Raw genomic sequence first — 144,179 nt, 5'->3', positions numbered from 1 at the left:
GTTTAAGTACATTTACAAAAAAATGAGACAGGTGCAGATGGATGACGTGAGTTGATGACATGTTTCTGCTTTCAACAATTCACCAGACATTTATAGCACCACTTGATAAACCTCAGTATTGGCAGTTTGGCAAAGATCGCAACCAAGACTTTATTGGACCCATCTCGCCCAGCAAGACATGCAGTAAACTTGATGGATTGTTGTTACCACACAGTCTATAGGTGCCTTAAGTGCACAGTTGAGCATATGGGTCGACATGTGTAAGTTAAATTTATCACCTTCCCATTTTGCCACCATGTGCTCAGCTGTTCACACATCTAATCTCTGCTGGCTTAAACCACTTAATCATGCTAAGTCTACCACTTTAACACACACACACACACACACACACACACAAACATACAGTTCACTCAGTAATGGTGAGCTCTATGCGTTGATCAACAGCACACACACACATTCACAGAAACAGAAAGATTGACCTGCCCTGCAGTGTTAGAGAGCCGCTTATTATTAAAGAGCATTTTCTACATTCCAGACATGTCACCCAAAACCTGCTGTTTACCATTTAGTGCTGTGGGACCTGTCTATCCAACTACTCAATGTGTGTGTGTGTGCGTGCATGTGTGTGTGTTAACTATCGATAGGCCCATCTAATCTCACTCTAAAAGCTTTGAGTGAACATGTCAAGACCTTACTCGGTTGTGTATATGTGTATGTGTTTGTGTTAGGAAGCTTAGGCACATAGTGACAGGTTGTCATGTTATCCAGGTGCTTCTGCTAAGCTTAGTGTTGACATTATCAGCAGGAAAAACATGGAAGGTGTTAAGGAAAACTGAAAATTTGAATAAGAAAAACACGCTGCATTGTAGTGTGGTTTTTTTTGTGAGTATTGCAGCATGCATATAGTGACGTTCAATTGCAAATGAACATATTTTGTCAGTTACAATTACTAATGTTGTTCGATTGACAGGACGTTATCAACACTAGAGGTACTTTTTCCTCAAACTTCCTCTAGTTCTTACACTTTTTCCCATTGTCCTTTTTCAGCTCTGCTCTCTGGCTTCATTACTATACACATTTAAAAAAACTGATCTGCTGTGGCCAAAGAATACTGGCCACAGTAATTCAAATTGAACACAGTTATCCAAAACACTCATTTGGAAGTGGAAAAGACAGTGAAACTTAAATGTCATTTCTCTCAGTTTTCACTTTAAAGCAATAACGTCAGTCCATTGAACTGTAGAGCTGCGTCTTGGTTCAGCTTCAACTCAGGGATGAACTACTTAACCCTGTTAATAGTTTTGATTATGGCTGGATGACTCATCTTTACATAAACTATAAAATTTGATTCCCTGTAAAACTGCTGCAAAGGACGCATGCTCCGATGATTATGAGGTTGGTGGTAAGTCTTTAGTTTGATGTCTGTTCCTACTTTTTTGTGTTGCCACAGCTTGCAAATGTTAATACGGTAAGTAGATAAGTTACATCAAGTTGAACCAGAAAGTAGCTCTGCAGCTCAACTGACCACTAGACAGGAAGTGAATAATGAAACAATACATCCATTCATACAATTTGTGAAATTGACTTCCCCACTAAAAGGGAAGCAGACATTTAAATTAAGCTGAAGTTGGAAGTGACAGTCAAAAGGATGCAGGTAAGCAGAATTTGTGTCACTGAGCTAAGGAAATATAAGGTTTCATTGTCAAATTCACATGTCCCTGCCGTGACACTGCATTTCAGTTCACGACCTTTGAACCTGGCCTCAAGGAAGTGAATCGCACCTGCTCCAGAGTAGAGAAGAGGCAGAGAGGGTGCAGGGGAAGAGAAAAGCCCTAAATCTCCTGACATTTGTGACCCAAAATGCGCTCACCTTCATTCTCTTAATTGTCACCTGCAGTCCCAACCTACTCCATCTGTCTGCCTATACCTGTTAATATCTGCCTGCCTGCCGGCTTGTGTGTCTTACCTCATACGAATCAACACGCGTGTATTTAACCCCAGCGAAACTGTTACACTAACAGAGAGAATGAAAAGCAAGAGTGATACTTAATGAGAGACATCTGTCCACAATTTAGCGTCATGTTGCAAAGTCACTAATCCTGTTGCAACTTTATGTGTTGGCTATAAATCAGTCATATGTTTATTGTTTTGATTTATTGAAGTCAAAAGGGCAAATAAGTGTGTGGGAAAGGAAACTATTCAGTCTTTTGTTTAAGATGTTTGCCTAACCTCACATTAAGTCATGTATAGTAGTTTCTACTCTTGAGTTTGCAATAGTTAATTTAATATTTTGTAACAGCGTGACATTGTGAATAACGTGTGGGTTTAACCCAGAATGATTAATTGAAATGTGTCAGCGTGCTGTCTCGCTGTCCTATAATGTTACTGTATTGCAAAGTTTTCGTAGTTTTTGTTTTCGTATTTCTTTCACTGTATTAAATTTTTCTGCGTGACGTGGTTTCTGAACACCTTAAATATTTTAGGTGTAAAGAGCAAAACACATCGGTGGTGTATTAAGTGGGTCAAAACACCAAAAAGCCAACACACTGGCAGCATCTTGGCGTTGACATGCATCGACGCTTCAGGATACAACGCTGTCCTATTTACTGGAGTAGGTGTGTGTCAGTGCTCCAGGAAAGTTGCAGTTTAAATACATTTGCTCCCTGAATCGGCACATCCTGCCGCTGCACCTGGTGTACTTACACGGCTGGTATGTGTTGCACTTAATTAAGTTCTTTCTCTGCATGTTTATTCATGGTGTAAAATGTATAATGTCCCGACACTTGATACTTATGCACTTTTTATGTTTTTTATGATTTTCACACCCTCGTGTCTGTGTCTTTGCCTTAGTAGTCACAGGTGGGAAAAGGTCAGTGTGAGCTAGGAGGTGATGGAGAGGTGAAAGACAGCAAAAGGGTGAGAAACTGAGGCCCACAGTGGAAGTTGATGTTCCTGTGCCCCAGGGCAATCTGTGTGTCTGTGTGTGTGTGTGTGTGTGGGTGTGTGTGTGTGTGTGTGTGTATGTGTAGGTGTGCATGCCCAGGACAGAGTATTAGTAACAGGATATGGCTGCAGTAGAAAGCTAGAAACTTGTACCTCCTTATCTAGAGGGCAAGTGAGTCTGTGTGTGTCGTTTTTCTCATACATACCTGATCATGATGATAAGATCCACCCTTCGTATCCGTGTGTGTGTGTGTGCGTGCGTGTGTGAGAAGTCTCAGCTTTCTGTAAAGTCCCCCTGATAGAGCTCATAGCTCACAGGCAGGGTGAGACAAGGATTGAACTCTTATTTTGGCACACTTCACCAAAAACATCACACAGTGGACAAAGACGAACTCTGGACCTCAAGTCAAAGAGGTTCATTTAAATATCATAGCACTTTAAAACTATGAAATTCTGTCACAAGATGGGAAATCACTAGAAGTTGGTTGGTTTTATAGTCATACACGTACTTTAAGTGTGGTATGAATGCGGAATAATAAAATGGAAAGGTGCCACTGCAAAATGTCCAGGCAATAAACCACACTGTGCATGATCAATAATTTCTATAGTTGTATTATATGACTAATATTTAGTGGTTGCTTCCATCTGCATGTATTTTTTGGGGATAGACAAAGCACACTAGGGCTGCAATGATTAGTCAATTAATCGATTAATCAATCAGCAGAAAATGAATTGGCAACTTTTTAAAATGTTAATCTATTAATTGTTTTGAGTCATTTTTTAAAGAAAAAAAACTGCTAAATTCTCTTCTTCTGAATATTTTCAAGACAAAACAAGACATCTTAGGTTGCATTTGTGCAACAGTGATCAACAATTTTCACCATTTTCTGACATTTAATAGACCAAACAATTAATAGAAAAAACAATTATTTTTATCATTAATTATTCATTAAAATTATTAATTAATTGATCATGAAAATAATCTTTTGTCATTATGATGTTATAATATCACAGGATGGTTAAATCACAGCCACTAATATTGATTGTGCTGACATGGGCGGTAACTTGAAACAATAGAATATTGTGTATGTAATGTTTTATAAATCCGTGAAGTTTCTTTTAGTGAATTTAAAATGTTTACCTTAAGCCCAAGAGGTTGCATTTTTCACAGAAAACCCTTTAAATATACCATCTAGGCATGTTTTAAGATATGTATAGATACTCTGCTTTCAGTACTAATATGTCTGATATGGTTTTTCCACAAAAAAGTCAAATGACCTCATTAAAATCCTTAAATGACATCTACTCCTTCACCCTCATTGAAAAATCAAGAATCAGTGAATATGCAAATATGTTAAATACCAAAGTCTCTATTACTAGCACTGCAAAACTTTACTCCTTCAGCAGATGAGTGTGAAAACAGCCTTCCAGTGTCAAACTCTGAAAATACATCATTCTGCACAGAAACTCAAACATCCATGTGAAGGAACAATAAGAAAAACACATTTTTGGGTGCAGAGGGACTTTAAAATAGATTTATGGAGCATGTTTGCCTTTATTTGAAAGTAGCATTAGAGACAGACTGAAAACATGAGGAGTGACGTTTAACAAAGTTTCCCAGCCAGAATTGAGATGACATGGTTTGCTCCTTAGACCACAAGTTCACGGGGGAAACCCAAAAACTTCCAGTAACACATGCTCAGTGGTGTACTTGTGAAGTCATTTCCAAAGCAGTGGGACAACATTTACTGAGTAATTTGAAAATGTTCAGTATTTATGGTGTACAAACAGGTTAGTGTGAGTGATTGACAAGTCTGTGTGTGTGTGAGCTGTCTAATCTAGATGTGTGTGTGACAGAATATTTTGTATGAATGCATTTCTGTGGCTCTGGAATGTCTCTTTTAATGAACCCTCATCTGCTCCAACTCAACATACAGTATTCATACTCATTTTTCAGAGATTTTACAGTATCTACATATCTGCATGAGCTACAATTTAGGTCAATGTTTTCTTATCAGAGAACTGTGATCAATATCAAAGACCATGTTTGTCGCCTTCCTCCTCCAACCTCCCTTGAACGAAACCCTCCACACCTCCTATTAATCCATCTCCCCCTCCCTGCCACCATCACTTCCCCCTTTTCTCCCCAGTGTTTTTAGGGAGTTTTAGGTTCTGCCAGTTTTTTTTTTTTTGTCTTCCTGAAAAGGTAAGATGATCCGGCCTCTGTTTTTTTTTTTTTTCTCTCCGAACAATGCTGGAGGACGGTTGGAGCTGGCGCAGGACTAAAGAAGGGAGAAGGACAGAGAAGGAGTCATAGATAAATATGGGGGAATGGAAGGGTGAAATGTTAAAGCTAATCATGGTGTGACTCGTCATGGCTCAGGCCAGACCACCTCGAGTGTAGATACTGTATGTAAGCTTCACTCTGAGCTAGCCAACTTTTCCCAATTTGATCTCTGCTGTCTTGCTTCATTTTTGGACTCCCATGTTTTCTGTCCTCACTTACTTCTGTGCATTTCTTATTTGTTCCATTGTCAATTTCTTTTTCCATCATTCTTTCCCTTCTGTTCTCATGCTTTCTTCTTGATTTAATCTGCTTTCACTTATTTCCTTGTGCGCGTAATCACTCTGATCGGCTCGCCTTTATTTCCTCTCCCCCTTGTTCTTTTTAATCTGCCCATTTACTTCTTTGTTCACTTATCCCTTGCTATCTGCTGTCTTCCTGTCCCCTATTTAACTTTTACTCCTAAATGTTCCTGCTAATATGTTATCACAGCTGGACTATGCGTTCGTATAATGCATCAGTTTATTACGCATATATAACTTGTAAATTTTCCATGTACTCAAAACATGTTAATGATATGAATCTTGAATCGTGAATCTTGCCAGTTTCACTTGGACTTGGACACTGGATACGAAATCTTCCTTGATAGGGATCTTCCATTTTTATAGATTATTTGAATTGAAAAAATCATCTTAGGCAATTGACACTTCGCAAAACCCCTCCACTGTAAATCATATCGACGCAACTGAAACTAGGCACTGCAGGCCTGTCACGTTTTGTATTTCTTAACATGCTACAGTAGTGTGTGTGTAGGGTTGTAAAAAGACTAATAATCCATATATGAAGCGTTTGTAGGGTGATGTCTTTTTCAGTCTTTCCAGGACAAAAAACACTAGCAAAATTGTTAGGAATGGACCAAACAGTGTGTTTGTCAGCTCAAATATACAGTGAACTGCTAATGTTAGCATGTCTGGCTAACTAAGTACCTACAGTAGCAACCTAACATTACTTCCAAAGCAAAGGAGCATATCAGGATCATTACAGAGGTGTCCAATTCCTTTCAATTCAATTCGTTTTCATTTATATCATTGCTTATATGAACAGTCAGTGCACAGATATCTACTGTTTATGTCCCTCAATAAAGCTCAGTGTACTTCACAGCCATTGCCCAGCTTTAGTGTAGATATCCAGATGCTGTTGGGCAGCCCTGATTTAATCTCAGTCACTCTTTGCGGTGTCACAAGAGCTCTTTTCAAACTCTCAGTCACCATCAGCATTTTATAGAGGGCTAAACTCCAGTCCCTTTCATGAGTAAGAAATGCTGTGCAGTCTCCTTTCATGTGGCAAGGGCAGAGAATGACAAGGAAGAGAAGGGCCTTAAGGTAGACGGGAAGATGTGAGTCACGTCGTACTAAGAGAGAGAGAGACGATGTCCTTCTGTTGAAATCATTTGCCTGCTCTGTACTTTAAGTCTTTTGTCGAAAAAAAAGGTCTGAATACCTGGTCTGTGTGAGTAACACTTTGTCTGCAGCCAGCATGCTTGTCTTTCTGCTGATTATACTCACTCATTTTCTTGCTGACAATTGAACTTAATGACTGGTTGCTTTTGTGTTTAAGTTAGAGGTGGGAATCTTTGGGAATCTCACGTTTCAGTTTGATTCTGATTCTTGGCATCACGATTCGATTCAGAATTGATTCATGAAAAGAAGGGGGTGCTCTATACTTAGGCTCTTGCTCCAATGTACTGTACCAAACCACTGACTCCTCTCCTTCGTCCACTGAACTGCAATATGAAACGTAACCGGTCATGTCTGACAAATAGAAAAAAGCAAAGAAGAGTGAGTGGGAGTATGTAGCTTTTTAAATTCAAGTCAAAATAACGAAATGAAAGTGTAATTTACTGCCATCACTTGTTAAATGTTTGTGCCCAGGGTTTTTCAATGAAGCAGATTATGGAGCGAGTTATTTTCTTCGCCCCACTAGGGTTGGCTGAAGTTTTACAAGGTGGTGAAGTGTGTGTTGGTCTTGTTTGTTAGTGCTGGAGTTGGGTGCTCCTCTCTGCTAATGTTAGAGTGTGGGTGATGGCGTATGAAGTATTCACAAAGCCAATTATTACAGTAAGCCATTAAATCCCAAATGCGCCCATTGTATATGTGCACCATCCAGTTGCTTCACTGTGCCCTTGCCTTTTAATGTTATTAATCGATTTTTGGCATTTCTGTATCGATTGTGATTCGTAGAAGAATCACTATTTTTATGTGAATCAATTTTGTGTGTGTGTGTGTGTGTGTGTGTTTGCACATATGTGTTTGTCAAGGTCAGTTGTAGCCAGATGTGGAGGACCTCCATCCTCCCCACACTGAAATGTAATCTGATTTTGTGGGACCAGGGTTGAGAAAAACATACTACTGGTACACAGCCCAATTTTTACTTTTTATTCTCACCTTCCTCTTTCTGTGTCTGCCTTTCTTTCTTCCATTCAAACAGTCAAACTTTTCTTTTCCCTGTCTTAGGTTGAAATGCCGCCCTGCCTTGATAGTCTTTCAATCACCACAATTCCTCCTCTATTCCCTCCCTTTTTCTCTCCCTGCCTCTTGGCTTTTCTCTCTCTCTCTCTCTCTCTCTCTGTCTCTCTCCCCCTGCTACCTGATATGGGTGTCAGGTCATCGACGGTTGTGTCGGACAGAGTCATGAGTCATGCTTCTATTCTGAAGGCTTGCCTTATAAACTGACTGCCATATTGGGTTACCGAACAAACAAACTTTGGCCCAGCAGAAAATCCATTAGCTATATCGATAAACACAGACACACGCATGAATGCATGCACGCACACAATGAAATGCAGACAGAGACAGACACGTTCGTACACACATACACACAAATGTGCACAAAGCGAGCAACAGACACTTACCAGGCATGTAAGAAAGGACAAACATTTAAAAACTAAAACAAGCACAGACATTAACATGATTCCATTAGTTCTGTCAATAAACGTGGATTAGAATGCACACAAGTAACTCTTTCTTGAATACCTTACACCAAGTTAAATATGCCAACAAAGCGAGGATAGGCTTAAACGCACACACACACACACACACATCTATTCCTAACAATGAATGAAGTAAGCATGATAGTGTTTGACAATTATGAAAGAGAATGGGAGAGAAAAATAGCATCAAAACATGAGTGGTTAAGAGAGAGAGAGCATGAGAACAAAGGGTGTGGTTATGATGAGAGTTTGCCTTTGCAGCCCCGTGAAGAAATTACCAATGGTACCAACTGTTTTTCTTTTCTTCCTTCACTCCATTTCTCTCTCCAGAGCTCAGAAATTCCTGCCTGGAAACAGTGAGCTTGAACATCAAAAGGAAATGACTGCTGAATATGAGAACTTTTACATAAATTCCACTCTTAATACACAGGTCGGTCTGCATGCTGGCTGGCCATGCGTGCACACACACACACACACACATATACACAAATGCAAATGCACACAGCCATACTGTACACATGCATGTTTCCATGTGGTTAACACAGTGGTGGCAGTTTGCTATGAAGGTTTTTCCTCAATTACCAGCACTGTAAGGAGCCTTTCAGAGTGTGTTAACCCATCAGTGAGGTTTTCGAGAGTGGATACATTCCCAGCGCACACTAGTCGATGAGCCGGGAGGTTTTTGTGCAGTTTTACAGCTGTAAAGCACCTAATCATGATATAACCATATATTTTCTTTGAATATCCTCATTTACTTAGCCTGCTGCACACATGCAGAATGTCAATGTGTGTTTTTCACTCGAGTGGCTCGTGTGTATAAGGTCAGCATATGTTAAACTCTGAGAAGAAAAGCAAAGTATCCAGACAGTGGATTATAGCTCCCAAAGTTTATTAGACTGAACAGGCAACGGTTCCACCATACTGAGTCTTCATTAGGCAAATGCCAACATGAAAAAGGGTAAAGATATGTATAAGTGCAAAATCTATGACAAAATTCTGACATCATAGTCAACCAATCAAAAGATACAATATTTAAATATTTTTTCAAATAGTTTCAAAAAGAGGACTTGGCAGAAAACAACAACATTGTGTAAATTCCAATAGACCCCACTGACCAGTAGATGATGGTAAAAGGAGGAGAAATTCCCAGAATGGAGGAAATGTGACCATTGTGGTTACATGATGATCAGTCACATCACAACACTGGAAACTATTACAACAAAATACACCAATAACAAACCATTCAGGATATGTCGAAGAATGATCAATATCCACATATAAATCAAGACAATATTTCTACTGAACTAGAGTTTTCTTGATCTTAAAATGTCCTAGAAGTAGATTCAGAACCTGAAAAATGACCAAGAATTGTTTTACCTGCAAACAGAAAATCTATTTACGTAATTTTTTGAAATTAACAAAAGCAATAGCATATGTGTATTTTTATTTATTTGTTTGGATCTTTTTAGCTCAAGGCTAGCTTGCTGGTATATTTAAGACTGTAAGTGCTTGCAGTCTGCGTGCTGTATTACATGATGAAGCTTTAAGTGATACACTTAGTTTGTAGTATTTCCTGTCTCTGTTGGCACAGATTTTTCAGTTGGTGATGTGAACAATATTGATCACCTACATTAAGAAGCCCTGCTTGGGTCTGTATCATCGTCTTCATGGCCAGACAGGACTATAGTCAAAACAGCGCCACGCCACCAAAATCTCACCTATTTTATCCACAGCAACTCTTTATGTTTAAGGTTGTTGAGACTGTTGAGCTTTTTGTGCTGACACTTGAAGTTTCCTCAGCGAGAGTTTAGATTGTATTAAGACGGAGCATTTGTCTATCCCGTCTAACTATCTGACTTTTGATACCAAAACAATAATGTGTGGTTTATTTAGCTAACTCAACCAACCCTTCTGTGCCTATTTTGAGATTTTCCGTTCGTAAAGGAATGCTACAGCTTCATTTCTGTGATGTGATTCGTTTGTCAAACATTGTACGTTATCGACAGTATATTGAAGTTTTACGTTTATTCTGTTGCGATCAATGTTTATATCGTTGCTATTGCCCAGCCCTACACTACGATTTTGACTTTTGAGGATGGGTCACCTATTTTTCCAGCAAGATCAGGTAACTGGCCACATGACAGAGAAGACTAAGGACAGTTGCGTCATTCCAATTTGACAAATGTCCTGTCAACATGATGCATGATGGGACCTTTCCACAGCCACGCAAATAAAACTGGGGGGTTCTCTCTCTCTCTCTTTTTCTCCCCCCTCTCTCTCTCTCTGTGCCACCAGCAGTTGCAATCACTGTGAGTTAGCACCTCGTCATAAGCATTCTTCAGGACATATTAGCACAGGCCTCACTGACCTATCCAGTTTCAAACCACACACACACATGCGCATACACAGCAACCCAATATGATCCCACTCTCACCCTAACACAATTTTTACAGAAGGTCTCTCAACAACAAGTGCTTGGTATAAAAATATCTTGTATCATTAAGGACGTGGACGTGATTGGTTGAGAGCAAGGACATGTGACAGCTATCAGCCAATGGAGGGGATGGAGGACAATAAGGATTAAGTTACCTGCATCGTTGCTGCTGCTGGGTGTGTGTGTGTGTGTGTGTGTATGTGTGTGTGCGTGCGGTATTTATATCAGCAGTGAAAGTGTCGGTGCAAGAAGGTCAGGACTTTGGGTAAACACTTGTGCCTGCAGGATCACTGGAACGCCTTGTTAAACGCGTGGTCAGTAGCTTGTGTGTGTGTGAATCGATACGCTCATACGCATAAACACAGTCACTATTCAGATGCTTCATATGGGATGGACAGTATTAAATTTCTGTAGTTAACTGACCCACATCCCTCTCTCTGTCTCTCCTCCCTCCAGCCAGCTGCCTGTCCGCCTGGAGCAGAAATCAAGACTACCATATTGCACAATTTATGTCAATCCAAATGGGGCAGAAAGGAAAATCAAAGACTTGAGTAGGCGATAAAGTGCATATTTGCTCGGTGCTGTAATACGGTCTTTTACACTGTGAAACACTCAGTGAGTGATGTGAAGTCATGCAGGTTGTCCAGTGGGAGTTTTGCTCATTCGCTTCAATTTCATTCGCTGGATTCTTGGTGGCGCAAAAAGAGCGTAACCACATGTCATTTATTGGCGCCTTCATGTGTTTCATATCTTTCATTGGTTGTCATCCTCTGTCGCTCCCTCTACCCTGAACTCTTCATTGTGTAGTGTAAAAATAGCCGACTAATACGTTCTCACATATCCAAATTAGTCTCACAAAGGATAGTTTTGCATTGTTTTCAGTGTCAAAACAAAATAGCACACGGATCATCATTCAGCATCTGAATGGCCTTTTATTTAAGAGCACAGCAGGTGCACAACGTGTTTGACCTGGTTAGTTAATTAGTTAATATAGTTAACATTTGTTGCACAGCACAGGATTGATACATTTAGCGTCTGGCAAAACATCAGTTGTTGCTATTTAGAGACATTCAGAATCGACTTTGAATCGTTCACAGATCAGACACCAGCCACCCCTCCCACTCTTGCAGAGCCGTTCAAGCCTTAGTCAGACAGATGATCGAACAGCCACATGTTGGTTTGGGATTGCGGCTGATCTGAGAAATGAGAAATGGTCAGAAGTGTGCGGTGGCATGGTGTCAAAATCTGGAGTTCCATTCAAAAATGAGATATCCAAGGCCACTAAAATATGTGATCCTGACTCTTTTTCTTACAAAATAAGTTCATGAGGAAATACTTTGTATGTTATTTAAGTAGTACATTATATGACTGTAATTATAGACAAGATAAGTTTAAGTACTGCAAATATTAGTCTTATCATTTGTTATTTCTCTTTTTTGTTAATCTTTGCCAAAGGACATAGAGAAATTAGTGGGAAAAAAATAGCAGGAAAAATAGATGACATACATGTGAATGGAACAACAAGCATGACCCAAGCACACATCTCCTATAAGCGCTTGTCTCTTCTCCTTTATTCTTTTCTTCACTTCTGTTAATCAAAATGATTAGCCTTGGTGAAGAAAAGTGTTTTATTGTGTCACTTGTTGGTCGTAAAAATGGCACAAAACACAAGTCAATCTTATAACAGTTGGGATGAAATTAGCTTTTTCACACCACAGGGAAAATGAGGCCACTGACCGAGGCAGTCATGAGAGAGAGAAAAAGTAAAAACAGACAGAATGGGTGGGAGGATTTAACATGGGGAGACATAGAAACAGACAACCAGACTGAGAGACAAAGAGTGGGTGGATGATAGGCTCCCTTAAGAGACTCTCCTTCCAGAACTCAGACGCAGCTTCTTAACTCAGCATGACCAAATACAAACTCTCAGACGATCCCAGAAGACACACACAAGCGCTGACCCCGGGGCTACAGGTTCAAAGGTTCGTCTTATGGTTTCCCCTCTGCGTCCCCTTAAAAATCTGTGGATGACAATTACGATGAATTTGATTAACAGAGTGAGCGGCATGGTTATCAGGGGCTTTAAAAAAAAAAAATGGTGGGCCAGTGTATCGTGTTTCACTAGCTGTCATTTATACTGCCACGGGAAGGACGGGGGAGTCCCTTTACTGGCCTAAAGCAGACTTCAAACAAAGCCCAATGGAGAGAGAGAGCCAAGAGCAAAAGAAAGGGATAACAAATTAAAGAAAAGAAAGACAGACAGAAAGAAAGCGAAAGGAAAAAACAATTGCAGAAATGAATGAGCAGACAGACAATTTAACAAGAGATGTGGGAACATTCTCCCAGTCATCTAGAGTTGGGTTTCATTTTGGCAGCTCCATGTGAATAGCCATTACTTTTCCAAGGCCATCACATTGTACAATTGCTACTATGTCGGGAAGATAAAACCCCAATCCGCCCGCGCCTGCATATGGATACTGTCGTGAAATCACTTCGGCCATGAAACAGCCAGACAAATAGTCTGGAAATCAGTCGAACTCAAGTTTTTGAGCCAGGGATGGAAGAATGTGTAGCTCTGGGGTGAAACACTGAATGGATAAAACACTTTTCTCATATGAAAGCATGCAGAGACTCACATGCACCCTTGCAAACAGAACAAAAATCTACACATATTTTCACAGCAGCACCAAACAGTCAGCGGGACACTTTCGGGACAAGATCTGCCCTGTTAGTCCTCTCCCTCCTGGTCGTTTTGATTGGGCCCACTTGGTTTTACGAGAGCTCTGAGCATATCCAACTGCTTTATTGAGACCAATTCTCCCACCTCTCTTTTTCTTTCTTTCATTCCTTTTCTTTTCTCTCTCTTCCACAGACATAGACCCACTGTGCATAAACAGCTCTCTTCATTAGATGTCTTGTTCTCCTAATAGTAGTCAAATAAAGTATGACTTTATGTTACAGCCAGCTGGTTAACATTCAGACAAGGGCCCTTGTATGGCCCCTAAGAAAGAAAGAAAGCAAGCAAGGAAGACAGAAAGAAAGCCTAGTTATTTTCCATCAGTGTTTGAGTGGCTGGTGGGCCGTAAGTGTTATCAACCTAAACAAATCACCAAACCGCGGCTCTAATGCAGTCGGAGGGAACGTTGAATTTATTTTTCTTTCAGGGATACAAATGGTTTTGTAATAAAATTTCGGTGCAGGCTTTTGGGCTTAATGGCTACCTCTTGACAAGTGTAAATGAATGGCCAGCAAGGGAGCGTGAAAGAGGGAGGGGCAAGAAGACTTGACAAGCAGAGGGAGAGAGAAAAGAGTAGTAGTGGTAGCAGTGAGAAACAAGGTTTGAGACTAAACATGCTGTTCTCGCCTCTGACACACACACACACACACACACACACACACACACACACACACACACACACACACACACACACTCATACAACAGTCTGCAAACAGTTTCACAGTACAAGGTATTCTCTTCCTTGTTCAGCAGGACATTTTCATTAATCTACACAGCTAATGCACTCAGCTTTGTGTGTGTGTGTGTGTGTGTGTTGAAGTAGGCTGTTGGAGTGTGTTGTGGTCTGGCAAAGGTGGCTGATGGAAATGTGCTGAGTCGGAGTCATGAGGAAGTGCAGCTGTTAAACAAAACGGGCTCAGCAATGACTGAATGTGCACATGTGTGTGTCTATGGTCTTTCTTTCTTTTTTTTTTTCTTCTTCTTTCACAGCTTTATCCCTCCCAACTCTCCGTGGAAATAAGTAATCACTATACGTTAATGTTCAGCTTTTACAGGTGCCTCTGTGTTTGTGTGTGAGTGGGTGTGTGTGTAGGTAGAGTTAAGTGTATCTGTCCCCGGTGAATATGATGGAAATCAAATCCATTCTATCAGGCGGTGTTTATGTGACCTTGGCTGAAATTAACTACTTCAAATCCAAATCCAATTCATTCTTTGTGTGATGGACTACAGTAATCCTGCTTGGCATAATCAGAGCAAAACGAGCAGTACTAAAAGCACACAATATATAAGGCCTCACATCTTACTCCACAGGCAAATAAAAATCTAAGAAGAATGAAAAGTACGATTGGTAACACTTTATTTTAAGTCCCCCTATTTAGGTTTTATAAGCAGTATGCAAACATTTTATAAATTGTGTGTTTGTTCACAACATTGACTGTATATAAATATGGACGATGTGCCTCCAATCCCACTGCTATGCAAAAGTAAAGCCAAAATATCTCCTTTCCAGGAGCTGCCATCATGCTTGTGTGACATCATTTGGAGCCAGAGTCTAAGTTGGGTGGTGGGATGACGGCCCATGGGACACGCCCCCTCAGTCATCCCACCGCCTGTCAGAGGTTTGAGAGCAGCTGTCACAGCTGTCAATCATGGCGTCATGGCGTTCTTTACTACCTAAAATGACCTTATTTGGGAAAAACATATTTGACGTCTATTTTGACTTTTTAGTTTGGCTCATGTCCCATCCGCTAACATGGAGGAGGCGGGACTTGTGGCCTGTACTGCAGCCAGGCACCAGGGGGCAATCAAGATGTTTTGGCCTCACTTTCGGGGAGCTGTCATGACATCCACCTTTATGTACAGTCAATGGTTCACACTACTCTACACTATAATGTATTTGTTAGCAGATATAAGTGTTTATTCATGTTTTTGTTCTTAACTATAACTCCTCCTGTCGGCACTCACATATGGAGGCTGGTTTATAACGAATTACACAGTTGTCATGATATTTAATATATCTTCATAGGAGAGGTTATAATTGCTAACAAATATGGCACATTAATAAACACTAAAAACACAAAATGTCCTTCTAATGCCACATTATAGTGTGTTATAAACCATTTATTAAAGTCCCCCTCCACTCAAAAATATGTTTTCTTGTTATTCCCCCAGTTGGATGTTTGAGCTTCACTGTGCATAATGATGTATGTGCAGAGTTTGACACTAGAAGGCTGTTTTTACATTCATCTGTTCAAAGTGGAAAGTTTCTCTGTGCTCACTGAAAATCTGATTTTAAGGGGTGGGCCTACAAGCAGGATTTGTGACATCACAACTAGTTTGGAGCCAATCCTAATCCAATATTCGACTTACACAAGTCTGATGTGGAAACTTGAGGCCTCCAGTGCACAAACACTGAGAATGGACTTTACAGTGGATTAGGAGACATCTTGTATCCAGCAGTTAAACTTCTGAAAAGGGAAATATTTGCATATTTATAGATCCTGGAATTTTTAATGTGAGAGAAGGAGGAGATGTAATTTCAAGGATTTTAATTAGATAATTGAACTTTTATTTGTTGAAAAAACATATCAGACACAAATTATTATTCAAAGTAGAGTTTTTTTATACATCTTAAAACATGTCTGGAGGGGCTCTTTAAATGTTTGTATACTGTTTATCAATCTAGCATGCACAATCGATATCTATTCTTGTTAATATCTACTTTAAAAAAGCATAAAGTTCAACATTTTCCAAGGAGTTTGTATATTTTAATGAGCCTGAAATACATGATCTTAAATCAGGACTCAACCTTAGAACATTTAGGGGGCAGCCTGTCAGAGGTAAGTGGGTGAGAAAAGTGTGTGTGTGTGTGTGCACATGCTACCACTTGTTTCTTAACTGAATTGAGGTAATCCTCTCCATTAAGACATGGCTACCAGCATGTACCTCTCGGGTGTTTGCACGCACACGCATGTAAACCCCCCACATGTTTAATGGCAGGCTGATTATCAAGTCAGCACGTTCTCAACATCTGCTCTCTGTCCAACACACCAGCACCCCTACCACACATACATGTACATGCACACATATAAATGTTCATGCATTTGTATGTCTACGATTTCACGTTATGTCACATTTAAATAATACAACAAAGCATACAGTCACACAGACATATATGAAAAAGTCTTGTCCCTGCTCTCCCTTTCTACCTCATCTCTCCATTGCCCTCCTCTCTCTTTACCTCCCCATTTCCTCCCCCAGTCCCCCCTCACCCCCCTCTCTGGAACTAATTTCTTTGCCTGTAGTGAGTCTGTTTCAGTGACTTCTGAGATGTTCACAAGCTAAACTTGCCTTATAAACACCCGCAGGTCACAACCATTTTAAAATCAACCTTGTAAACACAACTCTAAGGAATGGACAGATGGGGGTGGAGGATAACTTTTCACTTGCTCTGAAATTTCATTTCATGTGTTGAGCAATAGCCAGTTTTAAAATATGGACATGTTACCTGGAAAAACAAATTAGCCGGTGCAAATAAAATTCAATGCTGCACCTCAATAATTTCTCATTAGAGAGATTTGTAAATATGGCGGCAGACCTACACACACACACGCACACCCGTAAATACACAAACAAATACACCCGTCAGCTGCAGCAAAGTGAGCATGGCCTGTGATTCTGGCGAAACACAAATACACACAGATCTAAATGGCTAATGTCAATGTCAGCGTGAAGTGTAAAGAAAAATCTGTCAGTAACATCCACACACATAAACACACATCCACACACACAGAGGAAAAATAGACTCCTCGCTGTCATGTCTTTTAATGTCCAGCCAAGAGACACATAGCTAGAACCTTGGGGCTGACATTTCCAGTATGTTATGAAGAGAGAGAGCAAAATAAACATAATAAATAGTAGGATTGACATCATGTGTCTGCTCTGGAGCGCCAATATGAAAAAAAAAAAATACGCCTGAGGACTCAGAGAGAAACATAACGGCAAAGAAGGAAAAGGTTTATTTTTACTTCACGATTTCTAACTGCAAAATGTAACCATCGCTCCCACGTCAACACTATTCATGAGTTTATTTTTTATGCTTGTGTCACAAAAGTGTGATGGGCTCTCAGTGTTGTTTCTAGCATGGACACTGTCAGTCATCCGATGCCACAGGTGGCGCTATAGAGGAGGTCAATTTGTCTAAGTCAATTCACTATCACTATCTCCAAAACCAGATGTGTACTCTAAAATTAGAACCAGAAAAAAAAAAAAAAAAAGCTATCTTACCACCAGACTTTAACTATTAATAGGGACGGTGCTCTGTGTGTGTGTGCGTGCGTGTTTGTGTGTGTTTGTGTGTGTCAGTCGCTGTAAAAAACAGTTTATTGTCTCTGGCTCCTACATCTTAATTTATCCTCCATTAGATTTTTATAGTCACTCTGCTTTCTGTCTTCACTGTCTTTTATGAATGTGAAAGTGTATTTTTGTCTTGATGCAGATGTAACGGAAATGTTACCCCCCCCTTCTTCCCCCCATACACTTTCACATTGCGTTTTTGTGTGTCAGTGTGTGAGTTAGACAAAACAAGAGAAATAAAGGGAATAGAGGAGGGAGTAGAGAAAGAGGGAAAAACAAGCAAAGCGTTGAAAGATTCATAAAAGCCATCCAAAGCCCTGAATGTTTATTTTCCCTAATTATGCATATGAGCTGTAACACGATACGCTGTGCTGTGGGAATGCCACAAAACTAATTATGTGTAACTCCAATCCTAATTAGCCCATAAACACACACACACACCCTCTCACAGATACATAGACACACACATGCGTACACATGCAGTAAAAGCCTTGTCTCTATTACTAACTGCTAAAAAGCTATTAGTATAGTTCTTACTGTTGTACACACACGCACACACACACAACCTGGACTGCCTCATTTACAGTTTACAGTTTAAACGCTGGCTGTGGTATTTGCTGTGGTCGTTAATGTTAGACTGTTAAGCTCATGGCTGCTGTTTAGGTACGTTAAGAAGACTGGGAGCTCCTATAAGCCACATTATGTGGACATCTGATACATAAGTGTCTAGACGATCTTGTACTGATTTTTTTTTTTTTTTGCTCGAGAATCCTCAGATAACGGCCCATGATGTCAAAAGGCGTGTTTATTTTTTTAAATTAGATTTTATTTTTTGTGTGCTAATTAGCCAAGCCACAGTTTAATTTTATAGCACTTTATCAACCATAAATACAAGCAAACTTTAAAAATGGATTTATGACTGTCCTGCAGCTCATATTTCCCCATGTAATGACATTTTGCTCATCATACATTGAATTTCACCCTCAGGTCAGGCCGTCAGACACTAGAATACTTGTGAATTTACCCTTTAAAATGTCAAAGTGAAAAAAATGACAAAACATCAGATGTGTGTCAGATGTACTCAGTGGCATTTTTTGTAATCCCCTCCCCAACATGGTGCGAGATGTGCTCAACTTCAGAGTTTTAGTCCTTGGTATGTCACGGTATCCTCACTTCTCCTGTTCCAGACATGGTCCTAGTGTAAACCAGGCATGACAGACACTCTATACTCTGGTGTAGGGTTGCTGGCTTGGCCTGAGCTACACTCTAATGTTCAAATCACTATGCCTTGATTTCCAACACCACATACAGTATGTACTGTATGTCTGTTGCTATGTTTTATGAAGAACCCGCATGCCGTCAGTTGTGTCATCAAAAGAAACTGAAGGTGTTTGGAGTGTTTATGCTTTAAATTACATGACAGTACACAATGTTTTCACTTTAACAGTAAAAGGCCTTTAGGTAATTCAATTTTAGAACATGAACCATCTGAAACTGTCTGAAAGATTGATTTACTGCTGAATTATACTTGTTATTTATTTGCAAAGGAACATAATGTGGTATAATTGCCTCGTTGCGGATGCTTATCCTCGCAAATTTCCTGTGTTATGAGTGTGCGCATTTGTTTGTGCTTTTAAATCAAGATAGACTCATATTTCAGGACGTAATCCACTGTAAACTTTAATTAAATGTTTACAAGAGGTGGTGGATTCACTTCAGCTAAAAGCATTTTTTTTAACAAATCTAATTCATTTGAGTGGATTATCTTCATCAGTTGTTATCCTATCTTAACACCCAACGCATGTAAAGAAATATAGCACCATAAGGTTTGGAGAAAGCCAGATTGGGTTAGATTAGAGGCAAGTCATTCAGAAAGGGGCACAAGGTGTGTAATTCTATCCAACCCCCGGCTCTCAGCTTCAATTTAACTGAAAACGCTGCAAGCAAAGGACCCTCCATGCACAACCCAAACTCTGTAAGGGAATAACTCAAGCGAAACACCTTAAGCCTCCTTCAAACAAATTTGCCCGAATCAAAGTGGCACTTATGAATAATTACACCGGGTGTTTTTAGGTTGGAATAAGAAGGAAAACAACAATTAACAGTGAAAGTTTTCTCCTTTTTTTTTTCACCCCTCAACCTCCTCCTCGCTGGCAGTTTTGTCGGCGTGTGTGCCCTGATAGCTTGGGGAAGTATCTATTTACTTAGTGATTAGGACAATTTGACTGTCGCGGGCTAGTAAATTCAAACCATTCACTCCGGCAGATTGGCCCAGACAACATCATCAAGCCACAATGTGAAATACAGACACACATACATGGACAAGTACACACACTCACACACAGGCTTAACCCACTCTGCTCGACATGCATACAAGACCCTCATCTGGATTTCTGTCCGTCTGTCTTTTTTCTCCACGTTACCCTCAAACTTAAATAAACCTTCACATATAATTACAGCCAATTCTGTATATTTTCATGTCCATTTCCTTGAAACACTCAAAACGATAGACCTCTAAGAGCAGGGCAAGTGCGCGTGTCTTGATGAGCGAACAGCACACACATGCTTCTCAACTCAGGAAAAGTGAAAGAGTGTCTTTTATTGATTTAGAGGTAGAACAGAACATAAGTCGTTCTGTCCTTCACTCATGTAGAAGCCGCTGTGTATTTGGTCTGTGCAGAATGCTGTTCATCTGATCTGGTGTTGCCACGTAGCGATGAAAACATTATCAGAGTCAATATTATGAGTGAGAAAAAGGTCCTCTTACGCAGAATGTGGTATTGTGGTCACGTCTCGATGTCTCACTTGTACTAAGTGCCAGAACTGGTAAAAGAGAGACAGTGGAAAGTCAAGTTAAACACTCAATCCGAAATCGAGTTTGGCGCCACCTGTGACCTTCTCACCCAAAACACACACACACACACGCACACGGCTATAAATCACTTTGCTGCCTGACTGCTGCTGAATTGAAGATTCATTTTCTGTTGGTTTTCTGAGCACTATCCTTTAAATATCTATCTCACGTTGACTTTTTGAAAACATTTTTTTTTCATTCTGTGCAAAAATGATCAATGGGATGAATGTACAACAGCCTAAACTTTTAACAAGGCGTAGTTATGTTAGATATTCGATGACTGTTTTGTCTGTTTCCTTTTACTTAAGAACTACTGTGACTAACTAGCACTGACGTGTTAGCAGCTAGCTCTCCAGCGACAGTAGTTCATCTTGCGTCACAAGTAGTCGTACGTGACCAAGCTGCTAGTGCCATGTAGGGACTTGTGGATGAACTTTGCTGTTTAGTAATTGGTGTGCATTTCATGCAATTTGTGGAAACCTGTCGAGCCATCAAATCGTTAATGTTCCAGGGAAATACAGTCTTTGAATCATCACATCACAATCTTTACATGTCTCTAGTTTTCTCAGTTTGCTTCCTATTGGTGAGGATCAGTACTCATATATTAGCTACGTCAGGAGTGTTCAGACTTCCAGGGAACTTGACTAAAGGCAGATTGTCCAAAACAGTGACTTTCTACTAACTTGTTGTAAAGTAATGTAGTGGTATATCAGATTTTTGAGCTTATCAGAGTTTGGGCTATATTGTCAAGCAGAAAAATAACACTCATCACTTCATCTAAATGTGATCATGAAGTATCTAACACCGTTAGCCAAGGACTGAATAAATTGCACGTGCACTCCTAAATACAATTAACTTAAAGGTGAAGTCAGCGATTCTAATCCAATACACTTTTTGTCAAATTCAGTGAATATTTCCTCACAGTCCGCTAGCTGTCCCTTCTGTGTGCGCGCTGAAAAAAAAAATCTGGTGTTCATACACAGCACTGGCTCTGTAAATGGGCATGTAAACACAGTGGCCTGGAGCGAGCCACACAACACTACTACAGCCGATCAGCAGGGGGCGTTTGTGCTCGTGCACATGGCAGGGGGAAGTCATCAGAGCAGCTGTCTGTGTGAAGATATGACAGGCTGGTGAACTGGATAGAGAGGCTGTGGCCAATTCTCATAGGAAGTCTTTTCTCATGGAACAGATACGCTTCCATTTTATTAAATGTATCAATCCACACTGGATCCGAGACAGTCTCACAGAGACCCCCCACGTTTCTTTACGCTCCGAGTCTGTTTCTGTCACATTTAGTGAAGCGTAATCTGAGCAGGCAGCTGTTTAAATCACACAAATATCCAGCTGTATATGTGTTTTCAACTTATTAGCCGTATCAATGAATCAATAAATACAAACACTGTCTATTTCTTTCCCGTGGAGCTGACATGCAAACTATTTCGGTTCAGTAAATTTCTGCTGTCAGTCAGTCTGGTGAAGGCGGTTTGTCCTCTCAGCTCCCCAGGAGCTGCAGCTGACAGACGGCTGCTTCTGTGGACAGAGACGCTGAACGCAGGTCGAGTGAGAAGTAGGAAGGCCGCAGAGAGGCGGAGAGTGTGGATGGACTGTTTTTTTCCACTGGAGATAAAGTGCGAGAAGAACAGAAGTGATTCTACAGCTGACGCATCATTTTGAATTCCGCCATATTTCTCTTTTTGTCGTTGCCTTGGCAATGTGCGTCCATGAATTTGGGGGGCGGGGCTTCTGAAGGAGCATGAAGGGAGGGATGTATTTGTTCAGGTGTTTACTTCAAATATCAACAATCTCTCTCCAGAATGACTGACTCTACCTTTAATGCAAACATGTTCCTAATTACACAATTACAATAAAATCAGTTAAAAAATAGTAGTTATTTAGACATAAATTATTGTTGCCCCCCCCCCCCCCCACAAAAAAATGCTGCAATGGTTGATATTGATGTGGGTGGAGTTCCAGGTTGTGCTGCAGCCAACCAGTAGAGGGCAACGGGATTCATCTTCGGTGACCTTTGGCCCCCCCAGGGAAGATGCAGAGCTATGTAAGGTGAAAAGTGTTTCTTCACATTGTAGTCACATGTGTAATTACAAATAGGTTTTCCTGTCTGCCTGTGTTCTCTGTCTTCTTCTCATGCTGGCTACTGTGGATGATTGTTGATTGGCAGAGTGACTCACGTATGTTTGTGTGTATGACTGGGTTTCATAGTGGTGTATACATGTTTTGTATGTGCTTATAAGTGTATGTGTGTGGGGGAGATCTGGACAGTGTCCCTATGGCCAGAAAGGGATGTAAGTAATTACCAATTCTCCAAACACTACTTTGCGCCATTTAAACATATTACATGCCTCTCACAGCCACCGCAGGCCACTCCCTTTGCACTGCAACCTGTGAACAGCACACACACACACACACACAAACTCACACTCACACACACACACACAACATAAGCTCTACATTGCACTTGCAAGCTGCCTACAATTAACCAATCATCATCACCGTCATCATGGTCATCATCATCATACAAGTACAAGCACTGCACACACACTCACACGCACACATGCACACATATATAAGACACATGGTGTATGCCACAGAACCAGATCCTCATTGAGAGTTAATTTACACCAGTGTTGTTTATGTTTAACTTTCTCTTCGTTCTCTGGAGGGTAATCTGTTTTGTAAGCTTGGTAAGCCGCTGGCCAAATCCATACAGCCCTGACCTGTCCTCAACAATTTACTTTTTATCTGAATATTGATCCTTGCCAAGAAAAAGTGCAATACCGCATTTGTTGATTTTATTAATGGGACACACATTTTTACTGAGTAATTGTACATTTTATTTATAGAATTTCTCTTTGCATGAAACATTTAACATACCTGGGTTTTTTTTGTCTTTGCCTTCCTGTTTATGTGTTTATGTCTTTGTGTTTTTGCATTTGTGTGTGTGTGTAAGATCAAGCACATGGCCCATGGCAAATGTGTGAAATTTAATGTGTCCATTATGTACCACACAAGGTCTCTTGCACTCACACACAAATGCAATAACAGAAACAAATGCAGAAAGTATGGAATATAAAACATGAAAAAAGATGTGTGCAGGACCTTGGACAGGAAGTTGCTCCTGGAAGGAGGTCAGTGGATGGACAGTGTCTGTGGTGTGTGTGTGTGTGTGTGCGTGTGTAATATATCTTTCTCAGAAAATGGTCATTTTGTTGCCTCTGTACAGTATATTATCCTGTTATGCAACTGTTTGAAAACATGTTTTTGGCCGCTAACTGTTTAATTTACGGGAGAGTAAACTGATTTTCCCATGCAAGCAAACTAAATGCATTTGTATGATTTGATCAGTTAACAAATGCAAGATCAGGGCAAAACTTCAAAATTACTCTAGAAAAGTGGATAAAAATATGGTTGAAGTCCAGGTTTGAAAAAGATTTGAACATTATGAATACCACATGTAAATATGCAATCTCTCATTATATTACAAAATGCATGAACATCAAATTATAGCCATGCAAGAAAAAGTAAAAACATACAATATCAGCCAATATATGTAGGAATAAAAATTCTGGATTTGTACTCAAATTTATTTTATTCATTCTGACTTTCTTTCACATCTTGAAAAGTCCAGTATGCAAATCTGCAGTATGATTTGTGTGTTATGTCAATACTTTATTTTTTTACTCAGAAATGCAGGAGAGGTCAGATATAGGAGGCAATAATGTATTAATAAGGAACTAAGATTTGCACCTGCATAGGACAAAATAATTATGAATTTTTATAAAATGAAACATTTCTCCTCTTCCAAAAAATGGTATAAAACTGTTCAGACTAATATTTTAATAACTTTACAGAGTAATGTGATAAGACTCATTAGAATTGTTGACTGACACATTTCAAATAATGACCGTACCACAAGCTGACATATAACATTTGTATAAAACCCTTCAAACACCATTGATGTAATTGTTGGCAGCATTATGAGCGGTATTACCTTAAAATGTTGCTCATGTATCATCACCTCCAGATCGACAAGGAACGACAGCTGGAGCTTGGAATGGGAGAGTTGACTGGCTGATTGATAGGCAGGCTGCATGCTAACATGTTAGGCAGGAATGGCAGGGAATGTGTGTCACGCAAGGCGAAGGCCAAAAGGCAGACGCTGTGCTTCACTGCGCGGTACTGCCCACGGCCCTGACAACTGATCTATCTGCACAGAGAGAAAGAGAGAGGCTGATTAGTTTAAGAGGGCCTGAGGGCTTCATTACAATATCACAACAAACAATTATCATGTCTCTGGAGGGACGGAAAACACATGTGCGCACACACACACTCGCAGCCACACGCAAACATTTTATGGTAGATATTGTAACACATGCCTGAATACAGTGTGGGAAAATTAAAAGCCATACTATGGGTGTTTCACTTCTTTTAGTATCAGTGTTTCACCTCATGAAAAGTTGCTTAAAGTTATAAGTCTTATATCTTTGTTTTTTCCCCTCATAAAACAGGTGCTTTATAAATTGTGAAAAAAAGCTAAATGTCAGAGCAGTATATAACAGGCAAGAGGTTTTCTGGTCTTAACCTTTACATCCTGTTGTTTCTTTGTCTCTGGGGGAAATCCTTGAACTCTGTATAGCCCATTAAACCTGTGAATTTTATTGTTAGTGATAAAATATATTTAGCATAACAGGCTCTGCTTTACATTAACACAGAATTCACTTTGAACTAAATATAATTACTGATATAAAAATTATTTTTTCAGGTTTGGGGCAGGAAGCAAAAAATGAAAATAATAATGAAATTGAAAACTGCAAAATGTGACAAGAAAACAAATGATACTAATTTGACTAATTATAAGTAATTAAGTAATTTAAGCTCATGTAATTTTAGCAGATAATTGTAATTTGAAATGAAAATCAAATATACTATTAAAGAATTGCATTAGGAAAAGAGTGAGGCGCTCTGGTTAGCAGTCTGGGGTGAGCTTCTGCTTAGACAAAGAGCTGGTGTTAGGTTGCATTGCAGTGGCCTTTGCTCAATACTCACCATGCACAAGCACACACACACACACACACACACACACACACGCACTGCGGTAACCTTTTGCTCAGTCCCCAAGCAAAGGTTATGTCCCACACACCACTTAACTCTCATTTATGGGAGCCAGACTTGAACAGCTCATTCATAAATTTATGTAGTTGATACAAACCTTCATTAATAATGTGTTGTGTCATGTGTAACACTTAGCAAAATTTATGTTAAGAGAATAACGATAAAACTAGAAACTTGTTTCTGCTAAAAACATCTTCAGTATAAATTAATTTACAGACAAGTTTGTAGAATTTTTATTTAAACAAGTGATCTTTATTACTTAAAATGTACATGTTCAAACAGAATTTAATAGAAATAAAGAATTATTGTGCAAACAAACACAAATACACACAGATACACATATCCAGGAATGAAGTGATATTTTTCTGGCTGCTGCAACAAAGCTTTGAATCCTTGCTCTGAACATGTGGAATCAGACCAATATTTAAACTGTAAAAATGAAACAGAACTCCTGCCTTTTATAGGTTGACTAATGACCTATAATCATCTGAACTGATGGCATACAGAATATTTTTGTACCATCATCAATGTACTAATTATCCAGCTGACTAACAGCAGCCCAAATGTATTAAAGGTTAGTAACACTCATTACTCGTCAACAATGTCCAGAGCTCTTGTCAACCTGATGATTAATGACCGTCTCACTTAGACAATATTGTTCTAACATGATTTCTAATAGAGCAACTTGAACTGCCAACAACACACAGAACAAATTGGAGGGCGATCTTTGGATAAAACGCAGAACCTGGACACTCATGCAACACAAACTAAACTGCAGTGGACATAGCACAGACACAGACGCAGAATTATTGCAGAATTATTGGCTTGTATCTCTGCTCTCTGGAACACGTGACTCACATTTTATGTGTTTTTCATTTACTGCTGGCAATTGAATAGTATCAAGGGTCTTCTGCTGCCTGTGAGCAGGTTTTCTAGCACTTACAGGATACAAACAAAAGAAATGCATATTAGCCTGTATTTTACAGTAAGAAAAAAAAAATCCTGCATGCATGACTTTTAGAGATAAACTTTCTTGCAGCTGCACTGGCAAATATCAATATATGACAATGACAATACATGACAATAAAATTAGAATATACAGTAAAAACTTGTGCATTGAAGTTTTACAAATTACAGATTCACGTATGAACATTTATTTAAATATAAATGAGAGGAGGATTCATTCATGCCAAAAAAAAAAAATCTAAATTAAGATAACAGCCTTGTTTTTTTTCTGTGACACTCTACCTGACCGTCCCAGCGCCAGCACAGACCTCGCCGTCAGCGCATATACCGTACATCTCAGTTTAACTAGCCACCCAAATAACTCTCATTCAAACTCTTTAAACAGGACAGTGAAAATCTTTAGTTGACAAAAACTCTTTCCAGCATTACAGACACTGAGAAGGTATCTTTGTCTCTGTTTCATCTGCAGCGAATTAACAGCGACAGAGTCTCAAGGCTGAGCCGGCCTCATCCTACTTAAAATAATCTCTGGTGACTTGAGTACCCTGTGTGTGTGTGTGTGTGTGTGTGTGTGTGTGTGTGTTCGTTCACTGTGTTTTAGCTGATTTTAAAAAGCATCATTGGCTGTTATAAGTTTAGGTGTATGTGTAAAATTTCGAGATTGATGTTAGTGTTGATGTATGTGCATCTTTCTACATGTGTACTTGCATGTAAAAGTTCTGTGAATGTAATGTGTGTGTGTGTGTGTGTGTATGTGTGTGTTCCAGAGCAGTGTAGGGTGTTAAAGGCGTTGGTTAGGGGGCTCAGCAGGGACAGCAGCATGGAGTCTTAATTCAATTTAAAGCTCTCTGTTTTGACAGGAGTTAAGAGTTAGCCGGGGTGGCAAGAAAGCTCAGTAGTCTGCACCGTATAGATCAGAAACACACACGTAGATGCATGTACTCACGCACACATGCATGCACACGTGCACATACACACACACACACACACACACACACATATACACACACACAAGAATGCACTCAATGCATCACGGTCAAACTTGCAACTGCAATCACTCACATCTTATCTGTTGTGAAATATTTTCCAATAAATATTTGACACATGAAGCAGTGAGATCATGTTCGGTACAGTCTTTCAATATAATGAAGTCTCCATTTTTTTCCCATTGTATTATCAGTGTTAGTTTCATAATGATGCAGAGATCTAATACTGCATAATTTGATCCAGAGGGATAGATTTAAATAACCGGCAAATACTCTTTCAGTTAATGGTTTCAAAGAACGAGCAGCGGTGTTGTCCACCATAAAATGCTGCCGATAAACAGTAATAAAAATACCTCAAATTAATAAACTCAAATGAGACAGCTATTCTCTCCTTCTGCCCTAATTACACATATCTTGGGTGAGGTGTGCCCCTCACGTTCGCTTCTAAGTATATTCATGTGTTGGAATGTGTGGCCCCCTGGAGACAGAAAGCAATATATTTGATATTTGCATAGAGCTGCAAGAAAAATAAATTCTAATTTTGTATATTGTTAGTTATTCTCCCAGAAGAGACAGGTAAATAGGTATGCATTCAGCCTAAAGGGGAAAAAAAACTATACATGCTTTGTGCAGTCTGCAGTGATGAGTGTGTGTGTGTGTGTGTTGGTGTATCACAGTCTGAAGCTAGGTGCTGCTGTGTGTTTTTTGCAGCATGTTTGCGGTCATGTTTGCGTGTTTGTATGTGTGGTGTCTGGACCGTGTTACAACAGACCGACTCTGTGTGTGTGTGTGTGTGTGTGTGAGAGCGCGTGCGAGAGAGAGAGAGAGAGAGAGAGAGAGAATTACAGATAGGAAAACACAGAAAGGCGCAAGAAATAGATGAAGAGAGAGAAAAGTGATTGCGGTATCCTGGTAGGTAGGTTGGTAGGTTATGGGGCCTCTCTGTTTCACGTCTTCCCTTCCCATCGTCTGGTTTCCTGCCATTGATCAGAACAACCCACCTCCTCCTCTCCCTCTCCACTGATGGACGGAGAGAAACCTGATCGTTGAGCAAGGAGTGGGGAGGGGGGGGGGGGCCCCAGCAAGGGAGGAAGGAGAAGAGAAGGGTAAAGGCATCAGTGCCGTCTGCAGCCTCCTCTGTCAACCATGCAGAGAACCCTGCAAAGAGCCACATCATAAATGGAGTATCTTATTCTGCCCTAATCTAATTTCTCCATTCCTCTTGGCTTTACTGTAAAATGAAAAGATCATCTAACTCTGTATGTGTGTGTGTGTGTGTGTGTGTGTGTGTAAAAGAGACAGAGGGAGACAGAGGGAGACAACGGAGTCCGAGTAAGGGAGATCGTTAGTGGAGAAGTGAGAGTGAGGAAGAGAGAGTGTTTTCCATGGAACAGATGTTGGCGGAGTGTCAGTCATTCGTATCATGGGGACCCTGTTTGCCGTAGCACCCTCAGAGCCATAACACAACCCCCCGTCGTCCTCTGACACACAAATCTACACTCACACACATCCACGCACGGACATTTTGAGTGGCAGTTGCGCCGCTTGCTCTCGCCTGCCGGGGGGGGTCATCACCCCGTCCATCTGTTCCTGATCGGCCCCCGACGTGGAAAGGCAGTCGCCTCACAGAGTCTTGTCCCTTGAACACAAAAAGAGGAAAAAATAAAGTGGGGATCAGCGTTTGAATTTTTCCCTTTTGAGGCAGTTTACAGTCTCAGAGCTTCATGTAAATGTAAAACATCAGAACAGAGAAAGTCAGTTGTGGATTGGGGTCAAATGAACTACACAGCGCAGCGGGAGAGACTGCTGTGCAGAGCAGCAAGTTTAAAATCTGGCTCAACAGGTCTCTGAGCCATTAGAAAAAGTGTTTCAACTTGTCATCAGTCCGTCTATTGTGTCTGCAGCAGAGACACAATTGAAGTGTCACTAAATAGTGGGTAGGTAGAGATAAATAATCCTTATCAGCTGTGATGGTGTGGGAGAAATCTTGTCAATGTTATAAGTGTCTGATAACATTAGCTGTTGTCTTATGGTTGAATGGAATCAATATTCTGTCACATTTTTACTCCATTCTAACACAGGTGTATAGGTGTTTCACAGCATTATAAAACTTAACGTGTTCATTTATTTTTCAATGATTAGATACTGAATTATGTGATGTTAAACTGGGGGAGCATTTCTCAGTATCCCAATGAAAATGTTTGTAAGAATAAATTCAGAAACAGAGAACATCAAATTTATCAGATATAAAATAATAATGAATAATAACAATAATGAAATACGCCAAAAGAAAATGTGAAGTCGTCTGAATATCCAAAAGAAATCAAAGAGCTGTTTGTAGCCAAATAATTGAATATTAACAATTGTGTCTGTGAGGATATTTTTGGATCTTTCCTGAGAGAATATAATTAGTTCAAAACAAATCTTAAATAGCATTTATTTCAGAAATTGTAATATTTTACATTTAATTACACTTGGGCAGCATATTTCTTGTTTGTGATCGAAAACTTTTATGTTTGTCATATGACATTGTAAGCATATTACTACATTTTAATTTACTTTTCGAATATTTAGCCTTTGCGGAAAATGATGAACTTCCATTATTTCATGACTTTTTAGGTTAAGGTTCCAGTTATACTGCTGAATATTCATTCATGCTCAATTGTCTCATTCATCTGCAGCTTCCCTTTATGAGAAAGATTTTTTATGTTTAAATACAAAGGGCTCTATTTCACATTGCAGAAGTATTTCTGATGGCTTAATCACGATGATTTATAGCTAGTAATAAGAAACTGTAATCTGAGAATTGTTGGGTATTTATTTCTGCTTTGGCCACAAAGAGTCACGACCATAAAGTGCTGCTGGAGTTTGAAAGGCTCGTGTTACTCCACTGTTTTTAAAATAAAGCTGCTTCACTACAGTCAAATGCTCTTTTTTTCCTATTACAGTGAAATATACCAGTAGTAGTCTATCATTTAATTCTTTAAAATATCAACATGCTTTCCTCATGATTTAATTGCACAAATATAAAAAGATAATATTCACATATTTTATTTATGTCTTTCTTTCTCCTTTTCTCTCTCCTTTTCTCTCCTATTTCTCTCTGTTTCTCTCCTTCTCACACACACACAGACTGATTTTTCTTTATTTCATGGCTTTGCTTCTCATTCCGAGCTTTCTCTTACAACTCAAGCCAGACCTCGGGTCAATACTGCAACCCGATCGGCCCACACAGTCTGGTCCCTAAACCCCTGTAGGCTACTACCTTCACTGTCACAGTCTCACCAACAAATTATTCACCTCCAGTCTCCACACCGCAGCGCAGTCACTGTGAAGGAAAGAAAGGAGGAGAGAGAGGAGACATGTTGATGAGGTTAAATTAAGCATGATAATACCCCTTTCTTTTATCAGCGCCGTGGCTGGCATGTGTTTTACAGATAAGGATTGCACTGTGCTCTCTGTTATTAAATGGTCCGGTGACTCTTATGTGGTTCCGGATGCCATGACAAAACAAACTCAACCTGACAAGGGTGCCGTTGAAAGCATCGCTTTTAGATTGTTAGCATTTACGCAGGACTTGTAGTGACTGTAACAGCTGTATGCTTTAAGTTTTCAGTTCCTGGAGCAGCGTTATTAAGCCACAGATTATGAGCGTAAGTGTCAGCACCTTTTAAAAAAGTTTCCACATTTGAGAAATGATGTAAAGGAAGATTTAAACAAGACTGTACTTTAGACATTCATTTTAACTTCATTAAGTCATTTCATTAGTCTTGAACAAATCAGTCTCTTGCAAAACTACACTTTCAGTTATATATTTAACTCGCAGCAGCGGAGGATAACGGGGAAAGAAAAAAAACCCCTAAAAACCAGTAAGTGTTCATTTTATCTACAGAGGAAATCTCCCACAGATGTGTATGCATTCATCAAACTGACTGATCTCCTCTGCTTGTCTGTACTAGTGGCTGAGCTGCCATTGTGTTTCTTGTCTGAGAGTTGGGAAACGCAGACCCAGAGAGGCTTTTTGGGGGATTATTATGGGCTATAAGGAGAAACAGGCTGGTAGAGTCAAAGAGCTAGGTGAAGTGGTGGGAGATGAGTGGATGTACACTACAGGGGCTGAAATGGGCTCTGTGCTGTAAATCCAAGCAGGATAGAGGGATGGAGAAGATGAGCCGAGTATTGCCTGTTTCCCCTGATATAAATGACTGTATATGTATTTATGATAAATGATCGCTAAGGGCCACACCGCATACGCAAGTGTGTGTGTGTCAGAACATACGGTATGTGTAACCGTAGACAACACAAAGGAAGATACACAGATATTGCGGTCGTCATCTCAGGTTTTAAAATTGACTCCGAGTCTGATTTCAGATTGCATCAAAGGCAAAGCCACTGCTGAGGTAACAGATAGCAGTCAATCTAAAGAGACTGTCTGTTGTTTATGAGCCATGATAAAAAAAAAAACAAAAAAAACAAGACACGCACACACACGTAGCACAATCACATTGCCTGAGGCATTTTGTGGTACCTCCTCACTAGTTTATTCCCACTCTGCTGAGCTAATAGAGTCGGATAATGAATTTACTCCCAGTCACCAAAGCAGTTTTTAATAAAAGGCAAATCCCCTCTCTCCAAGTGTTATTGCCAGCAGTGTCCTTAGCACCTCAGAGACCAACAATTATACCCTAATGGCATTATGCTGTCTCACTAACAGTTATTGGCATTAAAACTGCTCATACAATATATGCAAAAATATTTTGTGCAAATCTTGAAATAAATAAATGAATATATTTATGTAATGTATTTATTTTAGGGACATTTATATCACATACAGGCTCTCAAAATGTATAGAAGCTAAACATGAGGACAGTAAGAACTCTGCACATATAAAGTATATTAGTCAGAAACATGAAGCGGATTTATTTTAGCCAATCTAATTTGCTTTAAATTAAACCCTTAACCCCTTGCCCATATATTAACTGACTGTATAAATGGATTACAGTGTGTTAAGGCTCCTACGCTGTGTTGGTCACCGGTGGAAAAGGAGGCATTTTACTGTGTAAATAAATGATTTAATGCATTGAAACCTTTCCCTTAATTCACCCTGAGAAACTTCACAAAAAACCCAAGGTTATGTGAAGGAAATTAGATGATTTCATTTTCCGTGCTTTGAGGGGAAAAAAAACAAACAAAAAAAACAGCAGCTGTCGTATTTGTAGGAGTTAATAAATGTCATGGCCAGAAATTAAAGTTTATGCCCAAGACCAGCGTACACACCCAGAGTGAGGCTGCTGTACCGCAGCAGAGAATATACTGTGCCCTCTGTATTCTTTGGCCCTGTTCATATGCAGCATGCACACTCTGAAAGCTCAGCCGCTTGTAAAACAAGCCGCTTCCTAATTATTATTTTGTCACCTGCTGTCATTGTTTTGTTTTTTTTTATTCCACTGAGATATGATTGGGTCGATAAGTGGGATTTAAATATCTGTCAGAACGGTACAAATACATTTCTTTTGTTCTAATAGAAGAAACTCATCCGAAGAACTAGAAGTATTAAGTTTCTGTCAGTTTGGAAAAATGCAGAATGCACCTATAGTGCAGAAGACTAAAGGCTTAGAATATGATAATCCTTTAAAATAAAAACTTATGGCCAGCCTTTTCAAAAAGATAAATTGTGAATTGCAATTTCCTTAAAATGTAACAGGTATTTACATCATTTTTTTAACATGTCTCTGCAGCATTATTTTTCTCTCTACCCTCATTAATCTGGTCATTAATAAATGTTATGGATTTCTCAGGCTTTCTCTGGTTAAACACTGCTGTCTTACAACTAAACACTCCTCCCCACCTTCCTCAAACAAGGAAACAATCCAATAACTAATCTAAGCCTGTAATAAATCACTAATAATTTACAGAAGATCCCTTTAACAGCTTTCGACGGTGCATCACTCAGACCCCCAGGTCCCCATTCTCCATACCCTCTGCGCTAATGCAGTGCTAATGCAGTGAACAGGGGGCTTGTTTTTATTAGCTAGTGTCCCACTGTTTGGATAATCTCTCGATTTACCAAAGCCCTTCGTTGACAGCCCTCCTCGCCGAGTCCCGAGCCCCTACAGGTGTCCAAACACCAGCTAATGGAGATCTTTAGGCAAGAAGACAGAGAGAAAGAGACACACAGAGAGATATATGGTCTCCATTTTGTCAATGCAAGATTTTTCACTGCTGAGCAGCATGTGAACTAAACATTATTTGTTATAAATTCATCATATAGATAGTTTTGGTAACTCTCACTCTCCAGACTTTGCTGCACAAGGCCAGACAAACATCATATTATAGAAAATATAAAAACCTAAATAATGTGCTAAATAGGCCACTCGGATGCTTGAGGCAAGTTCCTCTTCCACACCGGCTGTCTAGCAATCAACGCATGTCAAACACAATAGGCATCAACCATCATCTGTGGATGAGTACCATGTGACCAGATATCCTGGCCACAACATAAAGCAAGAGCATCACTACTGTGTTAACTTTGATGATAACACAGGAAATACACTGCAAAAAGTACTGATGACAGTAAGTGAGATTTGCACATTTGTAGGCACTTTTAACTGGAAAGTACTGAAAACTTATAAACTTATATTTTTCCTCTTTAGAGTTTTTTTTTAGGGATTTTTTTTTCCTTATTTGAATCGAGAGTCTAAGGACAGAGGATGTTTTATTGCTGTACAGATTGTAAAGCCCCCTGAGGCAAATTTGTGATATTTGGCTATACAAATAAAAATTGACTTGACTCAAACAAAGACAAAATAATCTTTGCAAGTTTACTCAAACAGTAGGATAGTCAGGGAAATATGAGAGTATCAGAATAGCTCAATAAAAATGATTAACTTCTAGTTAATTCCTAGAGTTTGTGAATGTTCCAAAGCAGTTTGCATATAATTAAATGATTATCTTCTTGATTAGATCCTGAATACACCGTAACACGTAACATAGCTCTGCCTCTTTCCAGTAAGCCTACAGAGGACGTTAATATCTAAAATAGAAAGCACAAATAGAAGCAAATGAACAGAATTACTGAGAAAAGGAGCAGTGCTCAAAAGTACAGTGACCAAAGTACAGCTTGATTGTTCTTTCCCTCCTCTGGTGAGAAAGAAAGTGCAGTGAGAGAGTTGTGTGTATGATGGTTTGCCGTGTCAGCCCATTGGAATGGTTGATGAGTTCACACCAAGCAGGCCTGGGTGATGATGTGATAGGTCTTAATGTAGACAGCCATAAACACAGCAGGCCATCTCTAATCCTGAGAGGCTCCTCTGTGTACCTCAGGCTGCACAAACTGTTTTGATGAATCTCCTGACCCTTGACCCTTTGATGACGGATGGCGCTCTGAGGGGAAATGTAACCAGAAGGCAGCCGATCGCCTGGCCATCCTGTTTGGGAGATGAAATGGACTCTTGCTTCATCATCCCAGTTTTTTTTGCCATGATATATTTAGTTTGGGTGTAGCATGGCAGATGGCTTGTGGAGGAAAGCATCAATACAATGTAGAGGATTTCATTTTGTCTGTTATTAACATGAATGACAATCTTTAGCATTTAAAAAATGTGTATTCATTATTGAATTTTTCATTTTTTTGATTTTTAAACGTACAAATCAACTATTTATTTTTCAGAATACTCACTTTTCTGAATGAAAATATCCCCCTTTCAAGTTAGCTGCACGAACAGAAATCAACTGAAGTCCAATACTGAAGTGGTTAAACATCTGTGTCCCAGACACAATCACTTGTCATGAAATCTAAACTACATTTCTACCACATCATACAAACACTCACACAGAATTACACTGGGCATCAATCAAGTCAGTTTTGTCAATCTACAGTAACCTAATTTTTAAATTTGCTTTACTTTGATATTAGCTTTTAATACAAGTGACTAGATTAAATTGAATGATTATTATTTTGCCTTTCTAAAGGGAAATATGGGCTCAAACTGAATGGGAAGTACTCATTCCCTGGAAACTTACCCTAACCCTAACCATAACCACTATTTGCCTAACCATAACCTTAAACTAATCCTAACCATAATCACTGACCAAAAAAATTGGCTTTTTCCCAAATGGGGACACGCTTTTGTCCCCAGTTGCACAAGCCGTCCCCAATTAACTGGTCTTTAGTCTGAAATATGTCCCTGAAAGTAGGATAAGTCAGACCCACATTCACACACACACACACACACACACACACACACACACACATATACATGCACAGTCACAGTGCAAAGATCCACAAACGCACACAGGTCATGTCTCCTTGCACAGAGCCTGTTTGTAAGAGCAGCGCATTTGTGAACCTGACAGTGGAAAATCTGAGCCGCTCCCTCAGCCTCCGTTTGGTCTTGGCGTTTTGATTTGTTTGACAGGGGAGAAAATTATAACAGCGGGGGGAAAGAAATATGAAAATATGACTGGTAATACTTTCAAAACACAGATATTTTCCTTGCTGTCTTTGCAGAATCCATAGTGGGAGAGAGAGTGTGTGTGTGTGTCTGTGTGTCTGCGTGCTGTTTGTGTGTGTGTGTGTGTTTACATATACAGTGCACGTACGTGTGTGCACATGTGTGTACGTCAGAGTGCAACGCTACAAAAATGAATCATCTTTACTGATGACATGGTACGCTAATCGTTTGTCTATATATTGCAGGTTTATTTCCATATCTCAAGGGTTTCTTGTGGTCTCCTCACCATTTCTCTGACTTGATTCCCTGATCTTCATTTCATTCATTTATTTATTTATTTATCCCGTCTGCGTTATTGCTTTGATTCTCTGAGCCCGGGGTTATTTTGTTTTAATGAACGCCTTATACTTCTCCTTTGTTAGAGTCAGTAACGGAACTTTTCAGAGTAAACTATCTCATTGGAGATGATGGTTCAGTTGAGGAGAGCAAACACAGACTGCGCTCTGATTATTCATAAATTTGGCACATTCACATGACCGAGGTAGCAAAGTCAGAGAAAATGACACCACAAAGAGGAAAAATTCAACTTTGTCCGTATCACATCTTTGTATCCTGATTTCAATTCATACAGCTTTGCTGTTTTCATCGCTTGACACTGTTACTTTTCACTTTGCGGAAACACACCTGATGCTGCCAAAAGGACACTTTTTGCAACTGTGGACCCTGTGACCCTTTGGCCTTTTCCTCACAGACACTATCCCTCACAGTAATAAACTCACCAGCCACTTTTACACAGCCAAGCCAGAAATCAACCCAAACAAATTAATGTAAAACTACAATTTAGTGCACCACAATCGCTACCGTTGATAAGATGCTAAACTGAATATTGTTTTAGGGTAAAATGAGTAGAGCTCTGGTTGAGCCGTGTTTGTGTTTGAATCCAGACTAATCACTCATCAGCTCCTGTGTATGTGCTACAGCTACTGAGCACATAACAACTCACCTCCCCAGAGAGTGTCAAGATACAGTCAGCTTCAAAGAACCACAGAGACTGTCTAATTGGCTCCCAGCAATAACACAACAGCTACTTTCACTCAGCAGGACCAAATACTGAGTCAAAATGTAACTGTCACTGTGTTATTTGCTGTGGTAAAACTGCAGCCCTGCTTACAAAAAACCATCTAATGATTTTTTATTTATTTATTTTTTTAGTGGAAACTTGGGTACATTAATAATGAATAAACCTTTGCCTTGTCATGGAAACCAGGCCAGAAAAGTGGTATTCCTGCTACTACAGTATGTTTCACACACTTACTCAGTGGATGTAGTCTTTATTGGATGAGGCAGCGCTAGCTAATATATCAGACAAGCCTGTGGTGCAGCGAGTCACAGAGATTAAATGACTGTGCAGTGTTTGGGTTGCGAGGGCTGAGTGTTGGCCATCGCTCCAATGCCAGAAATGAACTTAAATCACACAGAAGCAAAAAACAGACACAGAAAACACTGATGCTATTGTACAGTGTGTGCAAACCCAGTGAGGCTGTTAGCGTAGTGGAGAAAGGAGGTAAGGAAAGAGGAGGAAGATAGATTAGGGACCCGAAAAAGAGTGAAAAGGGAAGAAAGGCAGGAAAGGGGTAATTAAATGAAACAAAAGAGGTGTGAAAGAAATGCAAGAAAGGTATGGAAGGACGTGAAGGATAAAACGAGACATGAAAAAAGAAAAGGAGAAAGAAAAGTGAAACAGGAAGAAAGTGAGTGAATGCGAGGGAGTTTTAGGAGAATCGATGCAACGTCTCTCCGCTGGGACCGAGCTAACAGCGCAGCAGACCGTGGTTCTCAGGTGTCCAGTCGATGGCTGATGCATTAGGCTGCTGATACCCGCCGCTTTGGGTTCAAACACACATTTTCTTAATACAACATGAGCCCATTTCCCCCCCTCATTAATCATGTAACCTGATTAGGGCTAGAGGTCTGGCCTGTACTGAACCCTGCTCCGCTCGCTGCCTTTCATTTTGTCAGGCTTCTCATCACACACACATGCGAGAATACACATGTGCACGCATGGAGAGATATTAACCCATGATTTTCCATATGTTCAAAGGTAGCGGTGTACATACAGTTGAAGTAAAGCTGCATCGTGTACACTCATACAGTGCACAGAGTGGAGTGAGCTGCCCTCTTTGCTCTAATTGCTAAAGTGATCATTTTAGAAAACCTTTATTTAACCACTCCAAAGTCTCACTCCAAAGAGGCATTTGATTGGTCCAAATTGGTCCTTCAGTGATGCTGTTAAAGGATGAGACTGGCAATATTTTAAAATTTTGTTGTTGTTGTAAACAAATCCCATAAAAAGAGTATTTACAGCAGCAGGATGGTCTATGTGGAACTGACTAAAACTAACTAAACTAAACTACAGTGCACATGTTCACTGTAATGAAGCGACATGTCACTCGGTGCATGGTGTGGCTCATTTCTGTGTTTTTAATCAATTTTGGACAACAATGGACATCTGTGGCACAGAGAAGCTTTATCCGGCTTTGGCTACACAGAAAAGACTACAGTTATGAAGATCAATTTGTTGTTGGTTTTAGTCTTTTGATGGGAAGAATATCACCAGACTTATCCTTTAACTCTTACCCTCTGCACCCATGTTCCACTCACAGTATGAGTATACATGTATGTATGGCCATACTTTATACAAAATAGCACAAAGCACACTGACATGAATAGACTAAACTGGGATGACAGAGCACTGTGGTGTCATTGCGGTCATAGCTACAGGAGACAGAGTTGTTCTATCCCTTCTCAGAAAGTGAGGTGGAGAAACGTCACTGTTATGATTATGACTAATTTCAGCCACTCATCAGGCCACAGAGTGTGAAAGACAGGCTGACAGACAGAGTTAAACATAATATCACTGAACTAAATACCATTCTGGTATTCATCGACAAATGACAGATCCAATCATTGATTTGCTCAGGCTGATTGTCATGCAGTCTAAGTGAGATGTGACAGTCTGACCTGTGTTCCATGTTTTTTTTTTCTTCTGATTTTCACATACACATGTCCATGTATTTAGCTTATAAACGGAAATTAAATGTTTTCACATAGTTTATTCCCTTTATGTCCCTCCTGGTGCATCTTCTCACTCACCTAACCTCTGTCCCTTACCTTTCTTTGCTATTCTCTTACCCATGTCAAAACATAAACACACATACATACCGTGAGACCTTCACTTCGATATCACAAACAATTATCATGTCTCTGATATGTTAGCAAAAACAAACATTTCACTGAACCTTCAAAGCAGCCTCAACTCATTTTCTTAGTAGAAACACAGATGTATCCTTATTTCAGATGAGTGGACGTGTCAGATGTTCCACTATTTAACATTTCTGTTGCTTTTGCTTCAGTGGTTGGAAAAACGGCACAGTATGTCCACTTGGACTTCATCGAATGCCAATTTGTTTATAGAAATATGCTAATGAAGAAGCACACTAATACATGTATTAGGTTGACTTTCTGCGGTGAATATATACATCTTGTGTCTGCTGCACCTACTTAAATTATCACACCACACTTATCATAAAATAATTCATTTAAACATCCGGGGATAGAGACACTTTGATCTCATTAATCTACATGAGTAAACTCCTGGCATAAAAATCCAGCACCATTTATATTGCATTTATCCAAAAGTCCTTTGCTGAGACATGAATAACATTTCTACGTTTGTGTTATATGACAGGTACCAAAATCATTAACACATCGACAAGTTGAGCAAACTGTATAAAAAGTACCTGTGCACTACACCTATATGAAAGACATTATACAGGAGTTACACCCGGGCTCTGTGTGTGCGATGCCTCTGTTTCCATTGTAGGTCTGTATAAGTTTCTGGTGTAATTTTACAGTCTTAGTTCAGTTTACAGATTAAAGTTCCCGGAATGACATTATGAAGGCACTGAAGGTATCAGCTGTGTTCAACGCGGTTAGTCATGGAACTTCTTAATCAGTACAGATTCAATACATTGCAAAATTAAAAACTTACAAACTTGCACATCCTCCCGTTGTAAACCTGTTGAAGGAATTTCTGAATTCAAGATGAAACAGCATTTTGATATTTTAAGAAATTCCTGCACGCTTGTAGCACTGAGTTCATCGTGTGTATTATCTATTATCGAATTAACTTGGTGTGTGGGAATTCAACATTCATCCTCTGCATGATTTAATTGCACCTGTTTACAAGCTGTGCCTTAGACAACACTTACTTTTGTTTGAATATATTCAGGAAACGGCGTATTGGAGTGGGATTTGTAATGTTGGGAACAATAATTTAAATGTTTTCAACTACTGGATGTCATTTTGGAAGAGAGGTCAGAGTAGGAGTGATCAAAATCTTTTAATTTAATTACATTTTGATTCCTGAATTTGTACCTACTTCAACTGGTAAATAATGAAATAATCACTAAAGAAAAATGTTTTCTCATAAAAATATAATATTAAAGGGATGTTGACATAAAACAACAACAAAATCTGCATATGTCTAGCATTTGATATTTAATGTGTATATTATGGCATGGAAATTTGACGTGATGAAGTCATTTCTTAGGTTTTGAGCATATGATTTGTCTAATAAATTCTCCATTGAAGGTGCACAGTTAAGCTTGTGTTTGATGGGGTCAGGCTGAGTTTCTCACTTGAAAAAGGGCTTGGGTATGGCAAAAATATTGATATTAAGAAATATATATAGTAAAATCAATGTCAGGCCCTGCTGGGTGTCAGGCTCAGTTCAGACCAAAATTATCAGACTTATTTCAGGTTCTAAATTTGATTTATAAGTACTTTAACTTTACTTAATTTGACCAATCAGATCCTCCAGAAGGAATGATGATTTTAGTGACAAAAAGCTTCCATTCTATACGATCAAAGGACAAGTGCAAGTGTTTCTATATAAAACAAATGCTGCACATTTCTGAAAAGCTAAATGTTTGTGTTGGTCAGCTATTTATCCCTGGCCAAGTGGTGATATATATAAAGTGCTCCTACCTGCCTGCTTAAATATATGCTACCCACCAAACACCCAATGTCTGTTTGTGTTGCTTTATTGGCTTCAATTATGGCCATAATGTAACAAAACATTTTCTTTGATAATTTGTATGTTTAGTCTGTCCTTTTTGGTTCCAATATACCTTTTAAATGGAGTGTTTCAGTCCATATTTCAGCAAGCGTAGAAATTTTAAACAACTTCAGATTTACTTTGTGACAAAATTATTATTATTATTAAATTGCTATAAATGTCATCATTTCCACAAATAGAAACTGACATACTTTCAACCTCCTCTATCAACCATAACTAGATCTTTAGCCAACAGCCAACTTGTCATCCCTCTAAAAGTATTTGCTTAAGTGTACAGACTGCTTAAAAGTGATGGCATTTAAAGAGGACCTATTATGCTCATTTCTCTAGCATATATTTCTCTATATTTTTATTTTTGGACTCCACTAGGGTAGCTTTGCATGATTCACAGTTCAAAAAACTCATTATATATCTTATACTGGCCCTTTATGCAGCCTCTCAGTTAAGCCTCTGTCTCTTAACAGGCAGTTTTAGCTCCTGTCTCTTTAAGGCCTGAGCCAACTGATCTGATTGGCCAGCTTTCCAGATGCCTGCTGAGGGGTGGCACATCAGAGTCGTGTTAAGTTACTGCTGATGAAAACCCAACATTTCTGCTTTACTGCTTCAAATTAAAAGCCTTTAAATTACTGAATAACGGGACACTTTTATTGGGAAGAATTTACAGGAAGTGAAACATGTTCTTCACTGAATTAGCAGAGCTTCATTAGCGGCGCTAAAAACTGGTTGAAATAACAAGATATGGAGATATTTGGAGCTCTATGTTCAGCAGGTCAGTTAGAAATAATGCAGGGAGCAATAGTACAAGCAGAAACAGCCACAGTGATGATAATTTTTGATGAAGAGCTGCAGACAAACGGCACACCTCCAACAGGTAAACAACTTATTTTACTTTGCCCTGCTGTATAATGGAAAAACATTCACAGCGTGCCAGCTCGACTCAAGTCATGGCTCAGCTTGACTACCCCCAAAACAATAGCAAAAAGCCATAATGTTAGCAGAGTGGAGCAGATGACCATATAAAGAAATCCATCACAAGCTAACGTCGGCTTGGGCTGAAAGTAGAAAAAACTATTGGAAACCGAGTGTTCAGAGCAGTCTGAAGCCAGTGCTTTTTGCTCACAGGGATTACTTCTACATATGTTTACCTCATTATTTGACAAGTTGGCCATGTTTAATATGAACATCCGACATTGTAACATTATATTTATGACTGAAAATAAGAAAAAGCATAATAGGTCCCCTTTAAGAAAATCCATATGGCAGTTTTAGCAGTGCAGTGGTGTGGGAAAACCACCTGGCAAACAATTCTGTGTTTTTGTCTTGATGACTTGTTACATTAGAAAAAAACATTACGACAAGTTACACCAACAACAGCATCCTATTGGTCCGCAAAGGCCCGCCTGTCAAATAGTCTCAACTAGTGTGAGAATGCAGGAAGCTTTGAGGGAAACAAGAGCACAGTGTGTGTGTGTGTGTGTGTGTGTGCTGAGGGACCTGGAGGGCCATAGTAGACCAGGTCAGGCTGGGTTTACATGCTTGACACACTGTCACAGATACCCCCGCTGCGTCCGTCACTCAGCACATACACACACAGACCCAAACAGTGACATACAAACACACACACACACATATATGCGCACGTGTACACTTAAACAAAAACACCACCAATGTCCGATCAGTATCTGTCAGTAAAAACACACAAACATTAATAAGAAACAGGTTTTGGATAGTTTTTGTTCTTGAACTAATCAAAGTAATCCTTATCATGAGGTTTCAGTTAGGTCGTCGCTTTTTATGAGAAAATTCTAATCTCTGCATGCATACTTTATAATCCCCCAAAATTAATAACCATGGCAATGTGACTTGTATACAAACAAGAGAGGTTTATTTGAGCTCAAGTATTACCATGTAAATTACCTAATTTCTTTGTTCTTGTGAATTGATTCTTTCCCATAGCCAAAATGCTAATTCCATAGACAAAGTGGTTGCACATATTCTGTGTTTTATTACAAGTTTTAAATAGTTTTCCAAAGACGAGGGAAGGGGAAATTATAAAGTTTTATTCCCTGGCCTCTAGTGGAAGTGTTTTATCATGAGGGTCTATGTTTTAGAGAAAGCACAGATGTGATTACCTGAAGCTGAGTGCTATATTTCCATACACTGGCACCAAGATGTACAAACTGTATGTTAAGTACCTCCTCTCTCTCTCTTAATGACACACACATTCAGTATACATGCAGAGATGGTGTTTCAGTCCGTGGTAGAAGCTGTCTGTGTGGTTTCCTGCTAGAGATTCATCCCTCGGCTATCACAATGGCTCTGATACAAGATACCCATCCACACACGCTCAACCCTTAGTCACACACAAGTTGTATGTGAGAACTGATACACTAAAGACACTGAGCCCTTCATTGAGGAGAGCGACAATTTAAGAGCCTAAGATTACTGTAAGACTCTACAAAATCATATGCATGAAGACCTACAGACTAAAAACACTAAGTACTACTTAACGTCTCTTAATCGCCTGAGCGTAACCACAGCGGAAATGGTTTAGTATACTTTTGGGTCCCTTGCAGAGATGTACTTTATGCTGACTATAAATAATATAAAAAGTGAGAAATGATCTATATTAGAGTTAGTCTAGTAGCATAAAAGCTGTGGACTGTGCTACATGCATGCTATACTAACCCTTACGTAGCTGTCCACTAATGAGCCCCTATGGTCTCCAGATCAATAAAGTGCTAAGTGGCCCTTTGAAAATAAGATCATAGTGTTAAGTTGGTCTGTCAAGCATACAGTCCACAAGCTGGGCAACAGCACTTCACCTTAAGAGCTGCCATCTTGTTAACATGGATTTACTCATCAGCAGGCTCGTGAGGCTCAGATGGACAAAAGTCTGACAATAATAATACACACACACACACACACACACACACAGACACATATGCACATATTCTTGAATGATACTAATTTTGAATGGGGCTGGTTTTACAAATAACTGCTGAGCGCTGAGCAGTGAATGATGGTGCTGTTGATTAAAACCACAAATTACTTTATGAGGTGGCCCATGGTGATGGTGTGATTTTACATGCATGGCCTACTATTTGAAATGCATAATATAAAACTGAGAAAACAAAAGAGGACTAGAACATGTAAAATTGTCCTCACTCTTTCTTATTTGACTGAATCACCCCTCCTTTCCTCCTCCTCTCCCACCTTTACCACAACCAACTCCATCTTTCCAAAGAGTCACATTTAGCCTCACTCTGTCTCCCACCCACAGCCTAGCAACACACACACACACAGACACACACACACACACACAAACACACACACGCACAGCCTAACTTTGAGGGCGAGCTAGCGAATTCCTGAGGGCTATCGGGTTTCGGGTTGCCTTGGCGACCAAGCACGGAGGCAGATCCATTAATCATTGAGAGCCGTTCACTCCAGAGTGGAGGTCAGACTGATTGCTGTGGATAGGGTATCATCCCAAAACACACACACACACACACACACACACACACAAAGTGGACCAAAGACCTTGATTTGAATGAAAAAAGATTAGTCTGCCTCCCGTTTTCCAACTTCAGTTCCTCTTCTAAAATACATACAATACTCAGACACACATACAGTATGTATATAACACCCACATACACTCTGGACTTAACAACGACTTGTGTATATTAACATGCAAAGATAGACTCAAGACTATAGACTTTATGTTTACTCTCATTTCGTTGCTTTCTCTTTCGTTGGCTCTCTGTGCTTCAAAGACACACACACACACACACACACACACACAAAACAATCTCTTCCTCCAATGTTGTCTGGGCATCAGGACGGCCGTGGCGGTGTCAAGTGACGTGGCTGCGTGGAGCCGAGTGGATTAAGAGATTGGAGCTCCGCATTTATTTTTCAGGGACTCTGCTGAAACACTAAACCTGCACAGGTGTCTAGGAAAACTGAGAGAGCAAGGGAGCGAGAGAGAGAGAGAGAGAGAGAGGGAGAGATGGAGGGCGAGGGGAAGAAAAAGATAGACAGGAGCAGAAAGAGATGGAGAGAGAGGTTTTCTAAAAAATATATATATACATGAATATCCTCCGACTGAATATCACATCTGTGTGTCTTTCTTATCCGTTGTCACAATATACCTCTTCCATAACTTAAAAGCTTAAAAACTTCATTTGTGACTGAGCATTTACATATTTGCTATGATCACAATTTGGCAAAGAGATGGGAGGGAGTCAGACAATTACAAATAAACATGCTTGCATGGTTAAAATTATGGAGAATGAGTGAGGACTGGGTTTTGGGCTATGCGGCTCAACAGGTGGTTCAAGTGGACCTGAAGAATAGAGGTCTCTGAGTTTGGGTGAAAGGGGAGGTGAGTTGTTATGAGACATCCAAAGGTTCAAGTGTCAGTCAACCACAACAACCATATGTAGTTGTTGAAGTGCTGCTGAATGAAGTCCTTACTCATTTCCCAAATGTAAGCTATTCTGGAGCCCAGCATATAGAATGTCTAAAATGTAAATACTGTGTGGATGTAAATGGAGTTTTGTTTGTGGCCAAAGCTTGAATTACAGCAAGGATAAAATAAAGTTTTAGGGAAAAGGATACAACAACATGTTCTTCACATAGGTCTATATGATCCCTGATTAAATGGAAACTCTCTTTTTTCTCTTGGAATCAAGATTGCACTCATTATTCTCTTAAACTGACCTGGGATCATTTTTGTTGCTGGTGTCTATGGTGTTGGGTTGCGTAACTGTCATGCTGTTGCTGACAACTGACATGTTGACCACTTAACAGTATAGCAAGTGTTTGTTTTTAGCTAAGCGTAAGATATCTCAAAACCGAGAGCAGTGTTGTAGGCTTTGGAGTTAATAGCTATATAGAGCTGGAGTATTACAGTGTGGAGAGTAAGGCAGAAGGTTTTTGGTGGTGCTATAACTCCTGTATGACTTGCCCATGTGGAGTTTCAGGGGGTGTTCAAAGAGAGGATCAAGTCACCAGTCTAAAATGGGTTGTTGGGGAGAAGGGGCCCCGACTCACCATGCTGACCTCAAGAAGTAGTGGTGACAAAAAATGACAGGTCATGCACTTTATGTTGCTTCATGGCTTCAGTTAGACATCGAGCTTGACCACACCACAAAGGCTACTATTGACAGGCGGCTTACCTTTGATATGCACAGACTCTGCAGCTAACAATTTAACACCTGTTTCATCTGTCTCGTTATATGCTTGTAGTACAAACTGAGAATATGCGATAAAAAGTTGTGGCTGACACTGTAAAGTTTGCTTTTTTTTGCAGAAGTATTGTCAACCTCCTGCCTTTTTATTGTGTCAAAAGAAAAGAAAAGGTAGAAGTGGAAAAATAAGAGCATGCATTAAATGGTTGAAATCACTGATTTGCTAGACTAAACAAACAGTCAAGAGACCTTTATTTTATCTAACATCTCAGCCATGTCTTCAACCTGCTCAGTTGGCTGAGTGACCTCTGATAAAGGCCATCTAGTGCCAATGAGATAGATACAGATACATTGCAAAAACTATAGGGTTAACAGGCGGCCACAGACAGTCAAAGATAGAATTAAATTACTTAAATGTGTTACTCACAATCATACAATATGCAGGCCTCATGCAAGTACACACCCACACACACACACACACACACACACAGAAACACATGCATGCACATCTATCTCTAATGCAGTTTGTCCAGTAAGATTTACTGCGTCCTGGGAAACTTGATGTAGACGGCCACAAATCAGCGTGACTATGAAATGGAGAGCCACACTAACATTTACACACACACACACATGCATCCAAGTGCACACACCAAATCTAAGCACATTTGTGTCACACACAGAAATAGAGGCACAGCAATGACTCATGTGAGCCCGCATGCATGTACAAACACACACATACTTGCGTAGGCGCGCGCACGTACACACATGAAATATAGGTACAGCCACTGCAGCACTGAACCGGCTCCCAAAGGTGCCCACTAAATTTACTGGCTCCTCCAGCCACTTCAAAAGCTCTCCATAACTTAGAGGCTAGACGATTTTATTGTTTCATGGAAGAAAGGTCGGTTAAAAAAAAAAAAAAAAAAAGCAAAGGAGAGTGAAGGAGTGAAAGATAGATGTACAGGGGAAAAATTAAATCCTCCTTTGTCTCAGGCAATTAAAATTCCTCTAGTTGTGAGGTATGTGCACACACATCTACACAATGCAAGTGCATGCATATCATGGTGTATACATACAACCGGACAAACAGACACAGTTAAGTGTTCACTCCATCTTTTTAGAGCTAAAACTTGCATGCAACTTAACATTTTAGTTTTTTTTTCTCTTGTAGCTGAACGGACTCATGTTTATTTTATAATGTACCCATGGACACAAAAACAGAAGAACTTTTTAATCCTCTCTCTCTCTCTTTCTTTTTTTTTTATCCATCTGTACCTCTCTTTCTGCCTGTGTTGCTGTGTGTGATCCATGCTATGAGTTGCCTTCACTGTAGCTGGTTAAAGCTAATGATGTAGACACCCGTCTCCTCCAGGTTACGAGGTGGTGAGCTGGTAGCAGAACTTGTTAATGTCCACTCCAATAATTCCCTTCTGGCACTAGACTAATGATAAGAAAAGGCTATGGTGTATGTGTGTGTATGTGTGTGTATGTGTGTGTATGTGTGTGTGTGTGTGTGTGTTCCTGTCATAGGCCCCCATTTAAGGACAGCTTTAAGAATACAAAGTAATTAAGAGAGGAGATGACTCTTATTAAAAAGACTCTCTAAATTGTTTCATTTCTGTCCCCACAGGTTGTAAATTGAGGTTAGGGTAAGGATGCAGATTTATTCCAGTGTGACAAAACTCTTAAGAAGGATAATCGAGAAGACTCGTGTGTTCAAAGTATGTGGTTTTTGTGTCTGGTTTTGTTGCGTGTCCTCATGCCCGTGTGATCTACTTGCACCCGTAAAAACTCACAGCTTTCATGTTCTTCCTCTTCACATGGTTCTTGTAGCATAACATTATCAGTAATCAAATACTTTTGCAACCCACTCATTCAGGTAAACCCCCAACACATGCACACACACACAGTGATGGGGTTAGATGAGACTTTGTATTTTGCAAAGTGAGCTTCCTGGCAGGTGGTCCGCCAAATGTTATCTTATTGACCTCTGTCCTCATACACACACATACACATGCATACACACACACACACACGCAGACAAACACACACAAGCCAATTCAGTAAGTGAGCGAAGGGGATCATGATGTGATAAGGTGGCCTCTGACAGTACGACAAGGATTTACTGACTAAATCAACCTGCAGGAGAACAAAGACACAAGGCAGACAGACAACTACACACTCATGACTGAGATAAATATGAAGGTTGTACTAAAAAATATACCAGGACTAATTTTCCACTCTCTCCCACTACATGCCAACTTTTATGATAAATTTTGAGAGCAATTGTTTTTGGAAACTAAGATAGATTTTGCATATGTGAGTGTTTGTCTATGTTTGTGTCAGTGTGAATGCTACAATTGCTATCCCAGTCTGACACAAGAGTAGCACCATCTGCTCTTTGCTCTGGCCAAATCCTGACTCCCAGCATACAGCTGGTGGTCTCAGCTCCAGAAACCTCACAGATTGTCTGTCTGTGTTTGCATATGTATGTGTGTGTGTGTGTCTCTTAGTGCCTTCATAAGCGGATGTGTTGTTGTGTGCCCACTACAGCCCACCAACTCAGAAAACCCAGATGGGATGAGGGATCATATTCTTGATTAAAAATGACACATGGAGTGCTGAATTCTTTTGTGTGTGTGTGTGTGTGTGTGTGCATATGCCTGTGTGTGAATACATGGGTGACACACACGCTACACACACACACACTCCCATATGTTGGTTTTGTACCTGCTCACACACTGAGTTAGGTGAAGCTTGGCCCTCATTTCCTGAACAAGTTGATAAATTCCAGATATCCTACCCACCCTATACGCTCTGCGTGGATGGAAAGAGAAATGTGGACCAGTGGCGGGAGGCGCATACTTATTCTACGCAATTAACCTTTAATTAAGCAGGCAGAGGCAGAGGTGAGGCAGCAAGGAGCCACAGAGGAACAATACGCTGTCTGTTCATTTACTGGAGTATTATGGCCCTGGAGTCTCAACCTGAGCCACTGCCTGATGGTGGATAGATAAATCTGGCTTGGACTTGTCCAGTGCATATTAAAATTAAACAATAATTCCTTTTTATTGGCTATACAGTGGCATCTTTGACCTGAAAGCAATGCATACTAATAGTTATGAGCAGCAATGATAGCAGTTAGTCACTAAGAACATTCTGTGAATTGAAATCAAAGGTACAACTGTCCCTGTTTCTTTTATGGTAAGTATGATTTTGCTTTGCTAAAAGCACACATAGATGCCTTTATCAGTCTTTGATTTAGCAGACATGACAAAATAATCAGAGGTAACTTTTAGCCTTCTAAAAGTAAGTTATTTTTATCCTGCTAGTATCACAGCTGACGGCGACATTGGTTGGTCGTATAAAACTTGAAAACTAATTACTAGATTTCCAGTAAATGTGCCTTTTTACTATTATGGTGATATTCAGTCCATTGGGAAAGAAAAGTATTTATAAGGGATGACTGAATATCATTGTAAATGATTCTGAGAAAAGACTAAAGATAAAACTTCAGCATGTTTTCATGAATGAGGGCTCTGTTTATATTCTGTAAATATCTCCACTGCTACACCGCTATAATTAACTTCAAACTGTTCTTAATATACTACTTGATACATGCTGAAATGTTTAAATTCTGCTCTGGAGTTCAGTTGATATACGATATCTATCTGAACTGAAATAGTTGCTACATCTTCCCAGCTTTGCCTCAAAAGTGGAAAAAATATAAGTTAGATAAAATAAAAAATGCCTCACAAATTCAAAATGAATTTTGATACTCTTCCACTCTGAACTGACTTGATTTATCTCACTCTGTAAATGCTCTGGCCATGTGCAATCCATTTTTGAGACAGTACCTGGCAAATCAAATTAAGTGTGCCGTAGACACCTCACATACTTTCTCTTTATTTATTTCTTTATTTTTCAAAAAATCAACTTGTCTCTGATCTGAAGGTTTAAGCGCCGAAACGTGACTTTTTACAGCAGGTAGCATGGAGAGATTTGCTCTTTTCCTGTCAGATATATCTTTGCCCTGCGCTGCCCTGCAGATCGCTGCACACACTCCTTTGACTATTTATGGCAGCTGTTAACTCCCAGCTCTCTGGTAAAGAGCTTCAGCAGCAGGTGAACTCAAAGATGTAGCAGGGAACCATATCCCAGACCTAATACAACATTACAACACATAAACGTACAGGGATGAAAAATAGCATGGGCCAGTCTCACCAGGGTTAAAGATTAGCGTGTTTGTGTTTTGTGTGTGTGTGTGCGTGTGTGTGTGTGTTTTGGGGTTAGTAGTGTGATACCAGATTGATTCCAGACTGGTGTTTCTTCGGATTTTCGAAAGGGAATACGCCCTGCCCTCATTTGGCTGTAGCGCCGCTGTTGCATAGCCCCTATCCATTTAACTGATGGATGTCGCCCAGAGACTCACAAATACACTGCACCCTGCAACGTTTGGAGAGAAGACAAAAGAAGAGAAAAGAAGACAAAGGGAGAGATCTCAATTTAACACAACACAGTGTTGTTAAAATTGTACAGCCAGCCACCTCTATGCTGCTCTATTCTACTTTATTCTGTTCTATTCTATTCTGTGACACACAGCTTAGTGTCCATTTTCTCTTCCTCATTCCAACAGAAGGATCAATCCCTCAGGCCACAGACCGTTTCAAAACAACCTTTATTGTAGCACGCTGTTTCTTTTGATTACAGGAAGGTCTCATTTTACCCCGCCACTCCATGGCTGAGCATATCATATTACCTACTGTTCTGTGTGTGTGCGTATTTGTGTGTAAATATACATGTGTATGCACATATGTAAGCTTGCATACGTGCGTAACGTTTGTGCCTCAGACTGAGGTCTCGTCTTCCCCTAGTCAAGCTTCATGAGGAGTATGTTTAATTTTACCTCGTATTTTTGGTCATTATCTTGCGCTGTTAAAGGGTGTATCATGTTCGATGCATCTGTTTGTCTTATTTTAGACAAACATCTTCTGTTACTTTCCAAGGAATCTGTGCAAATAAGTAATCAGCCTTAAGTGAATTTGTCTCTCTTACCGCATGTTGGTTTCATTCTGAGCTGAGAAGTATCACTGGGGTTTAAAACATATGTCTGTATTTAAGTGTGCACTTCTTCTCAAATAAGCATCTGCATTAAAGGTTGCCATACATGCCAGTTGTCTAAAAATGTACCCAAAGAGACCATCAGTGGTCACAGAAAAAGCTGAAATACCTTTCATATCTGTGTCCAAATGCATGTCCCAACCACCATTGGAAAGACTTACTAAAAGGTTGAGAATTTAGTTGCGTAGTGTTTAATAAATTGAGTCTGACTGGCCAATAAAAACCTGCCGTATGTTTCGGAGGGGTCATCTGGGGGTCAAAGGCCCAGCCCCTGATCCAGACAGACAGCCTCGATTCCGTGTTTTCCACAAAACACAAACGGGTGAAATTCATACTTCAGCAATGTCAACTTCCCTCTGCAGCGCTGTCACTTACAGCACAGGCCTCGGAGAGTGCAGACAGAGCGAGAGAGAGAGAGAGGATATATCCTGTATCATTTCCTGTTCTGCCAAGCGATGTCTTTCTGACCTTGTTCATGATATGCCTCCATGCTTCTCAGTATCCTCCTCTCTGGCGCTTTTATACATGTTTCTGTCTCTCTGTCTGCCTGTCTTTCTCACTGATGCTCTTTTTATTGGTCTGCCTGTCTTTCCCTCTCTGTTCTACATGTTTCCCTCCATCTTCCTCTCCAACCATATACCCGTGGCCTGCAGCTGGCAGTAGAGGGGGCACAATGCGGGCCGAGGCGGGTATGTTTGCTCCCCCTTCTCTTCGGACGACACGCCAGATGCTGTCTCTCTCTCTCTCTACACCCATTTTTGACCACACGGTCAAGAGGGAGTGTTTTCTGTTGCTCTTGGACAGCGCTTTCAAAAAGCCTTTCCTTCACCCTGTCTGTCTGCGCTGCACGTCTGACGAAAACTCAACCCTTTTTTCCAACCAGAAGTGCTAGTTCTGGCATCGCAACCAGCCCTCTGCCCCCACCTTCACACACACACCACACCCCAACCCCCCTCACTGAAACACCAAATATTTCATTTTCGAAGCAGGGACGAGGAGGCGAGAGATGAGAGTGTATTTATGAAAACAAACTGGACGGGTGCTTTGACGAGTGCAGTTTAGATTGCGGGTATATACCAACAGGAAAGGTGAGAGGCAGGTAAATGTAAACGTTCATTACATTACCATCGACTGCTGGGCCTCTGATGTACGTTCCCTGGTTTCTTAAAAGCTCTCCTCTGACCAAAGTCTAGCTTCTTCTAATTCCGCACAGAGCTCTGGGAATTTATTCAATTACCTAAAATGATCACATAAGAAAAAGGGCTTTAGAATCTGCTGAGGTGCACAGAATAAGCTTTCAGAGCTATCTACAGAATCTCTTTAATTCACCAAAAGCGTGTGTGTTTTAAAATGTCAAAGTGCCTCGAAGCAGTTTTTTTGCTGAGTCCGTTAAAATTTCCCACATCCCTCTTTTTGTAAACAGGAAAATTATTTGAACCACTATGCACTGAGACATTTTCTCATGACTGCTGTTTATTACTGTAACATTTATTCTCTGTTGATTACAGAATAAAATACGTTGAAGGCAAACTCTTCATACATATTATTTTATCATTCAACAATAATAATTTAAATGTCATTCCAAGACACACCTGCCTATCATAACATGCCTAATAGCTGCTTCAGTGCTGTTGAACAGTGCAACTCCTCATCACACAAACACACACACAAAAAACAAGACAAAAAAAGGTTACTTTTCAGTTTACTTTCAGTTTTACTAATTGAAATGTTTCAAAGCCGTGTTCAGATGTATACTGCTCAATGTAATATACAGATATGTGTTTGCTTGTTTGTTTTAGGGCTCCAACAAATGATTAAATTCATAATGGATTAATCTGCCGATTTTTGATGAATTGATTATTTATTTGGTGAATAAAATGTCAGAAAATAGTGGGAGAATCCCAATTTTTCACAATCCCAATTTCTTAAAGCCCAGTGTGACATTTTAAAATCATTTCTAGTGTATGACTAACACTCCGACACCCATAAGACAATGGAAACAGCAAAATGCTCAGACTGGAGAAGCTGGAAATAGAGAATGTTTGGAAGTTTTGCTTGAAAACTGACTTAAACAATGAATTGATAACAAAACTAGTTTCCAAGAAATTTTCTGTATTGATTAATGAATCAATTAAACGACAAATTGTTTCACTGTTAGTTTGTTTACAGTCATGTGAGTGTTGTGAAATGTTCTTCCCACTTTAGGATTTCACAATGTTTCCATATTGTGTCACAATATGAGATCAGGGTTGACTAGTGAATGAGCATGTGTGTGACACATGCTCATTCATTTTCAATGGTAAAGAAGTGAAATAGTTTTGACAGTTTCATCACTGACAGTTTCATCACATGAGATTTTTCATAAATATAATTTTAACTTTCACTTTTTTAATGACATACCCTTTAAAGAATTCCCTGATTGTTGAAGAAAGGATTCAGCTGTGGGACAATACAGAGTATAAAACAGACATATTGTCTCTCCCCTGCTCACATATGTAGGGTGGAGATTTAAGGCTCAGTCTAAATTGAGGTTAAAGAGTATCTTTTCACCTTTACAAGACTTGGCCTGAACATGGAAACACCACCCAGACAGTTACACACGCACACATACACACACACAAACACAGAGCACTGTGTTAATGAGAGTGTACTCTCCGTCTGTTTCGCTCTCTTTTCCGCCCCATCAGGGAATATAAAGTTTAACAGGCGTTTTGCTATCAGTGACCCTGAGGAGGAAACACAGTCACCACTGAGAAAGACTACTAATTACCGCAAACTGTGGGTGTCTGTGCGGCTGTGTGTGTACAAAGCGTGCATAGACGCATGTGTTTGCTTGTAAGTGCACTTCTGTATGAGTGTGTGTGCATAGTAGAGAACATATCACCTATTGATGTAGACTTCCAACCACATTTTAAGGGGTAGAAGATGGTGTATCAACTGGGAAATGTATGTGTGTGTGTGTGTGTGTGTGTTTAAGAGAAGTTTTTGGTCGTTAGATGGGTTGGGGGTGCAGGCAAATTTATGTCAGCACTATAGTGAGCTCCAAGATTTATTGATGGTAAGGCAATACGGAGAGATCTGCTTCTTCAAAAACGCTCTGCGGCTCCCCGTGCTCCACGCACGCACGCACACACACACACACACACACCCGCACACACACACACACACACACACACACACACACACACACAAAACGTAATGCCCTCCACCTTCCACCTCCCACCTTCTATTATACAACATGTCTGTCTTTCACACCGAGCCCAACTGTAACTGTAGAGGCTGTACTGCTGCTGTGCTGACGAAAAGGACATATGGTCCCGAAAGAAACCATTAGAAGTACTGAGGGGGGTGGATTCTCTCTTTCTCCCTCACACACACACAAACACACACACACACACACACACACACACACACACACACACACACTTTCTTTGTACATGGCCCATAACCCCCCTTTAGCCGTCCCAATAAAATGACAGATTTCTTGAAATTTGTAGAGGGATTAGAGCAAAAATTGTCCTTTGGAGGGAAAGTGAATTTACCAGCTGAGACGGGACAATAATTTGTAAATGGGTCAAATGGGAGTATCAGGACAAGGAAGGAAATGCCCTGTAAATTTTTTGGAGCAATGTCTGTTTCTCTGCATCAAAACTCCATGAAAGTTTTTCATTTTAGCTTTGTTTAAAGTTTATTCGGTTATGTATGTGCAGAGCACAGAGGGATGTATTATTGTTGAGTTTTTGATTCCCATAAAAACCCTTTATTACATACACAAATGCTTTTAATTTGATAAGAATTAATTGCATTGCGTTTTCTATCTGACTCATGAAAACATGAGGGTTTCATCTGCAAGCTACTGTTTGTATACTAGACAATTTTCTGCAACAGTATGAACTTTATATCTGCCTCTTTACGTGTTTTGATATTTTCACACTAATCTCACCATGCATATATGTATAGAAAAGCAATATTTGTTTCTGTTTGCATGGACACATGCATATGTAGTAACTCCCAGTGTCTCTTCAGTTAAGATCAAGCAGAAAAAAAAACTTCAAAGTCTTGCTCCAGAATGCTCACTATTTTTATATGCAGGCCTGGGTTCTCTCTCAGCCGTTGTCGTTTCAAAAGAGCTGAAGGCTTATAAAAGCCATGTTAGGGTTATTATGTACATCCTATCTGCTTCAGCCTTCACTGACCCTCAAACTGTGTGTGTGTGTGTGGTCATTAAGTAGAGCTACAGTGGAATTCGTTTACTCTCAATAATTTCGCCGTTCGTTTTTTGTGAGCCTGAGAGGAGGAACGAACATCCTGACTTTATTGGCCATTAGAGAGCTCTAGACGTGTGTGTCTGTGTGTGTACGCAAGTGTGAGTGAGTGTGTGCATGAGTGTGTGTGTATGTCAGGAGAGCCAGTTTGTTTGGCTAAGTGAGGCAATTTTGGTCTTTAAGTATCTCATGTCACTTCCTCTCAAAAAGGGGCAAGTGATACAAGAACTCCATTCTTAGTAATACACACGCGCACATACTTATGGACGCATACACACACTATACACACATTACACGAACTCCAATTTGACTTGAATATTTGTTCTTTAATAATTTCAAACATTAGATTTGTATTTAAATATTTATTGTGCAAAGTAATCTAGATGTGAAAAATACAAAATATGGAAATACATGAAGTTTCAAAATGAAGTTTTGGTGCTTGAGAGTTTAATACTTTATGTATTAGCCTATAACTGTTTATTTTCCCTTACTGTTGACTCACTCACACTTGTTTTGCATGCATACCCGTATCTTTTATAGCCCAAATTAAACAAATCAAATCATGACTAATGGCTGATGTAACTGAAATCAAGGTATTAAATTCCCCAAAATAGACTCACTGACATGCTCAGAGAAAACAGAAGAACCTCAAACATGTACTTAAAGTACAACATGAGAGGAAGCGTACATAGTCGCTCTTCCACTCCTGCAAAGCAAAAGCAGCCTAATTCCTTTAAGTCAAGTAAGATGTTACCTGATTGGTTCTTCAGGGTGGTCCTCTGATTAACCTGACCGGCCAGAAACCCGACGACTTTGATCTGTGATTGTTGAGGTCACTCAATGAGGTCACTCAGCATCTGCAGTGAAACCGAGAAGGCCGGTGATGAAGTATTTGAAGAGCATCATTCTAAAATAAGACGTGACACCTAATTTCACCCAAAAAAAAAGGAGAAAAAAAAACACGATTGCTGGCATGCATGAGGGTAGAACTCATTATTGATTCATATTGAATTCATCAGTCTACGACAGTGCATGACTTAAAAAATCAGTGGTATCAGTGGTATGTTTGAAATATGAAGCAAAGCTATTAAATTGGATATAATGTTGGGCAATATAGCTAAAGCAGAAATTTCTGTTCTTGACATACAATGTATCATCATATGCAAAATCGCATAAAAAATTATCACTCCCTCACACTGTGTTATAACTGATGTTTAATGAGATGAATGTTAAGCATTACAATATACAAAAAAAACTCCAAACTGATGTATTATCAGGTTGTTACTTTTAAAATACAATTTTCTCAAAATAATTTGTTTAGACAACAGAATTTTGTTAATTGATAACATGACATGATCATATAGTCATGATATGATTCCACCAAAAGTTGAATTATGATAATTAGAGCTAAAACGATTAGATGGTTAATCAATAATTGATTCCTCATTTGAGTCATTTATCAAGCAAAAATGAGACTCTCCTGTTCCAGCTTCTGCAAAGTGACTTGCTGTTTTTCTCTGTTTTATAGCCTTGTAAATTTCATATTTTAGGGTTTTGGACTGTTAGTCAGACAAAAAAAGATATGTGAGAATGGGCTCTTGAACTTGTGTTGGGTCCCTTTTTGCTGACATAAACTAATACTCCTATAAAAAATAAAAATAAACCTTAGTTGCAGCCCTAATGATAATATATAATTATTTCCAAGCCTGGGGATATAGCTTTGATTTGGATATTTGTCTTTAAATCCATGTCACCCACCTCCCTCCCTCTTTCCCTCTTTTGTGTCTTTATCTGTCCTCTCTCTCTATCTCTTTCTACTTTCCTTTTTTCCTTCCCTGCTGTCTCTCTTTCTCTGTCCCTGCTCTAACATCTCTCCCCCATTGCTTCAGAGGAAGATGAACTCTGAACAGCTGTGGTGCTCCCTGCCTGCCGTGAGTTATGGCAGGCTGCTGTCCTCTTGGCTTTTATTGATAATATTACACTGGCTGATGTAAATATGACTCTGACTGCAACGACCCTGACTACCCTTGCCTGAGTGTACCTGTGTGTATTTGAGAGCAAATGACGAAGTCAGGGAAAGATTCACTGTGTATCTGTGTGTGTGTGTGTGTGTGTGTGTGTGTGCACCATATTCACTTCCTGACCCCAGGACACTCCTTCCCAAGGTAGAAGCACAATGTCAGGCTACATGCAGTTTGCAGGAAACAGCGAGCTGAGATCCAACATGATAAATAGCTCTGAGCCTTCAGTTGGCTAAAAGAAGATCCTGCCCTCGTGCTTTTATATATTTTTGTCTGTCTATGCTGGACTATGACTTCCTGCAGTGCTGTAAATAATATGTCTTTTCACGGGTTGGTGTCTCCATGCGGTGCACACACAGAAACATGGCTGGATTTTACTGCCACATCTGATTTTATGGGTGTCATCTCTTTTTACTTTCCTTCTCTTTGCCTGTATCAGGAACATCTCAAGCATTCATTATTATTACTGCATGGAAACAAAGAAAGTTAGAAAGAAATATAAAATGATGGTCAGCATAGTAAAAGACTGCTGTGAGAGATAAAACAACTGTAAGACTACACAATCACACACACACACACACACACACACACACACACACACACACACACACACACACATACACACATTTCATGCCACCAGCTGCATTGTAAGCACTGATCAGGTTTTTGGTGCCCTGACCTCAAGGTGTAAATTCTACATGAATGCCCTGTCTATTAACTTGACTGAACTCTGCTGCTCTCACTACTGAAGATACAACACACGCATCCACACCCACACACACCTCACCCTCCACATCCACACACACCAATACACACGGACATTCAGAAAAGTCCATGAAAAGCCCTGCAGCTGCTGTCCACCCACACACTCCAGCCATGTCATTCCTTCCCCTCACTCACACACACACACTCACACACCGTACCACATTCACTGCATTCTGCCATTCCTCTAACACAGACAGGCAGGAAGCAAATGTGTCATTTATTAGGGCCTGTTTCCAATCTATGCTGATGATGAATATCTCCAATCTCCCCCCATGCTGCTCCTGAATATTCTGAGACAAAGGCCTCTTATGAAATTATACTGTCATTAGAATGACTGGTCTGATTAGATACTGGGACTGGATTAGCCATCTGCTCGGCTCTTAGGCAGAGGAATGATATGATCAGAACCAATTACTGTGTATTCCTACATGCAAACACATTGAAGGGTTTAGTTTCAAAATATGATATGCTGTATTCATTTTGAGTGGCTAAAAAATGTCCTTGTGTGATGGAATTCTTTGAGACGTTACTGTTCAATAATCCATGCTGTGATGTTTTAATTTAAATTCAATTTACTTTTAAACTTTGTGTTGTCTTGGTTCCTGAAAAACTGCTGATTTAGAGGTGAATATACCATGCTAACAAAAGTATTTAGCCTGATGACAGATATTAACCAAATGAAAAACAGTATTTTTAAGTTCCATATTCAAGTAAATATTTATATTTTAGTTGCCTCTTAAAAGCTTCCCCACTTGTTTCCACACGTCGCACAGCATATGAGAATGGAGATCGTTATGGGCATTGTGCTGGTGTCAGGAGTTGCCACTGTGGAATGGACATGTGTAGCAATTTATCACTTGTCTCTCAGCACATGTGTGGGTGGCCCCGCAGCGGGTATTATTGCAATTTTGGAGCAATTGACAATAATCCCCTCTTTCTGCTTGTGTGAAAGCTCATCATCCCCCTGCATGCTGGCAGGCACGCCTTCACTATAGATGACCTCCAGAGCTGGTACAAAAAATTTGGATCTGTCGTAGCTCATGTTGTATATCATTATCAGCTCGTCTCAAACTTTTTCTTGGTGGTCTGGAGAGGCCTCTCAGTCTAAACCTCTAAAATTCTCAGTGAAACCAAGCACAAAGGAATTCTTGCCAATGCAGTGATGGCAATTCTTCGCAGGGCTGTTCCACTTATTTTATGACAGAGGAAATATTAGTGCATATGCTTTAATCATAACTCCCACGATACTGACTGATAGATTCAAAAGGTTCAGACTTACTCAGTAGAATCTGGCCATGGTGATCTCAAACCAAGCTTCACTTTAATGAAATGAATGGAAAACACTAAACTCACTTACATACCCCCAATTTATAACATTGTTTTAGTTTTTGGTAGAGACATGGTTCTTTTCTCACATTGCTTCATCTTATAAAACAGGTTTATGGAATAAATCATTATGGGTTGGTTCATGGTGGTAAAGCAAAAACTCTGAATGCAGTAGTCAGTTCTTCTTCTGTCCCTCACCTGTGGTCATCAATTGAAAGAACAAGATACTAATAAAAGGAGTTGAATTTTTTTTTTTTTTTTTTTTACCTGAGTGGCAGTTAGGCCAAATTTAAACCGGTGTGTTGAGCCGCTGCTCCTCCATAATGAGGACCAGATCCGATACCCAGGCAATGCTGGACAACTCTGTTTACAGAATGAATATTTTATTTACTACATTTTTTTGCCAAATACATTTGGAAACATGATTTCATTCAGTGACAATGAACACTGCTGTGCTGCGCATAAGTTGTACAGAGGGTGGATGGGGTAGCCTTCAAAGCACAGGACTTTAAAGAACAAGGTTTGTGTCCTATATGTTGTTTAGGCTACTAAAGCTTGGTTAAAGGTAGGAAAAGATTGTGGTCTTGGTTAGATATTGAAAAAGTCAACGAATTCTATCATGAAAAAGCTGACACTGAGTATTTTGTGGACATCTTCAATATAAACATTTCCTATATGTTGATAAAAAGCCTACTCCTGGCATCATTATGTGTCTTACAAAACATATTTGTTATCGCAAATTAGTTGTATATGAATCTTTAGGAGACATGGTTGTGCTGGAGGAACTACTGTCTCGTAATGACCTGAGAAACTCATGGAGGATCTCATGGAGATCCTCCATGAGTAGGTGGAGAAAGTTGTAACTGACAAGGCAAATTGGTCCTCTCTGATGATTCCCATTGTGATCAAAGTCTGATTTTAAGTGATAAGAACTTGTGACATACATCATCAGTGATGTTACCTGGGGTCTGGGTGTTCCGGGTCTTTCAACAATCAGACGCCCTCACCCAGGCGACCCAGCTAAGGTTCATCAAGCCCCGGCTTGTGTCAACGTAGCACTACCCCACACACAGCTCTTTTCTCCTGATACAAAGCCATCTTGACGCAACTTCTGCTGCCCCGATGGCCAACTTGACGGTCCCTCTCCTACTGGCCCCTGTGATGCCCAGCATGTTGTAGGCCCTGCAGAGCGACTGGCCTGCAAACCCTTTGCATCCCACCTCAATGTGCCTGCACCTCACTCGCCAGCTGTTGCTTCAATATTCTTCCATTAGCTCAGCATACTTTGGCCTATTCCTCTCATTGGCCTCCTCCATGTGGTCCTCCCAGGGAAGGGTGAGCTCCAAGAGAATGACCTGCTTGGAGGCTTCCAAGGTCAGCACCATGTCAGCAACAGTTTCTAGAAACGTCAGTTGCTTCCCCAGGTCCACTTTTAGCTCCCAGTCTTATGCCATTGCTAACAGGCCAGGGGAGGTGGTCCTGGCAGTCGATGTTAGCTTTTCCCCAGCCCTGACGAAAGTGATGGTCTTCTTCACTGGGCAGAGGCGCTTGCAGTGGCTAATCCCACTGCAGAATATGTCCACTATGGCCTTCAGGACTTGGTCATGTTGCCAGTGGTAGCGCCCCTCACCCAAGACTTTCGAACAACAGCTGAGGATGTGCTTCAGGGTACCTCTCTTCAGACACAGAGGGCAAGCTGGTGAATACACCTTCCCCCAGCAAAACAAGTTTGATGGGCCTGGTAGAATGTCATAGACCGCCTGTATTAAGAATTTTATTCAATGGAGCTCGGCTTTCCAAAGCTTGGCCCATAAGACTGTGTGCTATACCGCTTCCTCCCATCTTGTCCAGGCTCTGCAGGCTCCAGCCATCCTGCTGGCTTGCTCCTCCTCAACTGATGCTTACACCTCATCTTGGATCAACAACCTTTTGTCCTTCCCCTGCACCTTGTTGTAGGTGCAAGGGAAGGTGTTATGCTGCTACCCAGGCCAGCCCTTCCACGAGACACAGCACCCTGTGCCTTAGCTGTGACTCAGCGACATCCACAGCCTGTGCTGCCCTCCTCTTCTGTCCTGTCCTGACCTCGATACCAGCCTCCGAGAGTTTTAGGTCACAGGATTCTCGGTATTGCAGCACCTCCCTAGTATGGGTCACCATGAATTCTTCATTCAGGCTGCTGATGAGGAGGTTCATCTTGTTGTTCTGCCCAGGCTTGGAAGTAGACTCAGCCACTTCCATAGGAACTTGTTGACCCTCCTCTCAGAGCCCTTGACCGTGGAGATTGGGACATCATAGACCACAAGGGTCCAGAGAATCCGTGGAAGAATGCCATGTTGGTATATCCATGCCTTAAACTTGCCAGGTAGGCCTGACTTGTCCACTGCAGCTAGCCAGGCTTCCAGCTCGTGGTTGGTCACTCAGATGGATGCTGTGTCTCTCAGGCTGCAGTCAAACACTTTGGCCAAACACCTTCACTGGTTTCTCAATGATGGATTGTATCTGGGTGCTGCCAAGTGTGAAGTGGAACTTGTTAATGGCCTTTCCTTTCCTTAGCACCAGGGATCTGGACTTCACCAGATTGAAGCTTGTGCCACTCTGACGTTATAAACTCAGCTGAGACTCTCAGACTGAAGCTGTTGTAGTAGTCTAAAATGAGGTCCCTGATCTTGCCTGGGATACCAGATGGTTCTGAACTGATCAATGTTTTTCAACTCTTCCTCCTTTGGAATCCACACCCCTTCGGCATACCTCCACCTACCTTGCTCCTCCTCCAGATCACCCTAAGAATCCTCCAGAGCGTGTGAAGTAACCTTGGGCAGTTGTTGTATACCTTGTAAGGTGCCCCAATAGGTTCTGGGGCTGAGCTTGCTATTGTCCTCTTGACCATCTCCTGGATCTCCTTCCAGCCAGGCTCCTACCCATTGAAGTCCAGAGTTGGTGCAGGTGAATTAATCAAGGACTTACAGTGGCCCAGATCTTGCTCCCTGGATTCATCCCTGAAGGTGTCTCTGGCGGTCAATCTCAGCTTTGAAGCAGGTCAGCTGGCTACTATGTTTCTGCCCTAGCAACTGTTTTGTAAACCCAAATGAGCTCAGTAGAAAGGCAGTTCACTTCTTGGCCCTCTCCCTCCTCCTCCTATGCCACTTGGCCCTCCTCAAGGTCGTGAGCTTCTTGCAGAAGAAGCTGCACAGCTCTGTGAGATGTCCCCTCTCCTCCTCTCTTGCCTCCTTGTGCCTCGAGCTCTTCAGCTCCTGCCTGAGCTGGTGTTCATGGTGTAGGGGTGCTTCTCTACTCTCTTCTCCTCCATATCGAATCTTTCAGCTGCTAGGCTGTCGATGATGGTGGTCATTGTCCTGGAGGCATTGATCAGCTTCACCCTTGGCCATTGCTTCCAAGATGGAATCAGCCTCTTCATCAAACTGGAGCCAATCCTTCTCTTTCTGAGCTTGGGGCAACTTGACTCGAAAATGTTCTGTTGCTCTGCTTGGATCTGGGGCTTGTGTCCCCTGCGTCTCAGGGCTGTGACACTTGCACTGTCTACATCCATTTCATCTTGGCCTGGTGGATCTTCAGGCCAAGTGGTTTTGCCGCAAATGCGTTCCGTACTTCTCATTGTATTTCAGTTGCCATGTGTTGGTGTCCTTTGGTCCATCCAGATGGATGGTATCTCTCCGTAAGTTGATCTGTAGCTTGTTGTAGGTTCTTCCGCTCAGAAGATGCAGGTCAGGCTGCTAACCCTCATTGCCCCGTTGCCGTCTCTCCAGCCTGTCTGCTGTCTCTCCAACCTGTTACCACTCTGTTCATGGTCGACAACCAACCTGTTCCTGGTAGTCACTGATTGTTCCAGACAAAAGTTTGTGACATACATCATCTTGTGATGCACCTGGACACATCATCAGTGATGTTACCTGGGGTCTGAATGTTTTGGGTCTTTCAACAATCAGACACCCTCACCCAGGTGACCCAGCCGGGGTTGATTAAGCCCTGGCTTGTGTCCAGGTAGAACTACCTACCCACGGCTCTCCTCTCCTGATCTACAGCCACCTTGATGCAACTTATGCTGCCTTGGTAGCAAACTTGATGGCCCTTCACCTAATGGTCCCTGTGAAGCCTAGTATGTTGTAGGCCCTGCAGAGGGACTGGTCTGCGAGCCTTCTGCATCCCACCTCAATGGGCTTGCACCTCGCTCACCACCCATTCTTCCATTAGCTTAGTGTACTTTTCCCTTTTCCTCTCATTGGCCTCCTCAATGTGGTCCCCCCAGGGAAGGGTGAGCTCCAAGACAATTACCTGCTTGGAGTTTTTCAAGGTCAGCACCATGTCTGGCCTTGGTGTTGTTGTGGCAACAGTTTCTGGGAACTTCAGTAGCTTACCCAGGTCCACTTTCAGCTCTCGGTCTTGTGCCATTGCTAGGAGGCCAGTAGAGGTGGTCCTGGCAGCTGATGTTAGCTTCTCCCCAGCCCTAACAAAAGCGATGGTCCATCCATATATGGAAGACCATATATGGATGAATGGATGAAACAATTACAGTCAAATCATGGGCTTGATAGTGCCATATACATTTATAAAAGAACATGAACATAGTATTATAATGTTAGATTGAGGGTTCTCCCAAAATTGCAAAATAATCACAGGCTATAAGAACTTTAGTGACCAGTGGCTAAAGGATCTAAAGAAGTTGAAGAAGGTAAAAAAAAAAAGTTAACAAAGGTCCTACAGTACTTTAATGTAAATAAGTTCTGGTTCAGTAAGTTTAATGTGCATATCAGACAATATTTTTGCAAACTTGCGAATTTACCTTGAGATCATCATTTGCTGTAGATAGAAAGTTTTACATTATGATCTATACTCATAGCTCTCATGGCATAGAGGAAAGTTTAAAAGGGAATGGGCTAAATCACTGGCATAAACACCAACACTATATGGAGGAACTAAACTTTAGTAAAGTGTAATGATGCATGAGGCAGTTCCTCACCCTAAGCCCCATCTCTTCTTCTCTCAAATAGCTGTGGTTGCCATATGCTCAGATTGACTATAATTGTTAGTTTCCTGGACAAACTGTTCAGGGGTTTGCAGGCGTTTAATATACCCTGCAGGCAGAATTAAAAAGCGATCATGAAATCCAATTCTTCCATATAAAAACAAATGAGCGATACGCTGTGCCATACTTCTATTTACAAAGAAAACACTTGCCTTCATCTTCACAATATCTCATATTATGCCCAATAGTGAGTAGAATACAGCAAAAAGTTGGATGGATGGTTTGCTTTATTGAGAGAGAAGTCATTTAGGCGATGAAAGTAGACACATTATTAATGGGATTTCTTGGAGGCTTCAGAGTGTAAATGGGGCTTACAGAGAATGAATAACTAATACACTGAATGTGTAAAAACTGTGAAAAGATAAAAGTGCTGTACTGTAAAGACAAGGCAGCAGCGCCAACAAGCATGGATCTTTCTGCAGTGGCCTGTGCTCTGATGACAGCATTAATCAGTCCCCACACAAAATTACTTGCATTCTTTGGATCAACTGCCTGAGAGAACTTGTCTTTTCATGTGCATGTTTTTTGTTTGTTTGTGTAGCAACGCGGCACAAGGGATGGCAATGTCAGTCTGTCAGTCAACCCACTACTTTGGTCCAAATGGTCTGTCATGCAAGGCACTGGCCTGACCATCAGGAGCAAATTGTGGTTCAGTGTCTTGTGCAAGGATGCTTCGACATGCGGACAGGAGGAGCCAGGGATCAAACCACCAATACAATTAGTGGACAACCCGCTCTACCTCATGAGCCACAGCCCTCCCCAAAGTTAAGTGTTGATGTAAGGTGCTTTGAGCTATGTTGTGTGTCCAGACTGAAATATCTCAACAACCACTAAATTAATTCCCATTAAAGTTTGTACAGACATTCATAGTCCCAGAGGATTAATCCTACTGACTTTGATGATTCCCTGACTTTTCATCTAGCACGCTAGCATGTCAGCATGCTAGCACACTAAACTAATATGATGAACATGGTAAACATTAAACTTGCCAAACATCAACATGGTATCATTGTCATTGTTAGAATGTTACCACGCTAGCGTTAGGATTTAGCTCAAAGCACTACTGTACAGGCTAGCATGGCTGTAGACTTGAAGTCTTGTATCTTGATAGTATCAAATAACCTGTCAAAACTGCATTTAATCCATATGACACCAAATTATAAATTACTGATGGTATCTTGTAGGTAGGATACTGGGTAAGGTGAATCTTCAATTTAGGTAATTTATGATAATGCAAAGCAAATTAAATACTTGTCAAAATTCAAGCTCTCAATGCCAATTACAGTCATTTATATGATGTTAAAAATGGTTTAATATCATGATAACATCACTGTGACAAAGCATATTCATAGAAATTCATTTTGCAATGTACAACCCGCCACACACATACTGAGCCTCATTACAGGAAGGAAAACTCTTCAAACCGACGTTTCAGGACACAGTAAAACAAAGCACCACTCACATTATCAAAAACTCATTTTTAGTCAATCATCTTCTTGCCATAAAAACACTATGTAGTATGATGTATAATAAGACCTTTCTCTCCAGTACAGTATCACTACAACTGCTGACTCTATCATGGAACTATTTACTGCCCATATGGCCGGTGACACGGGGTCAAGCCTGTGTTTCAAGTGAAACCACAAAGTGTTGTAAAAACCCTGCATACAGGAATGGATACAAATTCAAGCATTAGCACATTGCTAATTACTGCGGGTCGCTTTTAATAAATTCTTTCCTGACATACGAGTTCCAGCACTGTAAAAAAGGAAGAATGTTGCATGAGGGAAACACATTAAGCAATGCTGCAGACTTTGCTGTATAGAAAAGGCTTGGACTGTATGTAAAGTGATACTATACTGTAAGATATACAAGATTCACACAGGATACTGAAGTCCCCTGGTGTAAGGGGGAGTACTGCTTAATTTAAGAATTCACACATTTTCTTTTATAAAAACTTAGATGACACAAAACAAGTATGAAATAAATCTGTTACTTCATAGTATGTGGGAGTTTGTTTTTTAAATTCAAAGAGATCTTTACAAACTAAAAAAAAAATCAAGTTGTTATAGTACAGTCCATTAAAAAATAAACAAAACGGGAAACTTTTTTTTCCGATTTTTTTCCCTTCTTATTCATCTTATTTCATTCAGTCTTTGTGGAGCTGTAAATTGACCAGCTGAAGATGGCTTTGGTACACCCGAGCCATGTTTTCTGAGAGGAAATAACTCAACACGCTGACATAAAACCTGAGCTCCAACTATATGCTTTGTGTGTGTAATTTCACATGTTGTTTTTTTGTATCTCTTTACTTCCTTCAATGTTTTAGTAAACCCCGTTTCCAAAATAAGATCTGCTCCTTGCTCTGGGCTTATTTACACTGAAATAACATTGTGGTATCATAGTCTAGTCCTCTTTTTGGTTATTTAAGGGGTGGGGCAAACTCTTCCCTCATGTTTCTGGCCAAAAGAGGCATTTATTTGCTATTTCAAATGTTACATGATCAGAAGCAATTGGTTATCATGATCCAATTACATGTCCCAGCCTTCTGTCCACTTTGATGCAGTGCAAGCAGAGGTTTATCTGATCCTACATATTGGTCCCATGGTGGTTTCTTAGTTGCTTGCCATATCAAAATACTCCAAAGGAGCAGGTTAAGCTCTAGCTAGAGGTTTAAAATTCATTTTCAATATGCAGCAATACAAACTGCATCAACTGCACATGAAAATATCTATGAACTGTATGAGTTTGCAGAATGTATTCATCGGATTAAATGACTAACCAGTTTAAGGAAAAAAGTGTTTTTTTTAATTTACACAGAAAAAGCATACAGTTTGTAGGCCTATGCAAAAGAAAATGCATGCATGGAGAGGCTACACATTTTGCCCTGTGTACCATTTCCAAATTGTAGACATTAATAATACATAATTCCACACTGGAGTGTGTTTGCAGTCATTTAAAACAAGCCCACAGCGTTGACATAAATCAGTGTATGTGTGAAGCTCGTATACCTGCATGTCTGCACACTGCGGGTTTGACGAGAGACAGGTCTGAGGGGATTTCACCATAAAGGTTAGGAACCGTGAAATATCTGAGAAGTGCTGGAACCGCTCTCCTCTCCAAATTATGGCCAAATGCAAGCTATACGGTCTTAGTGGCTGAAGGGAAACGCCTTGGCAGAGCATAAAGGGCTCAGTGTGCGGTTGAAATGACCGTGCGACTCCTGAAAATAAACAGGAATCAAATGGAGTGATTGATCGAATAAATTAACCTCAACAGCAAGCGGCACACTCTCTCTCTCTCTCTCTCGCTTTCCCACTCACTTACTTTCTCACACACACACACAGCTACTCATCAGCTCCAATGAACAGCCTTGCAGAAAAACAGACACTTGTTGCTGTTTGCTCCAGCGCTCAGGCCAGCTGCAATTTGGGTGTAAGTTTGTTCCACAGCAGTGTGGTGGTGGTGGTGGTGGTGGTGGGTGGGCAGCGGGGTGCTGCAGTGTGTAGAATTTAGTGGCATCTAGCGGAACGGACTTGGCAGAAATGGAATATAATATTCATAACTATGTTTTAATTTGTGTATAATCACCTTAAAATGAGAACCAATGTGTTTTTGTTACCTTAGAATGAGCCCTTTATATCTACATAAGGAGCGGGTCCTCTTCCACGGAGGCTGCCATGTTGCACCACCATGTTTCTACAGTAGCCCAGAATGGACAAACCATACACTGGCTCTAGAGAGAGCCTTTCGCGTTTTTCATGAGTTTCGCAGCCATTGTACGTTCTCCTGCACACTTGGAAGGGGTTGCAATCTGCAACCTAGATGCCACTACATACTACACACTGCACCTTTATGGCTTTTTTGCCAGTGGGTAATAGATAACTGCATGAGTGCACAGACTGTGCTTTTAGTTTGTCCACGTCACTCCAGAAAATGTTTGGGTTGCCATTGAATGTGATGTGAAAGGTAAATGCACAAAAACTGATTTTAGCTTTTTTAAGGTTTTTATATGCTGAAAACAGTTTATCTGCTAGTTTCAGAGATATACATAATTTTACCAATATTTCTGTCCAATGTATCTTGATTATCTCTCATCAGATATTGTCCGGGTATTTCATTAAGTGGGGATAGATAGATCTTGTGATTACTATTTGATTCAAATGATTAATGTGTCACAGTTTTTCTCTTGTTGGGTTATTTTGTCCAAAAGAACAAAAATTTAATGAATACTAGTTTCAGGCGAGAGTTTAGCAGTGTGTATTTAGCTTTTATTTGTTTATCTAGCATTTATAAGCAGTATATAAACACGGGCTGCAACTAACAATTATTTTCATTATTGATTAGTCTGTTGATTACTTTCTCAGTTAATTGATTAGTTGTTTGGTCTATAAAATATAGAAAATGGTGAAACATCACTGTTTCCCAAAGGCCAAGATGCAACCTAAAATGTCTTGTTTTGTCCCTCACAATAGTCCACAACACAATATAGATAATAGATAGATAAGATATTCAGTTTACTGTCATAGAGAACTAAAGAAACCAGAAAATATTCACATTTTAGAAGCTGGAATTAGAGAATTTGGACATTTTTTTCTTGAAAAATGACTCCAAATAATTAATCGATCATCAAAATAGTTGGCGATTAATTTAATAGTTGACAACTAATCAATCAACTAATCGTTGCAGCTCTCCTATAAACAGTTATTCAATTATTCATAACACACTATAATGTAGTTGTACAGTGATATATATTACTGCAAATTTTGTTTGCCATACCAACAAATTCATAAATAATGGAAAATGAGAAAAATCTGAACATTTAGTGAATTTAGAAGATTCAGCAATAAATTAACAAGTTAAAACTTGATAATACATTTAGAAGACCACTTTCAAATTAACAGAGGCTGATACCACATACTGTGGGTAGGCTGCTTGTCGAAAAAGTGTTTCAAGAGAAAACATGTCTGCTCTGTGACGATGATCAACTGAAGGTGATGCTCAACTCACCTTTTAACTGCCTGTTAAATTGCTGCGTTTTTGAGCCTGAAATGTAAACCATCCAATCTGATGAACCTGCCGACCGGTCAGAGCCTTCTGGAAATGAAGACAAGACCCCCACCCCCCACTCACCCACAGACACACACACACACACACACACACACACACACACACACACACACATACATCTCTGCCCCGCCCCTCCATCTCCATCCCTCCCTGCTGCTGGCCTGTGAGGTTTAGTGAAATCTCCTCCTTGCTGTATAGGATAGCCCTGGCCTCTGGGGTAACAAGATAGATGTAAACAACCAATTATTGGATAGGCCCTCATTCATATCCCCTTAACCAGTATAGACACAGAGGTTCTGGCTTTAATAATTTCCCCCTCTCTGCACAACATTTGGATGTCTGTCCAAAAGAATGTTACTCATCAACCCCTTGTTGCGCTTGTCTCAGGTCGGTGCATGTAGCAGTCTTACAGGATAAAAGCCACGTCCCAATCACACATAGGCTTTGCAACACACACAGCAAAACACACATCTTGCAATAATCAGCTCAATTAGTGGAGGTCGCGGTGGAGAGCCGCCGAGGTGAGCGGTGGGAGGTTGTGAAAATAGGGGGTTGGCTATTAGGGGAAACGCGATCTCCATTCATCAGCGGCCGTAATAATTACCGTTTCAGAGCCAGAGCCCTCTGATCAAACTGATCCGTGGAAACAAGTGGTTTACAAACACTGTCAAGGGCCAGACACGGGACCCTGATTTACCCTGTCACTGCTGGTGAACACGCCCAGCGGTTCTGAGCATGAACGACCCAATACAATGAAGAAGCTGTGTATTTGTGTTCACATTTTAATTGTTTGCTCTACTCTTGTATTTACTCCTACTACTTATATATATCATCTCTGCTGCAGTAACAACCAACTTCACCGATCATTAATCTTTCTAATCTACGGTATGACAAGCTTATTGAGGGGCAAAAAAAGCTGAGTGAGCAGGTGTTGATTGAAACCGTTTTTTTACGTCAAAGATATCAAAACAACTCTTATTTGACACGATTTTATCATACAGAACTCATCTGCGTTTATTTTATGGTTGTCAGTGATAACAAATAGGACTGGATACCTGTAATAAGGCTTAGTGAGGTGATAAGTGCCTGTTATCCAAACATACATGCTCACACAGTGCATCATCTCATTAAAAATATGAGACACATCAGTCTGCAGGGAGAAAACAGACTCAGTTGCCAACTATTAAAGCTGCAGTGAAGAACTTTGATCAGGGAAAAAAATAAAGTAAATAAATAAAATATAGCAAAATGTCTATATATTTGTTTCCCCAAAAACCGCTTGTGACAAGTATTTTCAGTGTGCAAAATCATTCATACAGCTTAACAGACTTTAGATCGCATATCTGAGCGGCCTTTGATATGAAACGCAAAAATGAGACGATACATAACCTCTGGAAAATACTGTGGCCACTCTGAGTGTAAATGCAGCACCTCTTTCACCAGTGGGAGAGCCTCATGTGTGTTTTGGGCTCAATTACGAGGCATTTGGATGTTTGTGTTAGATGGATGGAGATGATAAGTTTTATCTGAAATCAGTTTAGAATGTCACATCTGTCAAACTGTGTTTGCAGGGGCTCATATTTTCACTCATCAGTCTCTGCTCTCTGCACTCGAGCTCACTCCAATTTTCGTGAGCTGTCTGAATCAAAGTCAACAAATTATCTAACATTCAGAGAGTGATTTAATTATATATCTTAAATGTATGTTATTATTATTTTGTCATTATTATTATTTCTTTTTATTTTTTTATTCTTTTTGGGTACTCATTCATTCATAGTGCATTCATGGGATTTTCTCGTATATGAGCTGCATGTATAGGCTATGTTTAAGGTTAAATCGCTTCCTTGTTTTTCTCACTATCCATTTCAGGCGAGCCCCGGTCCCCTGACGATTACCATCAGTCAGCCTAATGCCGTAATACTCTTTGAGAACTGCGCTTCAGGCGAAACCCAAGTCAATTTATTAAACAGAGGGAGAACACAGCATGGAAACAGGGATCAGGCTCTTCTTACAGGACTACTTATCTCTGGTGATAGACTAACTTCATAATTACACTAATAATTCCTTTTACAGTTTTTGCGGATTGCTTATACACTGAAAGTGAATGTGAAGACATGCCTTAAAAAAAGGCACGAAAAGAACAAATTTTCTGCTTTGCACTTCGTTTGCAATTCTGCAACACACTTCTTGCAAAACACTACACACTGTTTCTTATATTAGACACTTTGTTCAAGAATGAAATGTCATGCAATCATTGAGAAAACACTTCTATTCAAAATGCAAAACATAGCTGAAATTGGCAACACCCAAACACAAACATGAAAACACTTATATGCTAATTGAAGACAATTCAGTCTGAGCCTTAGCACTACAAATAGACCTCAGGTAAACTCCCCTCTTTTGTGAGAACTTTGCAAACAGTGAGAGGAAGAGGTAGAGGAAGAGAGAGAAGAGTAGGAGGAAGGTGAGGGCAAGAACAAAGAAGAGAGACATATTTCCGACGACATTAGGGCCACTTTGGTGGACCACATCATTAATCATGGTCTCACGATGAAGGAGGCTGGGCAGAGAGTCAAGCCCAACCTGAGATGCTACATGGTAGCGTCCATTTGAGAGGAACAGTGTTAGAATCAAAGACCTTCTCTATAACTATGTATATCGTAATATAGTAATGGTAGTAGATTGTGTCCTGTTGACACTGCATAGATACATTGAGACAAAGCAGTATGTGACCCAGGCAGGTGCCCCCACTCTGGGGTGGGGGTTGTCTGTGGGGGCACCTGCCTTGCCTGTAGTTACTAGTTTTGACTGAATGTGTCTCACCCAACCCACTCCCCACCCCTCCATATTCATGGTACAGTGTATGCATTTTCTGTTACAGAGCAAACGGTCCTGGACTTTGATGCAGCTGTACAGCCTCACGAGTTCATTTTCATTGATGAAGCTGGATTCAATCTAGCTAAAACCAGGTGTCAGGGCCAAAATATTATAGGACAAAGAGCCGTTGTGAATGTCCCTGGGCAGCGCAAGGGAAATATCACCTTGTGTGCCACCATTAGTCTGCAAGGAGTTCTCCATCACCATGCCACGCTAGGTCCCTACAATACTGCACAAATAATCACATATCTGAATGCACTACGTAATGCAGTTGTACAGGACGGACCAGAGCAGCCCAGGTTTGTTGTCATCTGGGATAATGTTAGTTTCCACCGGGCTGCTCTGGTCCGGGACTGGTTCACCAACCACAATAACTTCACAGTTGTATACTTGCCCCCTTACTCCTCATTTCTCAATCTGACTGAGTAATACTTTTCGGCTTGGCGTTGGAAAGTGTATGACCGCCAACCACTTGCCCGCCTGCCTCTTCTGCAAGCAATGGATGAGGCATGCGGAGACATTGAGGTGGGATCAGTCCAGGGTTGGATACGGCACATAAGGCAATATTTTCCCCATTGCCTAGCCAGTGATGACATTGCATGTGATGTAGATGAGGTGATGTGGCCAGACCAAGCCGGTAATTCCGGGTCTGAAAAGTCAAGCCAATGCGGAAGTGACTTAAACTTACATTCTACACCTACACCTATTGGAAGTCTATCACAAAATGACCCTACTTCTACTTGATTTATTACCTCAGTAAACACTTTCACACAGTCTTCACAGTCTTCTTCAATACAGCATGGTGTTCATTTTGTAAATTATGGTCCTGTTTAGAGTAAAATAGACGATAAATCGGGGTATGCATTAGCGTGAGGCTACATTGTGGTTGACGAGTTGCTACCATTGCAACAACGTTAGTTAGGTAATGTAACCATGGCATAATCTCAGATTCACAGAATATAGACGTAGCCATAGCTATTTCAGTTTGTTTTCAGTTCATGAAAGTTAATTGTAACATTTTGGCCGCCTAAAAAGTGTTTGGTTGTACTAAAAGACCCTCTAAGGAATCAGATGTTCAGATTTTGCAGTAAAATTTTGTTTTCATGTTTTTCGCTAGCCAAAATTAGCATTACCACTAGCATTATCACAGTTAACCATAGACTGTAAATGCACTATACTAACCATACTAGGAGCTAGTAGCTAGTTAGGGTCAGCTGCACCCTCTCATTCAAATATGGTCTATGCTCTTCACTTCTGGCTCCAAAAATTCAAGATGGCGACAGTCAAAATGCCAAACTCAAACGGGAGTCTACTGTTCTCTTTATACATCCATGGAGTCCATAAACCAATGGATGATGTCACGGTGGCTATGTCCATTATTTTTTTTACAATCGTTGGGCCAGACTCTAACAGGAGGCGGGATCCATAAACCACCCACCCCTTCCCATACATAATCATTTAGAATACTATTTTTTGCTTACCATTGCACAGTGATTGTACTGTAATTATTTTTGTTTCCTGAGTTTACAGTAACATAATGTATTGATTACTGTACTGTAATTCTATTTTTATTTATCTCTTGTTTTTTGTTTTTTTTTAAACCTGCAATGGCAAAAAAATAATAATTTTGTGTTCATTGAAATGTGAGTAGACGTCTACTGTACTGGAACAAGCTTTCGCAGAAGCCTGTGTGAGGAAATTAAAAAAGATATATGAAGTACGAGCGCCATAGCTGAATGGTTACATGCCATGTAAACGCAACGTCGCTGGTTCAAATCCGCCTGGAGACCCTTGTTGCATGCCTTGTCCTTCTCTCCCCCCACTTCTGTTTCACCACTGTCGAATGAAGGCCAGACAAATCCAAAAACATGTCTTTAAAAAATGATATACTAAAGACAGCAGAGTGTTGTATAAAGTACATCAGTGTGTTGTTGCTGCTTTGAGAGTTTAATTCAAATTGTGCACGTGTGTATCATTTTATAGAAAAAAATGCTATTTTGAAAAAGGGTGGTTTTGATTGCAGTTTTGACATAGTAGTGAGATTTTATCTCCACATGTTGTGTCTTATTTGTGTGTGTGTGTGTGTGTGTGTGTGTAGAGTTTTGACACAATGAGCCAAATTTTGCAACAAGTGTCGCAAGACAAAAAAAATGCAAACAGCGGGGGGCTTATGTGAAATAGACAATTGAAATTACGAAAGGAGCTGCGAGGAAAAACAAAACTGAGTAGCCTATTCTTGATTTGGAGCAAAGTGATTTTCACATCAGCCGCTTATTACATTTTATTTTTATACCCTAAGATTTTAGCTAGACTTAAAAGGTGATATTTATTTTCAACTTTTTTTTTTTGAAAATATCAAATTGAGGTCTGAGTCTATAACAAATAGGGAATATATTAGATATTAAGCAATAATTATAATAAGTAAGATTAATATGAATAATTCATATTAATAAAAATTATAGGCTATCATTAATAATAATCATCATCATTTGAAATTGCAAACTACGTGACTTTGACAGCATTTTCTCTCTGAAGTGGGATCTGTTGGAGCTTTTTTGTGGTCCAGGGGTAAAATTAAGTTATGAAAGCTGCTGAAACAGGTCTGTCAGAGGAGTGTGCGTGTGCGTGTGTGTTTGCGTGTGTGCGTGCGTGTGTGTGTGTGGTTTGAGGCAGCAGTGTCGAGTGATGTGATACGCAGTGTGGGTGCAGCTGACAATCGTATCTCTAATGAAGAGGTCCCATGGTGAGGCGATAGAAATCAACCAACTGGTCAATCTTTGGCCCAACAACAGTCACATAATAACACACATGCCCGTCCGCGTGACACACGTCACCGTTACCTGACCACATGTCTGACATCAAGCAACAAACCATATAACACTGTTTTTTGTGCTCATCGTGTTTCTGACACTTTCTTATAAACTCCTCGCTGCAGAGATCTTTCATCAGCCGAAACTCATCGTTTCAACAAGTGCTTCTCATCACTTTCTCCCAAGTGAATTATAAAACCTCCTGACTCACTTTACTTCAACTTTAAAATCCATTCCCTCACTCTCTCCTGTAGCCTCTGTTTTTTTTTTCTAAATCGTTTTTTTTTTTTTTTTAAATCTTTAATTATCATATTGAAATCATTACTCAGGGCTTGTCTTCAAAATCTTATCTTCTAATCCTGCTTGTAATTATGATGATCTCTCTCTGACTTCAATCTTTCTCCACTGTTGCACTAAACCGTGTCAGCCAGATGCCTTAAATACAAACGGAATTTTTTGTCTCACCGGTGTGCTGGTTGATGCCGGTTTTCTCCTCCGCTGTTCCCCGACAGACTCTCCTCCTCTGCTCTCCGTCCAACAAGCTCTACAACACAGACACACACACTTCATTTCACCATTAGCTCGGCTGCACACCTTCAGATTGTTTGCCATTCTGTGCGCTCCTGCCGTCACTGCCTCACTCTTCGTCGGGATACCAGTATGTTCTCATCATCTTTGTTGTCATGCGTTTAAAAATAACCTTATCTTTAAAAACGGCAATCCTAAAATGAATTAGAGCAATACATAAAAGTGAATTCCCTTTAAGGAAAAATAGAAATATCATATTTCTTAACAATTAGATTTTAAAAAATCGAAATATAGCCATACAATTAATATTAACCTGCTAAACAGACACAATTAAACATATTTTGATGGACTAACTCATTTTCTGTACTTTTCCGGCCTTTAAGTCTTTTTTTTTTGTTATCATTTGTAACATCTATTATATGATGCATTTCTATTATATATTGTCATATACAGTCTATTTCCATTAATATGGCTAATATGGCTATTGGTTATTTCAAATCTCCTGTAAACCCACTTTACTAAAATTCCCACTTACAAATGACTGTCAGAATTTTTTTTTATTTTTACAAATTTAACTTGTAAACTTAGATCTAATAAATCTCAGTTGATTGAAGATCAGAAAATTCAAATACCTAGATCTCCGAACGTATGTTTTATTATTATTATTTCTCAATTTACATTAATATTTGCCCTGCAGGTCAGGTATTTCTGCAAAAGTTTCTTTTAACACTACATCACTTGTTGTCGGCAGTTGACAGCCATTTCATTTGTATGAATTGATGAACGTAACTAACTTTAAAGTTCCAGGCGTTGTGGAAATCTTGATTGATTTGTGAGGGCTGCCAGAGGCATGAAGACATACTGTTGCTACTGCAGCCGGCTCTGTGCGCTCTGGCGCCATCCTTCCTCCAGCTATGGGATCAACGCACCTCTCCTCTCCCTCACACTCCCCCAGCTCTGCGCTCTTTGGCTGCCCGAGGTGTCTGTCAAAGTGAAGGGGGAAGAAAAAAAACTGTTTTAGAAGAAAAAATCTGAGCAGTATTTCTATTGGTAGGCGGGATGGTCGTGAAGGGAACAATCGGATTGACTTTGCTAGGGAGCCACCTCAAAGCATATCAGGTTACTTTGAGTGACAGCGTAACCATGGCAAATAATTTGACTAAGGCTATTGTCTTATCCTCACCATCCCCGGGTCAGATAACCGACCAATCAGAGTTCATATAATCGCTTGTCTTGCCAGCTTACAATAATATTATTAAAACGAGCCAGCGAGCCCGGTCTCCGGGAGTAGGTTATGTTGAAACGGCATAGAAAAGGTGGAGGAGGACGGTGGAAGGAGTAGCAACTTTCTCTCTTTCTCACCAACTTTATGAGGAATTGTCGCCTGGGGTTTTGCATGGCTGAATGGACTTGAGTTTATTTCACAATACGCAGTTGGATATTACCTTACTTTGGGCAGCTTTAAGTTTTACGCTGCTCTTTTGGGGACCTTTTGTCGCTTATGGACTTAATGCGTTTTGATTTCATGTGAGACTGAGAGGGGAGACGTGGAAGTAAGGCACAATATAATCTGTATTGGTTTACGTTGTCGCCATGTCCATGCTTCCGACGTTTGGTTTTACGCAGGAACAAGTGGCGTGTGTCTGCGAAGTCCTTCAACAAGGGGGGAACATCGAGCGGCTGGGGCGCTTCCTCTGGTCGCTCCCGGCGTGCGAACACCTCCACAAAAATGAGAGCGTCCTCAAAGCGAAAGCCGTGGTCGCCTTCCATCGGGGGAACTTCCGAGAGCTCTACAAAATCCTGGAGAGCCACCAGTTTTCGCCGCACAACCACCCGAAGCTTCAGCAGCTGTGGCTCAAAGCGCACTACATCGAGGCGGAGAAGCTGAGAGGCCGCCCGCTCGGCGCCGTGGGGAAGTACCGCGTCCGGAGAAAGTTCCCCCTGCCCCGTTCTATCTGGGACGGTGAAGAGACAAGCTACTGCTTCAAGGAGAAGAGTAGGAGCGTCCTCCGGGAGTGGTATACCCACAACCCTTACCCATCCCCGCGGGAGAAAAGAGAGCTGGCCGAGGCCACGGGACTCACCACCACGCAGGTCAGCAACTGGTTCAAAAACCGACGGCAGCGAGACCGAGCGGCGGAGGCAAAAGAAAGGTAGGAGTAAAGATTAAAGGCACTTAACACAGATCTCAGATTAGGCCAAACTTGAACTTTTCTCATCATTATACACAAATCAAAAATAGACACAAGTCATATTTAAACTACAAATGTTGTGGAGTCAAAAACAACGTGTTCCATCTGTGCGCCTGTGTAACTTAATTTGCTGACCTACATCTGGGAATTTATTCCACTGACCAAATATTAATACAGTGTCAGTCCTTAACTAATTTCTCCAGTTCTCTCTACTTAGCTCTGTCTTTTGGTGATAAATGGTATAAGTTGCAAGAACTTTTTCATACTTTCAGGCTTAGTAAACTCACGTCCCGTACTGTTGTTTGTGATAATTGTGCAGGCCGCGCGTAAAAGTTGAAAGACACAAAATTAAAGGCTTGTTGTCAGGTTAATTACAAGGTTATAAAAGTTGCATTTACTCTACTTTTATGTTTAAGTAATCACACCTATTATAACATGAATTTTAACTTTCACATTAGGATCAAAAAAACTATTTTTTAACCCTCCAGACCCTGGAGTTAACATCTCTGTAGAAAACATCTCAGAACATGTTTAAAAGTTGTTTTGCGGTGTAATTGATGTGGCAGAGTGTGTAGCCTCCATATCAGCCTGGTTGACATTTCATTAGGAGTCGTTTGTAGACTACAGTTCAAAGTTTGGGAATTACACAGGCAGGCAGGCAGGCGCGCAGAGAGGTTTGGAAGACGTGTTTTAGTCAGGTGTTCGCCGGGTTGGTGTCTTCTTTCACCCTCTGGCCACTAATTCGGGCTGAAAGCTGCACGTAAATCATGTCTTCCCACTGAGAAAAGCCTCACTCACCACTGCTAACAGATATACGCAACAGGCACATGTTAATCAATAATTAGCTCTGTCATTTATTCAAATGTATCAAAGGCCGAGAGCTCGCCCGCTTTCATAAGCGTCTATTCTCTGGTTGAATTGATTTGTTAGTAAGATCTTCAGCGCAGATTCAGTAGTCAAATAGATTTATTGCCTTCAGTCACTGTTCACCACTACAGCCATTTAACTCTTTGCACTGTAGTGAACTGGCCTCTAATTATTTTAATGACTTACTAATTGTTTGCGTCTTAGCACCCGTGCGCATGAGTGCCTTACTGATTGGTGCATTAATAAATCATTGGACTAAGCGTTCATACGTTAATGATGCTCATTGTGGATATTGTTAATATAGCGTAACCCAATTAATATCCGAGTACATACAGTAGCGTGGACGATGTGAGTGTGTGTGTGTGTGTGTATGTGTGTGTATGTGTGTGTGTGCGCGCGCGCCTCTTGTAAGAATGATTCTGTTGGGGGTTTTTCAACCATGATTTAGACATTTTTAAATATTAGAAATGTTCGTTTTGCATATTTGTCCCCTTACTTCATGTGTACTCGTGACCGTAGCTAGTTTTAAAGATTTGTCACAACTTCATTTCTGACATATTTTCTCTGCTGTACTAACATGGTGCAATAGTTTGTCTGACTGATGTAATTTTCTTTTCTGTACGCAGAGAAAACAACGAGAACTCCAACAGCAATAGTCACAACCCATTGACTTCTTCCATGAATGGAAATAAAACTCTATTGGGCAGCTCGGACGACGACAAAACGCCCTCTGGGACACCGGATCACACGTCTCCGAGCCCGGCTCTGCTCCTTGGCTCAAACGCCGGTTTACAGTCCCTGCACGGCCTCGCGCCCCCGCCAGGACCCAGCGCCATCCCGGTACCCAGCGGTGCAGACTCGGTGCACCATCACCACTCATTGCACCATGACACCATACTGAACCCTATGTCTTCTAATCTGGTGGACCTCGGCTCTTAAAAGAAAAAGAAAAGAAAAGAAAAAAGGCACAGAAGGGGAACAGAGCACCGTCTTTTTTGGAAAAGTAATTCACTTGGAGGCGTGAGATTGAGCACTTGCGGCCAGGTGCAAAACAGACAGACTGGACCACTGCGAAAACAGCCACCACATCAAATAATTTGGTCTCATATTAAACCTTAAAAAGTCTTTTGGGGAAAAATCTGACAGTGGGCGCAATACTGTTATCCTCAAATTATGCTTGTTTCAGGACTTTCTAGAAACAAGACATGAAGGCAGAGCACTTATAAATTCACAAAATATATTTAAAACTGGTTTTAAAAAAAAATCTCATTCCATTGGCATATTTTCTCTTTAATTCATTTTAGGAGAATATAATTCAAAAAATTAATAGATTTGACATTACAAGACTTTTTTGCAGTGGACAAAAGGTGAGGCGGACCTAGGTCGTTTTAGGTAAAAAAAAAAAAAAAGTATTTTACCGGAATGTAATAACGTAACATGTTATATTGTTGAAAACAATAACAATAAAATGTCTTAATTCTTGTTACTATTACCGTTGTTATTTTAGGGGTTTAGATATATTAACAGACTCTCTAGGCACCGAGTTAAAGGTACCCCATCGCGTTTTTGTTTACAAAGGGTTTTCCAAGAGAGCCATAAGCTTTTTTTTTTTTTTTTTTTTTTTTTTTTTTTTTTTTTTTTGGTGGGAGGGTGTGGGGTGGATTATGATGGGGTATAATATTCTCAAGTGTCTTATAAGAGCCGTGATAAGATGAAATATCTTAATCTCTTGATATTATTATCATTATTTGCATTTTCATTTGGAGAGAGACTGCATGTAAACTGTGCGATACATGATGAAACATAAGAACGATTCACCTATAGTTTCATATACCCTTTACAATAAAAGAAAAGAAATACATGGATTCAAAATTGAGGATTTCTTTGATTCTTCCCGTTGTATGATTCTTGACATTCTTGACAGCAGACCAGTCTGTTTATATGATAGTTTGTCTCCTGCGGGTCGCCTCATTCTCTATTTTTAAACCATTCAAGCTGGGTGACTCTTAAAATATACCCTGACTAAGCAAATATTCTGACACTAGAAATGTTCTAGAACAACTGCAGTGCTCATTTTCTAATTATTTCTTTTCACTTTTAATGAATGAGTTTTAATGTCTTGGTCTAATTATATTTTCTCTAATCTCACTTTGAGCGCGCAAATGCACATTTATTATAGTCACAGCCCATAACTCTGTATACAGACGGTCAGTTGAGGCAAAGCTGGTTCAGATCCATACTTCACTATTTACTCTGGCCTTTTGAATGTGCGCTGAACCACCAGTTCCTTAATAACGTTGGGGAAATGTATAATCAGATAGCATTACCTAAAATCAAGAGCTCTTAGCCTTAATGGCTGCTCCAAGAAAGAGGATATTGTCCTTTATGTGTGTGTGTGTGTGTGTGTCGGCGTGCACGGGTCGATATCCCGGGATTATCTGCCATCTAATCATAAATGCTGCAAGGGAAGTCGTTAAAGGGGGAAAACTATCTGTTTCCCTCCATTCCCCTCAAGTCAGTTCTTGGCTTATATCGGTGGCTTTTTCAGTTTAATAGAAATCAGGCGAAAAGTCTGGAAATTTGGGAGGGAAGAGTAAGCTGATGTTTTTAATTTAAGGAATATAATGCAAGTTCAGTAGTGACAAATTAATGCAAATTGGTTTATTGAAGCAGAGAGTTTCTAAATAGAAAAAACGCTTTTGTGAAATTTTGCTCGCGTTGCCCTTAATCATGCTCATCGACTGAAGGTCAAAGTTCACCTAAGTCATCTTTCCCGGTGTTAAAATGACAACAGGAGAGACAAAAAAGAAAAATATCTACTTTGCAAAAACAACACAAGTCAAGAGAGCGAAGCATGTGGCATGTGGCCATTAAAGCTGGGCGAAATTTATCCATTGATGTTCAAGTGATGACACCTTATCTTTCCGCGCTCGGCTGAGGAGAACAAAAGCGCCGTAGTGTTTGGCGGAGAAAAAAAACACAGAACTGGAAACGGGCGTTGAAAGAAGACACTTTGTTTGAACAGCTTCAGCCGTGCAGCACCTTCAGCCTCCCCCTCCTTAGCCTGCTGCCCGAGCTCTTCGTAGAATAAACCCCAAACTTCTCCTCTGCCTTTCATACTTTTATTAGTTGCTGCAACACTTTCCCCTCTTTCAGGCTGCAGGTTCATGTGTGCGCGCTCTGTGCACTTTATGGTATTTTCTTTGACTTATTATCGCAATCATAACTGTGTATTTTGGGGCCATATTTATCTTTCTGCAGTTTATTATGGTATTAGCCCCTTCATCTCACAGCTGGTGGTATGATCAGATTGTTAAAATAGCAAATATGCAAAATTACACAATATAATCCACAATAATGATGCCTTCAAAGCTTCATGTCAGCACATTACAAACTGCATATTTGCGTTTGGCTGTCAGGTTCATGGTTGGACAGCTATTTTCTTTTTATTTGTGAAACAGCAAAGGAGTATTATAGTCCCGTAATAAATTATCCGGCAGCTCTAATGGGTGTGTAAATACGAAAAGTACACAAAGAGTGTGTGGACTGACTCCCTCTTGTCTGTAAATGCGAAGGATCAGTCGCACCTTGTTGGTTACAGCTTCTGGCGCATGAAGGTCAATTACAAATGCAGCTCAAACACCACAAGTTATAATTAACGAGGACTTCAGTGCATATGGGTCTACTCAAAACAAGCCTGTAATAGCGGCTTGTGAGGAGACATAACACGGAATAGTTGGTCTCTCACCAAACCAACTCTGTAACCCCACAAAGAGCTGTGATTTTCGCCTCCTGGTACTTTCGCTCTCTCGTTTCCCATAAGGTTTGAAATGTGAACTTGAACTGGCATCGTGAGTGCGCCATGTGTGCCCGGGAAGGGGAGGGGAGGCTATTAAACGTTTTTTGGGCAGAGGATGTTAGGAAAATCCGCCAGCATTGAAGAAAAGGCCTAACAAGGCGCTCCGGTTATAAACGCTGATTTTGATTCTGCCAAGCAGGCTTATAGGAATAATGGCCCCCTCCAAAAGCAGCAGAGGACTCAGGATAAACAGTTAGACAGGTGTGAACTTGTCTTGGTTTCTCGCACAAATTCATCTGCAGGCTGTATAATCGCCTGTCACTCCACCACGGGGTGAGGATGTTGCGGAGATTAAACGTGAAGTGTTCAACAACTTTGGGCAAATAATCTTGTAGAACAGTTAATGCCACTGTGCCTCCGGTCAAAAATCATGAAACAATCAAGAGAGAATGTTCGGTCCTGGCCCCGTAAAGATCTTATCCGTGCACTTTTATAGATGCAAACGCTTTGTAAGAGTTCAGTTCTGACCCGAGATCTGTTTTTGTTCCCTGACTGATAGGCCAGATTTGAACAAACTGGCAGAGTTTTTATTTTAATCGCATCATCACAATATCTAATCAATCTCATATATCTCAAATAATCCACACGCAGGAGTTTTTCACCCTATAAATAACAGAGTCCTGGTTGCTATTTAATTGCCGTATCACTTTAAAAATTTCGTATTAAACAGCACACGGCATTGAATCAGTCTGGCTGCTGCAGCTTTAGTTGGTTTACACTGAATTCATTTGTACCAGTTGATTTTGTTGATCGGCAGCTATTTTTTCATGTATTTTGATTCTCTAAGCTTTTGTATTTTATTAATTAAATTAGCGTCATTATTTTTGTGATATAAAATAGCAACCAAAGACATAAACTGAGTCCGGCTAGTCAGATAAAATTGAAATGAATTTTAATTTCATTTCAAAAAATAGTTGTTAAAGAATTTCATTTTTTTGTGTTCTCATAGTGATTTTTCTTCCGGCAATTATTAAGACTTGACAGGTGTAGATCCGAGTGTCGTTTGCTCATTAATAGAGAAAATAATAATCAAAAATAGCGTTTAGAGGTTAAAAAACCGTATAGCCACGTGAAGGCTTTACAAAATTAATGATAATTATGTCATATTTTTTTGCATGCAGATTATTCTGTCAGAGTTTCTCAGGTATGAAAAAGATGCAATAATTCAAAAAGGGCAAAATTTTCCAACTTTATAAATGAAACTATATGATGCTCGATTTTTGAATGAGTGAAGGATTCAATTTTACATAAACCTTTTATTTCAAAGAAGAAAACACAATCCTCATTCCTCTGAGTACCTGCTCTTCATATATCAGAGGCCAGTGGACAGCAGGCTTTCTGTGCTCATTCATGATTTTAATTGATATCCTATTATAGATTAAGCTACTTCTTCCCTGTGGACAAACTGCTGGGAATACTGATAAAGCAGTTCAACTACTGGAAAGACAATCACATCTTTAGGTGACACACAATAATTAGTGACAGATCACATACTGGATCACTGTTGTTGGGTGAAAACTTTGTATCTCTAAAAGGTTTTTTTTGCCTACTAAGAAAAGCAAATGTTTTCGGCATTGTCAGCACATTTAATGCATAAATAGCAACAAGAAACAGATACAAGGACGTGATGGTGGCAGTCCTCTGCAGAAATGTCAGCTGCAGTGATGATAGTTATAATGTGACACATTATTGGTCCCAGTGGAGAAATTCTCTTTTCACTTAGCCCCCCTTCAGGGAGGTCAGAGGTCAAACCTTTATAGCAGCAGCCTCAGTACTGGAGTGGATTCACACTATCTTGCTCGAGGACACTTCAGAAGAGCAGAGAGGCTTAAACCTAGCTCCTCTGGGTCATGGACAGTTTGTCAAACTACTGTACCAATTTTAAAATGACATCCAATGGTGTTAAGGTGACCCTTATAGACAAATGGGCACCAAACAGAACTTTGGTTCCCAGGAATTTGTACTACATCCAGTCATAGGTTGAGTGGGTATTAGGATGGTAGTGCAGAACTCACCAAATATTTCTGAAACAAAAGAGGGGGAATAAATAAACGATTCATGCCACTTGTTGCTTAGAGAGGTTGGCGGCTTTACTAACAAGTGAGTAAGACAGCTGGGATTTACATTACTGATATATTGTACTGCAGCTGCAAAGTAGAAACTGTTTGAGTCAGACGAAAGAGGGAAATGTCAACCGAATGCACCATCACTATCATTACATGCTCATTTTTCACTGCAGGCTTCCACTGCAACACTAAAAGGTGTGTCAATTTAAACTGTCACGTGTTTAAATGAAACCCCGAGCGTTTATATATATAAAAAAAATACAACATAATTATATAGTCAGGTCTGAATTCTTCCTTAGATAAATGAGTCCAAGTACAGCAGACTGTCACCACTCCATTTGATCCATATGTGTTTATCATATTCTTTCACCGGATCTGAACTAAACTGTACATCAGCTTCAGTTAAAAGTTAGTGAGCAAGACACACGCTTCCTTCTGGTCTTGTTGTAGGTCACAGTAGACTATTCATCAACACAGATGAAACTGTCCTCTGCAATGGGAATAACATGTCTTAAAACTGAAATTCCTCTTTAATAATCTAAGAACCATGACTGGATAATGTTCGCAAGAGCTGCAATGACATTGCCAGGAGGAAGAGGAGAAGCTGGGCAGTAAACCTCTTGCTTTATATACCAAAATCCACAAAAATTACCTTCGAGTTTAGACAATTTCACCAAAATACACCAGCAATTTTTAGTATTAAACATAATCCAAGTAAAAAAAACTTTTTTTTAAAAATGTTACTTACTCAGCTTATGAAAATAATTTAAAATAGCTTTATCCTGATGCCTGAATGAAATAAGTCCTCAGTATATGATGGGAAATGCCTGCTGAGCTGAGGGAGTTTTGGGCTGCAGCAACATATGATGTGGATTCATATATAACTGAAAATGGTTAAAAAAAATCAGACAGTCAGTTTTTTGGCTGATACAGTCCAGCTGACAGGCTGCACAGGGCCAGTCCTTGCAGGTGTCTTGACATAAATCAGCATGGATGCATATCCTGCATGTAGCCAAGAACGATGAAGAAAACTCAAACAGACAGAAGAATAAAATCAAATAGTATAGTTGACAAAATGTAAAACACAGTATGGGAAACTGTTGATACTCCAAAATTCATCGACAGGTGTTTGTAGTAATGAATCAAGCAGCACTGTGACAAAATTACAAATATTCATATTTTCTAAAGCTGTTTATTGTTGTTTACGCAAGTAATATTTGTAAATACATTAAATTGATCTATATTTTCAATTGTGATCAGCTGAGAAAAACAAAAAACTTAAAACTCTTTGATTATATATACTGTGTGTGAATATATACCATCCAAAAATGCAGCTTATGCCTTTAAATTATTTGATTAGCCTATATCGAATCAATGGCATTAATCATATTGTGAATTATACTGCAAATAAAAAATAACAACTGACCAAATGGTAGTCTGGCACCACTGCAAAAACTCTTTGCAATCTTTAGAAAACATTTCACATTCAGAGCACAAGCATGTGTAACATAATTTAAGATTTTTTGTTTGTTTGTTTGTTTCAGTAATTTAATTTTTTTTTCAGCTCCTTTTTTATTTTACAGCAGTTTGAGGTCAAACACAGTTTATTGATGAACACATTGATTTCATCCTTTCCTCCGCCATTATGCATTTTTGCTGTATCAGGTGTGTCCCATAAAACAGGATAAAACAGTAGGGGGTTTGGGGGGAGTGAGGAGGAGGAGGAGGAGGAGGAGGAGGAGGAGGGGGGTGCACGGTGTAGAGTTACGGTCAAAAAAGAGAGAGAGAGAGATGGCCAGGGGAGTACCAGCATTAATGCACTCCCTGTGTGCTGGACGCGTACAGTTACAAAACACACACTCTCGCACACACATGAGCACACTGCGGGCGCCCTTTGCTCGAGTGAAAGGTCACCTGGCAGACCGAGTCCTGACTTCCATCCCTGCAGCCCACTCCAGAGACCCGAGACCAGGGGAGACATATCAACAAATGAAGAGTTCAGTAAAAGTGAAAGTTACCACGTTTAACTTCTGCGGATTCAAACATTTAATTTGAAAATATATGCAACAGCAAAAACCAGATAGATGTTTTAGGTGGCTAAAGTGTGCGTTCATGCGTGTGTGTGTGTGTGTGCGCGCGCGCACTAAGGGTTACGAAAGGCTCACCTGGGCTTTTCCCCCTATAGCCTACTGTAAATTCCTAGATGGGAGACAGACACGGGGTACTCTGATCGCATTAGGTTCACTCCGATGGCTTTTCCAGCTATTGTCACTTGACACCGTTCCATTAAATCTGTCCAGTGTAAAGATTAACTACACCATTCTTTATGCTTTCACTGGGTGTTCACTGCGAACGCCAAAGGGCAGGTTAAATCATGCACAAGATTTTCATAGTGCGCTGTTTTTTATGTTCAGCCTATCTAGCCTTTTACTTGATGTTATATCAACTAGCAGTACAGAGTGTCACCCAGATAAATTGTTGTAAAACTAGTCGATCCATCACTTTACTCCCTCTTTTCATTATTGTTAGTATATGTCATCTGATATTACAATAACAAATGTAAACGAAGCAATCTGTCGAGCTTTTTTATTTTTACTTGTTTTTTTTAATGGTTGTTTTTCTGGTCATTCGTTCATTTAATCTACTTAATGCTGTTGTTGTTATTATGACAACATATTTCAGATTCTGCACAATCAGCTGTGATATTATAAACCTAAATACTAATAAAACTCTATTAATTGGACGGAGAGCTCCTCTGTCTATGGTAGAGGAGATATTTCTCTGAATCTCTAAAACCTCACAGTACAGTTGAGCTTCCTTTTATAGTTTGGGTTTTTGCTTTGATGAGCCGAAGGAAATGAGAGAGAGAAAGGGTCAAAGATGTGATAATACGAGCAGGCACAGCTGCATTTAAACCACTAATAGTTTTATTACAGTAACAGTACTTTTCATACAGTTTTATTCTATAATCTGCTGTTAACTTTTGACTGATTAGGCTCAGCAGCACATTTCTCTGCTGCTCATCAGTTTTTTTCCTTCTTTTGTTTATGTCATTGCGCACTGAAATTTAAGAAAGGTGTGATGCCAGTATGTTAGTAAGGAAGTCTCACAGTGTGTCAGCAGGTCCTGAGAAAGGTCTAGTCATCAATAGATGGTTTGTTCCATCTGGTAGTTTAGTTCAAGACGAATGAAAGGATAAAAAACAATTTGCACCGAAAGCAATCTCGACATAACTGACTTTTTCTTTTTGCAAAGTTATTGTATTTCATCTATATTCATGTGACATCCGACCTCATAACTTTGCTGAAACTCTGCATTTTATAAACACAAAGACAGTATGAAAATATTTCAGTCATTACTGAATTTGGCAATCTTTCATAGTCTATGTCCAATTTTTAAAGTTGTACGTTTATATGTTGTAATTGTATTCTTTTACATTGCCCCAGGTCAGCTGAATTGAATAATCTGATATACAGAAATAAGTTGTGTCTTGAACCTTGAACCTCATGCACCATTACATAAGTTAATTTAACAACTATTTGTTGCTTTAAGGGATTAAAGGTTACGCAACTTTTCTGGACTTGTCTGTTCCAGCACAGGAGCGGATGAAGGGAACTTCCTTCTAATTTTGATCAATCAGTATTAGTGTTGATTGTGCACACTATGCCTGTCTGTCTGCATGTGTACAGTGCAGGTTTGTCTGTTTCCAGTTAAACATAAGGGTTCATCCTGCCAGACTGTTGACTCAGCACACAGTAAATGTGCGTGTGCACACTTTAATGTTGACACTGTTCAGATAAATAAAAGAGGTCTTACTGCTTTTCAATACTGTTAAGACAAACTTTGCATACAAGGTACATTGTATGCTACAATAAATGATACAGTATGTGATATGTAGAGTAGGATTTGCCAATTACAGCTGGGATCAAATGTCAGTGGAGCCACTGAGTTTAATACAAATTGTGTGTTTGGAGGGTTGAAATGAGAGATAATCATGCCTCTATGTCCTGCAATTCTGTAAAAATAACCACAAAAGTAAGTCAGATTTTAATGAAGTAATAAGGCATGCCAGTTTGTAGCCTCTAGCATGTATTCTTTACACCAGAGGTAACCGTAGCAACCAACATGTAAATGGAGGAGGAGAGGAAGACAAGGTGAAGATTAGGTAAGTATAAATGAATGTGTCAGCATGATAAACATGAACTGATCCTGTGACACCAATAAACACACAGTGACCTGAGCCATAGATGAAACCCCACCCCACCACTCACTCTCTCTCTCTCACACACACACACACACACACACACACACACACACACACACACACACACACTGCATTCACTCCACTTAGTACTGTGTAGTTTTGTTTAAAGAGTAATAAAACCTCAGCACAGACGTGATGAAAGGTAACTATTTAGTTTTCTCCACAATTTAAGGGAAAGCAGCAAAACTCTGAGTGAGAGAACTGAAAATGTTGAGAACCCTGTTTAAGCTGAACACTGCTTCCACCCAGTGAATGGAAAGTGTAACTGCATGTGTGTGAAGAAGAGAACAAGACCCTGATGACAGTGATGTATACAAAACACGAAAGGTAGCACAGCTTGGCTCTAATACTCCAGCAGGTGCACCGCAGTGAAGCAGGCAGATAAACACATAAGAGAGCACAAAAAGTAGGAAGTGTGGTGGCAAGACAAAAAAAAGGCCAAGTCACTGTGTATGAAGTGAAACTACAAAAAGACTTTATTATATGGGCTGTTAAAAGACACAACATTGACACTCCTTGGTCATCAGATTTATACAGAGAGATAAAAGGAGCTAATTATAAAGACAAGTGAATTCATTTATTCATCCATTCAACCTTTGAGAGTTGTCTCCTGTCTTCACATAAGTGTAACAAACAAACATTAAGCCTAAAACATAGAAAACTGCAACTGAAATAAAATGACAAACACAACAACAGGATTAAAAAGGCATTAAACCAACAATAAATACATTTAAATGAAGTGGGGTGAAAGTCTACTTAACCTTTTAAGGTTCACACTCATGAAACTATTACAGGTATAGTTAGACAGTGATGAATGTTTAATATTCATGTTGCTAGCCTGCATGTTGTAAATGCTATTATTTCTAATAATATTTAGTAATAGTAATATAATTACTGTTTGTTGACAGAAATTATGGTTAATTATTACACTGCATGTTATTTATTTAAATACAACATGCTACGGTCAGCTAAAATGTGAAGTGAAAACTGAATAGTTATTGTCTTCACTCCAACTAAAGATTCACAAGCTATGAAAAGGAGAACTGTTTTAAGAAATTACAATTTTACAAGTTATGATACAAGTTTAAGTTCGTTTTATCAAATGTTGGCACTTGGGCACATTTTTCCCCTTAACTTACTTAGTATGTAACTATTCTATATTGTATTGTGTCATTGTTTGATTGATTGTACTGTTTGTGTACTTTGTGTGAATTAATAATGTTGTATACCATTAATTTTACAATATATAATTTTTATTCTACTTTAAGGTTGCCCTTTTAACATCTGGGAATGGGACAACAGATCAGAGACAACAGATGATGATAACTCTTACTCATTTACACTCTTTTTTTCTGTTGATGAATGAGAATTATCCATGTCAGTTAAAAAAATGTTGGCGCTAACTCCTTTAAGCAGAGTTTCCAGACAACAGCCATATATAAACAGTAGAGGGAAAAAAATCATATATTGAAAAAGAGTACATGATTTCAGAGTTATTCTTGAGCCAAAACACAGACAGAGCACCTTGTAATTCTTGTTTGTTAACGAAAGCTGACTTAGGTAACATTCCTATGTGCAGACTGACTCCTGTGGGAGGCAGAATAAAGAGAAGTCGGCTCACCTGCAGATATACTCATCTCAGGTGTATCTTGTTGCTGCCGACAGCAACCAGGATCTTCCCGCAGTACTTAAAGTTTACATGTTCAGTGAGATGAAAAGGCAAGGGGATGCTGTCTCATGATAGCAGCAAAATTTTTACAGGTGGATAAAATGCCAATACAATAGTCATGAATGTCTTTCAAATCAACATGCTCGGTCAATGTGTGTTTTCATACTCAAGTCAAGTCACCATGAAAATTGGACAAAAAAAAAGGAACACAGCCTTCTCTGTCTCTCTGTTCCTCCTCCCTCCTCTGTCGTCTCCTTCCTGATAACTTACACTAGACTGGTTTCCAAGCTGTGTACTCTTCTTCCTCTTCTTGTGTTTGTCTTGTTGTGGCAGCTGCTTGAAGTCTCTTTTGCTTTGTTGCCATTCACTTGCTGCTTGATTAGCTTCTCCGCTGCACTTCAAACGCTCCTGGGTTTCAGCCAAAGCAATTTTGTAGTGAGAAATGCAGAAAACATGCCACAGGTATAATTTCACTTCACAATGAGAGGTAGGCATAGAGGGGAGGATATGTGTCAGTGACCTTAAAGCTTCTGTATACACCATTTGTAATTTGTTGTACACTTGACTTGACACACACACATGTAACTACAGGAACAGATCTGGAAGCCAAGAATGCCATTAGAGGCTTGTATAGACAACAGGGAAGACTTAAGAGTGAATGTAAAGCTATACAGTGAATAGTTTTCTATGTAATGCATTCTTCATGTCACATGCCATCACTCTCTTGTCCTGTTTCTCCTTCAGTTTTATTTTCATCTTATTTCATGAATATAATCAGAATTTCAATATTGAGCTCATGATGACCCCTTGTGGATAAAGTCAGACATTTCTTTTGAATATTGTGAGGTTTGTGTTCACTTCAAGGCCGAGCTGAAAATCATTTCAAGTGATAATTTAAGGCTGTAAATCTGTCTTGTATATTTCCTGAATTTCATGTTTAAAATTACATAATGAATGTGATGATGGTGGTGATGATGTCAGGTGTGTTTCTCCATCACAATACATGCAAAAAATATATAAAATATGCATAAGGATATTTATTTATTACACTGTTTTTATCACTATGCCTCTAATGGGCACATTGCTGGTATTTGTGAGTGGAGAGGGATATTATGAGGTATCAACTTATAAGAGAGAGCGGATAACCAAGGTTGTCATGGTGATAGTGGTGTTATATTAACTCTATGATGCTACAGTTATAACAGGCTTTCTGTTCCACTCTCACAGGTGTATTTAAAGCCCTATCAGGGATAGGAAAAAGTGGTATCATGTGATATAATATTACCATATGATAACATAATCCCAGCCACCAATGTCAATGACAGTCACCACCTTTGAGCTGCAGTTTTATTACCAGCTGATTCTAATAGTGCAGGAAGTCAGTGGCAATCGTGCTGTGATTATCAAATCCAAACTACTAGAAACACTTAAGCTATAGTGATACATGCTCATAACAGACTCATAATAAGACATTTTCATGGTTGCATTTAATTTTAGCATAAATCTATCCCTTTGAAAACCTTAATTCCCTAAAAGTTTATCTTCCACCACATTCTGAAAAAGCAGAAACTGGTGACATACCTGTGTTGCATATTTCAATTCAAACATTTTAATACATTTCTTCTTGTCTTAAAAAAACAAGACAGTGTATCCCAAGAGTAATTAGAGGTTGAGTGCTACTCAACTTGTACAGATGTTTCCACGCTGAAAAGGAGTGAGTGAGAGCTGTCTCCAGTCAAATAATCCTTTGTGCTAATCAGCAATGACATGAATGAGTTCAAGTGATCATTTAAGTATGTGTTTGCACTCTGCTGAAAACCTGTTTTCCCCCTGATGGATGTGAGTTATTACAGATCACTAGATGGCAGTGTAACATAATGAGACCACTAAATACTGTACAACTACAAACACAGAAATGTAGTAACAGGACGGTTTTGTGCATGTGTGAAAGATAATATGTTCCTGTGTGTGCATTCATACACATACATACAGTGTTTGCACTCTGCTCTGCGTGCATGCATGTGACATTTGAATGAATAAATGCGAGGAAGTGTGGTATCTTAATCCCAGAACAAACACTATCCAGCGTCTCACTCATCTCTCCTCCCTGGGGCTTTATAGGCTACCAGTATGCTGGAGAGGATTACATCAGGGAAATCAAAAGAGTGCACATTTGCACATTGCCCGCTGACATCGTCACACCAAGAACAGACACCACTGAGTTAAGCCAATTGACCATTTACACAGCTCTCAACCTCTCCCTTTGCCCTCCCTCAATTCTCTCTGACGGCTCACTTTCAATTTTGATAGTGTGTGTGTGTGTTTGTGTGTGTGTGTGTGTGTGTGTGTGTGTGTAAAGAGAGGAACTGAGATGATACTGACAAAAACTCAAAGATGGATTAAAAACAAAACAACAGCATATTGTTGAAACTAAAAAAAGCTATTCATTTATTTATTTATTCAAATTATACTTAATATCCCTTACAATATGTTTAAAAAAAAATAGATTAAGTAATATTCAGTGTTGTATGTTGCTGGCTTAAAAGTAATAAGATATTTTAAAAATCTTTTTCTACTATTGTTCAAATACTTTGTGTAACATCTGTATGAGGAATGTTATTTTGATATATCATGTTTCCTTTTAGTCCAGCTGATGTTTCTGTGTAATTGTATTATCTTTATCTCAATGGGTCACATCACTGATGAGCTTTATGTGAGTTCACAACATTCTTGAGTCGAACAAAAATATCTGACCTTTAGCTACAATGTGAACTTGTGAAGGATATTTGATGTTTTGACCAATAACTGCTCCTCTTTTCATCCACCTCCACAGTCATACATCAGGTCTCTGAGCTCTGAACACGCGGGGCCGTGTTTTCTTCCTCCTCGCCCGACTCTTATGGGAGCTGTGCAGCTGCTGCTGCTGCTTGCTGAACTGGACTGAGTGGAGGGAGTGCGGAGGACAGGGCCGGTGCATGCTTCAATAATGCATGTGTTTTGGAGGCCACCTCGGGACAGAGGCCGTTTTTAAAGAGGTGCTTTAAAGATGCTCCACTACCGACTCATGTACAGGAACCTATTAAAAATAGAAAAAGTGGTCGGACAAAACAGCCAGCTTCTGCTGAGGGCCTCCAGAGCCCTGTGCCGGTTATTAACCAGCGAGGTAGCCTACATCTTACATGCACCTCTTAAGAAGATGCTCTCATAGACAATGAATTGCAAACGGTGAATTTGAAACAGGAATTTCATAAACTTTCTCCCTTTTTTCCAGATGGTTGATCTCCATTCAAGAGCAGATAAGTTGAGCTGAATATGTGAGGAGGGAGGTGGACAACTGGAAAATGAGGAGACTATAATTTGGCTTCTTGTACAGTATGCAGGTATGTTCTCCAGATGTTACCACAGAATATGTACTGCATGTTTGTTTGCATGTGTTCATGTATATCCAATTTATTTTATTCATCTTGCAATTAACATTCTGTTGGCCCTTTGATTTATACCATGTATGCGTTTTTAAAATTAATTTAAGAGACACAATTCCAGTAATTTTCTCTCAAAGTGCATTTTCTTTTACCTCTTGACTGCATCAGCCAATGAGTCTTGAGTGGATCTGAGCAGTGGAACTGTAAATCAACTCTAGTGACCCCTCATAAAGGTTGCTTATACACTCACGTGAACCTGAAATCAGGCTGGAACCGTTTCAGGACATTTGAGTGGGTAGCCTACAAAGTGGGGAAATGAAAAATGAAAAAAAAAGTTATTGCTTATGGCGTTCCCTTCTCCTCCTGCTATGGTTTAATGGTGGAGTCAGGCCTCGTTGCCGTAAGCATTTTACTGTCCATTTACAGCGAAACCTTTGCTGTTGCCTGCTCTCTGTCCTCGTCCTCCCCCTGCCCCCGCTCTCCACAATAGGGGAGTTAAACTCTAAAAGGCCGCGCACCAGCGGACACCATTATGCCCCCCCCCACCCCTACACACACACACACACACACACACACACACACACACACCAGCAGCAGCTCCGCCAGCTTTCTCTCTCACACACACACACACACACACCAGTCAGTCACTTGGCTCCTTGACGGCCTCAGTAAAACTCTGGGTATCAGTTTTGAAAAATTAACCAGGGATCGGGGGTTCCATTACACTCTCTGGCGTCTGAATCCTTGATCTAGCACTAAATGGAGGAGCCGGTTCAGTGTTCCAACATCATTTGACTTTCATGCAATGAAACTTTAATGAACGCGCCCTGTACAGTGTGTATAGTACAGTATGTGTATCTGTGTGGGCAGTATGACTTCACTGGTCTGCACTTGTCCCTGTGGTGCAAGCCTGTATATGTATGTTCGTGCCTGCATTGACATTAACTAGAGCACAAGGAGGATTTAACAGCAAAATGTGAAATCCCAGCTTGGAGGTGCTGGAGGCATGGCGGTTTGCCTTTATGCTGTAGATCACTGCCAGATAGTGCTGTCACTAGAGGTAAAACCATTTTCAGTACGGAGTGGTGAAAACATTATTGGCCCAGCAGTACAAACTCATGTTGAACATTCAAACAGTATTCAAACTCAGGAATGTCCAAAGACACCGTATGTGTCAGGAAATTTGGCGAAATGTGTGTATAGTAATGCAAAAATACACAAGGAATGTTTCCATTTCTTCTGAGTGTTGAACTTTTGAACTGGTTTACTAGGAGAGAGAGACATATTGAGTGTTGGTCCTCTTTCTTTTCAGAGGCACTTAATATTGAAATAGCAGTTTGAAAAGACCAGTAGGTATGCTTTGGGTTTTTTTGTTCAAGAATCTTCCTCTAGATGGCAGTCAAGGAACACGTTTGGCTCTCTGCTCCGTTCGGCCTTGAGTCTGGCCGGCTTTGCATCTGCTTGGCCCGCTGTTGTCCCCTCACAGTGTGGACTTCCCCCTGGTCGGGGCTGTTTGTGAGCTCGGGGAGGCTGGCATCTCCTATCGCGTTGTAAATGGAGGTTAAATTGATAAGGGCAACCAGGCCTCAGTCAATTCCCGACCTTTTGCACAAAAAGGAGGCGTGTCATCAGGCAAGCTTTGGGCTGAGGCTCTTTGTCACATATTAGGCCACATATCACTGTGATATATGCTAAACCGTCATGGTGCAATACATATGTTAGAATTAGAGAGTCAGTGCATCTGGGCCCGTGTGTGAGTTGAGATCCCTGATTTGTACTGAAAAAAAGGAAATCTACCGTTTTATTCATCCACACAGAAGAAGTTCAGATAAAGATTCTGACAATTTTATTTGTAATTTTTCACATATACACTAAATATCCTACTTTTATCAAAATATGATATCTTGAACATATGATGATTTTTTTTTCTCTGGTGTTTTGAAATACCCAAAACATAATATCACAGCAGTCTGGGGTGGTTTATTTTGAAATAAAATCTTTGACTTAAACAGGCATTTTATAAAAGCACAAATTCAATTTTGCTTTTAAATGAGCCTTCCTGATGTGTTGAATTGGGAGTGCGACAACGACAGATGTCAAATTTTGTTTTGACTTGATTTTTTAGAGATGTACAGTCCATCCATCCTTCTACTTTGTTTTTTATATATGTACACTATTTGATGTAAAAAAGGCCTTTGGGGGTCATTAGGCCGATTTACGTTGATGACCTGGAGTCTCATTTCCGCCAAAATGGGCAGAACTGACACGTGATATCATCCCAAATCTAAAAGAAACGAGGGAAAGTATGTGTGAAGTGTCTGCGCACAGCGGAGCCGGGTGTCCGTGTCCAGGTTCATCCGGTACTTTCAGTACCAGAGCAAGCAGGAGCTCCAGCTGACATACAATAGCCTTCAGCATCAAACCAGGGAACAATCTCCAATTCATGGAAGGAAAAGGGGGGGTAACGGGGGGCATGTCACCAAAGCGCACCAAGTCAGAGAGGAGCACCGCGTCTGTCTTTAGTGGGGTTTTTGCTAATAAACGTGTATTCAATGATTTTTTTTTTTTGTTTTTGAATGAGTGAGAGCAGAGATGCTTTGAGACGCAATCAGGCTGCAGCGTAGGCTACAAGTGAAGAAAAGGCGTAAGTGCTTTTTTTAATTATTATTTGATTTTTTAAATATGGATCACAGTGACAGAGACAGTTTCACGCAGTCACTGTTTCTTTTAAATGACCTCCCATATAATATTAAGATATGATCCCTCGCTGTGTTGATTATTTTGTAAAAACCTTGTGAAATCGATTGACTCTGATTAGACACAATCTGTTAAAAGTTGGTGATTCATTTTGGTTAATAAGAACTTTTAACCAAAACACTGAGAAAGGAGTGAGGCGCGAAAACAGACAATATCATTTAGTGAAGCTTAATGCTCAGAATAAACTCACTCATTCTTCCCTTTTTATTTCTGGCATATTGTGTGTATGGTGTGTGTGCGTGTGTGTGTGTGCGTGTGTGTGTGTGTGTGTCGTGATACTCGGTATATATATCCATGCTGGACAGTGCCGTGCCATGCTAAGAAGGCCTGAGAACGGCGGTAGAAAACACAGGTGCTGGGGCTCTATTTAAGCTGCTCAGCCCTCTGTCCACTCGGTGTGCACAAGGCGAGAGATCACAGCCTGCACCCAGCGCCCCCACCCCAACACACACACACACACACACACACACACACACCACACACACATATACAACCTCCATATGTGCTGTGAGTGCAAGGCTATACGCGTGCACGTGTGTGTGTGTGTGTGTAAGAGAGGGGGGTTTGGGGGGGTGGTCATGTTCGCTTGGGTAAGCTAGAGTTGGGTTGCTTTCATGTTATGCTTGTTTTAAAAAGATGAGGCTTGTGCAATAGCAGTCCACACTAATAAGCATTAGACTGAAGTATTTCTTGACCCACCCTCCCTCCCCCCTCCACACACACACACACACACACACACACACACACACACACACACACACACACACACACACACACACACACACACCTCCCAACCTGACTATGACAGAGAGAGTATGATCCAATCTGCCTGTACGGTAGCCTCCATATAATGAAAGCTTACACCACTGATCCTGTATCATTGCTCTCTGCCTTGTGTGACCTCCAAATTACAATTTAATAGAAGAATATTTTCAAACGCTGCCTTGGTCTTAGAGAGAGTGTGTGCGTGGGTGTGTGAAAGAGAGAGGGTGTGTGTATGTGTGTGTGTGTGACGGGATTGGGGGGTGAGGGGGGGGGGGGGTTGATCAGTTGACAACAAGCAGCAGGTGCATGGCGCGCGGCATTGGTAAAAACACGCACAATTTGCGCACCTCAGGAACGGACACACATAATCGAAATTACACCAAAAGTCAAAATGTCAAAACTCTCACTACGTTTACCTGCTAGCAACCACGCCGAATTATAAAACGGTCTGACTTGACCCAGTCAAACACATCATTACCACCATATAGCTTCTTTTTTTTTCATATCATTCAAACTGAATTTATTGTGTAGAAAAATGTTCCTCTTTTATCTCCATCGTTAAAATCGTGTAAAAAGCTGTATCTATTTGCTGTAATTCCTCTTAAATGTGTTGCTGGATAGTTGGTTGATGGTGAAGTGAAAATATAATGCACACTCGCTTGTTTTGGCCTTTACAAGGACGCCTATTTGCTGTTAATATTTCTCATAATAACCCAGGAAGAGAGAACAGCAGCTCTCCGTCTAAAATAATGACAGGTCATGGTCATCTAACTTAGTATAAATTACCACTCAGTCAAGAGGAATGCTGCAGCCCTGCGTCTTACCTATTGAAGAAAAGAGAGAGTGAGAGCAGAAAGTTTAGTCCAAAAAGGGCCCCGCTCATTCCTGCACTGACAGCCGCGCTGGTGAGGTTACAGGGAAACTGGTGCTCTTTGGGTGCTGCATGAATACACACCAATAGGAAAGTTGTGTTCAGTTAACCGGTGAAATCCGAGAAAAAACAGGGCAGGGCAAGTATTTCTCACCGCCAGACTTCAGCCTAATAGTCCCCCCTCCTTCCTCTTGTTCCCTATAGTTGGATTGACAGTGTCTGCATTAACTTTGCAATAGACTACACGATGTTGTGGTTGGAAGTGGAGGGAAAGGTAAACTGTGACCTCTAAGCGGATCATCGTGAAGCAAACAGCCATCAATCCAAACATAAATCAGTTGTATTTTTCAGAAGAGCACTCACACGTGTTTTTCTCCCCTTAAAGACACTTTAAATCACTTTGACTTCAAATCTGGAAGCCATATAAAAAAAAAAAAAAAACTAATCGTCTTTATGTTGTTGTTCAGCTCGTTGTTGATGCGAATGTTGTTTGACAGACGCACTTGCACAGATAAATGCAAAACAACTTTAGGGAGCGTAAAAGAGAAAAACATGCGAGTCTCCATTGTTGCCGCACTTGTCTCACATTCTCGTTTACTCTCATGTAAGTATCACACACAGAGATTACTCCTCGCTAAGTTCCTTTGTCTTGTGATCCATATTTGAGTTGACAGATCACGAACAAGAGCTCCCCCACTGTTAATGACCCCAGCCAGCAACAGATAGACTCACACTTCCAGCACTTTTTACTACTGCCACTCTGGCCTACATATGTTTACAGCGAGGACAATAAAGTACCTGTTTACACGGGTCTCATTTACATGGTCAAACATGCCCTAATGGAAAATCACTATGATATTTAATTAATATTGACTTTTAGTTTCTCCCTGATCTCTTTGACATCCTATTGTCGAATTCCTTTAACGCAGAGTTTGCTGGTATATTTAAAGAAATCCATTAACAGTATTTTTCCTGCTTTTAAATTTTAAAAGCCTTCTACAAAGTTTGCATCTTTAGCTTTCTTTTTTTTTTTTTACACATTATTTCACACAAACATGACTTATTTTGTTTTATTTTCATCTTTTTACTCAAGTAAGTTAAGTTTATATCTGCATATTTACACGGTTTCCAGAGCCCGTGGGTTTAATGAACGCAACGTTGAGCAAAATGAAGCTCATTCATCGCTTGTTTTGTATTCATGAGTCCCTATCTGTGGCTCCATCTTTCAGATATAGCCCTAATCCTCGTGTCCTCCTTTGCCGATAAAAATGCTCTTCAGTTTACGATTAATTTAATCTCAATCATAGCCGGGACTTGTCGCAGCCAATAAAACTTGTGGAGTGCGTAAATGGAGAGGTGGGGGGTGTATGATAAGGGTCTGGTGGTGCGGCGGTGCCATGGCCCCTCGGTGCTCTTGATACGGCCTATCTGCCTCTAGCAGGCCGATTTAAGACCCGGAATGGGTTTAAAATATGATACAGATTTTCTTCATCTGGAATCGACTGCCAATGAGTGCGGCGGGAGATGGTTTGTTTCAGCCAGGCAGGCAGGGAGCTGAGCTTTGCGTTTGTCTGCATTATGGCCTCGGTTATTTCAGGATCACAGGCCTATTGAGTCGTATGGCTGAAGCTTTTGACTCACTTGTTTTTGTGTTTTGATTGGTATCCGGCTGAGGGAGACTTATGCATGCAGATGGGTTATGCGCACATGTCATCCAGTGGAGACTGAACATTTGTGCAGAAAAAAAAATAAAAACCCAAAACAAAACAACATAATCCAAAGTCAGATCTACCAAAAGTATCAACGTATCTATCCAAAAAGTTTACAGCTTACAACAAGTTCAACTTTTGTCAACCCGCATCTCATATTTTAACACCACAATACAACATTTAAATCATAATTAACTAAATTTAAGTTGAACTATTTTATGTTTATTTTATCTATGATTGTTAGTTTTTTATTTTTATTTTACTTTCTCACGCCCGAGCGCACAGCCGCCTGTGTCAATAACTTATAGCCATTAGATTAACATATGAAACTAGTCTAATTAGGCACTTTTTTTGTAAGAAAAACGTTTTCCTGACCTCTATTCTAACAACTACACACCTGCTCTCGGCCTCTTTTGCGTGCGCATGCATGCAAACACACAAACACCGCCAATAATATTTTGTATCTACGCTTTCAGACTATGCACACACCATCCTGGAAAAATATCCAAACATCCTGTTAATCACTGACAGCACAGTAGTCCTAAAACACCCATGTTACACTTGTTGGAAACATGCACAGTAAACTTTGTTTCATTGCAGTCTCTTCTAATCTAAGGTCAGGGAGAAATCTGCCATGGTGGGAGAACTGATGTCGCTGGCGTGGCTTTTATGCCAGTCTCCACTTTCTCTAAAAGTCCTGCGGTCTCACTGAGCCAAACAGCAGCATCTCTCCTACTTTCTGTCGCTTAACACACGACTGCAACACTCACAGTGAGTCGACGCTTATTACAGGAGTTGCCTGCAGTTTATAAAGCGCCGTTTATTTACATGGGGAGATCCCCAAGCTCTGCTTCTAGGAAGAAGAAATCTTTGCGCAAGTGTTTCCACCAAAACTATAGTTCCTGCAACAGTGTCCTATAGCAAATCTGCCCTAGTCTGCGGCATAATTGGTTGGGGATTTAGATGGAAAGGGACTGCAGGAGAGAAAGCCTTTTTTTTGGAGGGGGAAATGGTTCTCGTCCGAGGAAGAAAAGCTCTTTTCAGCGGGCCACAATGGGAGATTGGGACAGGGGAGGAGTCCCATCGTGATTAGCCCATTTAATGGCGCGTTTACTTAATTTCTGTATTCACTAGCAACGGTAAACAAAAGGGGAAATAGCACTCACATTTTTAAGTGCTGCATGGCGTTGACATTTGCCAGAATTTGTGTAGGCCTAGTATATGTACAGAAGCAGACATATAGGGCGATTTTACCTACATGGCATAAGTTAGAACCAGTGGTGTAATGAAAAAATAAGAAAAGTAAGACATTTTCAGGGAAATAAATCTTAAGTTTAACACTTGTAATTATATTATAGCATTCATTTACGTTTTTTTCTTTAAAACACACAGCACTCTTACATGAGAAATAGCTTTAAAAACCCGGGTCAACTATGTTCCGGAGATAAAAAACCAAGCAGATTTTAGGTGAGTTCAACCCCCTGACTGCATAACCTGGTCCGGGCTTGCATAAGCCAGTGATGAGCATTAATGCTCCCACAATCCAATAATGACCCAATATGAACATGTGTTTAGCCACTTATCAATGTCCTTATCCGTAATCGGATGGAGAGACAGACATCATGCAAAGAGGTATAGCAAATTGAATACTGTATTTGATTAAGAAATGTATGGTACATTAACATAATAACCACGCAAGAAAGAAACATTGGATAGACTCATGTAAATAAGCGCTTTGAGCGACCCTGGGGCGGCAGAGAGGATAGGAGGGGGCAAAAATGTAGTAATAAGCTATTCCACTTTTCATATTTTTTTTCTTTTTTTTGCATAAATGTGTGACATATGTCATTAACCCCCCCACCTCCCGCCTCCCGCCTCCCTCCCCCCCCGGAAAAACCAACCAAAAGCAACAACAAAAACGCCTACAGCACTTCAGTTGTAAGTTTTGACAAATATTTTATGTAGGAACACCAAGTCAAGAAAAGTGAGGAAGGGATAGAAAAGAGGATGAGACGGGGGAGAGCAATAATTATGTACAAGCATATTTCTACACGTATATTACAGACCGGGAGAATGATCGCATTATTTGAGATATACATAATTCAATATAAAATTTTGAAAATAAAAATAAAAATCTGATACAGTCATAAACGATCCCGTTCAACATTTTTTTTTTTGACCATGTACCCCACACAGGCAGTGACAGAAGTATATTAAAAAAAGGTGCTTACGACTTAAAATGATTGTCTGATGAACACAAAGTAAAAACAGGATTGCATCTTGTCTGCATGGCGGCTGCTTCACCGTCATCATCATCACTTGGACTAAAAACGGAGATGGGGGGGAAAAAAAGCGACGAAGACACCAAGACGATCTGTTTTTATTCCCTCTGATCGATGTTCCTGATGGAAAATCTTGCATTCAGGTTATTTTCCCTGATTACAAAATGAAAAATAAAAAAAAAACATCATGCAAGTAGTCTAGTAGTAGTAGTAGTAGTGGTGGTGGTGGTGGTGGTGGTGGTGATGGTGGTGGTGTGGGGGTATGAAGAGGAGGGGGAGGCGTGGGTCCTTTGAAAGCGCTTTTTAATAAAAAAAAAAAACCGACGTGCTTTTATCTCTTTTTATTTTAATATTTATATCAATCGGTCCTTTTTTCATCCGCGATATTTCATAAGTCTTTTTTTCTTCCTCTCAGGTCCATTTTCCCTGTAAATATTTCTCTTTTTGTTTGTTTTTGTGTTTCTTTCTCCGTATCATACATCGCACTCCGAGTCACTGGATGTGACGGACAGGATGGACGTCCCAGTATCAACTCTCTCTGTCATACTGGAAACGCTGGTGGTGGGACTGGCCGCGGTTGAAGGCGACTCTGCCGAGCTGTGAGGGGTGAGCCCGGCCTCTGAGAGGGACCTCATACCGGTCGGTCCTATTGCTTGGTGCTGGAGCCTGGAGAAGAAAAGAAGCGAGGAGGGGAGGAAAAAAAAGAAGAAAAAAAATGAGAGAAATGGCAATTAGACCTGAGAATGTCCCCCTTTCCCCTCCTCCTCCTGCAAAATAGGGGTTCAAACTCGCCTTTCTTTCCCCCTGCCGGCCCCAGCCATGCATGCATGCTTTTATCAAATAGCCAGCTTTCAGGGGACAAAACACAGCACTATTTAGACTACCAAATGTTGGAAGAAATGTAATGGGGTTTTTTTTGTTTTGTTTTGTTTGTTTCAACAAAAGTAGGCCTGAAAATCGCGCAAGTCAGAAATCTGGGATTTAAATTATGTGTGAAAAATTAAGCTGTCATTCCAACTAAGTGTCTTTTTTTTTTTTTTTTGAAGATTATTTTTTGGGGCATTTTTGTCTTTATTGCACAGTGGGCAGCGAAGAGGCAGACGGGAAACAAGGGGAGAGAGAGATGGGTTTGACATGCAACAAGGGTCCCTGGCTGGAAACTAACCAGGGACGTTGCGGTTATGTGGCATGCGCAGTAAACATTCGGCTACCGGGGCGCTCCCAACTAAGTGTCTTTATATAAAAAACACTTTAGTGGCATTCTTTACAACAGCAGTCTGTAGCTGTTTAGTTTTTATTCCGGTTTCAGTTGCTACGTGCATTTGTTGCTACATTTATTATTCTTCCTCGTTGCTGCACAGTTTTATTTACCACATAAAGCCCCATAACGCTGCAGTGTCACAACCAAATAAATATTATAAATCCAAATGAAATGTAGGCCTTTGTCCAAGTGCAAAATGTCGTGAGGCTTTGACACGGATACATTGCAGACTGATGGAAGTGGAAGTATATGAATGAGTGACGTGGAGATCCAGGTTACTCCAATCATCCTAAATGTTTATCTCCAATCCACTCATGATAATAACTCCATCACGGCGGGATAATGTCAGTCTGGAAATAGGCTATATCTCTTCATTTGGCAAAACGATTAGAATAGTGTTCATATGGCTTAGTTCTCTGCGAGGTATTTTCTAATCAATTATAGCATTTCAATGGAATGATACCACAGTTAATGTTATGAATACAGCCTGTCTTCAAATGTTGTTTTTTTTAATACTCATGTTCATTTTATTCAAGTAATATCAGTAATATCTCTGTTATCCTTTGAGATTATCTTTCTTTACAATCCAAAGTAACATGTGATGTTAAAATGATAAATGCACTAAAGTACGTGATGAATGTACTGTAGTATGTGCCGTGTAGCTTAAATAAATCATTATAGCTTTGGTAAAAGACACAATAATATTTAATATTATTTGCAAAACATAACAATTTCAAATGTGTTTAAAGGTCTGGATAAAATTATGTTTTGACCTGTTAAATATTAAGACTTGCTTAGTCAACATATTTTTTAATAAACCTTTTAATGATTAAAAAAAATAATAATAAAGCTGTTTTTCAAATCCTGGTGATACTATAAATAAGTGTAGCTCAGTCATGTTTATGTGTAATCCAACACTCTTACTATTTACTACTGTACTACTTTCACTCTTACGGGAAAAAAATATACAAGCTGTTTTAATAACAACAAAAAGAAACACTGCGTAAAAATCGCCTCTTCAGTTTAACAACGACGTAATTTGTGTTTATAAAATTATTGTTTTATTATTGTGACTTATTTGAGCACACAACTTATTTTTTAACATTTGGGATATTTATTTTATCTCATAATTCCTTATTCCGTTTAAAATGCCTGCAAGTTAAATTACACGTCGAAGGATGTTTCTAGAAGCTTCTAATTTATAAAAGAAAACATCCGAAGCTATTTTCTAAAGACAGTTTTGGATTTTTACAGCAGCATAAATTGTGTTTTCGATGTTTTCCCTGCTTTCACTTCATAACAAAAATGTCGCCGCAGCCTGCTCCCTCCCCCTGCCAGACAGACTCGACTGTTTCCTAGACAGTCTGTATCTGTGAGCATAACTACATGTTTAATGAAACCTCCGCTTTTTCTTTTAAATTTAAGCATTGAATACAAACATTCATGCATTCTTGTGTTTTGACTGTGAGGAACAAAATCACCAACCTGTTTTTGGCCGCCGCGGCTCTGTCTCGTTGCCTCCGGTTTTTAAACCAGTTTCCGACCTGTGTAGGAGTGAGTCCAGTGGCTTGAGCCAGTTCCCTTTTCTTGCTGGGATTTGGATATGGGTCCTGAAGGTACCACTCCCTCAGCAGGCTCCGTGTCCGCTCTTTGAAACAGTGCGTCTTCTGCTCACCGTCCCAGATGGTCCGAGGCAGCGGAAACTTCTTCCGCACTCGGTACTTATCGACCGGTCCGAGGGGACGACCGCGGAGCTTCTCGGCCTCCTGGTAGTGCGCTTCCAGCCACATGGCCTGCAGTTTGCCGTGTGAGTCCTTGGTGAACTTGTGGTTCTCCAGGATGTGGTAGAGGTCTCTGAAATTCCCCGTGTGGAACGCCACCACGGCCCGGGCGCGCAGGATGGACTCGTGCTTGTTGATCGCCTCGCACGCTCCCGGAGCCACGGGCAGGGACCACAGAAAGCGGCCCAGCCGTTCGATGTCCCCGGTCTCCTCCAGCGTCTCGCAGACGCTTGCCACCTGCTCCGGGGAGAAGTTGAGTGTCGGTAGCTGAAACATGGACAAGTCTTCTGGAGACCTGGTGGTGGGAGCGCTGTTCGCCAGTAGCAGAGGGCGATCAGCGAAGTTTGGCAGGAAGAAATGGGAGGGATAAAGCTCTAAAGGGGATCTGAAAACCATGGAAATGACCTGAGAGAGAAAGAAAATTATCGAGAAAAAGGAAAAACCGAAAAAATACGGCTAGTAAAAAAGATTGAATGATTCAATGGCTATCGCCTAATGACACCAGCCTCATAATATCTCCCCCCTAAATCCGCCGTTGAGTGTAGCATTGAAACATTTTGTTTCCCTTTTCTATTGGTCTTCTTGGTGTCGTTGTAGCGTTGTCATGGCAGCCCTGCCAATCACTGTCAAGCGTGCCAATCATTAGCCAGTACGTAGCGCGAGGCTTTCACCACTTGTGCAGCACGCACGGGGGGTTATCAGAGTCTCCGATCTCCACAGCAACCCTCCCACCGCACCGCGCGCATCAGGCACAAGCCAATGCTCGCCTATCTGCTGAATGGAATGAGCAATTAGAGGGTGGAATATTATTGCGATCTTAACGAGGCTCGTTAAAGCTAAAGAAGATATGTAGACTGGAGATGCTTAGCAGAGACGGGAAGGGAGGGAGGGAGGCAGAGGAAGCTTTAAATGGGTGACAAATGGACAACCAATGACTGCAACTCGGGAATACGCGTTTTGAATAGAAGCGAGTCAATTTGCACATTATTTTCTTGTAGTTTTTCCTGTATTAGCTACTTTTTAATCTTTTTTATCAGTCTATTCATTTTCCTGCGAGGGAAAGGAGGACGTTAGGGTCTTCTTTCCTTTTTATGTATGTTATCACTTTCCATTTTCTTGTTTCCTAAAAGATCAAATTATGACACATTCCTAGCTTTTGCCCTGGATCCGCCGATGATTTGAAAAATTGCATGTCCGCAATTTTATGACATTGTCTGAGATGACTTTACTCGGACTCGCTGGTGTGTGTGGTCACTTTGTGTTGGGTGGGTGCTGGTCCGGGTGTAGGCTGCAGTGTGATGCCGCTCCCCCTCCTGCTGTCCCCGGCCTTGTCTGTGGGACGCTGGGCGCAGCCCTGGCCCCCTGCCCGCCGCATCCTCTCCAACCAACAAAATTTATTGTTCCAAATGAATATCGATGCGCAGCGTTGTGTTGATTAAACAACGATCATGGCGTTTCAGTTGGAAAACTGTTTGTCACTGGCATCAGCCTTTGATGCCACCAGTTTATCACGGGGTTTTTGATGGTCTAGCCTCTAATTAATACCATTAGTATTGGAATTACAATCAAATGGCCACATGAAAGCTTCTTGGGGACATAAAAGCAGTTTTCATGCATTTGATCTAGTGGTAAGGACATGATCAATGTCCACATCCAGTCACAGGATTCGGCTTATAGCGGTAGCCACGGCGGTGTGATTTTCATGTTTATGGCTAAAACGGCTTCATATTTAGACAGGGCTTATAGGGTGTTAAAATAGTGTGAGTTCACTCTAACACGAACAGTGCTCACATTGTGAAAGGGCCGTGTACAAGGCGTAGCATCTAGACTCCACTTAATCCGCCCTCAGTAAAGCTGACATAATGATCCTAAGCCGCCTTTCTACAAAATCATTCAGGAATTCAAAACTTTTCCTTCCCTCTCTCAGATTTGCACATTCTCCGGCGCTGGCCAGATAGACCACCGACTTCAAGATTGGAGGGACAGTGAGTAGACCAGCTCAGCATGCATGTGTAGTCAATGCTACCTGTTTATGTTCACCATTTCACCTTGACTGACACAGTTTAACAACTGCTGGTGTGAGCGCGCAATTTGCGCACCTTTGCGCACTTTTACGCATCAGTGTTTTGGGGCAAAATTGGGCACTTTAATTCGTGCGTGCACATGCGTGCGCGTGTCTTGTGACAGTTTGTGTGTGTGTGTGTATAGGTGTATGTGATACAGAGCAGGGGTTGTGATGATCTTGTTGGAGGGTCAGGCGTTTTGTGTGTGTGTGTATGTGTGTGTGTGAGTGTGTGTGTGTGTGTGTCATTTGGGATTGTGTGCGCGCGTGTATGAGGGGGTAGGACTATGGGATCAAACCTGTCCACTGTGCTGCTATACGAACCTCAGGAGAACTAATTCCAAGTGGCACTTGAATTGGTCGCATTGGAAAGCTCTGTGGACTGGAAGTAAAGGCTGGTATTTTCATACTGGTGTTAAAACTAACCTCCTAGCCTATACACCCCTACCCACCTCTCTCTGTAACTCTCTCTCTCTCTCTCTCTCTCGCTCTCTCTCACTCACTCTCTCTCTCTCTCACTCTCTCTCTCTCTCACTCACACACACACACGCACACGCGCACACACACACCAACATTAAGTTGAGAGTGCAGGCTTAACAGCACTACTCCGAATATGTAAAGCCTCCTACCTGACTGAGTTCCTGGTGCACCAATTTAGGTGATCACCATTCAAGCCAAAGCTGCAGGTATTATCCAGCATTATGCTTTGGAGGAGCCTTGTTTGGGAGTAGCCCTCGCAGGCAATTCGGAAATCACTCCTAGAAGAGACTAGAGGTGAAATGTAAAACCTGAATGGGGATTGAAGGGAAAAAGCCACTGGTAATTCACATTCTTTTACATGGCTTTTGTTTACGTTAAGCATGTAATTAACACCCCCCAAACAAGTTTATTCACCTGCCGTAATTGTGTGTTTATCCGAGGGCTTGCTGAATGTTGCGAGCAGCGGGGGACTAGAGCTCTGAATGCACATCGAGCATTTAGCGTCTTCTCCGTTTACTTACAGCCTAAACCTGCAGACACCACAACACAAACAGCATTTTTCACGCTAAAACACTGGAAACATCAAGCAGACAGAGACGCCTGCCGTCTGCTGTGCAGCCACATCTCTCCTCCTGTATGACCTTATTTCTGTGGATTGATTATAAATCACTTTGTCAAACTCTGTTTAAAAAAACTTTTGCATAAATAAAATCATGTTGTTATTATTAGTTATTGCCATTAAAGAAATGAACTGTTCTTGCGGCACGCAGTAAATCTAAAATGTTAGTTGCCATACTGGTTAATTGCCAATTAGTAAGTTGTTTTCATTATCAGCCTGTTCCATTAAGGGGAGCAAATAAACAAAGCTGATGTTACGTCATGTACGGGAGTGAGAGAGAGAGAGAGAGAGAAGGGGACCGGATGAGAGAAAGAAAAAGAAGGTGTTGACTGTAAAAGGTAAGAGGGAAAGAGAAAGAAGGCACGAAAGAAAGGGTCTTGTTTTATTTTTTGCTCCCTCGTTGACCCCGGTTTGCAGAGGCTGGCCAGAAAAGGCAGCACATCCCTCCCTGACAAACACAGGAGAGACTCATGTGCCTGCTGCTCCATCCTGGATTCATCACAATACACAGGACCAGATTTTGGAGCAGTGACTGGTACGTATTCACAAGATAACCGTTCATTTTATTTATTCTTCTTAATGTTTGTTCATGGTTTTATGTGCACGCTCACGTGCATGCAACCATTCATATTTTTAATACATGAGAACTTTTAATTATCATTCACGCCAAGAAATGAATGACATTTTATTTTAGTGATGTGGAAATTCAGCGCTTGTGTTTTAGGCTACGTTATCAGGAATTACCTTCTTTTCTTTTTTTGCTCTTGTTTTTCTTCTTGCTCTTCTTCGTCCCTTTGCAGAGCTGTGAGCAGGGTCCAGTCCCGACTGTCACCATTCGAGCTTGGGACTGGACGTGGCACTGGTTCACTCGTGAATTTGTCCAAGATCAGGATGGAAATCCAAGAGCGGCTCCTGTAAGTTTTGTCTAAACAGACCCGTTTCCGTCTACGATGTTTGCCAGTGGTGTTCCGTATAAACTGCGACTAATTTCATTTTCGGACACTTTTAAAATATGTATGTAATTATAGGCTACATAAAAGATGATCATGACGTTTTTAATTTGAATGAGGAGATAATTAACTTGTCACTGAAGTCTGATTTTAATTCGGTATTTTTTTGCTATTTTGTATTCACCGAGCACCGGGGAGATCTGTGCCTTTGCAGAGGAGATGTGTGATGCTGTCGGGACGGGGCGCACAATCCCCTCCGTCCCACACTGGCCTTGCCAGGGTACAGAGACTCTACACTGTGTCTACACTATAAAAAGTATCAATCTAAACAAACCATTTAATGCAGCGTTAAAATCAGTGTAAAATCCTGTTCTGTTTTTACTGAAAATGCCTGCACAGCGTGAGAAATGAAATAGATCATTCAGATTGTTTCCATTACAAATCAACTTTTTTCGGGACAGTTTTGAATCGGTGTCAAATTCTTGCTTGTAGTGGATTATTATAAGATGTTCTGCTTTGCTTCAGAATGCAAATACACAGGATGCTTGCAGGATAACAAAATCCCTGCAACACGTGAAATGTCTGGAATCAGCTTATTATTGCCACTGGCAGAATTTCACCTTGTTTGGGAAAAAAAAAATTAAGATGATAAAATTAAGATTGAAGTGTGTAGATGTAGACATTTTTTGCAGTGCATTCTCTCCTGCTCTGAGATAAAGCCTCTGCTCTGCTGCTGTGGCAATTTTATATTAAAATTTTCCCTTTCAAACCCTTTATAGGCTAAAATTACGCATGCCATTTTATCTATGATTTACTTGATTTAATGACCCCAAGTGACAAAAGTCGGTTACTGTACCTTTAAACTGTAAACAGTTGCCAACTTAGTCATAATCACAGGTGCAATAGGTCGCCCCTCCCGTGTGCGTTTGTAGAAACATACACTAAACACAACGGCGCCTTCATTTAAAATTACCCCAAAGAAGAAATGTACAATTTTGTGGAATAGTCATAATGATGTGGCGCCAACTTTAACAGCGAACCTTATACAAAAGTTTCTAACATTTCTCTCTCTCTCTCTCTCTCTCTCTCTCTCTCTCTCTCTCTCTCTCTCTCTCTCTCTCTCTCTCTCTCTCTCTCTCTTTCCCTCCCTCCCTCTTTTCTTTTATTGTTTTTATTGTGTGGTCTCATTAGGGGGACTTCCTGGCAGGGCTGGGAGCTTGTATCGGAGCTGTCCAATCAGTGTATTTACACGGGTTGTTAGCGACAGTTAATGAGGGCTCCTCCCCGGGCCGGTAGAGAAAGGCGCCTCAACATTAAGATTTACCTTGTGTCAACTCGTTACTTCTAATGAACCTCCATGCAAAAGCCTCCTTGTACTCAATGGAGCCGTGCGCCCGGATCTTGTGTGTGAGACCCTGGAAGAGTGGAGCTGCAAGCCGGCCTCCCTCTCCCCCTTTTCTTCCGCTCACTCTAGGGAGAGTTGCTTTTTTCTCTGCAGGTCCGGGCTCCATGATGCATGCATGCATGCCCGTGCGTGCGTGTGTGTGTGTGTTTGTGTGTGTGTGTGTGCGCGCGCGCACGTGTGTGTGTGTGTGTAAACGTGTGTTTCCAAATGAAGGTGGGTGGTGCATATATCCTACTCTTCCAAAGAATGTGACGTTAACGACATAGTTTGCCCGGAAGTATGCCAGTTTTCTTTATTAACAGTACAACAACACGTGCCTAAATGAAATTAACACACTCTGCAGAGCTTAAAGTGAATTGTGTTCATATTGACGTTTTTGAAGATTGGTGTCTAATCATCACTATAAATGTGAGCAGAGAGACAGAAGGACAGAGGAGAAAGAGCAGGTGGGTGTTTGTGTTTGCGTGCCCGTATCACAAACCTGCTATGTCTTCTATTGTTTGGTGAATGAGGCTTGACGTGTCAGCTTATTGCCTCTGCAGAAGTAAGTTCGCTTATAATCACCCTCCATCCCCCACCGGAGCGTAGGATAGCTCGGGCTCTGGCCCCTCCGTCCACCCCTCGTCTGGCCCCCAGTGTGGGTTGTTGAGCCGCATCAGCAACACATCACTGCCCCTCAATTCAGGTACAAACTGGAGGAGTTTGGCCGATCCCTGAAGTGGACTCCCCTCTTACTCTTCTAACCCACAGAGGCACCACTTAAAAATCAATTAGGCTCGTCTAGTCTCTCCCTGCCCGCTAGTCATCATTTCCGAAACAGGTGGCGCGTACACCAAATTTTGAGGGATTTAAAAGTAAAATCCAACTTAGATCCATTATTTAATTTTAACTTGCAGTTATGAGTAGATACCCACCCCGTCTAAATCTGAGCACTCTCTCTCTCTCTCTGCCTTCATGAGGTCATTCACACATTTTATTTGTCTATTTTATGACGTATTGGCTGTAGAAACGATTGTTTGACAGAATATAGGCCACACATTGCCTCGTCGCAAGTTGTGATTTGAGGAATAAAAACAAAATAACAAACTATCACACAATATGTTTGCACACGTTAATGGGATTTACCATTGCTTGTAGAAAATCTACATCCAGTGGCAGCCAGCAGGTGACAAAGTGGCCTCAACCACACAGTATATTCTCATTCCCAAGTCGTCAAATACCGACGCTTGCCCTTGTGGGCACTTTGTCATCTGGTGATAGTGACAGAAAAACTTTTTGCATATCTTTAAATATGTATGAAATCGTTAAAATCATTTAGTGACTCATAAGGCCAATTCCTCATGCCCTAAACTCCACATAAACGTGCACTTTCTCATGTCGTCTCTTTTATTGTGAGTTTAACCGCACAGTCTGGTCCCTAGTGTAAAAAAGAGCTGCAGCAATATGACACGGAGCAGCAGCGCTGGAGGAAGCCGTGTGTTCACTCTTCCAGGTAGATGAGTTGATCTGGAGACAGAGAAATAAATATAATAGGAGCATATCAGATGCATTGCCCCGAGCTTTACATATGATGCTCACTCTCACCTTCCATTCCCCAATGACTATTGTTGAAGCGCAAAATAAGCCCCTCTCCCCTTTCTCAGCTCTGCTACAGTTTATTTCAGCATCTTATCATTGAAGATTCATTGTGTATCAGCCATTCATATGCACGTGTAGGCCTAAATGTGCGCTCGAGAGCTCTGAAGAATTAAAACGATGGCCATAGTTACATCAGCAGAAATGTTGACAGAATTTCACCAAGAAAATATGACTATTTTCGACTTGACTGTCAAGGCTGATTAAGCGCCCCGGCTCTGCAGATAGGAGCTGTGGAGGCCCGGTGTCACAGGAGCTGACAAGCCGTAATTACTCTGGCTGACATATCGCTCTCAAAGCTTACTAATGTGAGAGATGTGAAAACCACAAACAGTATGCATACAGTCGAGGCCGCTCAACTCTTTGGCCACGCAGTCCCTTTTAACCCGGGATCAGATGCTGCTGGGCTGGCCACATGCTCCACAACTGACATTTCCCATTTTAGCATTTAAGAAGTGAAATAGCCTCATATTTGTAAGTTACTGATATGGTAGAGAGGATCATAAGGCTGTGTGAGTGAAAAAAGAACAGTATGCTTTAATACACAGATGTAGAGAAACATAACAGCAAACCAGTGGTGGGAAGTAATTAAGTACATTTACTCAATTGCTGCACTTCATTATTGAGATACTTTGAGTGTTTCTGTGCTACTTTACCTCAACTCCTCTCCATTTCAGAGTAAAACATTGTACTTTTTACTCCACTACATTTATTTGACAGTTATGGTTAGTTACTTCACACTTTACATTCATATTTTACATACAAATATATCAAACTATTCAGCAGCATAAAAAGTTGTGATATTATCTTCACCTTGGACAACTTTAAAAATGCTCGTTGCATGTTGCAATAATATTTTATGTATAATACAACCTACTAAAAAGGGGCATTTTGCTTAATAAGTCATTTTACTTTTGATGCTTTCAGTGCATTTTGCTGATAATACTTCTGTACTTTCACAAGCACAACTCTGAATGTAGTACTTTTGCACTGTGGCATAGCTACGTTTACTTAGGTATAGTTTCTGAATACTCTCATAACTGATAAATACCGTTCCTTGAGATAATGCCACTATGTGGTCTGTGGAGTTGCTGCAATCAGAAAGTGTTTACACTGTTTACCCTTGCAGTGCCTGCTTGTCACAATCATTTAACCACCTAACAATTTACACAATTTCTCTCAGGCGGTCAATGCTTTCATTAAAGCTTTATTTTATAATTGACCAATGTGAATGATCTATAGATCCATATTGAGTTGAGTAGGTGTGCCTCTCTCTCTCTCTCTCTCTCTCTGTCTGTGTCTGTGTGTGTGTGTGTGTGTGCGTGTGCGTGTGTGCGTGTGTGCGTGTGTATGTGTATGTGTGTGTGTGTGTGCGTGTGTATGTGTATGTGTATGTGTGTGTGTGTGTGTGAAGGTTACAGTCACCGTGTCACCCACGATCCTGTCATTGTCTCACATTTTGTTTGTTGCGGTGTTTGCATGGCACGCAATGAACAAAATGACGTCTCTCTCTCTCTCTCACTCACTCACTCACTCACTCACTCACTCTCTCTCTTTCTCTCTCTCTCTCTCCCTCTCTCTCTCTCTCTCTCTCTCTCTCCCTCCTTGACTGCAGCTTTTGACATTACTCCACTCGATTGCCCGTTTACCCCCAAGTCAAGTTTGAGACAGGCATGAAGTGTAAAAGAGGTGGGCCATGTCATATCCGCTCAGTGTGCAGGGATTGTTGGCCTGCACGGCTGTGATCATTGTTCAGGAGAACAATTCCTGCACAGAGGGCCTGAGCAGGCAGGAAGGCAGCATATCAGAAAAAGTGGAAGAATAGTTGCAAACAGAGGCTGGTTGGACAATTTGCACATATAATTTTTGTTTTCACTGCAGCAGTGGCAAAATGGGTTTATCATGTAGCCTGTGTTTGTCTAAATGTGTAATGCAGTGTTTAATGTAAGCCATTTGTTTCTTGTCATGGAGAGAAGTATTTATGGTTTTCTTGCACAACAGTAGGATGGATACTGTAGACCTACTTTTCTTATACATTTAGCTTCATTTAGACTGTCTTTCATTAAAACCATTTAGGCTGCCATAACATTTAGTTTCCTGGATTTGAAGAGAAATTAATCTAATAACTTACACTGTCACCCCAGACACCACTTCAATGATATTAATGGTAGGATATAGATCCACCTGTCTACATAAACACTGTGTCTGTGAAAGTTAATTTAAATGACAATGAGAATCCTTAAATCATTAAGTTAGAGAACATCAGCCTTAAAATTTATGTTATTTACCACAATATTGCAGCCTAATCAAACAACACATTTGGACAATTCAGGGATACTTAAGACGCAGGGATGGACTTTACCATTAGGCAAGGTAGGCCACTGCCTGGAGCTCCCAACTAAAAGGGGCACCAAACTGCTATAGATTTATTATGATGTTTAGTTTTGTTATTATTCTAACCCATTATACCCTGAAATTACTTACAAAACGCCCTCAACATAAAACAATCATTGTTGTCAGTGTGCAAAGGAACCAAGGATCCAGAAACTCCTTGAGGTAACTTGAAATTCAACACAACATCAAAAAAGTGTAGCAGTTATCACAGTGATATTTCAAAGGAAAAAAAAACAAAGAGGAAAAGTCAAGCAATCATTGTAAAAACTGAAACAACTAGCAGGACCACAGTTACTAACACGTTGCTGTGACTCACCTGACCCCACGCCACGCCCCGAAACCCTCATGAAAACAGACAAATATTAATAGCCTATAAGAAAAGAAAACTGCTTTCAGGTCAGAGGGAAAGAGGAAGACAACGTGCAGCAACCTGCTGCTCCCAGTATGAATACTCCATTACAAGTTAAAGTCCTGCATTTAAAGTTTTACTCGTGTTATATTATCTTACATGTTACTTGCATTATTATTACAGACATATTGCCATATAAAAAACATTTTAATGTGAATTTGAACATAATTTGGACTACCTTACCCTAGTTTAGTCTATAATGATGCATCATATTTTATCACTTCATATATTTTGCACCAGAATACTTAATCTGCAAATGTAGTGGAGTATAAATATAAATATATGTATATATATATATATAATATTCTATATAAGTTGACTATATAAGTAGTCTAAAGTAAAAGTAGCCTACCTCACTTCAGTAAATAAATGTAGTTTTTTTCACTTGCTGGTTCAGTGAGCAGCATGTCAGAGAAGCAGAGGAAAAATGAAGGAAAATGGAAGTGTTATGCTTAAAGTTATGAAGTACATATACTTTACTTTAATATTTCCATTTTATGCAACTGTATACTTGTACTCCACTTCTACTGGGAGGGATTCAGTTCCTTTCCTTTATTATAGATTCAACTACCCAGTAGTGTATAAAGCAGTTAAAATGAGCTCCACCTTGAACAGACATTAAGTAAATGTAAGTACATTGTGCTAATAATACTCCTGCACTTTTACCTATAAATACATCTTTGAATGCAGGACTTTTACTTTTAACAGACTATGTTTAGTGTGGTATTAATAATTTAAAGTTTTGAGTAGGCTACTCTTTCTACTGCCTCCAATACCAACATTGTCAATCAGACAAAGGGTGAAAATAAGGCAGGAAGGAGGCCCCACGACTGAGTTTGCCTAGGGCCCCCAAATCACTAAATCCGCCCCTGTTAAGACGTAGCAGACGACTTTTTTATATTTGTCTTAGGAAACTTCGAAAAATCTTTCTAGAAATATTAAAATGCATTTATATGGCCTGTATAGTTATTTGCTGATTGGCTATTTAATATAAATGTTGTATGTGTTCATGTTGCCTAGACTTATCAGTTAAGTTTGTGCTTACTTTTGTAATGTTATTTCTTTAGGGCATCCCATAACATTCCTTTCGGATTGGTTTGCTGTTACATTGGTCATATAAGCTAAAGGCTTTCTATCTTCATAAACCGAATCGCAAATTCCTTATTAATATGGCGCATAGTCTAATAGCCTACACATAGTTTGTTTTCACAGATAGGGCTGTTCATTGTCCATGATGTGTCCATGATTATTGCACGATTATTGCATGTAACATCGTAGTGCAAGCCATTTGAGAAAGTGCAACTGACGCAAAAGCTCTGCACAACGGATTGTTGCTTCCATAAAATGGCAAAACACTCGTGAAAGACAAACAGACTAATTAAACATCTGACTGATCAGATATATGTCTAATTGTTTTCTTCAGAAAAAAAAAATCTCGATTATGGCTGCACATAGTAGTTGGTGGCCATGCAGGCGACAGATTATTGCCAGTGTTGTGGTGGTTTATGACGCACCTCTGTTTATTCAGTCTCAGGTGTGTGTTTATTGAATACATCACAGCCAATCAGAGGTGAGGACCGGAACTAACCGTCCTATAACTGGATATTAGCTTACAGGATAATAACGGAGGGATGCGGCGGCGGAGGAGCCAGTTACTCACGGGTGAGCTGCGCCTGTCCAATCTGATTTATGTCACATAGATCTCAGTTTGGCTCGAGAAATCAATAGCTGACGTCTGAGAGAGCATCGTGGCGGGGGGAGTGGGGGAGGGAGGGGGTGACGGTGAGATGCGCAGCTGTACAGGTAAGTACAAGGAGAGGAAAGGAAAGGAAGCAACAGGTCAACATCAGTTTGACCTATGCAGAAAATTAAGTGCTATGGGATATTTGATCTCCTGTGTGGTATCCGGAAGTTTTAAATAATAAAAATAACAATCAACAATAATATATTATAAGATAATAATAAAAGAATCCCTCACCAGCAGCCTATGAGATTCAGCTTTCAATTAACTGTTGCGAATACTTTTTTGAATTAATATGTGTATGTGGGGAGGGGGGGTTTGGGGCTGGGGGTTGTTATAGCCTTAAGGGCCATTGCATGCCTTCTGCAAAACTATTTCTGTTTGACCTACGTCATGCAGTCTAAAAATAATACAATTGAAACCGCAGTCCATCTGTCTTTGTTTGCTACTTCTAAACGCTTTTTTCCCCAAAGCCCAACATATTTTCTGATTGCTCCTGTGGTGGGGTGGCTTACAGTATCAGTAGTTTGTATCAAGTTAGATACGCTCACCACGCACACCCACTCCCTGCTATTGAAACCATAATGTTTTCATACGCATGGGGCTCATACACACAGTGCTGAAACCACTGAAGCCTGCATGTAACCTGACATGTCCAGCCTACACACGCAAATACAGGGAAAAACCCAACACCAAAGCAAAAGTCCCCATATTGTAATGTTTTAAATGCACTATATACGTGACCTATATCCGCCCTGCTATATGACACATTAAGATATTTCATCTTTATTATTGTAAATGTTCATTCATTATTCAGGTTGAAATTATTAGCTCTGGATGGCAGATGTCAGAGCGCGACAGAGATGTTTGTGTTTGACTGATTTAAGGAGCCATTATCCCGCCCGCTTATCAAACATTCATGTGTGGCAGCTGTAGTTGTGGATCTGCCCTCCATCCTGTCTCCTGTGGCCGCTTCATTTCTCATCTTAAGCAACCACGACCTTTCCACTCAGTTAACCTGTTATCTTTTAACATTTAAGAGACAGCTCAGCCACTTCAAATGAAGAAAATAATCTAAAAGCATTTTATATATCACAGAAAATACATATCAGTATATCCAATAGCAAAAACATCCCACAGAAAACATTAGCCATATAAGTCAGTATAAATTAAACATTGAGAAGTAGCTGTGACATAAGTAATAATATATATAATATATAAGTAATAATGCGAGGATTAAAATATACCACAGCTGGAAGTGTAGTCAATTCAAGTCCATATTATTTACATAGCCCATTATTACACTACTGAATAATGTATCTATAAAGAGAAACATTAGAATAAGATTTTGATTTTGACCTTTCCTTGATTGTATCGATTCAACTGACACAATTAGTCTTTGCAGCTAATAACACATTTTTAATGATCGCAGCAAAATGCTCTGGCAATACAGACGGCGATTAATTCTGGTGTGAGCCATTAAAAGCATCATCATATACTGTAAAAAATACTAATAATCAAACGATTACTGATATTTAATGTGCTTTATAATCGTAAATCAAACGAAAATTCAAACGATTTGAATCCTATCCAGTATAAGTCATTACAGGATACTTGTTGTAATATTTGAGCAACAACGAAGTTACTCTTTTGATGTTTGTCTTGTAATGCCGCAATAATATTCATACAATTATGAAGAATTTTTTCTCATGGGCTATTTGCCTTAGGCTATATTCCACTAAAATATAGGCAGAATTATTAAAACTATAAAAACTATAACTCAGAAATAAAACTTTTCTGATGTTTTTTCTATTTTTATTCATGTGGATTTTATTTATTCAGTTCTGATTTCTTATTTGTTGTCAATCCCCCAAAAACAGATAAAATGAGAAAAAGAAATGTAACGTTTACAGTTTAATATTAGGGAATATAGCTGTTTTTATTACAGGCTAAAAAAAATCCTTGTGGCCCCTGAGCTGCAACATAATAATTTCTCTCCCGGTTGACTGTGGCAGCACAGACCATCCAGCGTCCATGCCTTTTTTTGTAATTGCCCTGTGAACGGTGGTTTTCATTCTTTTGACCCCTCCGTGAACAGCACGCCGCCGCCCTCGCTGCTCTCCTCCACCCCTTCCCCGCAGCCGCACACAATGCTGCGTGTGCGTGTGCGCTCTGCGGTCTGCGGGCTAAATGTCGTGCAGAGGTAATGGGAAGTAGTCGGAAGGTAAGGTCGCGGGTTCACGGCGGGGTTAAAGAGACCCGTTCATGGCTCCTGTTTGCTTTTTTTCCACAACTCCGCTTCCTTCCTACAGGAGGATGTGTCCAGTGTGCCACCGTCCTCACCCCGCAGCAACCCCGTCACCGCTCAGACCGTGTTTGTTTTTCTGAGTTTATTAAATCTTCCCCCGGCAGGAAAACAACCAGTATCACCACGTCACTGGGTGCTGGTGAGTTTAGCACTTTGCATCCCTCCTCGGCTCCCTGAGAAATCTTTTGTGTTTGTACTTGTGAAGTCTGGTGTCTATTTATATCTTCACATGCAGATAGACTGTTGGCTTTTGCAGTTTATCTGCCTTTTTTTTTTGGAAGGTTTTATGTTCAAGCCACATAAGTGATATCTTACTAATTTTACAGCAAAACAAAAATAATGTGGGGTTTTTTTGGCAATTCAAAATATAACCGTCCACATGCTTCAGACAACAGAGTAATAGCCATCAAGGGCAACTTTTTAAAAAACTTTCATTTGTATGATCATACATGTTTTTAACTATCAGAAAGAAGTCAATGAACTTCCTGAATGATTAACAAAATACCACTTATGCCCTCTTGCACAAAGCCTTTTGATGAATCCACAGTATATTTAAGCAGCATGACAGTGATGCAACTTACTGAAAGTGAATAGACATAAATGTTCCCCTTTTTAGTCGAGATTATTATTATCTCATTAGGGATAACTGCCTGCAGGTCAGGTGGGTTATCCACCATTTTAATTGCCACTGCATCACTGTTCAGGCCTTTAACCGTTTTACTGGGTTTTTTCTCTAATGTGATGAGAATGTGTGCAGTATGGAAATTACGTCTCTATCATGTGATGTAGATAATTCCTTTAAGAATAAGAAAGCAAGTGAAACATTAATCATTACAGGCTGTCACTCCTATATACTAAAAGCAATTTTTCTATTGTATTGTATTCTATGTTTCTATAATATGCAGGAGACAGTAGTTAAATTAGATTTACTTTACAGCTTGTCTTTGCATATTAAGTTTAACAGTGGGAGTTTAAATTTAAGTAGAATTATTTTTTATTGAATATGAGGAGAAGAAAAAATATAGCTTTAGGATTGAAAGGCTTGTGTTATTCTGCAGTAACATATTCTATTACAGATTTGTTTAAGAAATGAGAATAAAACTTGTTTTAAAGCTAATTTGGTGTCACTTTTCCTTTTAAACTCATGAATGGACACATGTTTAGAAAAGCAGGGATTGCATGTAACTGAAAACTAACACACACTTCTGGACTAATGCAAAAGATAATGACCTACTACTATAATATTTTATCATGTGTAAAGTGCATATTTCATTTGTATTTAAAACCATCTGCTACTGAATGAAAACATAATTTTAGGTCATGTTATAATTGTTAATACTGTGGAAAACATTGTCATATATTTTAATACGTTTTTTTTTTTATTTTTGTTTAAATAAAGCAATTTAATAGCACATTATGATAGTATAATGCTATATCATCTCACTCAAGACACAATATAATATGGTGTAACACAACATATTGCAGAAAGCATGCAAATCTATAGCAAATAAAACATCCTCTGTTATGGATCAAATTTAAGATGACTATATATATAATGTAATATAGTTAATAATAAGCTAATCTAAGTGTTATGCAGCCAGGTCTCATGTTAATATCCTACTAGTTTGCAACAAATATGTTCTGAAAGAAGTGTAATGGTGTTATTAGGTTTACTACATGGAGGATGACCCCTGGGATTAAGTATTTGGCAACTCACAGCATCCCAGAGAACAACTTGTGAATAACTCAACCCAGACAAGACTACCGCTCGCTCACTTCTGACGCTCAGAGAAGAAAAAAAAAATGGAGGGAAGGATAACAGGATGGACAAAAGAAAGAAAAAGAAATAGAAAGAATGGAGAAGTCATATATCTTCAAAACAGGTGTTTGAGATTCACCTGACTAAACCGAGACAACAAAAGAAATAGAGAGTAACAGAGGTACAATGGGGCTTTGCATTGACTTGGAGAGGGCCTGTTTTATTGTCGCTTTCCTTACACCCTCTCTCTCTCTCTCTTCCCGCCTAACTCACTGTGTCTCTCATCCGCTCTCTTTCCCTTTGTCTCCGTATAGAGACATCTATACTGGAGACAGGAGAGAGAGAGAGAGAGAGAGAGAGAGATTTTGGTCGGCTGCCTATCTCCTCCTCACCATGGCGCCCCTGAGACCAAGCAAGCAAGGGGAGTACACATACACACACACTTTTTCGCTGCCACCGAGGAGAACAGCTTGGCTCTGTGTTACACTGAAAACCCTCACTTTCCCTCAATCAGACAGACAGGTAGACAGCTGGGTGTTACGCTAAATCCCTTCCCCCATGTGTCCCCCTCTAACAAGGGCTCCGCTCTTACTGTCACTTCTCTCTGTCTGCTGCTCTCTTTATCTCATGCCTCACGCTTGAAAGGGAGAGAAGAGAGTCAGCTTTGGGAAATATATAACTATGATATGATTGCAAAATGAGGAGTAGTTTATGAATAGTTTAGAGGAGATCTTAAGGTGCGGCATTAGTAAACAGACAGCCATTTAAGCAAATAAGACACAATGTCTCCAACAGAAGTGTTATCTGTCCCTCTTTTGTCTCTCTCCACCTTGACCCCAAGTTCACTCCTTCTAAGCACCACTTCACCCCCAAGCCCACATTCGGTTTGCGTGTATGTGTGCTGAGAGCTTTTTGATATCCTGTGTGTGTGTGTGTGTGAGTGAGCAACAGAGATGAGAGAGGATGATGGTCAGGCTTGGCCTACTGACTCATCCACAGAGAGAACTGTGTTGATACAGGAATAAAGCCATCACACACTTACACCCCCCCCCTCCCCCTTACACACACACACATACACACACACACACACATACAGATACACACCAGCTGATGACAGCCTCTTCCCATCAGTCTTTTGTTGTGCTTGCCAGTGATGATGATCTCACCACATAGCAGGACTAAGCCTCAATAGTCAGCCAGTCACTCAGTTTGGCAGGCAGACAGGCAGCCAGTCAATATGCCCATCAGTCATTCAGCCAGTCAGCCAACCAGTCAGCCAGTCAGTCAGTTAGCAGCAGCTAATTATCAAAACAGTTATTCAGCCAGTTGGGCAGGTAGCTATCTATCAAAGATGTAATCACCCTAGTTAGTCTTCCGTTATTATCATCTCAGCTCTAAAACATCTTTTCTCTACTTTACTGCAACTCTTCTTCTATAAAGACGCAACTCAGATTGCATAAGAGAAAGAGAGAAAGAAAAATAACGTTAAAAAGAGTTCATCTTGACTCTGTCTTTGAAAATCGATCGAGAAATTCTGCCGTGTGGGCGCAGATACAAAATCTAATAACCACATCAAGTCAATAACAAACTCTGTCTGCTATAATTTTAAAAACGGCAAGAATCTGAGGATTCAAGTCCAGGCAAGACTTAAGAAAAAACCTATCCACCCTTTTATTTCCAGCAGGTTGAACTTAAACAGCCTTTTCTCAGGTCTCCCCAAAAAGCCTCTCAGGCTGCAGCTGATAGGATCCTGTAACAAAGACGAAGAAAACTGAACACAACAATCTCCACATAGAATTTAAAATACCACTGCTTCTCTGGAAAGTCTCTGCATGGTTCAGGAACACAAAACACATTTTTGAATAGCTTTGACTATACGCACCCTCACAGTCTTTTGGGTCATCAGGTAACAGTGTGATAACTGTTCACAAACAAATCAAAACACGGAGAAGCAGCATCTGGTTATACTGCACATAACTGGTACACACTTCCAGGAGTAGCAATATATGACCTGACCTTGACCTTTAAAACCAGATGAAAAGCATTCATGTTTTCCAGTCAGACCTTTGTCCAACGTGTGCTTACATCCTGAACTCACTCCTAATTATTTGTTTTCATATTTTCATTTATTGAATTTATTTTATATGTTTATATCCTAATGATTCATGTTTAAAAATGTATTGTACTTAATGTGTGTATGATTTATGTAAACCAATTTGAATTGCCTTATTAATTGCCTCATTTGAATACACTATATTAATAAACTTTCTTTGCTTCACCTTCATGTAACTAATTTATTTCTTCGTTCTTTACAAATTAAGTAAATCATAAAAGTTGTGTTTACCTTCCTTATTGATGATCTAATCCTCTCACACTTGGACTGTGTTGGGAAAGTGTCAAGCTGTTGTTGTTTTAAATAACATGATGGTGGCACAGGAGTAGATTTCAGGTGATGGAACTGGTGGAGCAGGAGAGGAAACACCTCTTTTCCTTGCTGGTTGTAATGGGGGAAAATGTGATATATGTCATCTGATGTCCTTGAATTAGCACCACAAAATACACATAATCAGCACCATCAGCCCAAATCCATAAGCTTTTGTCATTTTTCAACGAGTGAAATTCAGTTCCTGAGAAATATAAAGTTACCTTCCTAGTTTTTATTTAAAGCCGTCAGATAAGTGTGTATCAACTGTTAGGAGAAATTAAAGAACAGAAACTGTCTCCATTGTCGTCATCTGTAAAAAGGCACTGAACACAACGTAGAAACCTGAAAAAGAGAATAATGTGCTTTAATCGATTGTTTACCAGATAATAGCTCTGTCGTTACCTATCTAACACTACCTGCCTGATTGAGTTTCACTTCCCTCAGGCTTTCCCACAACTCTAGTTTGAGAAACAGAAAGCAGACTAAAATGTTTTGTTTTGTTTTTTTTTTTAAAAAAAAAAAGAAGCAGATTTATTAATTTATTTAGTTATTTTAAATGAGAGTCGGGCATTGATATGCAAGCGGTGTGCCTGATGAGCATGAACAAAACAGAGCTCTGGAGTTGGAATATTCTAAGAACAACTGTATCCGTTGTTGTGCTAATCCTAAATGAAATATGTATTCAGTAAAAGGATTAGGGCGTCCAGTGTCATAAAAGAAACCACTTACCAGCACCAAAGGTAATTTGTAACCTTAGCAACTGCTTGTGGAAATGAATGGGGGATTAGGATTGGCTGCAGCCAGCGTTGTCTTCGTGCAGTCAAAACGACCTACACACACACACACACACACACACACACGCACATAACAATGTTTGTTCATACTAAATTCAAGTGTACTGAGCACATATGCAGGCATAAAAGCATTGGAAGAAGTTGTGCATAGACACTAAAGGAGGTTTCACACTTAATATAAAAGAAAAAAAATTAAAAAGTAAAACAAGTGCAAGAAAAACAACAGGATTAAGTGCTGTATGAGTGAGGGAAGCAATAAAAAAAGTAGAATAAAAATAAGAGGAAGGCTGAACCTTTTATTTTTCAGTTTATCTCTCGTATGTTGACTTTCAAAGAAAGGCCTCAAGCAACAGGTCAAAGGGTTTGTTATCAATCGGCTGAGGTATTATAAGCAGGGTGATGCCAACGCACATTCAACTGCTGACTAACTGTAATTGGCATGCTTTGCCTACATTTGTTTACCTGAAGCGTTTAATACACCTGTGTATGGTAGGTGTTTATACAGCCCTATGTGTGCATGTGTGTGTTTTAACCCAGGCCTTGCTAGTTCCCAGGAATCAGAGGCGTCAACCATACCTGCAAGTTCTCACATTACACTTAATGATGTCGACTCTTGTGAGTGTGTGTGTATGCATGCGTATATATGTACATAGGCAGACAGAAACATGTTGTAAATACATTCATAGGTTGAAGGATACCCAGGTGCAAGGACAGATAAGCAGATATGGAGATAAGTTCAACGAGGATAGAGAAAAAGAAGGAAAGCGAGGGATTATGTTCTAAATAGCCACTTCTGTCTCGCTGCACCACCTTCTTGGAGACATCTCAAATAGCTAATTGCTTAATCATGTGGAAGTGACAATAGCCCTACCTTGTTCTCATCTGTTCTCTTTCTCTCTGACTTAATCCCTCTGTCGTTTTGTGTGTAATGCCTCGACGTACATGTGCATTTGTTTGTCCCCTCTCTTTGTCTGTCTCTCCATCTCTCACTCCATGTGACTCATCATCTTCCTTCTCTCACCTCATACCTTCTTACTTTCTGTCACTCCCTCTGTAAGTCTAGGGAAGCTATTAAAGCGGTGGCAAATGGCTTCTTGGGTGACATTTGCTGACATTCAAGGAAGTGCATTTATCAGCGTACTACAGTTCACCTTGGTGAATGAAATCCATTTGTGCCGCTGTGATGGCCTGGTGGCCTCTCTCTCTCTCTCTCTCTCTCTCTCTCTCTCTCTCTCTCTCTCTTTCTCTCTCTCTTTCTCGCTCTTTCTCATTCTCTCTATCCCTGTCCCTAAATGGATGCCCAGTGTACAGGGAAATGGCAAGGTGGCGCGCGGCTTCGCAGCTGCTCTCAAATGTCATGCTGAAGAAAAAATCTTTAATGGGCTAAGTGTAGCCTTTCCAGCCCTAACTTGTCAGGTAATCAGAAATCTCTCTCTCACTCTCTCTGCTCACCCACCTCTTCCTCGTTCCTCAGCTCCCCAGGGCCAAGACACACCACTAATTACCTGTTATACCAATCGAAGAGTGGGAAGGCATGAAAGAGGAAGACTGCTTTTAAGACAGGAGGATATCACATCCTCCTCCTCATCTCCTTCATTCAGACAGGCTGCATATTTTTAGCCTGGTTATGATTTTTTTTTTTATTAAGCCAAGGCATAACTCTATGGCACCGGAGTCACCTGGAACATGACACCTTTTTTTTTTTTTTTTTTTTTTTTATAAGTGGGTGATTTTCATGTAAGTGAGGGGATTTCCTTCACTATACCTACGGGAACCAGTGTTAACCTGTTGCAGATTGTCACAGTTTCTCTCAGGAGGGTTTTAATTGTGACATAGGAAGACGGAGCACACAACTCGGCATGTAAACAAACCCTCCACTAGTTTGCAACTGCATGAATCATGACCAAATGTTTATGAAACCCATGTTGTATAAATAGATACACTGTATGAAATAATTTAATCATGATTTAAGAGGATACAAATGGTAACAAAATATATAGTGGGTAAAAAGTGAAATGTTAAATATGAAGCTTGTTTAAAGCTGCAGTAGTCAATATTTTAATATTAACAATGGGTCAAATGACTGCATGTAACCTAAGAAGATGATTTTTAGCATCTTTCAGCTCATTGCTTTGGTTTTTACAACCTGCAACTTTACTGTTTTGATTCACTCTCACCAACCGCTCTCCTCCACCTTATTTCCAGCAGCAGCAGGCAGCTATTTTCAGCAAAAAAAAAAAAGAAATTAAAAAAAAAAAAAAAAGCTCTGATAACACTTTGCCTGCCCAGCAATAAACAACCGACAAAGCTGGCAACTAGCTGGTGAACATAGTGGAGCACTTAGCAGATAAAGACCAAGATATTTCCCCCAGGAAATGGCAGGGACCAAATATGAGCTGAAAGTATTGGACTTATATTTGTGTGAAGTCCAAATGCTAATGTTGCTCATTGTCTGCTGGATGTGTTAATAGGCAGCTGTTAGTTAAGGAGGTTGCCATGTCACCTTTTAAAGGAAAACATTGTGTTTTCAGGTTGTTCCTCTGCCCCCCAGTGGCAAATAAATAAATATATAAATACATTAATACTGCATTAAGTATAAAAATTGGTCTTTTGCATTTTTTATTGAGTGTGAAAGTGAAAAAAAAAACTTGGCTCAAGATCCATTAACTAGCTTTTTCAAGAGCTTCCTCGATTGTCATGGAGATAACATGTTGATGATGCCTTTGTTAATTAAACTAAGAGTGATATCCTACTGATCAGTACTTAATTGAATAAGACAACAACACATTCTGGTACTTTTAAGTAGACCACTATTTAGAGCTAAAACCTTATTGTTTCCATGTAATCAGATTTTTATTTGTATATATTTGCATGAAACAGCAGCTTACCATCATTTTAAATAATTCAAATCTTGCCTAAAGGTAACTAACTTGCACACATGCAGTTTACAATCATGCCCCAGCTAAATGACAAACATGGATGTGATAGTGAAGTTTACTGTGACATGTACAACTGGCAGAGATTTCCATTTCTCCCTGTGGCTGTCAGATGATTGACAGTAAGCAGTGTCATGCAATGTGCACACTGGTGCGAAAACACTCAACTCAGCCACGGCGAAATAACAATATAACAAAAGCGATGATGGCAACAAATTGAAGCTTTTTAAGCTGTTTTCCATTCTGGGCTTCTTCTGAAGGTAAGAACAAGGACTGGTGTTTCTAATTTATCTTTAAACTCTTATACATAACAGCTTTTAAATGCAGGTTGCTCAAATAGAAGTACTGCTGCACAGTCTCAGAAAGTAAATCTAGATAGTAACAATCAAGAGGAACGATCTTACCCCTTTAGACAAAGTCTGCATACGCCTTTATTCTGTTTCAACACCTGTGGAAAAGCAGGAAGTGGAGAGGTAATCAAAGCATCGTGAGAAAAATAAGGCAGACTCAAACAGAAAGTAAAGTACATATAGTTTATTAACTGAGAAAAAATGTTATTTGGTTCTGATGGATGCTCTCTATCTGTCTCTTTTTTTGTTCCCATTGTGATGGAGATTATTTTTTCCTCCATTTTTCCATTTTTTACCAACATGTCCTCTCTTTTTTTTGACAGGCTTCACACTCACGTGACACCAAAATGTTTACATGTGTGTGTGTGTTGTGATTAAAATGCTAATTCCTGGTGAGGTGCTGCTCTCCAAAGCGCTTTGTGCATGGACAATAGCCCAGGTCAGTGCGGTGAGGCAGGCAGAGGAAGGTTAATTGTGGGAGAGGTGTGGAGGCCAGGGGCAGCTATGAAGCTAACACACCCAATCCACCAGACCCATTCACACATGCACACTGTAAAAGCACACAGGATGAATGGGAACAGGTACAGGCACACACATACCCAAACTACTGCTTGCCCGTCGGCATCTGAGTTCACGCAGGCGCATACACAAACATGCAAAAAGCCCAGTAGCATGGTGTAATGTTATTTTCCTGAAGGCAGAATGTTAAGAACCAGTGGAAGAAGGAACAGATGAGGGAGAGATGACTCTAAAGGAAATAAAGAAATCATAAGTGACAGGAAGAGGGACATGCAGCAGGAGAAGGGCGAGAGGGATTGATTGATGGATTTAACCTTTTTGTGTTCCTTCCTACAGAACAGTTTCATATTGAATTTTTTAGATAAATAAATTGTATAGCTGAGCCACTGTTCATTCCCTGCACAAAATACATGCCAAGACACAAATAGTCTGAGTGATTTTGGTAATATAATAACATCCTGTTGAAATGCAAGCTATAAGTAAGAACTCCAAAAAGTAATTCCTGTTTCTAATACTCAATATACTTAAAAATATGGCTTTATTTTTAATGTGGGTTAAATTATGTCTGCCTCAAGATGACTGCATTCCTCAAAATTAATACAATAAACCAAAAAACAATAAAATGCAGGTGAGCGGAATTTTGTTGGCACTGAAAAATCACATTTAAAAATTCATCAGTAACTTTGCAGATAATCTACAGACCTCACTGTGAACATCATTTGAATGACTTTCTGCAGAAGAAATATCCCAAATGAACTTTCTGCTGGCTAGATACCACTAAAAGTAGGTAAGAAAATATATTATTTTGTCATTTGGCTGAACAGACCTTCGTAACTTCATTTTGTAAAAGACGAAACTGCATTTGTTGCTTTTCTGTCGTCTGATTTTGAATATCTGTGATTTATGTTTTGTATTTAGATGTTTCATAGCAAACAAGCTTGGGTACCCAGCTCCCTAAACTGAGCTGTAGCCCATAAATGTGTTTTATTCTAAAATGTGCAGCTTCACACAGAACAACACACAAAACTTATGGACTTAAGACTACTGCTATTTATGGTTGTTCTTAGAAGACATTCATAAGGTAACAAGTCTGAACATCTTCTGCAGGTCGATGTTATTGTACTATTTTTGATGCACACTTGATTGACCAAAATGTTTGAGTGTATCATGCGACTTCATAATCTAACTCACATGAAAGCAACATGTTAAAAGCATATCTTCACAGAATACATCCACACATTAATATAGAAACACATCAATGCATCACATCCACACTTACACACATCTGAAACACACACACACACACACACACTCCAAAGTCTCCTGATTGTGGGTATTTATTGTTGTTTTCAGCTCAGAGTCAAATAAGCGGGGTTTTATGAGTTTGCCATTTATTCTGTCAGCCCAGTCTGCTGCCTTTCGAGAAGACCAGACCCTTTAAAAGTCAGCCCTTTCTTCTTCCCCACATTTTGGCCTTTCATGGTGCTTGGCCTCTTTATTGATAAGCAGGTTTTCCATTCAGGGGAACATGGACTGCCACACAAAGACTTGAGAACAGGCAACGACCGTAGGGGTCACACATTATTTGAGAGAAATAATTCCAGTTTTTCGCAGCTCGGCTTGTATAAAGATGAAGGTGTCACGCTGCTGACGTATTGTACCACAGCAAGACTGCAGAATGGAGCATGAGGCAAAAACATGGGGACAACTTTATCTTTTCTCCCTTCCTTGCTCTCAATGGTTTCTGTCTCTCCTGCCCTCCCTCTGGGTGGCAGAAATAGGGGTCTCTTACTGTGCAACACCAGTGCTGTCAGGGATTCATTCCCACACAGCAGAGGGAGACCCCTCTCTCAGGGCCTTGTTTATGTGTCTGTATGTGTGTATGTGTCTGTGCGTGCAGAACTCTTAGCGAAGCTCAGCAGCTCCAAGAAGAGTCCACAAAATATCTTGTCCACACCTTTCCCCAGACAGCCTGTCCATGAAGTGCTTTTCTGTGTCAGAATCTGAGACACGTGTGCACAAGTGTGTGTGTGTGTGTGTGTGTGTGTGTGTGTGTGTGTGTGTGTGTGTGTGTGTGCGTGTGTGAGCATGCCCCCCTGCCTACTTTGCTATTCTACCAACAGTGAGTTGACGTGAACATGACTGAGTGTGTGTCTCAGTTATGATAGGGGAGGCTGATAAAATGTCTGCCTGCCTAAACCGCCTCTCTGTCCACTCAGGACAAACAAATATATTCACGTCTGTGGACAGTTTTTATGCCACTCTCACTCTGCTTTTTACTACACTTCTTTTTTCTATCAGAGTTTTTTTTTTATCAGAGTTAATTTATTGTTGGTGTTCATAAGTTTGAATGTTTGTAGAGCCCATATATGTCTTATAAGCACTGGAATAATGTTAACATTTACTCTCAAAGTTAAATTAAGATACACAAATGGTTTTTTGATATATGTCAAAGGCCAACCCTGTCTCCTCAAAATTATGTTTATATTCAATTAATTTGCAATATATTTTGTCTACAGTGCTACCTTGACGTCTCCTATATGCCCTAGTTCTGTGACTGTGTTGCTATTTTTTATTCATAGTATGTGTACCTGACACTACTTACCTCTTTAAAATAGGTTGTGAAAATCATTGAGCCTGCACACTTAGAAAGGCAGGAGTCAAAATGCGTGTTTGCTTCTGCATTATTTTATTGCAAACCAGTTTACTCAGTCGAAGAAACCATATGTTTGTATTATTACAACAAAGAAACATTTATACTGAGTGAGTCTCTGTTATCAAAGTCCTGAACATTGGACATTCAGCAATTCACTCCAACCTCGTCTATAACTTCTGTGCAGTGTAAGAATGTCACATTTCCTGGATTGGACAAAATGTTGCCAATGATCATAATTGTGAAAGCAATTACATTTCATCCAAAAAGTATTTGACAACGCAAATTAGTAGAAAATAAACATATTTTGTAGAAAGGCATGGTTGCAAAGGCTCACACAGCATAGCATACATCCACCCACATAAACCTAAATACACACACACACACACACACACACACACACACACACAGTAACGATCAAGTATCTCTCTTCCTTCTTAATGAGAAAAAGCATATCTGCAGTTAGATTTGGTAATTATTAATTATTAGAGGGTACAGTGCCTCAGAGTTCTTAGGAGGCCATGGTGATAAGATGCAGTGCCACACTAATAGTGCCATCCACCAGCACGGCGCTTCAAAGATCCTGGGAGTGGCAGCCATGACACTTTGAGGCTCCGCTGAGGAGGCCGCGCAGTAATCATAATTGTTTCTAGATCAAGAAGGCCATAATTAATTCGCCTGTCTTGAAGTTCGACAAAGGGGAATAATGGCTGCTGGTAAAGAGGAGACAGTGGAGGATTGTGTGTGTGTGTGTGTGTGTGTGAGAGAGTGTGTAAGAAAGCGTATATATCTGTGAATGTGTGTGTATGTGTGTGGGCCGTAGTTCCTCTAAGAGTGTCTGAGTAACAACAAAAGCGGTGCAAAAGCAATAAAGACAGAAAACAGAGGCATGATGCGATGTTTAGCTACGTGCCGTCTGTCCGCAACAGGGGCCAAGGTGGTGTGCGTGTGTGTGTATGTGTGCGTGTGTGTGTGTGTGTGTGTCCTAACGCCATCCCATTGCGATGGAATTGAAATGCCATAACAGCGACAGTTTGTCCGGCTGCTTCTCTCCACTTAATAGTTCTACTGCGGCGGTATTTAATGCAAGGGGCCCTGGCTTTTTAAAAACTATTTAAAAGAATGCACACAAATCACAGTGTGCAGAAAATGACTGTCTTAATGAAAACAGTGTTCCTTCAACACTGCCCTGTGGGAGGCCCAGGACCTGGGGGAGTACTTGGGAATGCAGGGACCACAGGGTGCAGAATAATGACCATGGAACCTGGACTGCAGAGTGCACGCTTGTTATGCTAAAAGGCAGGACTGGTAGCCTAAGGGCTGAGATGGGAGGGCAGAAACATACATACATAAACATAGGGAGGGGACAGCTGTTCCTTAATAACCTCTGGTAAATGGTGCCCGAGGTAATTAAGGTGCCCAGGAGGAATGGAGAAAAAAGGCCGACACTTCGAGTCAGCTTAGGTTTTAGAAAGTTGCTTTCAAAAGTAAGTTTGGAGATCCAGAAGAGAAAGGACAACTGAAGGTTTGCCTATTCACATCAAAACGAAATCTCATGCCTTCTCTTGGAAATTCACAAGGTAGAAGCCATGATTCATGTTTTATATACAGTATTTTGTTGAAATGTAACTGACTCCTCTCACCGGTCATTTATTCAATCATTTGCTTGTTTGTTAAATTTCTTCTTCCTGACAAACAACCTGTTGCAGTCCAGTCAATAATGACTGACCCGGCTGGATGTTTTGCAAAGTGTTTGACATCAAATATCATAGTGAAATCAAGCATCAGTTGTTTTTGGAACAGTCATATGTGTCATTAAAAAAAAAACAACAAAAAAAAAACCACTGAGTTGGCAACAACCGGTTTTGTCATCAAGGTGTGAGGACTTGTTGGAAATGAATCTGGGAAAACTGCATCTCCCTTCAGGCTGCTCCCATACATGATATAACACTTGGTCGACATTTTGCAACAAAAGTGGAATGATTTGCATGATCCAGATATATTAATATCACAAGTAAACTGTCAAACTAAACAAAGGGGCAACACTGATACTTTGGTAAGTACTGTCCACATGAAGATATGTATAATAATTTATGTTTAGACTAAATCTCTTTTTTCATTTCCTGTCTGCTCACGCCATTTTCTTAACCTCAACGTGAACTTGAATATGATGCAGGGATTTGCAAATCCAAAACCAAAACAAGGAAACTGTTATTTCCGTGTGTGGGTGTGTATGTGTGTAAGTGCGTGCACATGCAAACGGATTTATGTTTTACAAGCTCTTGACTAAAGTAATAAACAAAGATTGCTGCCATCAACATGCAACGATGAAGGTGATGATGATAGTGATGATGGTGACAGATTTGATGATAAGACAACAGCTGTCAGTGATGATGACGATGATGACAGTGATGCTTCCTTTGTATATGTGACTGTGTGTGTGTGTGTGTGTGTGTACCTGACTTATTTTCTTCATCCCCAGATTGGATTCCAGAGCAAAGAGGTGTGTTGCTAATCTTTGCAAGAATGTCAGGTGTGTGCGTGTGCGTGTGTGTGTATGACAGAGAGAGCGTTGATTACACCCTCCTCTCCAACACAGAGAGCCGACATTTCTCAAGTGTGTGTAATTATAGTGAGCACACAGCCTCCTAAGCATCCTGTCAATCTGAATCAGAAAGAACACACACACGCACATGTACACATGCGCACAAACACAAAAAAACTATTGTATTTTGAGAGTGTGCTTTCAAGTGTATGCAATTAGCCTGTGTGTGTGTGTGTGTGTGTGTGTGTGTGTACATGTGCATGTGTGTGCTTCTGTGTGTGTCTGATTTTAGCCCCACAACCCTCTGTCCTATGTGAGAATTTGGCTCCAGAGATTGTGTACATGTCTGCACAGAGCCGACTTCTCGCTCCTCCTCTTGCACAATGACAAGGTTTGGGTTTCAAACACACACACACACATACACACATAGAAACACACACAGACTGACAGTCAGGTGCTAAACAGAGGCTATACCGATTACCCTTTTAGCTTATAGCTCATTATGGTCTAAATGAGTATCTAGGCCCAAGGCCAAAGCTGTCAAAACGTCCTGTTGCCTGAGAATTCAAGTCATGGAAACAGTAGAGAGGTGTGTTCACAGCCCACCCGTCAAACAATGTTGATAGTGGATGATTCTGCAAACCCTGGATTAGGTTCAATGACAAAGTTTTTCAAAGTTCCCTGTCAACATTTTTTTGGACATGTGTCAACAAAAGTACACTTACAGTTAGGCAGCTAAAACTACTTAATGTTTGTGAAGGATTATCATCAGTGTTGTCACACAACTTTCTCATCTGGACTAGAACGTTGGCCAAAACAAATTTCTGCTCCATAATTGTTAAAGACTGACATAATTACTGGGCTGGTGTTGACAAACTCTGTAACTCAGCACCTAATCAAGTGAAATTAAAGCAGAGGACAGGAAATCTGCTGCACCTTTATTTGGATAAAGAGGTTACAGTAGTTGCGTTGAGTCAGTTGAGTCAAACAAACATTTGAAAAGTTTGGGATTTTTGAAATGAAAGCTGGAGTTTGTAACCTTTTGTGCATTCACACAACAGCACAGATGGCAGAAAATTCAATTTCACATTTGTGGAGTTGTTACATCTCGCTGTTTGTTAGCAAATATTTACGGAAGTGGCATTATCAATTGGACAAGTACTAACCAACAAACTGGACGGGCATTTTTTCAAAAGCATGGAGAGAATACGGAGAGCATCTTCAACCACAGTAAATGTTCACTCCTCCATGCAAATGAATATAACACTGACAATATATTAATTAAAGATATTACAGATTTCAGCTGTAAAAGATCACTGTATACTATATATATGTGTGTGTGTGACTTGTGCAGTTTATGCCTGTTGATATTTGTCATAACAAATATGTTCACAGTACATCTGCAGTCTTGAATATTAGTAGCATCTTTTCTAAATTTCCATTTGAACATGTGCTATCCACTTTACTTGACTTTACACCTTTTTTAAATTATCTAATGCAGGAGGACAATGGCTGTTTTGTTGGACAGTGTTTGTTGTTTTATCTCTGCCTCTCTCCTGTATGATGTTTCATGTGTTAAACATATTCATGATGGAAACCCCGGCGGCTGCTTGAGTTTCCTCACCTCACTTTCTCCCTCTTGCTATGAATTAAACAGAGAGATAGCGACAAGTGAGTGGTGGAGACAGATAGAGCAGGAGCGAGTTAGCAGAAGAGAGAGAGGTGGTAAATTACATTGTCAATTCAAATCCTGCCACTAATGCATCTCATTGAGTCTGTGTCGCTGTCATCCCGGATGCTCAGTTATCTGTCAGTGCAGCCAGCAGAGGAGGGCTGCCATGTTAACAGCCCAGCGAAAAGCAGCGCAAAGTTTAGCCAGCCAACACGCCCTGAGCCAGGACGAGAGAGGAGAGGCAGCAGAGATGAAGTAGACGTGAGAGACATGAAAAATTCATCTTTCCTACATGACTGTGTATGTGTGTGTATGTGTATGTGTGTGTGTGCGTGCGTGCCTGCAGAGCTGTATCAGTTTAATTACAGCTAGCGCCCCGGCCTCTATTCCGACACGGCCTCTTTCCTACGCGAATTAAAACATCCCTGTAACTTCTCTCTCACACACTACACACACATAATTGACATGCACACACTCAAAAGTACCAGTGCTACACATGTGCACACTACCCTGTTGTAGTTGTCATCCCCTGTACGCTCGCTAGCCCCCCTTCCTCTGCCTCCACCACCCCCCATCCCCGTTCCTCATCCTCAAAACTATTTGAAAATCAATTATCTCAACAAACCAGCTGTAAGGAGTGGGTGCCAGCCACTTACTCCTGAAGTGAATAACTTATTTGAAATTCATTATTGTGTCGAGCGGTGCGACAGGGCCCTCCCAGATTCTGCATTTCCCATTCCTCTCTCTCTCTCACTCTCTCTCTTTCTCTCTCTCTCTCTCTCTCACTCAGTGTCTCTCTTTCTTTACATAAACTAACTACTGTGGTGCCGGACCAATCATGTTTTTTCTTCTCTAACGCTTCCTCCTCCCCTCCTCCTGTCATGCAATTTTAACCAGCTGAGCGCCACGACCATGAACACACCCTGACACACACACACACACACACACAAACACACACACACACTCTTGATTGGTTCACCTCATTTATTTATCACATGCAAATCATGGGACGCCAAGAGATGTTCTCTCTCCTGCCTGCTTCTACAGGCATGAATATGGATGGAAAGAGCAAAGGGAGGTTGGAAAGGAAAGGAGGGGGTAAACATAGACATACATTATTCTACATTTTGTTTACTTTTATCGCTATGTGGTGTATATGGACACTGTCTTCACATGTTTTGTGTAATTCTAATCAGGGGAAGGTTTTCATGGTTTGGTCCTTATTTCTAATTAAGGGAAATCTTTAGCTTACAGAACAATTTTAGACGGTAGAATGGTTTCATCCTTTCTGTAACAACTGACAATGACAACACCCCCATGCACAAAACAAGGTCAATAAAGAACTGTTTTTCTGAACTTGATTGGCCTGCACAGAGCCCTGACCTCAACCATGTTGACCACTGCTGTGAAGACTTGGAATGCCAGTGTTTTTTGGGCATCCCTTAACAGCGAATGGAAGTGGAATAAATATGGTAAAATTGTGAGAATTGTGTTAGTATTATGGAAAGGGAGGTTTCTTTTGGATTGTCATGTGTTGGGTAGGTTTAGATTGGATAGTAAATATTGTGATTTCTGTGGATCAGAGAAAGAAACTATTTGCCTTCTGTTTTATTATTATATTTACACAAAAAACTCTAGGGGTATGTTGAACATTTTATAAGGAAAAAGATGGAACAAATGGACATTTTTCTTTTCTTTGTACAATTGGTTTTATCATTGGGAAAGTTTCACAAAATAAAAAGAGGGGGACTGACTCTAAACCCAACTTTGGACACTTTTGTCAAGAACTATGACCACAATAATGAAAAATTAAATAATAATTAAAAAATGTGTTAAATACAGTATATACATTTAACGTATTACTTTTTATTACACTTTATTTTTGTATCATTTGCAACGAAAAAAAAGAACACCAACTGTGAGCCAGGCCTAATTGATCAACATTTGTACTGTGTAAGAAAACCTCACACCTTTCTTGTGTTTCAATAAGATACCTGCGTTGACACAGTGGGGAGGTCAACACAGAGGTCTAAGTAAAAAAACAAACAAATCCAAAAACACAGGGTCAAAAGCCGAAACTGGCTCACTGCAACACAATGCAACATAATCAGGCAATGCACTGTGTTGGCCAAACAAATCATCGCAAGTGTACATTCCTGGGAGAATTGTATTGTGGACGTGGTAATTCTACCTTGTACAGTTCAAATTCATAGCTCTATTGTTCAAACTGGCCTTCCTGAATCATATTTCATCATCTCACCCCCATAATGCCCCATAAATGCAATCCTTTGCATTTTTTTAATGCCGCAAAAACTCGTGGAGAGCTCTCCGAAAAGAATGGAGGCTGTTTTTGTAGTAGATTAATGGCCATGGTTTTGGAATAAGTTGTTCAACAATCACATAGGTGTTATGTTTGGGTGTCTATATGCTTTTAACACTACTACTGCTACTACTACTAATAACAGCAATGTTGTTTCAGATCTTTTTCACGTTATGAGTGCTTTGGAAACAAATGTACCTGCCAAAAAGCTTCTGACATAGAGGAGAGATGTGCACAATTACAGTAAAATGTAATACTATGAGTGTCTGTGCAGAGCAGTTGCCCTTTTGTTAATTAAAATGTATTTGAAAGAGATGCTGGTGAACTTTCAATTTAGTAGAAGTGAACAAGCTTGAGAAAGCGTCCAACGTTAAAATGATTAAAAAAATTTTCACTTTATGAAGAGTGGAACAACACACACAAACACACACAGGCTGGTGGTATGTCAAGGACATTAGTACTGTGGCAGGCTGAGAGACAGCGGTGTGGAAGCAATGTGAAAGTGAGTTGATGCAGTGTCACGAACCTCTGTCTTTCTTTCTTCTCTCTTTTCTGTCCCCTTGTCTCTTTCTTGCTCTTACTCTCATCTCCTCCTTTTCTCTACTCGTCTCCCTGTCTCCCCTTCTCTCGCCCACTGTGTATGACTCTCTTCTTCACTCCATACATCTCTCCTGATAGAGAGAGAGAGTAAATGAGTGTGACAGGGCTGTCATGTATGTTCCAGCAAAGACCAGCGAGGGCCGGTGCAGAGACAGGAGGTGTCATACCCTTACATCTCTCTCTGTTTCGGCCACCAGCTGGACTCTCCTTCTCTCCCCTTTTCTGTCACACTCTATCTCTCTCCCATCAGCTGTTTTTTTTCCTGTCCTCTGCATCTCTCTCTCTCTCCTTCCTGTGTTACGTTTCCACTGTCACACTTCTCAGCTCTTTCCCCCAACAGATCTCATTTGATCCTCCTATGTGTGTATGTTACAACCAATTTACATGTAAAAACGACATTAACAACATTAACGTTTTCAGGTGATTTTCCAAAACACCTCCGTCCCCCGTGCAACTACTTAACAACCGTCCTTCACAGCCTGGTGACTCTGCTGAGTCTCAGCCCGTAAAACCTCCATTCAGTCTCTTTCTGCTCTCCATCAGTCATACTATTTTACATAATACAGCCGAACTCACAGTTTCATTGTCCTCATTTACTTGATGTTTTATCTCTGTTTTCAGACAACTGAATGAGTATGAAATAGTGATTGGCTCACGGCCCCTAAAGTCTAACTGTTACAGTAATCAGGTGAACAGTAAACATAAATACAATAACAACAACTGTGAATAACCATACAGACAGTTAAAATTAGTGATCAAAGAGGTTAGCAGCAACAGAAAGTTGCCTTCTTAGTTTTACTGCTACACAACATCCAAACAGGCCTATGTCATCCTTTTCCAAAAGCTGGCTCTTTTAGATGTGTCCACTCTAGAGAAAACGTTTGGAAAACTTGGCTCAGTGTGGACGGAGGACCAAATGGAAGGCTGTATGATGAAAGCACCATGTCAGCAGTGTAGCAGCGGCAGCGTCTTCAATCCTCTACCAGTCTCTACACAGGATGCAGTCAGCTACAGCACTGTAATGTGTTCACCTCACGGAGCTTAACAGGATGATTCAGGTCATGGTTACGTATGTAAAGAGCAGGTGAAATGCTAGCAATTACAAGATAGGCAGCTGTATTGATTAAAACGAAGATGTATTTATTACATTAGATGTGCAAAATGGACAACCGACAGACGTGGCTGAGACGCATCGTGTGAACACAGCCTGTAAGACCTTCTCTCTACACTCTCTCCTTGCTCCTTCACAATATTTCTGCCTAAAGAATTAAATAATACATGTAAGTAGCAAAATAACACACTGTGAGGAGATGGCCCTAAATGAGATTTTATGACCTAGACCTCACCAACACTTCCTCTGTCTCTCTCTGTGCTTCACTCATTGTATTGTGTCCTTTTCATTCCTTTTCTTTTCACCTTTCTCTACACAGTCACAAAAGCAACTGGCATCTGTGCATGTGTGTATCCATGTTTACATGCATTCACAAACTCAGACATGAATGAACACACCTACTGTACATGTGTGTGTATATGTGTGTGTGACTCCAGCCTCCGGGCGACTAGGTGGCAGGAAATCGGTCAGCTAAGCCATCAGAGTGAAAATGGGGTCAAATTGGCCACTCAACTGGCCTTAATCTTCCAGTCATTCCTAAAACCCGCCTGCCACTCCGCAATGCAGCTCTACTCTGAAACACACACACAGCAAATAGTTAATTTCAGCATTTGATGAACACACAAATATACAACAGGACATACACCAAAAGCATGTGTGCACATGTTCTATCTGAGTGTGTTGAAGTGTCAGCCTGTGCGTGTTGTGTTTGCCGTTCAGCTCCCCGTGTGCCTGTGAATTTGAGATTTGTGCGATTGCTTCTCCCATATTCACATACCCTTTCTTGCTCTTAAGTTCTGCAGTTGAATGGGGTTTGTTTGCATTGGGAGTGAGTGAGGGAGAGCCGTGATCAATACCAAAACCATTATGGGACACGCTTTAAGTAGAGCAGCCCCATTTTAGCAATTTGGCAGTGGCCGAGGCCCGCGTATGGAATTATTTGATCAATAGCTTTGTAGCTTGATAGAGAGGAGTAAATTATATGATCAATGTTGTGTACAATGTTGCAACCTGCTCACTTCGTCGTGAGTTTCTATTTGTGTGTGTGTGTGTGTGTGTGATCCTTTTCGTGTGTGAATCAGTGTTTGTGTGCAGACATACCAGCTCATGTGTAGGTGCAGATATGTTATTCCTGAATGCTTTTGTCCATACATCGTTGGTGTGCTGTTGTCGCACCGTTTACCTTCCTACTTATTGGAATAAAGGGCTTGTTTCCTCAGGCTCTTTTTTATATTTTTCGCTCGCTTTCTGGACATAATACGCTCTGTGTTGAGGGTGGAAACAGACAGGGATATCAAATGGCAGAGATGAAAATAGAATGAATGGGAAGTAGGGGAGACTAGCTACATTATTGATGTGTATCATAGTGCCTATGAACACACAACACACCATCTTCTTGGCTATTCACCCCCCAATAACACACTCTTGTCACTCCACCACCAACAAGTACACCGCTCATACTCGAACATGTATAATACATTTGAGCATAATATGTGTCCAGAGACACATTCATATTCACTCACAATGATATGTACCAGCGTAGATGCATACATACAAAAGACCGTTGGCGTTCTGTTACCAATAAGCGTCTTTTCAAAGGAAACTCATGAGCTGAAGTGGCTCAAGTATTAGAGGTGACTTCTAATACACCCATACGCACAAAGACGTACACATACCTCTATTCTGAGTCCATGTCTGTCTCTGTGGATGAGATCACTACCCTCTCTGTCACTCTGAAACACTGCCTGTGTGCGTCTAAGCCTGAGTATGAGTGGCACACATCAGGGTGAAGCGATACCTCTCCTCATTGTAGGTTCATGGTCGTGTGCGTGTCATGAAACTCACCGAGAGACAAAGAGAGACAGCCTGATAGCATGGCAGAGAGGCCTCGGTTTGAGCCTGATTTGTTTTTGTTTTTCCCCCCTCTCCCTCTCTCTCTCTCCTGTCACATGGTAAAAGTTGAACCGTCGGGGGAGCGATAAGCAAGCGACACAAGGAGGTTGGAGCAGGGAGAGAGGGGTGGGTGGATGGAAGGAGGTAGGGACACAGGGAGGTGGGTGGTAGAGGAAGGGGAGGCGGGGAAGGGGGGGCACAAAGGAGAGCCTGTCACACTAACTTAGATGCTGAAATATTAAAGTGAGCAGTCAGGTTGTAATTTTCCTGAGAAAGCCGAGGGAAGAGGGGGATAAGTGAAGCGAGAGAAGACGGGAGGTGGGGGGGGGGGGGCGAGTGATGGAGACACGGAGAGAGGAAAGGTATCACCACTGATCTCTCTTTCCTCTCTTCTTGGAAGAGGCACAGGCACACTTTTAATACTGCTACTTTAATTAGCTTGGCTTTATACGGTCTGTCTCACTCTGCTCCTCTTCTCCGCAAGACGTGAATAATTCAGCAGGAATGGTGTACCGCTGCCTGGCAAAGACAGCAGGCCCACCGATCTGCAATGTATCTGTGGGAAAGACAGAGAGAAAGAGAGGGGCCAGAATAGAGGGTCTGCAACATCAGACAGCAGACTTTGCTTGTCTAAAACCTTAAGATATTTTGTTTCAATCCAACAAATCAACGTGCATTAGTGTGGTTAGTTAATTAGTTTGTAAAATTCATTTCTATTTCCGTGTCATCTTAAACATTTGGTCCATCCCACTTGGGACTACAAGACAACACTGTATGCCAAACATCAAAAATACAACAGAACATCTTCTGGTAACACATATACTAAACAAAAATAAAGTCATAAAATTACATCCATATAATTTCAGGTATTAAAATTATGTGCAAATTCACAGTAATTGTGCATTGAATGAATAGAAGAAAGAAAGAGACTGAATTTTATTTTTATCCAGATAACTGGCTAATTTAGAGGAATAGTTCTCAGAAGTTAAATCTCAGAATCCTCTTTCTTTCTGAGAACGAGATGAGAGGATCAATACCACTTGTCTGGGCGTTGAGTAGGGATGCAGGGGGTGGGAGATTATTAGCCTAGCTTAACATAAAGATAGGTAAAAACAGCTAGCCTAGCTCTATCCAAAGTTTTTAAAAAATTGCTGTTTCTTTAATCTGTACACAAAGAGAAATTTAAAAACAACAGTTGTGGTTTTAAGGGAAGTTACGCGCTATAACAGTTTCTTGAGAAACAACAGTTTATCCATCCATCCAGCACTTGTGTGCATATCTTATTATGTCTACTGTAACACATAGGCATGAGAATACTGAGTTTCTCATCTAACATTTGGCAAGAAAGCAAAGAAACCTTCTCTAAAATATTGCTCTAGTCATTTTCATGTATTGTATGTGAATAGTCTACTCAGGCTTTGTCCGAATCCATGTTTCAAAATCTGTTTTCTATCTTACTGTACAATATATTGTAAAATTGTATGTATTGTATTATATACTTCCCAGTAAAAAGGTGTATTCTTGCAGTTCTACAATGCATGCATGTGCTCCTTTGAGCAAGTTGCCTGTATGAGTGTGTGTAAGCGAGCGTTTGTGTGTCTTGCTATATTTGTGTGTGTGTGTGTGTTTTGTGTGTGCATGTCAGACTCTGCCTAGCTCACCAATTTGGGCTGTTGAGGATGATCTGTTAGGACACTGCAGGTTGGTGGTTTTGGTGGTGGGTGGGGTTGAGGGAAAGACAGGGTGGGGTGAGACACAGTGATGTAGTTTCTCTCACATATCATCATATTGATATTGTATGTTCTCCGTGAGTATGTGTGTTTGAATGTGTGTGTGCAGTTGTTATGACAGCCTGTCACCCCAACTCCCAAAACCACTGCTGCACCAGCCTCCCCAGCTAAGCAGCATCACTGTCTGGATGGGTACACTTGGTGACTGAGGGGGCCTCGGTGTGTTTAGTGGCCCAGACAAGGTGAGGTTTTCTGGGCCAGGCTGAGGTGGGCTGTCCCCTGTGTCAACCCTAGAGCCTTCACTGTCACTGCTGGAATGGAGACGAGAGAGGACTGAGACACACACACACATACACACACAGAATGATATAAGCACGGTTATGCCTCTAGTCATCTTTCAGCTTTTGAAGAAGTTTTAATGAGTTGAGAATAAATAGAAATCCTCTTTCTTCCTGTCTCTGTGACTCTCTACTCCATCTTTGTCTCTACCTCCCCTTTGTGTGACTTGTCTCCATTCCAATCAGACCTCGCTTCAGCGATCGCTGAGTCACGTCTGAAATAGAATCAACATGGCAGCCTGAGTCAGCCTGAGTCAGCCAGGACAGCGAGCCGAGCGCAGATTAGTCATCCTGCCGAGGTGCTTTTGTCCAGGGACGATGACAGATCTATGAAATGAACGGGAAAGTGATGCACCAGGGGTGTCTGCCTGTCTCAACTAGGGATTACAGATACTCCTGAGTGTGTGTGACCGTAGTTGAGTGTGTGTGCATGTGTGTGTTTGTGTCCAGCTCTATAAAAAGACATGACTCT

At 40.4% G+C, this 144,179-nt stretch overlaps 2 protein-coding genes and 2 long non-coding RNA genes across 4 annotated transcripts; 2 read left to right on the top strand and 2 right to left on the bottom strand.

Moving 5' to 3' along the window:
- Positions 1-27,886: 27,886 nt before the first annotated feature.
- LOC122996540 lies at positions 27,887-76,712 on the bottom strand. The gene is made up of 5 exons (XR_006407023.1): positions 76,232-76,712; positions 56,611-56,713; positions 50,775-50,916; positions 30,983-31,010; positions 27,887-29,321 (listed from the first exon to the last, which is right to left on the bottom strand). It is a non-coding gene; the product is annotated as an uncharacterized LOC122996540 (long non-coding RNA).
- Positions 76,713-77,367: 655 nt separating this feature from the next.
- six2a (SIX homeobox 2a) lies at positions 77,368-81,218 on the top strand. Its single transcript, XM_044372902.1, has 2 exons — positions 77,368-78,447; positions 79,980-81,218. Exons 1-2 carry the CDS (start codon positions 77,888-77,890, stop codon positions 80,290-80,292), a joined length of 873 nt encoding a protein of 290 aa, XP_044228837.1. The 5' UTR covers positions 77,368-77,887; the 3' UTR covers positions 80,293-81,218.
- Positions 81,219-102,674: 21,456 nt separating this feature from the next.
- six3a (SIX homeobox 3a) lies at positions 102,675-106,711 on the bottom strand. Its single transcript, XM_044372014.1, has 2 exons — positions 105,764-106,711; positions 102,675-103,683 (listed from the first exon to the last, which is right to left on the bottom strand). Exons 1-2 carry the CDS (start codon positions 106,453-106,455, stop codon positions 103,491-103,493), a joined length of 885 nt encoding a protein of 294 aa, XP_044227949.1. The 5' UTR covers positions 106,456-106,711; the 3' UTR covers positions 102,675-103,490.
- A 5,298-nt stretch (positions 106,712-112,009) lies between these two features.
- Positions 112,010-116,299, top strand: LOC122997198. The gene is made up of 3 exons (XR_006407177.1): positions 112,010-112,021; positions 112,734-112,740; positions 115,974-116,299. It is a non-coding gene; the product is annotated as an uncharacterized LOC122997198 (long non-coding RNA).
- The last annotated feature ends 27,880 nt before the right edge of the window (positions 116,300-144,179 follow it).

The sequence above is a fragment of the Thunnus albacares genome, chromosome 14 (genome assembly GCF_914725855.1).
Source record: "Thunnus albacares chromosome 14, fThuAlb1.1, whole genome shotgun sequence".
In the NCBI taxonomy this organism is placed as follows: Eukaryota; Metazoa; Chordata; class Actinopteri; order Scombriformes; family Scombridae; genus Thunnus; species Thunnus albacares.
The sequence above is the reverse complement of the archived record's forward strand: the minus strand, read 5'-3'. Positions and strand labels throughout refer to the sequence as shown.

What these genes read in the sequence shown, in the direction of transcription:
- six2a (XM_044372902.1), top strand. Translation starts at nt 77,888, where the DNA reads ATGTCCATGCTTCCGACGTTTGGTTTTACGCAGGAACAAGTGGCGTGT. An exon ending in GCGGCGGAGGCAAAAGAAAG is followed by an intron (nt 78,448 to 79,979) that starts GTAGGAGTAAAG and finishes TTCTGTACGCAG; the next exon opens with AGAAAACAACGAGAACTCCA.
- six3a (XM_044372014.1), bottom strand. Translation starts at nt 106,455, where the DNA reads ATGGTTTTCAGATCCCCTTTAGAGCTTTATCCCTCCCATTTCTTCCTG. An exon ending in GCCGCGGCGGCCAAAAACAG is followed by an intron (nt 103,684 to 105,763) that starts GTTGGTGATTTT and finishes TTTCTTCTCCAG; the next exon opens with GCTCCAGCACCAAGCAATAG.